This window comes from Manacus candei, unplaced genomic scaffold (genome assembly GCF_025592945.1).
Source record: "Manacus candei isolate 608988 ecotype Guabito, Panama unplaced genomic scaffold, ASM2559294v1 h1tg000011l, whole genome shotgun sequence".
NCBI lineage: Eukaryota > Metazoa > Chordata > Aves > Passeriformes > Pipridae > Manacus > Manacus candei.
The window spans coordinates 24179986-24324164 of NW_026138059.1; the positions used below are offsets into that span (position 1 = coordinate 24179986).

The 144179-nt window shown below is 38.8% G+C and overlaps 2 protein-coding genes and 1 long non-coding RNA gene across 7 annotated transcripts; 2 read left to right on the forward strand and 1 right to left on the reverse strand.

The window, feature by feature from the left end:
• Positions 1 to 42834: 42834 nt before the first annotated feature.
• IBTK (inhibitor of Bruton tyrosine kinase) lies at positions 42835 to 99100 on the reverse strand. Of its 4 annotated transcripts, none has more exons than XM_051777928.1 (29): positions 98850 to 99100; positions 90862 to 91529; positions 87263 to 87359; positions 85891 to 86015; positions 85249 to 85359; positions 83840 to 84010; positions 82568 to 82685; positions 80593 to 80773; positions 79235 to 79358; positions 77341 to 77518; positions 75479 to 75653; positions 74070 to 74663; positions 72626 to 72712; positions 71638 to 71720; positions 71498 to 71535; positions 69648 to 69744; positions 69183 to 69284; positions 68148 to 68265; positions 66485 to 66545; positions 65635 to 65762; positions 64085 to 64197; positions 63305 to 63453; positions 62949 to 63112; positions 61814 to 61906; positions 60520 to 60678; positions 54035 to 54187; positions 47525 to 47590; positions 47292 to 47424; positions 42835 to 44925 (listed from the first exon to the last, which is right to left on the reverse strand). In XM_051777928.1, exons 2-29 carry the CDS (start codon positions 91183 to 91185, stop codon positions 44800 to 44802), a joined length of 4068 nt encoding a protein of 1355 aa, XP_051633888.1. In that variant the 5' UTR covers positions 91186 to 91529; positions 98850 to 99100; the 3' UTR covers positions 42835 to 44799. The 4 variants fall into 4 exon arrangements, with proteins under 4 accessions (XP_051633888.1, XP_051633889.1, XP_051633886.1 ...); XM_051777929.1 differs by having other exon boundaries at positions 60520 to 60675; positions 75479 to 75656; XM_051777926.1 differs by having other exon boundaries at positions 75479 to 75656.
• A 199-nt stretch (positions 99101 to 99299) lies between these two features.
• On the forward strand, positions 99300 to 106788 carry LOC127466757 (uncharacterized). Its single transcript, XR_007902842.1, has 3 exons — positions 99300 to 99334; positions 100365 to 103438; positions 105324 to 106788. It is a non-coding gene; the product is annotated as an uncharacterized LOC127466757 (long non-coding RNA).
• A 15782-nt stretch (positions 106789 to 122570) lies between these two features.
• On the forward strand, positions 122571 to 128701 carry TPBG (trophoblast glycoprotein). Of its 2 annotated transcripts, none has more exons than XM_051777966.1 (2): positions 122571 to 123862; positions 124625 to 128701. In XM_051777966.1, exons 1-2 carry the CDS (start codon positions 123822 to 123824, stop codon positions 125895 to 125897), a joined length of 1314 nt encoding a protein of 437 aa, XP_051633926.1. In that variant the 5' UTR covers positions 122571 to 123821; the 3' UTR covers positions 125898 to 128701. The 2 variants fall into 2 exon arrangements, with proteins under 2 accessions (XP_051633926.1, XP_051633927.1); XM_051777967.1 differs by lacking the exon at positions 122571 to 123862 and adding an exon at positions 123936 to 124202.
• Positions 128702 to 144179: the final 15478 nt, after the last annotated feature.

Below are 144179 nucleotides of genomic sequence, written 5' to 3' on the forward strand. Positions count from 1 at the left end.
ATAAATAGCACTACACATAATACTGAACAAGAGCTATTGCCTCTTTATCTTTCGAGTTTTGGTAGTTAGAGGATACAAGCAATGTCAACTGCTCTACTCTGCACTGGTGCAGCCTCACCTTGAGTATTGTGCAGTTTAAGGTGCCAGAATATAAAAAAGATATTAAGATATTGAAGAGCATCCAAAGCAGAGCCATGAGGATGATGAAGGGCCTTGAGGGGAAGCTGTATGAGAAGCAGCTGAGGTCACTTGGTCTGTTCAGCCTGGAGAAGAAGAGACTGAGGGGAGACCTCATTGCAGTCTACTACTTCCTCGTGAGGGGAAGTGGAGGGGCAGGTACTGATCTCTTCATTTTCATGACTAGTAGCAGGATTGGAGAAAATGGCATGAAACTGAGACAGGGGAGGTTTAGGCTGGATATCAAGAAAATGTTTTTCACCCAGAGGGTGAAAGGGGACTGGAACAGGCTCCCCTGGGAAGTGGTCACAGCACCAAGCCTGTTTCAGTTCACGAAGCATTTGGACGATGCTCTTAGGGACATGATGTGATTCGTGGGGTGTCCTGTGCAAGGCCAGGAGTTGGACTTGATGATCCTTGTGGGTCCCTTCTAACTCAGGATATTCTATGGTTCTCTGAATCTATGACCAGCCACATGGGATTCCCTTGCCTAGGTCCCTTGCTAATGAACTGGATCAAAAAAGGCAAAACCCCACCAGTCTGAACTTAGCCTTTTGCTCAAGCAATATTCACTCCTGCAGAGGCAGCAGTTATGTCACTAACATAATCCTTTGGAACAAAATTCAAACCATTTGTTCGGCATCTGAACTGAATTAACTCTGTGTTTGAGCTGTGGCAGGGTGTAATAAATAATTTCTCTGCAGCTGCTCATTTGTAACTGGCAATAAACTTCACTACTTGTGCATCCTTTTACTTGTCAGTAGGGCACTGAAATATGGATTACAGAAAAGTAATTGCCATTTATAGTCCAGCAGAGGAACAGATAGACCCTACACCAAAACAATTTCTGTTCATACAGATAGCAATTCATTCTTTCTTCATATTGCAAGGCAGAAGACTCACACATGAACATTTCTGGGGATATGAACTTGGCAACTTGGGGCTCATTTTGAATATCCAGGAAGTTTGCAAACCTTTTCTGTCTGCTCTCTAAGAGAGGGTAGTGGAGTTTCAGCACAGACAATTAACCCAGATTAGGTCTTGATTTCAGACTTTGCCACTGTGTTTCTGATGTTGAGCATAACACTTATGTTTTTAATGTTTTTGGTGTCTTGCTCAAGGTTAAACATTCAGATTCTTCATTCTTCTAAACATCAAGATAACTTCACAGAGTTTTTATGTTCAATTTATTATTTCTATCATGTTCAGCTACTGCAGGCAAAAAAACATCAGCAGGATTTTTAAAATAATGAATATTTGTTGTCTTTCAGCTGCAAATAAGCATCCACACTTATAAAGGAACAGAATCTTCATCAAGAAATTCTGCCATGTTAGAACTTTCCCTATAATAAATTCATTTACCTCCATTAAGGATATTAATGGTCTGCCCCAGAAGGAACAGCATCCTGAAGTGCAGGTTTTGCACATACGTATCTCTATGAAAACTCCTGATACCAATAGACACAGCAAGCCAAGAAAAGTAAATGTTGAAAAATCAAGTACTAGATTATTCCTTTGAGATGACGAATAATGTCATAATTTATTGAAAACTATCTGCATTTGGATAGTCTCTTATTTCCCTTTTCAGGGCCAGACATGTTTTTACTCCAGGTACTGCAAGGTTTTGTTTCAATTTTCTGGAGAAATATTGTTGAACCTTACTTTCTGTCTCATTTTTACTCCATTTATTATTTCTAAAACAACGAATGATGAAAACTTTTATTTATCAAGGATGGTAGTTCAGTTTCTCACTATGAGGCATCACTTAAAGGACATTATGGTCTTTGCATTTGCTCATGCAGTTCTAGTGGTTTAATGTCTTTCTTACATTTTTTCTGGAAGTGGTACCAGAAATAAAACTACTGATAAAACAAAATTTCTGAAATAAACAACCTGCAGGAAGGAAGGCTTCATATGTGACTAAGGAATCCAGCTAGTATTCAAGACAAGTGAAATGCTGATTCTGTCAGGTCCTCACAATTAGATAATGAAATGGTGTAATTAAGTATTTTTCTACTGATTTAAATAAATCTTTACCCATTTTCACAAGTGGGAAATTTGACTCTGAGATTGCAGATGCATCTGGTTAGTGAAGCCTCAGGTGATAAAGGCTTCCCAGAAGTTGTAGCACATGTTGGTCTACTGTACAAGAAAAAATAAGAGGAGTGCTCTCTTAGGTTCAGATATATTCATGTGGATGAAAACTTTTTCAGTTGGAAGCTCTTTTCTTTCAAAAAGTGCTGTATATTAAAAGGACAGTCATAAAAGCTTTGATTATAGTACCAAATTAATTTGGTGACCTTGCTAGACAAATTGCATACAGTTGTGTTTTGAATGACTGTGATGAGAACCACAGACACTTGATGAGTTTGTGTGACTTTGGGTAGTTGGTAGGGTAGGTGAAAGAAGAGAAGGATTGCTATTCCAGCTACAATTGCAAAAATGTTAGGAGTAGTTACACTAACATTACAGGACAAATAGAAAAATTAAAACACCATTTTTCTGAGCCTTCCTAAAAGTATGTTCACTGTGGGTTATAGGAAGAATGAGCAGTGTCTGGAGCATAGCAGTCCTGAGGGTTGTTTCCATAGTGCACAGATAGTTTATAAATAAGATTTATAAGATAAACTGATACAACAGCTTTTTCAGAAAGGGAACATCACCAAGATCCCCTACTGACCCATGATCTTTAAACACAAGATTTCCCCCTGAGTAATATATGCTACACTGAAAGCTTACTTGCTATCCATTACATGACAATGGGGAAACAAAAGACTCCCTATATGCTTTGTTCTCAGATGTCAAACTGAAGTCACTAGAAAGCAGTAGGCAGAACTTCAGATGAAGAGTATCCACCATTAATGTGCATATATGAGTCTGGAATTAATTCTAGTAGTGTATGCCCAGAATTCCTCCAGAAACAGATTTCATTAGCTTACTGAAAAAAAAGCTTTTGAAAGGTTTAGAGCAGAAATGAACCAGGTCATCTGGAAAGCTCAGGTCAACCTGGATGCAATTTCCAGGGCTCTTCTCTCCACAATTCCTTAACAGGAATCAAAGTTTAGTTTAAGTTCAGGTCCTAATATGCAAAGCAATCCAGAGATTGGCTTAAGTTACCTGATTGAGAAATTACCTATGTACCCAAAACCAGGATCACTATTATCACCTTTGCCATAATGTTGCATTTAGAGCTCAGCAGAAAACTGTTGCCAGGGCCAGAGTCTCAACTTCCACCTTGGACAGCCTCTTAACTGACATTACACAACTAAATATAACATGTATTGGATTTATATTTACTGCACACTGATGCTAAAAAAGAAGGATATAAAAGAAAGTTGTATCATAGAATGTGGGAAATTATTTAAAATAAAAAGCAGCTACAAGTTCTGGAAGATATTCAGATGCTGCAGGTTATGTAAAACCATGCAGATTTTGTGTTAGAATGATCTTCAAATTCCTTGCTTAGAGATCCCTCCCCCTGCTCCCTTTTTTCTTATTTTATGAAAAGGTTCAGTTACAAAGTAAAAACAAATCTTCCAAGCAGATATCTTTTAGTGCACTGATCGACATTCATATTTACTGTGAACCAAATCAAACTTATCTGGGAAAGAAACTTCCATTTCAGTAACCTGAGGATGTTTTTGCAGATATTTTCATTTGATAAGTTAGTTTTCTAAACTAACATCTACTATTGCATTAATAATAAGAATTTCAGGTTGTAATATGATCCTTGAGTTGGCTTTAAATTCCTGTTGTGTTCTTAGCAACAGCATCAGCCTGTCAGAAAATCATGCAGAAAAGCCTGCAGTTCACATACACTTTTCCTTTGCATCTCACATTTATATAAGTTCTACTAACATGTCTTCCTATCTTGTTCAAACCTAGGTCAAATTTGGGTTTGAAAGGATCAAATGCTTTTACAAGCTTTTAGATTTGTTGCTGCTACAAATCTGGTAGATGTCTGGATTCCAAACTCCTTGCTGTGAAGGTATGTGAATCAAGGAGGGTCCCTTGTTTGGGACCCTTCTCTGGCTCCAACTTCTACATGGGAAAACTTTACAGAATTTAGTGCAGATAGACCTATACTCCAGCCTTTACAAATACAGGCACAAAAGCTACAACTTCTGCTACAGAACAAAACTGCTAAAAAATAGTGGTTTCATTCAGTAAGTATTTCTCCCCTTGGAGAGCATGAAATGTGGAATGCTTCCAAAAATCTGCCGTAAGCACATGGGCATGCAAGGGCCATGTTTGAAAACACTGGTTTTAATTTTTGTTTGCAGCCGTAGCCCTTTCAAATCTATTCTTCCATCTGCTGAAAACACAGCATACAAACCAAATTCTGGCACTTGCTATGCTGAAGGACAGCAGATCTGCCCTGCCTCAACCCTGGTCCTCACTGCATATCCCAGAACTACCTGGCAAACTGTAGATAATTCTTCTGGGGTGCTGGAGAAGAGCAGGGAGCAGCTCCCTCTACTGAGAAAGGCAAAGTGACAGACAAACTCTAGCCATGTTGACCTCCACTTCTTGATGCTTTTGACAAAATTTATACTTCAGGAGTGTTAGGAAAGATAAAAATTGCTTTTGATTTCTCAAAGGGGGGTAGGTCTCAAAGCCCTAAACAGAATCTAAATAGACAGGATATGAACTGTTACTAAATTAATGTCCCCTGCTGGGGTGACAAGTTTGTTTAGTACACATTCTGTACAGATAAATATTTCTGTAAAACAGACCTTGAAAAAAAATAATCACGATCTAAAAACAAGGATGCATTGGGTATAAATGGTGAGGAGCTGGCAGTGGGAGTTGCAGAGGGTTCCAGCCAGCTCCAGTGAACCCAATGCAGGGCACAGCTGAGCCCAGCAGTTGATACTTTTTCATTTTCTCCAGGTATGCTCAGCTTATTGTTGGAGGCAGAAGAATCCTGGCTCATCACTACCATTCAACACCAGCTGGAACATCAAAGACCTAAAAAGTTGTCAAAGAAGGTGAAAGTTGTTCTCAATAACACTTCAAAAAAACCCCAATATACAATCCTCAGCCTACTGATGTGATGTACTTCTGTCTGCTGGGCAACCAATAATCATTGACAGCACATGCTCAATATCTCACAGGATCAGATCAAACTAAAACAGAAGTGGAAACATTGATTATGGATCCAAATGCTGACTATTTTTGTGCACTGTGCAACCAGTAATTTACCCTACACACTTCACTTAACCGAGGCAAACAGCCTTTGCCAGACAACCAATAATAAGATTTCTGTCTAATTGAGCAAATATCACTTGCAATTCATTCTTGATTATAAATCTTAACTGAGGCTCCCAAACCTGTTTTCATACAAATTCATGTGAAAAGAATTCTCCAATGAGCATCAAATTATACAGTCCTGATCTGCACCTGTCAGTTTACATTTCATTTAACTTAGGGATAATATTGCCTGCAAGTTTGTTTCAACATACAAAATGAAAGCAGGAAATGTATGTGATAATTCACCTTTGGTGCTCAGTGCAATTTTTTTAGCACAAACATTGCTTGACTTGCTTTAGCATATAAAGAGCAAGCAAGTTCTCTAAAGAAGAAGTAGTCTTTTACTGGACTCACTGTAGCAACTGCATAATAGATAAGTTTTCAAGCACAAAAACATTTCTCTGAATGTGTCCTACAAGTTCATGTTTTTCCCAAATCTATCACTAGTAACAAAGAGAGATAAGATGATAGCTCTCCCCAAAACCTTGCCCTCGCTTTTACTCCAAGATTTTATTGAACGTTCAATATCCTAGTGGACATACAGTGGCAAATCCACAGCTGCTGCAGAGCTAAACACCTTTCCCTTCATCTAAGACCTGCCAGTTTTCACCTGCTGAGAATGCATCCTAATGCCCTCCCCCTAAATTCTCCTCATGTTGCAAACTTCTAACAGAGTGCAAATATTTGTATGTATCATAGGATTCTCTGTTCCACTGAACAAACAAGGCAGTAAAGCCTGTGAGCACACAAATATAAGGAACAGGGCTTGAAATTGGAGAACTGCCCCAGACAGTTGCAGGGTGGACAATGCCTGGGCTCAGGAGGGAGCAGAGCAGCTCTCATCCATCCACCTAAATATTGAAAGCTATTTAAATATATCTGGAGGTGTTCTCCAGGGTTTTATAATTAAAGAAAAATAAGAAAACTGTTAATAAGAGACTTTATGGAAATAGGCTGTTTAGTTATAAATTACCTCATGTTGAAAAGGCACACACCTAGGAGTAATTCAGGTGAAACAGGAGAGTGCTTCTATCCCAAACACACAATATTCATTAACTGCAGTCAAACACAAGCCACAGGCAAGGAAAATAACACAGAATTGGAAAATATGCAAAGTATTTCAAAAGAACAAGAATTCAGCATCTAAAAGGAATTTAGTTATTTACACCAGATGTTACAGATGAAATGCAGTCTTGCAAAAGAAGATGGATGCTCTCCAACTGTTCTAACATCAATGCTTTTTGAGGTGTGACCAGAATGTGGAGATCACAAAAAAAACCCAGTCACTTACTTCACTTTCCTGTACTTCCGTAACATGAACTTGAAAAACTTAGAATCATAGAATGGTTTGGGTTGGAAGAGACCATTAGATATCATCTAGTGCAACCTCTCTGCCATGGCAAGGACATTATTCACTAGGTCAGGTTTCTCAAAGTCATGTCCAACAAGACCTTAAACATTCCAGTGATGGGGCATGCACAACTTCTCTGGGCAACCTGTGCTAGTGCCTCACTGTAGAAAAATCTTCCTTGTATCAAATCTAAACCTACCCTCCTTCAGTTTAAAACCATCATCCCCTGTGCTGTCACTACAGGTCCTTATAAAAAGTCTCTGTTTTGCTTGTAAGCTCCCTCTAGGAACTGAAAGGATGCCATAAGGCCTCCCCAGGCCCTTCTCTTGTCCAGGCTTAACAACCCAAACTCTCTCAGGTGCTCGAACCTTCTGACCATCTTTGTGGCCCTCCTTTGGATTTGCTCTGTCTTGTACTGGGCAGCAGACCTGGATGCAGTGCTTCATGTGGCACCTCACAAGAGTGGAGTAGGGGTTGGAAAATCACCCCTCTCGTCCTGCTGGTGATGATTCTCTTTACGCAGTCCAGAAATGGTTCGACTTTCTGGGCTGCAAGTGCACGTAGTCGGGCCGTGTTCAATTTTTCTTCCCATATCTGTAATCTAATTCTGCTGGGTGCCAAGGAAGTTTTTCAACTAACTTGTTTTGGCATGAATTGAACAACAGGAAATTCATTGGACCTCATGCACAACCCTCACTTTTTGAATTGATTAGTTGAGACTATTACACACATCCACAGAGCCCAAAAATTACACTGGCTAATAAGAAAAGAATTCTAAAAGGTTATTTATTGTAAAATTTAGGTTAGCTACATGTTAAATTAACTAAGCTGTTGCCCTAGAATAGTCCAAACACAATAGCCTGCAGAGATTTAAGAGACTTATTTGTGTAGAGAGAGGGTAAAGTCACGCCAATAAATCAGAAGATAATAAGGTCTTTGTGAGGCCCTTTGTTGTTAAGTTAGAGTCTTCTAAATGCCAGAAAAAGGGAATATGAATCTTCACTGAAAAAAAGCAAACTCAAAACAAGGAAAAAACAAACAACCAAAAACAAACAAACAAACAACCTCCCCAAAAACTACAAGGTCTTTATTTGCATTAAAATAAGCACAAGATGGTGAAAGTGAACTGAGTCTTATATTATGACTATAATTTGTTATAGTCACTAAACTAATATCAGAGCCTCAGCAATCTGCTGACTGCTCATAAAAACATTCTATTTAGGAAAAGTTTTTCTGATACTGTATAACAGTTTTGCTGCATTTTCTCTTTCTTTCCCTTTATTGCAAATATAAAAATAGAACACTTGCTTCTGAGGAGTTAATCTGTTCCTTCTGGCACTTCCACCCCTGTTATCACAAGCAGATGATCAAGACCTGACACAGAGTAACAGCTGAGAGGGATGACAAACCCTGCTGAAGCAAAAGGCCTTGCTGGTGATTCAGAACAGAATATTCTCTCAGGGCAACTTACAGATCAAGGCTTTTGGACATTGACCTACATTTGCCATAGAGCTGATAAGTAATGTCACTTCAACTTCTGTATTTGTGTTTCTGTATACACACATATTCTCTAGTTCATATGTGTCCTGCATATTGTTTCTTGTTACTAGTATCACTAACAAAATAAAAAGAGAAAGGAGCTCTATGAGTTATTGATTGATGTTGTCATCAATCCTGCCATGGTACAGGGGAAAAGGCGACTTAGATCTAATTCAAATTAATTGCCATGGATTTTCCCATATCCATTGCATCAAGCATCCATCCCACCACTCTTCCACTGGGACACCTTCAACAGCCACATCTCGATTCTTTTGATTTTAGCTGCTACTGCTAAACAAAATCTGGCAATAAAATGGATTCCACCTGATTCCAAATACCTACCAGTAACAATCTCCATAGGATTTTTTAACGATCTTCTTCCTACTGGACACCTGTTGTAGCAAGGGAGTTGTAGATGCTTAAATTATTATTACACTGCTATAATTTGTCATTGTACAGAAATACTTATCTAGTTTTAAAAGCTGGTGAAGGTACTGAATGCTCCACTAAACAAATTCAGATATGTATTTTAAAATAAAGAGCCTGACTTTGATTGTCACTGGTAAACTGAATTAAGGCAATACAGTGAGGATACCCTCCATCCAATGTAAAAGCATGCTCAAAAGAAATTCTGTTCTTACATTAATTTCAATTACAATTGCAAAATGTTCTCATGACATAGGCCTTTGGGAGAGTTTTTACTATAAAAAAATCCTCAGTCCTGGTTCTCAGATAGCAGGGACTGGTGCACAGAACATCCCAGAGCAGTTAGATTAATGGTAACAGCTGGGTTACTGATGAAAAAGTGTCTAATTTTGCAAACTTGCCAAAATCAAAAGCTCCCACTGATGTCTCATTTTCTAAAGACTGTAAGACTGGAGTGATTCATCATGGATCTTTGCCTTTTCAAGTTCAAAACCCCCTGTAATCACTGCCTTAGGAGGAGATCCTGGTTACTTAAAGTTTGAAGGAAAGGATGGAGCTGTGAAGTTAATAAAAATATAAAGGCAACCACTGGAAACTCAAATACACTGAATGCCCAAAGGGTAGGCGCCAACTTGATCAAAGTTGTGAAAAAGAAATTTTTTTTTTTTTTTGTTAAGGAAAAAAGAAACCTGTTTAGGGAGCATCTTTTCTGTGACAGACTCTGCAGATCCCACTTACTATTCCATTTCATCCAAAGGAGTTGAAGCCCACTAAACACACTGCATGCTGAGGGCCAGCACAGCCCAGTAAAAAGAGCTGTGCAAGCAAGAGTCTCTCTTCATCTCTTCCTATGCAATGTCAGTTCATGAATAACTCACGAGGTCCTTTTTCCCCAGTGGAGGACAATGACTCTTGTCCAGAGGGAGATGTAGAGGTCCAGAAACTCTCATCCCTTCTTACCTATCAAAATCCTCTGTGACAGCCAACAGACTCCAAGTGGGGCTCATTTCAGCACAAAGAGTAACAACTGACTACTCCAGCACTACACCACAGCCCTTAGAGGAGGACAGCACATTCTAGCTGAGTGGAAAAGGGTAGTGCACAGGTTAGTCAGGCTTTCCAAATAGCACTGTAGCATTTCTTCTTTCTTCCTTCTTCAGTAAAAATCTCTTCTGTTATGGTCTTTTATTTCACACAGTGCTGGTAAAAGGGAGAATTCTGCTTCTGGGAAGCCTAGGCTGTCTGATTTTATAGCAAAGGCTTTGCAGTGAAGTGAGTGAGTCATGGTAGTTTATGTTTTCTAATTAAACTGGCTGAAAAAACAGAGCTCTGCCATTGACCCTGCTGCTCAGTACTTCATACAGGGTTACAGTTTGTCTTTATCTTTGCATTTTAATAGTTTTCACCAATTGCCTTTGTTATATCTCAGTAAATCTCATGGAATTTCACACAACTAAAACACAAAACATTTCAACAAAAGAGTTCTTAGTATCTCATTCCTTCCTCCCACTATACTTGTGGGAAAATAATGGAAATCTAGCATGAGATCTAAAGTTACATAAATATGGTGTGGAGGCCTGACTGCTGAGATTCAAACAGGGATGTGACCCTGATAGAGACCATCAGAAGCTTATTCTGAGAAGGGAGGGATATTGTGGTATAGCTCTGACACATCTGATGACAAATTTCAGAACCACCAGAGATTCTGACTCAGTTCTCACCACAACTGTCATGCTTGAATGGCATCCAGCAAAACAGATAAGCACTTGAAAACTAGTTGCTAGAAAGGTAGGTGGGCAGCAGATTACAGTTGCCACCTCAGAAGAAATTTCATCTTTGGAAAAAAAATAGTGATTTTATAACTATCTCCAAATTACATCTGCATAGTGCCCCAAGTCCAAACAGTACTGCTCTGTCATGAATTCATCAATACAGTCTAGAATGTAGCAACACCAGCAGCAGATGATGGGTGTACCAAACAACCAGTCACTGAGTTACACTGTGTCTGTCCATCATCTTAAGACGTGATCTGTTTTCAGAAGGTCTGACAGTTCAGATTTCCAAAGAAAACATAAGAGGCGTGGGTGACTTAATAACTGCGACCTTTCCTTCTGAGTAATGGTCCGATTCAGTGGTTCTTTCAAAAAGAAGAATCTTTCCAATGATGTCAACAGAAACTGACCATCACATCCTAAGTCAAGAGATGGTGAAACTTCTTGGTCTCTGTGGTTAAACTGGTTTTAAGAAACAGTCCAGTTTCCTTTTTGGCAAGTCTTGACCAATAAACTGTCGCTGATGTTAACAGTTTGCCATGGCTGTTGAGAAGGGGACCAGCCCGCACTGAAGGTCCTGGCAAATTTTGTAAACCAGTTTATTGATGTTTAGTGATGCAGTTACGGTCAAGGACATGAAGGAAAATGCTGCATAACAGTTCAGGAAAGGAGGTCACGGAAAGAAACTACAACTCTAAAAAAGAAGAGAAGAAAGTAAAGGGAAGCAGTTGCAAATAATGATGACTTGATGAAGTCTCTTTAAGCAAAGACACAACTAACAGTCTGATCCATCCGTCACTAAAGCCAATAAGATGCTTTTACATAAGCCTGATAATTAAAGGCTACAACAGAAACTGCATTTTCTGGCTCAGATTTTATACCATGGTTTGCATCCCTCTCCCATGCCCCATCTGCTTCTCTTTTCTCCCACAAAAGAGTGTCCCTGTCCAAACTGTTTATCAGGAATAATCCTAGGCTATGCTGTGCCTGAACTGTACCACAGCACTATCAAGGCACATGCTAGTTGCCAGTGACCAAAATCATGCCTGAGAGCATGCTAGGCAATTAAATTATCAAAAGACAATGTTCTAACCTGTGCCTCAGCCCTCCTCTGACCTGATCATATAGAAATAAGTAGAAAAAATAGGGGGAAAAAAAGCATTGTGGAACCAGCTATAGTACTCCTTCCCACCATTAAGTGTCAAACTCTACTGCTGTCTGCTCTTTGGGAGGCTTCAGGTTTCATGTTGGTTTTGGCTTGAGGCTCCAGCTCATTCATTCAGAAGCTGTGTTAATGTGGAATGAGATTATTAAAACAAAACTGTGTTCACACCTTAAAAATTTCAATAAATAAATAAAATATTAATCAATTATCACATACCCGGTAAAGAAAAACCATGTCAAAAACATGTACTTGGCCAAAGGACTCTGGAGACATAGATTAAGCCTGGGCTCCAGCTTCTAAGAAACCATGCAGCCAGGAACAGTGTGATTACATCCACAGGTCTAAGCTTGCTGGCCAGTCTTTAACCAGCTGTTTGAGATATTTGAGGGAAAACACAGATAGCATACCACTAGAAATTGTATACATTATCTTACAACATTAAGTTCTGGTTTGAATTTTTGGCTTTTAGTATTTCTGTGGGAATAAAAAGGAAAGACAAGCATTGTGAAGACAAAACAGCACCGCAGTTTCCATTTCCATAACACTTTATAAATGTTGTCATTCCATATGGTGACTTTTTGCAAACAGCTTTGAAAGGAAAGGAAAGCTTTCAAAGCAAATGTAGTGGCCATGTTCCAAGCAGAGGAAGCAAGGAGATCTCAAGGTATATTTGAGATTTAGGACTCTACACTAAACTTTGGCACAACTTAGAGCTGGTTTTCACTGGAACAATCAGTTTGGAGGTTCTCTGTTTGTCGGTTTGATTTTTTCTCCATATGATTCTAGAGCTGCCTCCTGACATAATAATTTTACCTTTCTGTTCCTTGGAATCAGCTCTGAAAAGCCCATGTTTGTTATAGAAAATTACAGACCTGAAACTTAACAGTTTTGGGACAAGAATTAAAGACTAGTGTCAAGATATAGAAAACTTTCAGCACAGAAGGAGTCTCTGCTACTGTACATGACTTGCCATGATCTGCTGCTTCCACACTGCTTGGATGCTTGCATTTGTTCAGCTGTGTTTGATCTTTTATCACAGCTGGCTATCAGCCTGCTGCAGCTGCTCCTTCCTGAGCTTTTTATTGAAGTTTATTTCTTCCCCAAAATCTGTTAGGAGGCACAGGGCTGGGCAGCACTTCCTTGGGGATGACAAATGCCATCAGCCAGGCCCATTAGGAGGAAAGCAGCCTCATACAGCTGAGCAACAGTAGTGCAGAGGAAAAGAGAAAGATTTACTGTTTCAGGTTGCAGCTTTCTCATCTATGAATTAAAGGGAAAACAAAACCTGTCATAGGTAGCTATGAGAAAACAAGGGACAAGGATGATACTGACACAGGGCCTATGGGAATGCAATATTTTCCAAAAAAATTATTAATTAACAACAGCCTGGTAGGATAGAAGGGAGAGAAATATGGACTTCGATAATACTGGAAAGATGTCCCTCTTTTCTTTCCTCTCTTGCTGGCTGTCTTTTCCCTTTCTGCCTGCCAAGAATGCTTTTCTCTCCCTGTTGGCTACAAGGCAGCTCACAGTTGATGCCTTCAGAAAAGTGGGTTTTTTTGCTCCTGAAGCTCAGATCATCTCTGTTCTCTTAGTTATAGCTGGAATCCCCCTAAATTACACAATACAACCAATGGAAATATCATGATTTTTCTCTTGGGGAAAGGGAATACCAATCTACTTTGTAAACCCAGTACATCACTCATCTGAGCCTTACCAATAACTAAAACAAAAAATCAACTAAAACCAAAAATCAAAAAATCATCTGAGAGTACCTCAATATTTTCCATTCTGAGCTCTGTAGAGGAATTGAAGCAAATCAGTATAGGCCTGCCAGTTCCTGAGCCCCTTGGTTTGGAGGGCTCCTAAGGTGACTCAGTGGCCGGTCTAGCCACAAGTAACTCGTACAACTTACCACCAAGGATTTTGTCATGAGCACCAGAAAACACACTCATATGCACACACCTGCATTTTGTAACACAATCTCATTTAATCAGGGAACAAATCCTAAATGTTAAACAATGTCAAAAATCTCCTTTCAAAAGGAGGAATTGCCATGAGCAGTTTCAACCTCTTACACCAGAATAACCACGTGTTGAAAAGCTCCTTATCCAGGCAGCACAAGACAGATCATTCAAGAAAGAAACTGTAGATCCCAGTCACATCCCCATCAGGAAGTGCAAGAGCAGATCCACTACTAACCCACGGGAGCAGGATGGGACTGTAATGGGCTCAGCCCAGACCTCACTGCCACAGGCCAGTCCGTAGCCATGGGGCCATCCATGGTCAGGCCAGGAAGTCCCATCAGTGGGTCAGGGTCAGATGGGGACATGGACATACCTGTGGGGCAGCTCATGTGAGGATGAGAGGCTGACAGTCTAGGCAGCTCTCTGTGGAACCAGGGGAAGCTACTGACACATCTTCATCTCTCATCACTCCCCAACCCTTTAAAGGTGCCCACACAAGGCTTCACAGCTTTTGGGGAAGAATTCTGAATGTTCTCTGTTTGCATTTTTCATTGTTTTTCACACTAGATATTCTTCATACATTTTGAAAAACTGACACACTCTCTAGTCCAGGTCACCAAGCAGCAAAAACAGAGGTTGCTCAGCTTTGAACTCACATTAGTGATATGTCCCTTCATCTATGCTCATAGCTGGAGAGACAGATACTGTCATATACATGTGTTCAAGATGCTTCTGCAGAAAACTTAAATGCAAACATCACAGTTTGTACTTTTTCTTGACTTCTTTTTTCCAGCCATAGCCAGATACCACACTAGGAGAAGCAAATTACTTAATTTTATAAAAGTTTTATGGGTTGCAGGGAAGTAAGTTAATCCAGGCTTCTATTGATCTAATCATCAGCATCCTGTTCTTGCCATTTAAGTATTCCTCTAAATAACGGGTGGCTAACAAACTTGTGCCTCTTTAGGGACATCAAAACATTGAAGACTTGTAGATTTGAAGTCACTGTCGTTTTTCATTTCTCATATAGTTTACACAGTTTGCTCAAGATTATTCAAAATATTCACTGAGAGAAGTGGGCCAAGCTTTGGGGGAGGAAGGTCTGGGGGGGGTTACATATATTCAAGGGTTCATTTCTGAGCATTCTGACTGTAATTCAGCAAGACAGCTAAGAGCATTGCAACACAGCAGTATGAGGGCACATGTATGCTTAGACTTAGATGCAGACATGAAAAGCTTCCAAAACTGAAACACATAGCACTATAACTCCACTAAACAATGAAATTCAAAGTGAAAATGCATTTTATAGTTCAGTTTTTTCCTGTCAGCATCCCAGGAGCAAAAGGAAAGAATAGAGTGTGGGAAAGATGAAGTGCTAAAAGCCTCTTCAGAAAGGGTTTTTTGTCCTTAAAGAAAAAAATGTACATTTATAAAAAAACAAAACTGAAAAACCAGAAATTCCTATCACTCCAACATTTCACAACACACATTTCTTGATCATTTACATATGAATATAAAGATTAATGCAACTGTGAGACTGTGAGAAAAAGGCATTTTTTTGGTTTTGCAAAAAAAAAAATTTGCACTTTATTGTATATCTTGGAACCATATCCTTGGCAATATCCTGTTCCAAGCTTTTTAAGTTCTCTCATTGATTGGATGGAAGTACAGCATATGGAACAATGACAGACATGGTTTATCAAAATTCATATATTTTCACAAGCTGGACACAGCCCTTCAAGATGTAGAAGAACCATATTTCAGAGTAAAGAAAACAGCTGAAAAATGCTGCTCTGAAATTATTCACTCTTTATAACATTCATAGTTATATACAAGCTCTAGTTTAATAGAAACACTAAAAAAATAACTGCACCTCAAAAACAGCAAGGTTTTTTTTTTAATCATCTATTTGACAATACCCAACCTGTTACACAAAGTTAAATGTTCAGACTCTTAAATCACAGGGAGGGTGTTTTTTAAAATAATTTCCACAGGAAATTCAAAGCAAAAACTTTGTGCCTCTAAGAACGTTACAAGTTTCCTGGCATTCTCTTGGCTGGTACCAACAAGCAAGCTTTGGAATCCCATTATTTTAACAAACTGGATAGAAAGTACCTCATTTTCCCAAGGCAAGAAATCCTCTCCAGCAAAGCAGATAAGAAACAGGTCTTTCATTTGACATACAGACCCATATGTTCTCATCCAAGTGGTGGAAATCTCAAGCCATCAGTTTGCTCTATTCCAAGAGCCCATTAAATTCCAAGAAATCTCTCTGGAGTTCACCTCAGAAACAGAATCTCAAAGCATAACAGAGAGGATAATTAGGAATTTCCTTTACCAACACAACTCTTTATTCTATAGCTAACACAGCCTCCCTTCCTATTGGCAGTATGCACAGAGTGAGATAATATGGATTAACAGATAAACTTGGGGGTTTGTCCTTTGATTAAACAACTCTTGACAGACTTCCTTTTCTGCAGACAAACAAATAAGACCTAGTGCTAATGGCCATAGAGGAGTTCTGTCGAACTCCTTATCTCCATTTCTTTTTTTTTGAGGTGCTGAATGCATGTGATAATAAAATCACAAAAAATATCATAAGCAAGCTGGAAACAAATCAAAACTTTCCCATTATGAAGATGAACATCATCCCAGCTCTTTCAATTTGCTTACATTTAATCATTTCCCCCAATATTTCTTCTTCATATTTCCTAGAGTAATTTAGATTTTATGTAGTACATTAGCAATAACAAGTTGGTAGAGATTCTGCTCTTTCTTACAGAAATATGTCCAACAGGTTTGGAAACAAAAGCTCCCCTGAACACTGGTCTGAGTCTTGACTTTTCTGTAACTCCACCATCATGCTCAAACAATTCATTCATCAGGGCCTGAAATGTGCATGAACAGATGACTAGGATTGTAAGAGCTCACAAGAGTAAAATGTGAAAAACAAAACTTCTGATAGACAAACACTGGGCAGTTTTCCCCCTGAAACAGTTAACTGAAAAGAAAGGGCAACAGTAAAGACTGTCCATCAGGCCTTTTCCTTAACTCAGAGCTCTTCTTGCCACACAGTGATTTTGTTCATCTGAGCTGAATGCATGAATCTTACTGTCTTCAAAATTTGTATGGTAATTGTTTTTGTAATATCAGAGCTACTTGCTACTGGTAATCCATGTTCCCTTACGAGATCCCTGAGAGCTAGGAAGTGCTGTTATCCCCATTCTGAAAAAAACAAGCATAAGCACCAACAATGCTGAGGGTAAATGGAGTTTGTTTCTAGTTCCAGAGGAGCCACAGCAATGCAGTCCTCATCTTGGGTAAAAGTTAAATAGCCAGGTTTGAAGTATACCTCAGATTGCTATAGGAAGCCAGAGAGTAAAGTAGGGAATTAAATTCAACGGCATCTGGTCTCAGGGTAGCTCCCCAACCACGAGGCCAACCTGTCTTGTTTCCTTGAGTTTAAAAACTGGTTTGATTATACTACAAAATCTGCTACGAAAGCCCTTCATTTTATTTGTAGTATCCACACAGTGGATGGAATATATTTGACTGAATAAACTTTCTCAATAGATTTAAACTAAGATAACTCTTTCATGAAGATAAGACAGTCTTCAGCGTCCATCCCAATAAAATTCAGCCTCAGAAGTGAATTGTGGGATCATTCATATTATTGTCAGTAACAGCTCTTTTTGGCTTTAGATGAAATTATTTCAACTGAACAGTCATTTGAACATCTGCACTGACATTCCATAAGCCTGTAAACAAGAATATTTTATGCAGATCAGTGGCAAACTGTGCAGCACAGGGTGTGCTACGGGAGAGGCAATCCCAGCTCAGCACACACCTATAGTTACACACATGGATAGAGCTGTTGAAACAAGTGGGTTCATTTGAATGTTTATATTTTTTACTTTCAAGTGGGTGTGGGCCACAGCAAGAAAAAACAGTGAAATCTCAATGTGTTGCAATCACCAAAGGTCCCACTGAAGTCAGTGCTGTAAAGATGCCATCTGTGTTCACAAGAATTACACCTGGCAATTTCTGCAGACTTGGAATGCTGTCCTTTGCACTGCTGGTCTGGTCCGTGCCAGTAGTACTGAGTAGATGCTTTTGTTTCGTTACTTACCTACTTTTTCTTTCCCCCAAAAAAAGATTGTGTATGAGACACACAATTTGTGTTATTGCATACCCAGGGATTTTCTTGAGTCCTGAAGAAATCCATGCAAGTTATATTAAAAAACTCACTAGATACACGGTATTACCTTATGCATGCCGTGAGTTTATAGAACTCATTTGAATGAGCTCCCAGTTAACTTGTTATGCCAGTGCACTGGCAGAGGGGAGATCTCCCAGAATGTATGCAACGGTGCCATCTATCTCCCTGCCCTCCCTTCCTGTGATGCCTGTGATAACTGACAAATACCTTCAGTGCTACATCCATTTTAACAGGATGTTTAGAAGGACTTCTCCAAAAAGTCTCACATAGCATGACAGGAATTTCAAGTGAGCACACCAGGTTCATCAAGTCCAAGAGAAACCCTTCAGCATGTAGCTCCTTAGTGACCATTTTTTTTTGTTCTTTTCTTTCTTATTCCCTGTATAACAATTTTTAGTGTCACAGATTCAATTTCAGAATCTAGTGAGGTTCCTACATTTGTGTCTGTGCTGGGCAAGGCACTGTTGCATCTTAAGAGTCAACAATCTCTAAAAACATGTAATGGTGCACTTGCTAATAAACCACAATTCTGCCAGCCAATTAGACATTAGTATGCAAAAAGCATGCAGATGGCTTATCTGGCAGCCTTATGAGCAGACACAACAGCAAGAGTCCATGTCGGGTAGGCCATATTTTGCATTCAGAGACATCCCTACAGATATTTGGCTTAAACTGCGTTCCAGACACTGGTTGAGTAGCCAAGGAAAACATAGCTTCAAAGAGCCATTGTTCCTTGTTCATTGATTTATTTGAAAGCATGCGTACATGAGTACAAAACTCAACAGATAGCTGCAACCATATATCGGTTCATTTGTGGTCAAGCAAAAAAAGACAAGATCCCTACAGTGCAGAAGGCATAGGCAAATATCACATTAAATTTTTCCACTGGAGAAACCATCATCATCCACCACAAGAAAAAAATCCACTCAAAATTATGATGCCTGAAGCATCAAACAGATATGATTTTCCAAATAGCTCAACACCGCATAAAGAATAATCTCCTAAATTTACACACTTTCTATTAAGGAAGAAACTATTATTCCCTTGTCAGTCTCGCTGACTGACTTTAAAAGAATATAGTAGTCCAGGAATGAAAATCATCATCTGCCATTAATGCTTCACAGCAGCTAACCTATCTAAAACCCAAAGCCTTGGGTTTTGGTGCTTGTAACTTTCTGCCAATTCCTGCTTTTGAATAAACAAATATTTTCCACAGTGTACAGGTTATGTTTAGTGTCAAGGCCCAGACACATATATAGAATCATAGAATGGTTGGGGTTGGAAGGAACCTTAAAGATCATCTATCATCTGCCATGGGCAGAGACACCTTCCATTAGATCAGGGTTCATCAAAGCACCATCCAACCTGGCCTTGGACACTTCCAAGGATGGACCATCTCACAATTATTCCTGACACATGGTTTTCTTAAACATTTCAACAATCATTTCATCTCTAGTTTGTTTCCTTCCATAGAGGAATGGGAATCCTCAGAGCAGCACAAACAACCTTATGCTTACATAGAACTATGAGATGTATGCAATAGTAAATGCGAGATGAGTAGTACAAACAGTGATATCAGTGCTAAACATGTGAAAACAATGCACCTACAACTCATGTGAAAATGTTACCCCACTACAGGCTGATTTGTCCTCTCTGTTCCCATTTCTTTTTTTATGGGGGCCAGAGAGCTCCGGGAGCACCAACAGAGCCTCTCACAGACTGCATTGCTCAACCCTCTCCCTTCTGGATTTACTCCCTCTTTAATCTTCTGATTCCTTTTTTGATACAGAGTAGTAGTTCACTTCAAACCCCTTCTCAGTGCTTCAGTCACCGAAATGTGGTGGGGTACCAATATAAATTAATGGAGATAAGCTGATAGGTTTTAAGAGGCACAGCCAACATCTGTACTCTGAATAATTCAACAATTCACACATAAACAAGAGCCACATTTCCTAGCTTTATGTTTTCATAAGTTAATGAAAAGAGATAGGTTTCCCATGAGAGGTGCTGAAGCTCCACACAGCATTATTTACCCTTCTTTCAAGAGCATAATTTTCATCAACGGAAATTACTCAGATGCAATAAAACATGTTTTTCTAACAAAATGAAGTCCAAATCCTGCTTCCTGAACCAACATCAACTTTCCAATAGAGGACAATACAGTTACCTCTTAGACTGGGAAAAACATTATTTGGGCCTTTCTTAGAACCATCCAACACCGGTAAGTAAATATAGAGAGACAAACATTTCACCTCATTATGCTTTGGTTTATGGGTAACTGTGGTGGTAAGTGCACAGAAAGATTCCTTAATGATCTCAGGTTGACCCTGACCAGAACATGCTGAAAAGCTTTCTCTGGTTCACTAATCCCAATCAAGTAATGGTGTTCCAAATATCTTCCAACAAAAACATCTTTGTATGTGCTTTCAAAGAATTAGCTACAGACCAAACTTGCTTAGATACAGCTTTAAAAAAAAAACAAAATTAAGGAGCCTTTTTTCTTCCCTGTGATGCCCTAAGGTTCTTTTAGTTTTTTGATTTTTCTAATTTTTATAAGTTTTATAAGTAGTTATATAGCAGAAGTAGGTTCAGAAGCAGCAGCATTTCATTCCTTTACCCTTAACACAGAAGCTACATAGATTACCAACCCTCTAACCCCATTCTATGCTCCCCATATCAATTTTACCCCTAGATTCCATTAGAACATGTTTAGTCTCACTCTAAGATAGGCCTGTCCTGTTCAGAGAATGCTTGAATCTTAGCTTAAACTACAGAACATGGCCAGAAACTGGGTGACCGTGTACCCTTTGTGCTCTGAAGAAGATGAAGATTGATGAAGAGAGGGTCCTGAAAAGACACCCACCTGAATTCCCCAGGGGCAGGCCACGGGCAGATCAGGCAAAACCACAGGGTGGGAAAACCTCGGATTGGACAGGTAGTATTATAAATGGTAACATCTGAGACACGGGGGTACATGCACACATCTTGTTACTGAATTAAATCCTTTTCTTATCTCATCTCCAATTAAATTGCTTTGGAGATTTTTTTTCCTCAGCTCCTTTAGGTATCACCTGTATGTCTTTAAAGCTGGAAAAAGAGGGTTTTTCATGGCTTATAAAGGCAAAAGAGTATTTTTATTACTAATCCATCTGCTTTTATTCTGTGGAGCTGTTTTCCTTTAACTGCATCATCCCGGGTCTGCACTAGAAATTTTTACCAGTTTTGTACTGCAGGGTGTGAGTGGGACGATCTATTTCTTTCTTGAGTGACAATAGCTTTTCAGTTATATCATGAGGGGGAAAGTACTTCAGTACTTCCTTAGTGTATACATGCAATGCCACGAATTTCTGCCAGCAAAATGTTCTTTTGTAATCAGAAACTATGTTTACATTAGATGAGTTCAGCATTCTGGTTGGAGAGAAATATTTTGTAATGAGACCGTGAGACCATTAGAACTTTTCTTATGAATGAATGGCTGCACTGTTTTTAAACAGAAATTTATTTCTGTTCAATTGGGTTCTTCGTAGAGCATTTTCCCATACTACAATTGTACATAATCGCAACAAGCCTCTCACTGCTGCTATGTCTTCAGATGGACAGGCTTTAGGTCTTGGGTGCTGACAGAAAGGTTGGGTGGTTGAAGAAAACCTATTCCCTTATTTGAAAAACATTTTAAAGAACTCCCCATTTATTAAAGAGACTATTTAAAACAGAAATAGATCTAGGTAAAAATGTTAAAAGATATTATATGTAGAATATTAAAATAATCTTGAAAACATCATCATCAAAAGAAAGTTCACATAAATGAGAAAGAATGTACTAATCAGTGAACACAACTGAGTTGTAAACTCTATGAGATGCTGCATACCACAGTTGCATTGAGTGGTAGCATGATCTAATCTAAGAACAAAACCAGCATGAGTCTTCCAGGTTTGGAGTCTCAGGTGAAAGTTTGAATATCTTCTATGACAAAGAGTTTGTAACAACTCCACTAATTTATCTTCTGTGACAAAGAGCTTGTAACAACTCCAGTAATTGTGTTTAAGTAATTTTCTAATAATGAGCTCTGGGGTTTTAAATGTTCTTTATTTTGCTGCAAAGACTTACTAAACATGTTAAAAGAATACAGAGGTATTCAGAACAAAAAATGAGGACACTTTTTAAACCACAAGACTGAATAAATAGGATCTACTTAGTAAAAAAAAAAAAATTTAAATTGGAGAAAGAGTCCAATAAATCAAACCATTTACTCCTTGAAAGAGAATTTTACTGTCTCATTGGTGCTAACTCTTTCAATGCCCAGTTAGCCATTACTTCATCAAAATTACAAGTAGAAGAATTACTGGTGTGCTCAGAATGTCTTCAGATTTCCCAGTATTTTCTCATTAATGTTAATATGCCATTAGAACATTCTGCACTTGAGTTAGTGACTCATGATATTAGACATAGCCCTAAGGCAATCAAAAAAGTCACAAGTATCTCACAGTACACTTTAGTAGCAATGCCCTGTAAAACAGCTTTTGCATCTGAAATTCATCACTTCCTCAGCAATCTCATAAAAATGGTATCTTTAGAGATGCCTGCAGCAATGCAGGCACTACACCAACCCTTCCTCCAGAAGTTACTTCTCATTGCTGTTATTGGCATTCACGAGTGGTAGAGCTGACTGGTAGGGGGCAAAGCATTGACTGTCATCTTGTCATGTTGCATCAGTCACCACTGGTACACGCTAGTGAATAATGTAGCATAAATGAGAACTTCTGCAGATAATGGCAAAACATCGAAACAACAGTAAGGTCATTACTGAAAGATACTCATTTCACAGGGTTTTTTACTTAATAATACTGACAGTGAATAAGACCTTTTAAATGCAATAAAAATAACTGCTTCTTGGTGGCAACTTAATATGAGACATTAGAGAAATCCAGGCTTATGAGAAAGGAATCAAACAATCAAGTTTAAGACATCTTTGATGGAAGAAAAAACCTGAAAAAATACCTTTGATGGAGAAAGAAGAATGTAAAGAAATCTCCAGTTTCATGTGACCCTACCAAGCATTGAACACTATAATCAGCATAGGAAGATTAGCAGATGTTCTCTATACATGCCTGCTAATTGCTCACCTTTCCCCAGGCTCTACTAGCTTTTACATGGAAAGATTATTTTTCCTTACTAATGTTATCAACAGTAGTATTGATCTGTAATTAATCATTGCACACATTAACCCAACTGCAAAACACCCACTCCATGTACACACAGAGACTTCCCCACACAGTACCAAAGGAAATAAAAGACATACTTAAACTGTGTGACAGACCTAGGAAGAAAGTTCAAAGTAATCTAGGAGCCATGTGTTGTGCATGAAAAGTAAAAGAACAGATTAATATCTCTAATTACAAAATGAGGATTATCCTTAAATGTTGCAATTTGAACAGGCAATTAACTGAGTTAATGGTTGCAAATACATGGCCTGAAGTGTTCTTACCTTTCATGTTTCAGTAAGGCTAATATCCATAAGACAGAAATGTTCTCAAAGCATGCTTATCATTCATCCAGTCTTCCTCATAAGATGCAAAACTCTTCTTCTGGCTTATCTCTTTAAGCAGTAGATTTCCTACAGAGATTTTGTTTGATAGCTTGCTACTGCATGAGCTTCAGCAGGTTAATCTGACTCCAAAGCAGGCAATGCTGTTTCGGTACTCATTTGCACAGAGTTTTGTACTGAGGAAATAAAGTTATGCCACGTAGCTTGCTTGAACATTAGTCTTTCATCAGTCAATTGATAAAGCACTGAAAATAAGAAACAAAAAAATACAATTTATGAACACAACTGCCATAAGTGGGCATGGTTCTATATTTTGATTTTTTCACAAATGCACATTTTACTAAAAGCCTACACAAGTGACTGCTGATAGGACATTGCCTTGTTGATATAAATAGAATAGCTAGACTGGAAACCAGCTAATAGATCCTTACATGGTAGAGGTAACAGATGAGCTCCGAGCTGCACATCCCATCTCAGCAGTCCATCATGCCTTCAGATCCACCCCTTTCTGTGGGATATTTTCTTATTCTGCACTTTTCAGAATCAGAGTTTGGTTTTGTTTAATTCAACAGGCCATGCAACATTCCAGAAATTTGGCTGTATCTTCAGACCCAAACTTGGTCATTCCTGCTCAAAGCTACTGATGAGGGCACAAGGTACATCATGCCTGAAATGTACCAAAAGCAAGTCCATTCTTTCCTGGAAACTTCCCTGCCCACTCCACAATTCTGAGTAACACAGTCATCAGCAGATGCAGAGAGATTGCTGTTCACCTTGAGTTCACAACTGGGGACTAATTGGCACAAACATAATCAGAAGATATTGTCACTCCATTTGGCAGTAAAAGCTGGGAAGGAACATTCCTCCCCCAGACATTCAAATTGATCCATATGCTCTTTGTGGTAAGCTAAGTGGTTGCAAACTTCCAGCTATATACCAGTTGGAGAGCAGCTGATCAGGGAAAGTCATAACATGCTGTGGTTTCCAGCTGCTCCCCTACGGCCTGACATTTCTGGAGTAGGTGTACGTTTTGTGAAATAATACCCTTAAGGCGCTCAGCGGAGAGTAAGGGTTTTTTCCAGAGCAACCACCATCAGTGCCTGTACACCAAAAAAATTGCTGTAGTCCTCACTGTTTTAAATGACTGACTCAGACTTAGTAAAAACACTTGGTCATACTAAAGAAATGTGAAGATCTTAAGCATACCTGCTGGGAGACTGGAGATGCAAGAGATGAGATGCAGCAAGCAGGAAAGCAGAAAGGAGGGACCTTTGAAAATTACAGGGTGTTTTGTCTCTAAAACACGTTTCTGAAAACAAAACAAGGAAGAAATATTTCATGTAATGATGAGATAACAAGAAATTGTAAGAGAAAAGGTATCATATAGGAAGGTAACAGGAAAAAAATTTAGCAGGAAGAAAAATGAGGAAATACAGTGGTAACTCACACTGCAATCAACTGGGAGAAGTTTTAATTTCAGAGGAAATATTCATGGTCAGGCTAGGTTCAAAATGTGTTCAGACCGTGTTCACCCACAACAATCAAAACTATGCTAGCTTTCTTTCCAACAGTTTCTAATGCCAGTACACATAGTCTTACCCCTGTACAAGACTTGAACAGCTACCCACATCTTAACCACTAGGGCTGAGACTTTTCCTTTGTTGATTTAGAGGCTATGGCTTTGAATTAAGGCTACACCTTTTATCAATGGTCAGATGTTAACTGTTGTGGTGACTTGTGTGCATGTGTGTGTGTGTGTGTATGTGTGTGGGAAATGGGGAGGAATAATGAGGGAAAGCACAGCAACAAGATCTTGCTCTGGACTGCCTTGTCTGAGTCAGTTTCTATTACAGTTTCCAGACCAAGAACACACTGTTTGTTCGTGGTCTGTGGAAACCTAACTTGTTAAAGGCTTTTTGGCTCTCCTCCTCATTTCCACTTGCTAAATTGCCATAAAAAGCAGCTATGTTATGCAGAGATTTTCACCTTTGGCATTTCTGAGATGTCTAGCCTTCTTGTTTTTCACATTCCTGCCCTGTGTCAGCAAGTGGTGTGGCTTCAAGAAACATGCTATGTAGTCATGATTAGCAGAGAAAAAGTCCTATGGAACTGTGAACTGGGAGGTCAAGAAGCGTGATCCACTTGCTGGTTTGAAAAAGTCCAAGAAAAAGGGTCTCCTAAAAAAAATTCTGACTTCTCGGTCCTACTGGTGTGTGTCAGCAGTGCAGAGAGTCTGGCACAGAGAGACTTATACCCTTCGCAGCCCCCTGCTCTGGCCTCAGCCCCAGATTCTTCTTCTTTACCTCCAAATTAACAACTAATATTCACCAGTAGAAGCTGCTGATTCAAAGGTCCACTAAATCTCCTCACAAGAACAGGAGGCACAAAAGTTATGATGGGACACCAGGGGAAATCACATCTTGTAACCACTCTTCACAAATACCTTCATCTAAACCAGAGTTGTCAATGGGTATAACTCTTACAAATAAGGATGGGGGTGTTGGGGGGAGTGCAGTGGAGGAGGGAAACAACAGATCTATAGAGTGGAGACACAGGAGATGCTCTTAGTGGAAGTTGCAAGTTCAAGTGTACTGGAGGTAAATGGGGTGAGAGGGCAAGAGGTCTGAAGGCAGAAAGAAAGTTTTCCTCAAAGTAGAGAGGATGTTTTTACAGTAGATTTCACTTCTTATTCGAAACAGATTTGTTTTGTGCACATTGTTTAACTTGCCTTGTTCATAGACCAACTCAACATTCCGCTGCCCTGTAAGGCTTCTAGATGTCCTCTCCTTACTGCAAAGTGAGTGTCCCCCCATCCACTTTGAGATCAACCACAGGTAGATTGCATAATTCTGGGCTAATACTAATGGTATATATTGTGAGAACTGAGCCCATGGCACTGAATTTATATGCTACATACTCTCTCTCTCGCAGTGGTATCTAGCCCAAGCAATCTTAAACTGAAACATTGCATTTCTCCAGTGCCCTACTCAGCCTTGCTCTTCCTTTTCTCAAGAAATGTCAATTTATTTCCTTCACTTAGACTTAATTTGTGAACCTCCTTAATGACATCCAAAAGTGGGGGAAAAAAATTAAAACTAAATCAGCCAGGCTACAGTTACTTTGACTGAGCTAACTATAACTATAAATGAGTGAAAAAAACTTTGGGAAACCATCACCACAAGAAATGCACTTAAACTAAAAATATTGTAACACAGTTTGACTGAGTCTTGATCACTGTGTTGTTTGTTTTCAAGCAAAGGTCACTAGAAAGCCAACTGTTATGTATAAACTCTAAATGATCTTGTGATTTCTTATCAAAACAGTCTCATGCCCTTTGTTTTACTTGGGGGAAACTAATTTAAACTGAAACCCACAGTTACTATACCTAATTTAGAGGCTCAACACTGCAGAACTCTTTTCACAGAATGGTTTAATTTCTGCTTCCGTAGATGATTCAACACAAAAGAAGGTGCTCAGAAGGTGTCCAATAATTAATTTTCAGCAACTGAGGGGCTCAGGGACACTATATGAAGAAGACCAGGGCTAAAGAGACTATGCAGTTGCTATAAACTATGTAAAATGAAGCAGAAGCAATCAGGCACTTGCGTCAACTTGCTTTTCTTTTTCATACACACTGGCACATCCAGACTGCTATTTTACTTCTCCACTAAAAGCCAGGCACTTATGCACTATACTTATCCTTCTGATTGCCCAGATAAAAGCACCTGGCTCTTGCTTCAGGTACCGGATTTTCCAAATCACAGTCACTCTTTTTTAAGAACATAATGGGGTTTTAAAAATGGACACTTTACGCAAAGTCACGCAAGCATAGTAGTGTTAGTACGCTATTTTCATTGAGACGACACCAAGCTCTACTTGCCCTGAATGGCATTTTAAGTGCACAGATGCATATTAAAAGCCACTTGCTGAAATAAACTGAAATAATTAAAATAATTTCTGATTATGCTTAAAGAAAAGTAATTTCCAAGCAGTAAAAACTGATAATCAGTGAAATCTTGTTATTCAGCCATGGCACATGAGATATATGCTTTGATGTCTATTAGTTCTGTAATTTTTTTCCCTCCAAGCATTCACTTGTGGAGATTTGGTAGCTCTCTAGGGTTGTTATTAATTACTCTAAAATAATTTGTCCTGAAAAAATTGCCAGTGCTCTTAATAAGTGGCAAGTCTGAATGCTTAGCTGCATGACTCATGAATATCAACCGTTAATAACAACTCCTCACTAAAAATACTAAAAGTTCCTTGTAATAACAACTTTTAATGCAGAACCTTTCACATAACAACTGTCTTTATACAAAGGTATGAAGGTATAACATCATACAGATGTCAGCAGGGGCAGAAAGTGCTCCCATTTTAGGAGGATGTTGATCATGATTTCAGGTGAACTACTAAGCAGGAGGCTATCTACATGAGAAACAGAAGAAATGTCTTGGATGGGGACCTAGTTCACCTTTTCCTGAGTTGGGATTATTTACACCTGCCTTCATCCAGCCTAATTTTAAAGACTTCAGTGATTAAGACTGCCTAGGAAAGTCATGGCAAGGCTTCACCTTAGGTGTTATCGCAGTGTTTAAGTCAAGTCCTCAATGGTCCAGCTGTGCAGTATGTTCCTATTGCTTTGAAAGATCCATTTCTATTCTTTTCTTGAGACTAAACAACTTCAGTTTTTCCAGTCCTTCCTCAGTGGTGATATTTACCACACCTGAAATGACTCCTGGGAGAAAATGCATCTACTTCAGCCAGAAAGCTAAACAGGAAAGCAAGCCCAGCTCACTTTCACAGGTATCATTTTACTGCAGAGATATAGCAGAAGGTGCTCGAAAAGGCCACTGTGACCTCTGAATGCAACAGACATGTACACACCTAATACATAACTCCTAATACATAACATTAATTTTACATTAATGTGAAACCATACCTATAGAGTCAAAAATGAATGCCACTTGTTAGTATGAGAGATTACCCAAGAAAACAGTGATGATGGAAAAGTAGGGATAATAAGATGAACATAAACACCGAGTATGAGGTGAAAGGGTTACCAGGATTTTTGTGTGTGTCAACAAGTCAGATGAGAAAAGCAGGGAAACTTTATATATCTCATAATCTGGTTATACTATGACTTCAGTGGAGTGTTGTATCAGATCATGGAACCCAAATATTCACATTTCAAAGAGGACTTCAAGAAGAAAAGAATAAAAAATCCAGAAAGTTTCCAGCAAGAGCTGTTACTCGGTTACATACTCTGGGATTATAAATACATATATATTATAAATATATATATATTATAAATACATTGCACACAAAGCAAATGATTGGAAGCTGAAGCTAAGGAAGTAAGATTCAAAGTCAACCCGCTACTGTAGAAGACAAAACTGCTCAGAGTATTCCAGAAGACCTATAGATAGTTGTCTTTCAAAAAGACTGTGTGCATTAAATGTAAAAGAGTTGCATTACATCACGATTTGATTAGGTTAATGTTGCAATTTCAAAACTTGCTGAGTTTTTAAATTCTTAATTCACTAGGTTATTGTCAGTCTTTTAATATAAAGTAGTTTTCTTTGTTTAGAATGGAAAAGGAAGGTAAGAATATGAAGTTTTACATTGGAAGAGCCACTGACATTTTCCCTTTCAGAAGCTCTTTTTCAGCACAAGAAAAATAGGATTTTTTTCAAATGTAAAATTACTGAATAAGTAGAGAATACTTTAAAAACTAGGGATAGGAGGAAACAAAAGCATTCTAGGATTTGCCTTCAGCCCCCATCTACAGCACAAACAAACTCAAACATGAATCTTGCTGACCACCAGGAAAGCTTCATTGCTGCTTCTTCATTCACCTGTTTCAGTCCTCTGAGCTTCCCTATTTCTTCTCAGACCAGAACAGCATGCTGACAGACTACGCAAAGCAGAATTTCTGACCTCCTCTGAAGCATCACACAGTGTATGAGAAAGCTTCTTCCAATGTCACAGTCTTGTAGTAAAGCCCACAAGGAGAGAGAACTCAGCAGAGACTTTCCCCTGCATTGTGCGTGTCTGCACATGGCATGGCCAGACACCATTCCTGAGACAGAAACACACTGTTGAGCTTCCCACAGCAAGCTCTACACATGCTTCTCACAGAAGTCTGCATCCCTCTTCACCAAAATGATGAGAGTTTACTCAAGTCAGGATGAAGGAGACATGCTTGGTACTGGCAATTTTCAGCTAGAAGTAGCTGAAAGACCTATTTTCCTGGACTGGCAGAGTTCCTCTGTTGATTTACCTTATCTTACTCAAGTCTCATTGACTTCTCTGAATTTGATTTCACAGATATTTAATTACACTACTTAAAACACAATCACTAAGTGTTGAAAAGTTACATGTGAGATAGTACTAAAGTGTATCAGATAAGGGGGAATCCCAGGTGGGTATGAAAGGGCTTTGGCTGTCCAATGTGCTGGCTAACAATTAGCAAAACACTGTGGGAACAGAAAACTGCTACCAGAGATGTGTCTGACTACAGTTTTATAGGCCCCTGCAGAAGCACAGAAACGATAGTAAACATCAATTCCATTTCTAAATTGTATTAAAAAACCCTCAATATGGGCTAGAAAAAATCTGGATCTAATAAAAAGGCTAGAAAAAAACTGGAGAGTGATTGTGGCTCCATGGTGAAGCAAAGCTGGAAACATTGCAGCAACAGACATGAAATCAGATATTATGAATATTGCAAAGGAATGTATAAATAAAATATAACCAATGTGAATCTGTGAGTAGAATAGATTCTGATTTCCGAGTAGATGAACTTTACAGGGAGGATGTATAATAAGTAGTGTTTCCCTGGATAATGAGAGATATTATGAAATTGCAGTAATAGGAGAGAAAAAACTTGGGAAAGAGGAAGCCAGGCACAACAGACCAATAAGCAGCAATTAAAAACTGCTGCTACACAATGCCAGGGCATTTAAATAAAACAGAATACTTTGGGGGGTGAGAGAGAGGAATCCTGAGAATTCTCCAAAAGCAGTTTAAAGCCATAAAAAAATGGCATGTGTGAAAGATATTTTTAACAGTGTTATCAAGAAGTTGAAGGAATCCCACAATAATATTCCACCAAGCTACTAAAAAAGACAGACTTGTATAACTACCCAGTTTCCAGAGATGAGCAGATGGCACTAGTAACAGAAAAGGGAAAGGTCATACCTGAAATGAAAGCACAGAAAGACACAAACCCTAGCAAACAGTAGAGACTTGCATAAACCTGATAAACAAGCTTATATGCAAACACAAGTCACACAGTGGCAGAGACGAGACACTGAGAAGAAAGGGGCAAGAGACATGGAAAATAAACCTGCATTCAGTCAATAGCAAATGTACAAGATGCAAAAAAATAAAAGAAAGATGGTGATGTCATGTAGAAAATTTAACAGGAAAACCTTATACATAGAATCATCATGTCAAGGGTTTCAGGAACAAATTTCCTTGCCAGTAACTTTGAGATTTCTCACAGATGACATTAATAAAACACAAAAAGTAAAAAGGTAAAGGTTAGTCATTCTCCCCCCCAAAAAATAAATAAGACAGCAGTGAGTGAACAGGAAAACAGAAACCAAAGAGAGAAAATCAACATATTTTTTTTCCATGAGAAACTCTATACTAAATAGTGCAAATTAAAACTGTACAATAGGATGAGTCTGGGATCTTTATTATGAACAACAGTTAGTCACATGAAAAGGGGTAAAGATTGAAATTTCTCATAGGGAGGGAAAGTCACAGGTTCCAAATAAAAAAACATGCATATAGCAACTAAAACCTCAGATACACTAAACCTAAGATACACAACAAAAAAAAGGTAAAATTTGATAAAAACAGGATAGTTATGAGTCAGTCATAGTACATAAGTAACACATTGTTTATCACTGACTCTGAAGAAGTAAAAATGCTACTGCAGATATCCATCCTTAGCATTATCAGTGCAATAACCATTAGGATTTAAAACTATCTGGCATTTTCTCAAAAACTTGCAAGTACTTTCACCATCTGAGACAACAAATGGAGTAAGCTTCTACAGGATACTGTCTCAGCACACTGCAGCTTAAATGTTGACAGGAGCTGGAAGCCAGTTACCACATCCTGAAAAATAAAGTGGTGAATGAAGAGGCAATCAGCATACAGCATGAGATCAGCCAGGCAGAGCAGAAGTACCACTCCAGCAAAAGGCACTGAGCTGCTGGATTGCACATCAGCTTCATTATCAACAGATGGTTGAGAAATACTTGGAAACAACATCTTAAAATAAATGTCTGCTTGACAAAAGCCAGCCAGAATTTTTAAGAGTAGGTAAAAACTAGTGGCAAAGGATATGAGAGGATATTAGCCAGTAAGGAGAGGCTTTTTTTTTCTTTTCCCACTTAGTTGATTACTGAGTTGTGGGAGTTCTGGGGTGTATTTTTTTGTTCTGTTTGGTTTTTAACAAAAAATATCACAATCAAAACAGGTACTTCACCAAAGTGACTAAGAAGTAGAGAGCAAACTGCTGAGGCAGAGTGGCCTTGCTATGAGAAAACACATCAACTGAACAAGAACTTTGACCTCACAACGAAACAGAAAGTATCAACCACCCCAACTAGTTGAGAATTTTAATGCAGACACTAGAAGGAAACAGGAAAATAAAGCAGAAGTACCCAAGTGCATATATTCCTTATTCTGTCAGGCTGCCGCTGTCCCCACCCGCACCTGGAGGAAGAATTCTTCTCTGTGCCCACAAAGGAAAGAACTACAGAGACAAGTCACAATCAGAATCAGACTGAAAGCATTGCTTAAAAGATGAGTGGATCATCAAGAACAAAAGGGTTGTAAAAAGTCAGAGCCACTATGAGAGGGAAGGCTATTTCTGAAAAGTCAGATTTGCCAAATTCTGCCCAGGACGCTGGGTTAAGTGGTCATGATACTTGCAGAAGTCAATTTAAGTGGTAAAGAGATAATGAGAGCTCATAGCACTGGCAGCAGCTTTTATATTTTAGAGTATTGTTAGCTACAGACAAATCTTTACAGGGTTAAAAAAAAAAAGAAGAAGGGAAAAAACTTAAACATCAAAAACTAAAGAAAAAATTTAAAAATTCTAAAAAAAGAAAAAAAGAAAATGGAAAAAATGGAGAAAACACAAAAAAAAGGAAAGAAAAAAAAAAAAGAAGAAAAAAGACCCAATAGTATTTCAGTGGAAGAGTATGGTTGTTTTCTTGCAGTTAGTTTGTAGAAATATGTGTATATAACATTACCACCATATCACTGTCACATACAGAGGAAAACCAAATCTTCTATTAAAATCCCAAAGAATACCTTTTTTAATTGAAAAAAACCCTCTTCCTTGACAACATCAATGCTGAAATATTTCAACCTAAACATCTATAGAGGCCACTGGTTCTAGCATGTCCACAGACAGAAACAAGAGTAGGACTGATCATTCAGAAGAAAGATGATTACGAAGTGTCCAAGAAGCCCAGATCTGCTAGAAATACAAAAGCTCTGTAAGCATCAATCTTTCTCCCTGGGAGATATTGCTACATACATGAAAGAACTTACTTACAAATTTCCTTCAGTGTAGGACTGAGCACTTCAGTGAATCACCATTAGTATGGAGAACATTGTGTTTGTTCAGGTTGGAGATAATTTTGTATTGACAAATTGTGCTGCTTTTGGCTGCAATAGAGTCAATTTTTTCCATATTAACTTGCATGGGGCTGTGTTTTGGATTTGTGCTGAAAACAGTATTGATAATACAGGGATGTTTTCATATTTCTGAGAAGGGCACAAGGAGCTGGAAGGGGACACAGCCAGGACAGCTGACCTCAGCTGACCAAAGCAACATTCCATTCCATATGGCATCATGCTCAGCACATAAAGCTAGGAAAGAAAAAGGAAGTAGGGGATGTTCACACTAATGGCATTTGTCTTCCCAAGTCACCATTACCAGTGATCGGGCCCTGTTTTCCTGGGAAATGCTGAACACCTGCTGGCCCATGGGAAGTGGGGAGTGAATGTCTTGTTTTGTTTTGCTTTGCTTTTATGTGCAGTATTTGCTTTACCTACTAAACTGTCTTTATCTCAACACATAAGTTTTCTCATGTCTACCCTTCCAATTCTTTCCCCCATCCCACTGCTCAGGGGTGAGGAAGCAGCTGTGTGGGGCTGAGTTGGTGGCTGGGACTAAACCATGACACAAACATATAAAGAAGTCATCTAATCTACCCTAAGACAACATGATTTGATTTTAAATTTACTGTCTCAAACTAATGTGACAGAAGCAAAAGTGATGCAGTCTCCCTGAATAGGGAGCTATGATCTTACGTAAAAAAACTGAAAACAACTTTCAGGACTTTTTACTTGGTGAAGACAGCACATGTGCAAGAAGAAACAGAACCAGGACAATGAATTCTTGTCTCACTCCTGTCTCACACAGAACAGGAGGGAACCAAAAGAGTCTCTTTGATAATTTGTATGCTTGAAATACTTTCAGCCACAGGGGACCAGGACAATTTTGCCTGAAATTTTCTCTGCTCATTTGGAAGCATTTCCTGCCATGGATGTGACTATGTGAGGGTGCATGAGAATGAAACTGGTTCCTGATTTCAGTCTGCTCTCCATCCTCCTCTTTGCTGCTTAGCTGCCCACACCTCCATACCACTGTCTAGGAGTTACCATAACCTCCATGACACAGGTCAAGAGCATGAAATGGTTTAATGAGAAAATAATTTTTGCTTTTTTGTCTTTTCTACTCAAGCAAGCTTTCTGTACTATATAATTAGTACTTACCATCAAAATACCATGATAGAACCTTAACCCAGACCTTCATAATGTTATTACTGCAAGGCAGCATTTCAGTCAGTTCAATGCATAAGACATTAAAATAAATGCAACTGAATTTTTTTTTCTCCCTTTCAGCCTGATCCAAAATGGCAAACTGATAGAAGAATGCCAGAAATATTGCAAAGGCTCAAGTTCGATACATTGCATCTACAACAGCTGAACTGTACCACAGCTGCACCACCACAGGAGAGTACATGAAGAAGCAGCCATACTTTTAGCAGATATTCAAGGCACAGATACTTCGGGGGAAACAGGGCTGGAAAACTAGCATCTGATTAGAATCTGAAAAACTGCAAGAGAAATACTCTATATGTACAGCTCAACAGGACACAGAACTCTGTGAATTCATTTTTCATCTCTGTTTCACACTTTCACTTAGGCTTTAGTTTCTCTTCCCATGAACTGGAATTCAACATCCAGTATGTGAAATTAATCATCATTATGCTGTCAGCAGTAGAATCCAAAAGAGATGCTATTAAAAATGCGAGAAATATCTAGACAAGAGTAAGAGTCAATAAACCAGCTCTTGAATCTGCTGGATGTCAGTATACTGCTTCAGAGTCCAAAGCAGCATTGTGAACATCCAACCCTGAACTTACAGATGTCACTTTGAATATGTTAATTAAAGAAATATTAAATTCCTATTCATAAAATCTTCCTTCTTCCAGAACGGACATTGATTAATGTTCTCAATAAATAAAAGAACAACTTTTATTCTATGATAAATCTTTCAATTGTCACATGTTTGTACTTTCCTGCTCTACCCACTGCATCTCCTCCAGCTGCTATGAGCTATTACTAATATTTCCAGAATGAAAACATGGAACTGTTCCTGTTTCTTCCCAAATGCCAGAACTGACAAAAATGAAACAGAAAGTGACATTTCCAACAGTTTTTACCTGACCCATCATCCTTGCTGAAAATAAGTGTCCAAATAATAATGCAAGGCATAACTACTCCCACTTGATTTAACCTAAATTTTCCTTGGACTTAAGTGGGAGGAGACTCTTCATATGCTAGTCCACAATCCCTAACCAGAGCCAGTGTCTCTATACTTCTCATTTCTCATCTGCAGCTTCACCTGGGGGGAAGAAGGTGTGGGTGGACGGAGTGGTGACATTTACCAAAAAAAAAACAAACCAAAAAAACCAACCCCAAAGAACAGATCATGAAACAAACAAAACAAACAAAACAAACAAACAAAAGTCCTGATCCACACATCATAGTTTAGTGAATATCTAGTCATGATATGCAGTGTACAGTTGTTTACAAGACCATATTAAAGAGCAGAATGTGTAAGTTTGTTATTTCCACATAGCCACATGCCCACTACCTAAGTTGGGGCTGGCCATTTCTCCCAAGCAAAAAACTTGTGAAGCAGTAGTCTAAACCAGATAGGTTTACAGAGAACTACCTTGCCAAAACATTTGATTTTTCAAAATATTCCTCAGCTTTGTAGCCAGAGATTACTAAAGTAAAAAGCTTTACAGTCCTTCAGGAGAACCCAGTTCGACTAAGATGAAAACAAAGGAACAGTGATAAGTATAAATGTGATAAGGTAAAGCATTGATTTTCAGTCCATTACATTGCTCCTTTAAAAGGCATAAACTTCCTTGCATTACCTTCACAGGGAGATTAAATTCCTGTGCTTTCCTTGCCTAAAAAGAACTGATACAGAAATTCTCTTTTCAGAGTTCCTTTTCTCCAATATACCCATCTTACCATAGTACAGATAAGAAGTCCTACCCAAACTAGATCGTCTTCAATAGTTCATAAATTAATTTCCTTTCCTATTTAACATACAACACATTTTGTGCTAACAAAGCTTTAAGAGCTTGCTGGACTTTCATATTTCTGTCCCTGCAGTAAGGTTTCTGAGAATGTGGTCAAGACCTCACCCCAACAGAACCACATTAATAGCAATATATATATTATAATGTTATACAATGAATGACATGGTAATCTGTTTTAAACTCTTGTTTAAAGTTAATTCTGACCATGCAGACATTCCCTATCAACAACTCCTTTAAGTAAAGCTGAGAAGGACATATAAATGCGGATGTGAAGGGAGGTGGTGAACAGAGAGAGATCCTTTCCCATTCATGAAACAATTGAAACAAGTAAACAGTACACTATCAATAAGCAAACTCTGACAGCATTCCCCCTAAAATCTTACTAACACAGAAACATGGATGCAAGTAGGTTGTGAGGCCTAAGATGAATACAGCCAGTAAAGATCTCTTTGATCCATCAGTGCTGTCTCATCCAAAGCACAGGGAAGGAAAAGGCAAGAGGGTACACATCCTAAGTGGAGGGAAATGGGAACACTCTCTTCATAAAATGAAAAGGAGACAGATGTACTAAGACTGATGGCATTAGTCTTTAGGCATTACCTTTTCTACTGGTGTTTTCCCCCAAATTTAGGGCCATTCCCCTTCAAAGATCCAACTGTTTGAATGCAGGCTCTGAACACTCCAACTGGAAAGCCTGTCCTTTAAATATTCCTAGACAGTCCAAAAGCATGGGCATTTAATTTTCCCTTGGTGAGAGAACTAGCTTACCAAGAGGGAACCCCCGACTACAGATGTAACCATTGTGACTTCCAACATTGTGTGACAGAAAGGTAACGGAAGACAAGCTTATGCTGACCTCTGCAAAACAGGACAAGACAAAAGATGTTGCAAAAAGTGATTTCATGTTCTAACAAAAGTTTGCACCAGGTCAGTAGTTACCTTCATTTTGCAATGGTTTTCAACACTAGACCTTCAGTTATTGCTGCTCCTTCTGAAGCTTCAAAGGAACAGGGGGAAAAGGCCTGAGTAAAACCTGAGTTTATTGTTTCTAGGAAAGAAGAGGTTGGAAATTGTAAGATGAAAGTGAATAAAGGGCAGCATAAACAATTGCAGCTTGCAACTTACAATGAGTTTTCAGAATTCCAGACAGAAGAGTGTCCTTGGGAGTGCAACTTCCACCTCTGCTTGCATTGCTGTCCAGCCCTGAAATCTTATACGTATCAAATAATACCACATGCTTTGAAATCTAAATATATTCCTCTTTTCCCCTTAAACAATCAAGTTATGCTCATGCCTTTTTTTTTTTATTATTTTATTGTATTGTTTAACCATTTCCTTGTCTCTCTTCTGCCACCCCCACTCCCCCTGCCCCCAGCTTAACTACTGGGAATAATTTTAATTTTATTGCTTCAAATAACAGGAATTTCAGGTCAAAACTTTCCTAGATTTACAAGAGGACATTTTAGAGACTCAGAAGTTGTTTACCGCCTGTTCTTACAGGTTAGATGAAAGATGTTACCTGTTAAACACCTCAAAGAGAATATCTGTGTTGAGATGAATACAAGTTGTGATTAAAATCTTCACCTTCTCTTTGCTTCTTTCTTGTCCTGATAGTACTAAGATAATACAGTATCTTTAACATAGAGATGGACTGAACTTGTGATGCAAAAAAAAAATGATGTGCAGAAATATGTAAAAGATGTACTGTAAAACTACTTCTACGACATGAACAAGAAACCGCAGAGGACATAAACTCAATTTTCTTCTCTTTGCAGTTCACTTTCAGACACCTTACAGTCAGCCCATCACTTCTCCACCTAAGTGGTACTTATTATTTTGTGCAGTTCCTGCCATAGGTTAGTGTGCTTTCCCTCAAGGAATTCATCATTACCAGTTCAACTAGTTAAGCTTCCCTATTTAAAGTGACATCATCACACTAAAACTTGTAATCACAACCATCATACACTTGTCAATAACAGGTCAAGCACTTTTTACAAAAACATTAGTTTACAAGACTAGAAATTGCTCATGAACATGGAAACAGAACAAAAGAGAAATATGACCTGATCAGCTTGTGAAGGGCTTACAGCCCCTTCAGAACAGTAATGAACAGATATAACCAAACAGCTGGGAGCCCAGAGGAGCATTTTCTGGCAGCAGATGCACTTGCTTTATAAAGACGGTCAGAGAAAGAGAACAAGTTTTGGTTGAAAGGAATTTCTATATAGCTGATCCCAGAAAAGCTACAGTCTCCATATAGGACTGGAACAAAAAAACTTAAAGACTTAAAGACATGACCATAAATGAGTACATTTAACCTTAGACTAACCAAATTCCTACTTGAGTGCTGACAGCCACCACCTGGAAGCTGGGTGAACAGTCCACAGTTAGTGTAACTCACAAATACAGTGAGACGTAATTGTTAACATTTGCAAAGCATAGAGATAAAGTTCAGATGAAAAGGTTCACTACCACTCAGTACACACAGATGGAGGGAAGAGATAACACATTAGCTGTATTTGTTGAAGTGGTGCAATATATTCTAATTCTACAAAGAGAAGCAAATATGGCTATGCAGACATGCATGCACACACATTCTCCTTCAGCCCATTTGCTACAAGCTGTATGTGTAACACAAAGATGCGATCCCGGAAACCCCGCTGCACTCACAGCTCATTCCATCTTTGCAGTATCCATGAACGTGGACAGTGTGTCTTGTAAACATCTTAAAATACAGTGGGGAAAAAAGACTTATATTCTGCATATTTTTCCCTTCTATTGCAATAAAGGCAGCATACAGAAGGCAGGGTAAGCAAAAATATCTGTATGTGTGTATAAGGAAAACAAAAAACAGTTTTATGCTTAATACATCCTTTATATCTTTTTGTTTTATGCTAATGTATCAGCAGTTGCTCCCAGTATTCTGACACCAAATGTCATGAGCACAGTTCTCACCAGGAAGTGCTGTGTTGCCATCTATGACATTCAGCAGAAGTGGTAGGGTTCCCTTCAGAAAAAACCCTGTAGCAGAAGATCGAAAATACCCAGAGAAGCCCAGTCACGCTGAAGGCAGTCACAGCTGATGAATCAGGATGACTGGAGAGAGCTGAGCAGGAGCAGGAGCAAGTAGCTTGTATTCCCTGTGCAGCTCTCATGACCTCTTCACCTCCTGTACAGGGACAGCAGCCAGGCTCATGCAGCAGGTACAGCTGCTGTGCTTAAAGCAAAGGGCACCTGGCACCATCGCAACCATGTAACCTATAGCACAGGCAGCTATTTCCCTGTAGTCAGGGGTCAGTGCCTGACAAACGTACGTGACATATTCCTGCAGAATTACAGAACAGTGAAATGACTAGGTGAAGAAGACTCATCTTCTTCTTTAATGGCACTTCAATTCGAGGAGACAGAGACCTGTAAATATTTTTAGTGCTGTGAGAAATTAGTTAAGAACACAGACTCAGGAGTTGCATTCTCCTTATCTTCCTGAAAAAACTTTTAAAGAATATGGAAGGGGGGGGGAGGTGAAGAAATCTTGAAGTATTGAGAATGATAAAAAAAACTTTTGGGCCCATATTTCCTGCCTACTTTCTTATTTGAGAATGATACATGAAAATTATGATTATTTTTTATTAGGAGAAGGGAGAGAACTGACTCTCAGCTTTCCCCCAGCTGTACATTAGTACTTGAGAGAATACGCAGTGGATCTGTTTCAGTCTGCTCTAAGGTAAATTTGCCTTTTGTTTGTTTGCTTACTTATCTAGTTCTCATGCATGCTATATCCTTTATGCAAATGAAATCAGAAGAAAAAAACCAATAAAACATACCCAGGCTTTTAACAGTTTTACTCCCTTCATTATCTGAACAGTTTATGCACAATTTGGAAGAATTGACCCCAAACATTAAAAGAACGTATTTTAAAGCAACTCTAAAAATCAGGATCAAGGGGAGTGTGATTGTCTGTTCTAAACCATCCCTTAACTCAGATCTTGTGAACTTTCGGGATCGGTTTCTTCTCAAAAAAAATGCAGTTGAATGAGAATATTGTTATCCCACTGTGAAATTATTAATCCTATAGAAGGTTTTGACTGGGTATTAAAAGCATCCTCCAAGAAGGGCTACCCAAAGAAAATGCACTTGCACAAAGCCTCATGCTTTTGACAAACTCATGCTGTTCCTGGGAAAAGACAAACCAAAAAGTTCTTTTCCTTCTTTGGAAAGGCTGAGACATGCAAATTCAAGTACCTTCATGTGGTCTGAATGGAGCTGGAGAAGACCCATTCAAGGCAGGCACCAGACCTGGAGAGAACTCCACTAAGCAGCCTTCAGAAGCCCACTCCAGGATCTTCACACTCCCTTGACTCAACTGCCGACCTCTTTCCTGTCTGCAACAGCAGCTCAGTCACATAACTCCTACCTCAAGGCCCGGTTTCAGGCCCTGATACCCATACACATCACATCCGAACAGAAGACTGCAGGCATTTCAGTCACTCGAATTACAGGAAATACAACATGGTTTAAGCAACACTTTGATAAACTTGAGTACACTCTTCAAGGCTGACCTACAGAGCAGAGTTTCAACTTTTATTAGTATAATATGTTAGTATTAGTTCCTGCCAATCCTTATCTGAAGCCGTTGCAAGTTTGCTCAATTTCTTTTCTCATTTTATTCAAGTGCTAGGAGAGAAAAAAGGGGAGAAAAGGTCATGCTAAAGAAATAGCATTCGGTATGAGAAATAAAAGCAAAAGAAAAGGTGAAAGGGAGAATAAAAGAGAAAAGGGGGGAAAGGGAGAATAAAAAAGGGGGGAAAGGAAGGGAAAGGGGGAAAGAAGGCAGAACTGCTGCTGGAGCGATAAAGATAGCTCACCTGAAGAGTATCTTCATCTCCAGAAGATGCTTGTTTCTTTACATCCAACTGCCTTCCTCCAGAAAAGGCCTTCAAGGCTCCTAGTGTTGAAAGCACTAGTGTAACATAAGTCCATGTAGGTCTTATCCATCTGAAAGCTGCTACAAAATTGGTGTTTTTTTGGTGCCATGATATACATCATAGTTCAGGAAAGTTTCCTGAAAAGCAAAAACTTTCTAGGTAGAGTTTGTGTCAGATGCAACTCTCTCATCCAAGAAAAATCTCTCACAAACATTAGGGGAACTCTCTGAACTCAAAGAATACCTTTGCTGCACCATTGCTAAAAGCCTTTCCATACATGTATTGTATGTGTGTGAATTTGTTGGCCTTCTACAATTAATAAGTTCTTTTTCAAGGATAGACACCTAAAATACTACAAATACAGTCTCTGCCCTCTTGGCACTTATGAGGTCTGCCACAGCTAGAGTCTTGACAGGAAGGATTTGCCTTTTGGATGCCTTAACATCTCACTTGACCAGGCTACAGAACATCACATGTTAAAGAGAGAAAAACTTTCCCTCTGGTTTAACTAACAGGGTCTTTGGTGGAGCTTTACAAACTTTCTTTGGAGTATAATGGATGGAATCCATTCTGAAATCTTTTAATACTTTAATTGACCAGTTCCTATTACTGGAAAGGAACATTCTCTGATGACATCATGCAAGTCAAGGCTTAAGAGTTTAAGTTACTTAATTCCAGTGTAAATCTTTTACCTTTATATTTAGAGTGAGATCTAAGAATCCAGTGTTCTACTCTGACTTGTGTTGTCTTTACATTAGAGCAAGCAATTCTTTGGGTAAGAAAGAGTTCAGATTGCAAAGGGGCTGCAAAATGTGATTACAACAGCAGAACGATCAATGAACTTCTCAAGTTGAGCACTTTCAAAAGAGCTCAAAGACTCTCTCACTGTATTACTTACAAAAAAAGAAAAGAGGGGGATGGGAGGACGTGGGGACACAAATGGACACCAAAATCATTCAAAGTCCAAAGGCTTTTAAAGAAGTTCAGTTCCACAACTTGACTATTGCAGTAGAGCCTTCATGAATGCTTTCATTTTAGAATACGTAGCTTTTTAAAAGGTCCTGTTGCCACCTATAAATGACACCAATCACAAGGGGCAGGGAATGGGGAATTCAGTTAAAAAACATATGGTAGGAAGGTATCATCAAGATTTATACAAGTCAAATTAGGAAATTTAGTAATTTTTTTGTCAATGCTCTTCTGTGAAAGATTGTATCATCAGTCGTTATATGGAGATTCCATTCAACGATACTCTACTGTCAGATTATTCACTAAAAAACAACCTCTCCTCTTGAGGAACAAAAGCAGTTAAGGTTCTCTAATTGACTGAAGTCTCCTACTTTACTTACATTTTCATTTCAATATACAATGCAGAAAAGTTATACATTCCTCAAATGCCTTGACACGACTATAATAGCACATGCTGAAGGCAGTGCAGTACTATTAGAATTTTAGATGTATTTTTTTCTCCATTTTAATGTGAAAACATTTGCAAGTTTTACTTATCCTTCCATTTTTTAAGAAGTGACTGAGGTTGGGGATAATGAACGATGAAGAAAAGACAAAATGTTTACTGTTGTTCAAGAAACCTGTTTTGGGGGTTGGTTGGTTTGAGATATAACAAATATTTCACTAGAATCCTTTTGATAACTTTGCATTTCTTACACTAATTAGCCATAATACATTTCCTTGAAACTATATATCTGTATGCTAAATATTGGTTTTTACTGCAAACTCTGAGGTGTTGCTTTATGTTTGTAGGAACCTGGGAATTCCACCCTGTTTTGGTGCAAGTTAAAGGAATTAATAAGCCCAGAAATGACAAGCCATTACTAGAGCTGAGTGAACAAAGACGGAATTCATTTTTAGCATTATGAGAAAGGTCACAAACTTGGGCATCTGACTTAGAAAATGCCAGCCTTCTGTGTCACAGTTTAGCCTTAACTTTAAGCTATTCTACCACAACAGTTCAAAAACATTCTCAGCTCAAGAAGAGTGGCACACTGATCATTCCTTATTTTTGTTAAGGAGTATTACATATAAGTGATGATGCCTAAACAAACTGTGACAATAAACCCAGAACTTAAAGCATCAAGCTCCCTGGCACAGTGGAAGCATCAATCCTCTTACAATATCAGGAGAATGAGATTTCAAACAGCATATTTTGAAAAGAAAAAAACCCCACAAATTAGGAACTTTACAATAATTTTACATTTGATAACAAATTGGGTTCACACCTGGAAAGGTCCACTTCCTTTATAGCTGTTTCTCACAGTACATAAGCTTCCTTTTAAATCAGAAGTATAGTTTCAGCAGGCCCTAAAGCCCTGCAGTGCATCAAGTAAAGCCCTTACTGCAAGCAGCATCATCAGTATAGTGAATGAATCACCAGTAGAATTTAAAACAGAATTAAAAGTTACATCTTTTTTCACCCGTGCAGCTTCAAAATGCCTACAGTTCTTGTTTCATACAGAAAAGAAATACTTTTAGATCACTCTGCAGTTACCTAAATCATTGATTATATATAGACAGCACATAGAAGTATATTAACTTTGTGTAAATCAAGATTTTATGGTTTATTGCGTTTGTTTACAATTTTTGTGGGGAATTTTTTTGGTGTAGCTTGACCTGAAATCATTAAGACATATCTACGTAGGTTTTTTTAAGATTCTTTTATCACACAGTGATCAATTCTCTACATTCATTTTCTATAGCTCTCTCAATTCCAGTTTTCCAGAGTTTGCAAGTACTAACACTACTGAGAAAGTACAAGTTCAAACACACCTACACAAACAAGACAAACTAGACAGAATATTGCAAATAAGGCTACCTTTTTTTTTTCTTTTTTTTTATATACAAATTTGTTTCAACCAGGCACAGAGAACTTTGGAACACACTATTGAAAGCCATCTATGATAATCTTTGAAGGTTAGGTGTTTGCAAATTCCCAGTCAAGCACTCATCTCTATAGTTTTAATAATGCATGCTCAGATTTATTTCCTTCAGCATTTCAAGTGAATTGTTCCTCAAACACAGTGGTTCTAAAACTGTACCATATTTACCAGAATAAGACTATAGATGGGCTAATTAAGTGCCACCACGTTCTATCCAACTGTGTGCTTTACTTCATGACAGAGCTCACTGCTCAAAGGCTGATCTCACAACAGTAGAAAACATATACAATTGAGCCAGGAGAAGGCAAAGGTTGGGCACTTGGGAACAGCCTGGGGCACAACAGTGAAATGTACTGGCCACAGCAACCAGAGAACCAGTACTGGCACACGGAACTTAAGGAAAACTGCATCATCAAACTGTACCATTACACAAAGTTCAAGCACAAACTTTTTTCCAATATTCCCAATTGGTCAGAAAGCTCTAAAGGACATACTATCCCCCAAACTTTTCAAGTGTGTAATTCTGCACATTCAATTCCACATTAAATCACAAAATAAGCACTCACTTTCCAGCCACCTGTAAATTTAACAAAAAACCCTTACAATTTAAGATTAGCAAATGCATTCCCAATCTACAGCTTCATGTAACATTACTAATAGTATGTCTTGTTAAAGAAATTCTCTCAAAACATACATACAATAGATACTGTGGGAAAAGGACACAGTGAACATATTATTTCATTCTCTCTAACAAATACCTAGTGATTATGGGCAGTGTTTTAATGCTGATGTTAAAAGTTTCATGATTCTTATTCTTCCAGTCCTGTTTTACTTGTAGCAAGAATTAAAACTTCAAAAGTGCACATACAACTGTGAAGACTGTGTAAGGGAGGACTTTGAAGAGTACAGATTAGTGCTTGTTCCACATAGGTGCAGCTATAGGTCCCTGTGAAGCCCTTTCAACAGTCACAAATTCATCAGGGTTGTCAAAAGCTTCATAGTGGATTAATAAATCTTGAATTGCACACTCCTCGATCTGGAAGAAAAAAAAGAACATGTATGTCAGTGTCAGATCTACATTTACAACACTGGCATAGTTATGAACTGGCTTTACTGGTCCTGAATGAATGCCTGTTACAGACCTCCAATCAGGAAGGAGTAGTAGGTGAGATTTTCTTCAGGCAACTTGAAGAAACCTCATGTTTTCAGGCCCTGCTCCTCATGGGAAACTGAACCACCATAGTATCTGCTGTAAAGGCAACACAGCAGGGCACAAGCAGTCCAGGAGGTTTGCATTGGTGAAAACTTCTTAACACAGATGATCAAGGAGATGATCAAGGGAGACACTGCTGGATCTCATACTTGCAAAAAAAGGACTGGTCAGGGAAAAGAAGGTTGAGGGCAGCCTTGGCTGCAATGACAATGAGATGCTGGAGCTCGGGATCTTGAGAGTTAGGAACAAGACAAATAGCAAATAACAACCTGGGACGTCAGAAGAGAAGACTACGATCTGAAGGGGTCTGCTTGGAAAAAATTCAAGAGTTATGATCTCAGAAAGCAGAGGGGTCCAGGTCAGCTGGTTGATTTTAAGGATCATCTCCTCCAAGCCCAGAAATGGTTCATGCCAATGAACTTCTTAGCCCAGCAAGAGTGGCAAGAGGACTGCATGGACATAAAAAGAGCTCCTGACAAAACTCAAACAAAAAGGAAGCATATAAGAGGTGGAAGCAGAGAAAGGTGACACAGAAGGAAAACAAAGACACTGTAAGCACACAAGAACAGAATTAAGAAAGTCAGTGCCCATTTGTAGCGGAATCTGTCAAGGAACTTGAAGGGCAACAAAAAAAGCTTCTACAGCAGCAAAAAAAGACAACTGCTGAATGACAAAGGCACAGAAAAGGCTGGGGACCCAACAGTCGTCTTCATCTTGGTCTTTAGTGGCAAGATCAGTCTTGAGCAATCTCAAGCCCCTGAGATAAGAGCTGGCTAATATACCTGCAAGCCTCACTCTCAAAAAAAAAAAATCTTTGAAAGATTGGTTCCTGAGAACTTGAAGGAATCAAATGTCAGTGCTACATTCAAAAACCGCAATAGGGTGACTACTTATCAGCAACCCTCATCTTGATCCCTAGGAAAGTGTTACAGCTTAAGTATGGACTAAGAGCTTAAGTGGACAAGCCTAAGAACAGACCATATAAATGGCATGTGAGAGACAGAAAACTGGTTGAACTTGTGATCTCAAAGGGTTGTGTCCAGTGGCAAAAAGTCCAGCTAGATGCCAGGTATTAGCACCAATACTGAGACTAGGGCCAGTACTGTTTAACATCTTCATCAATAACCCACATGATAGAACACAGTGCACCCTTATCAAGGCTGCAGGGATGGTTGATATACCAGACAGCTGTGCTGCCACTCAGAGAGACCCAGACACACGGGAGAAATGAGCTACAAGGAACCTCATGAAGTTCAAGAAAGGAAAACACAAAGTCCAGCTCCTGGGAAGAATAATCCCAGGCACCAGTACACACTGGGAGTTGACAAGCTGGTAAGCAGCCCAGCATAAAAGTAGCTGGAGTTCTGGTGGACAAAGCTGACTTTTAGCCAGCAACGTGTGCATATGGCAAAGAAGTATGACAGCCTTCTGTGCTCTGTGAGGGACAGCATTGCCATCAAAATGAGATAGATGACCCTTTCCCTCTACTCAGCAGTGGTGAGACACATTTGGAGCGCGGGGTCCACTGCTGGATTCCTCAGCACAAGAGACACACGGATATACTGGAGATAGTCCATTGAAGAGGCAAAAAATGATTAAGAGCTTGATGCATCTGACACTGAAGAGATGCTGAGCACACTGCAGTCGTTTAGCATGGAGAAAAGAAGGCTTTGGGAGATCTTATCAAAGTGTATAAATATCCGATAGGTGAGAACAAATACAACTGAGCCATGCTCTTCTCAGTGGTGCCCAAAGACAGGAGAAGAGGCAAAGGGCACAGATTTAAATGCAATTTTCTGTTTTTCAAAGTCTTTTATTGTGAGAGTGGTCCCTGGAATAAGTTTCCCAGAGAGGCTATTAGTCTCCACCCTTGCATGGCAACTTTGAGAAACCTGATCTGACTGGCCCTGCTCTGAGCAGGGATTTGGATTAGACATTTCCAGAGGTTCCTTTCAACTTCAACCATTCTCTGATGCTGTGAATACATTTATCATGGACTCAGTAGTCAATCTGACTTTAATATAGGCCTACCTTATCAAGGAGCAATGTAAAGTTATTATTAAATTATATTTAACATTATCATATAAATAGCATGTACTAATACATAATTAATAGTAATAACTGATCTCTGAAACAGCCATTGGAAACACACTGTGTTACTTTACAGCAGCAGTAACTTAGCACTTTACCTGGATCAAAGCCAAAGGTTTTTCTCTGCTCCTAATAAGAGCAGCCTCTTGCTGGAGTTCTTCCTCTACAATAGCTGAAAACATGACAGGTGCCATCACAGGAGAGCTGGCTGGTGACGCTGCTGACCAAGGACTGCAAGAAACACAAACAACATTATGAGGCAACAACAAGAGCAAAGTCAGCACAATACACAGAAAACAAGCTCCAGAATCTAAGCCACTGTCAAACTTACTTATGATTCTCCAGCTGAGGAGAATCCACAACATGGTCTTCCAGACCTGGGCTACTACTGGTGCACCTGGAAAAAGGGAGGAAAGGAGACTGAAAGTCACAGACAGAGCATTCTCCTACATCACATTGTGAAGTACAAACTTCCAGTAGGCAATTTGAACAAATGTGTATGGTTTTTCCAGAAGAAAGGCATTACAATGCAATGGTGAATTTGTTTTTAAGTGTGATACTGTGACTAAAGGAGACGCTGATGCTCATTTCTAACTACTAGAACTTAATGGAACTTCAGTTTGGGCATTAATTCTGGCATTTCCTAACATTTGAGCATTTAAACAAAAGTGCATCATTTTTGGTTTTGGTTGTTTATTAAGAAAAAAAAGGATTTTTTCCTTTTTTATATGTGAATTAGCCAACTGAGTTATGCACTAACAGCACTGACTATAAAACATTGCAATTAATATGAAAAGAATATGGTTTCAAGATAAAAATCCAACTGTCCTGCATTCAAATTAAGCATTTCATATAAAAGAACCAGTGCTACAATAGCACTAGAGTAAATTACTTCCTCAAGTGTAAGCCCAAAAATTATGGACTTTCAGTACTCATCCTGTAACCACCCCCACCCACATTCATAAGAATAGCATAAAACCAGAATTAACAGAATAGAAAAAAAAAATCTTGAAATATTTATAGAGTTCCCAACGGGATGATATTTTATGCAGTTACAAAATGTTAACCTCTTAGTAAAATAAGTCACATTTGGTATATTGTATTCCTTAAGAGATGAGGATTTTTGTAAGAAAAATCCTACACCAGTAGGAAGAGAGGACACTATTCTCATGATTTAATACCTCTCTTTGACAACTTCTGCAATTTCCAGAACTCTAAAAAAAGTGTTACAGCATACTATGAAACGCTGGCAGACTTTTTTGAATTATTCTGTGGCATTGCAAATAACTCTAAGGGTGTTGCTATTACAATAAATCAGTCTCAACTTTCTTTAAGGTTTTGGTAATCCTTTGTAAGTGACCACAAACTCTTGAAAATGACACAAAAAACCCCCTATAGAACGCTAAGAGAATTCCAGTAACTACTAAGTTCTCTGTATGGAATATTTTCCCCAGAACACAATTCCAAAGACAACAAAAACCATGATTCCTACCGCTAAGCAATGAGGGCAAGGTCTCAAAAAATCTGGAATCCAACATCCATCATCAAAAATGACATTTAAATGAACTGTGTTGACCTCTTTGTCAAAAAATATAATTTGCCCACCAAACAAACAGTGCACATTGCCAGGACATGTATCCTTGTACTCAGTCTGAAAAATATGGACTGAGTAAATGGACTACAAGATGGGCGTAAAATAGGCTGGAAATGGATTAGCTGTACAAAGTCCAAATGGAAACCAAGTACTTGTGGTGGTTCTCAAGGACTGATACTGGAACCAATCCTTTCAAGCGTCTCTGGTACAAGAAAACACACCCTCAGCAGGCCCCAGATGGATGGGGAAAGGATGTGGATAGTGCACATTCTGGATGCCATGCTGCCACTCAGAAGCCCTCAAGAGGCCAGAGAAATGTGCAGCTGAGAACCAATGAATTTCAACAGCAAGTGTAAAGTCCTGTATTTGGAAGAGAACAGCCCCACAAAGCAGTACAAGCCAGGGGCTGACTCGCAAGAAAGCAGCTCTGCAGAGAGAAAGCAGAACCTGCAGAGTCCTGGTTGGCAAGAAGTCGAAGATGTCATCAGCCTGTGCCTTGGCAGCAAAGGCAGCCAACTGCATCCTGGGCTATAATACAAAAAGTATAGCAAGGCAGTCAGAGGAATTCATTCTTCATATAAATGAAGAATAGATACCCTGTATCTATTAGTCTATAAACAGAGTATCATTCTCACTTTTGTGCTCCTCAGTTCAAGAAGGATGCTGTCAGGTTGGAACAAGTCCAGCAGAGGGCCACCAAGATTAGGTGTTAATCCCAAAGGGAGTCAGCAAAGGGCAGATCTCACTGCTTTTGTCTTCAACAACCTCACTGGAGGGTAGAGAAAAGATGCAGCAAGAATCTTCTTAGAGGGGCACAATAAGAAGCAACATATGCAAGAGGCAAAATAGGAAATCCCAGACAGATATAAAAAAAAATAAAAATCCCATATGGAGATGATTATACACTGAAATATGCTGCCCAAAAAGTTTGGGGTATCTTCACACTTGGAAGCAGTCACAACTCAACTAGACCAGGTTCTGAGAAAAATGATCTAGTTTGACTTACTTAGAGTGGGAGTCTGAACTACAGAATCTAAATTATTCTATGATTTCAACAGTAGGGCACTACTTTTTATCTGCATCCAGCTTTGGGATCCTCAGCACAAAAAAACATGGAGCGAGTCCAGAGGAGGGATACCAAGATGATCAGAGGGATGGAGTACCAACTCTTGTACGAGGAAAGGCTGAGAGAATTAGGTTTGTTCAGCCTGGAAAAGAGAAGGCTTCAGGGTGACCAAATTGTGGCCTTCCAGTACCTGAAGGGAGCGCACAGGAAAGACAGATAGGGACATTTTACAAGAGTGTGTAGTGAAAGAACAAGGGGGAATGGCTTCAAGCTGAAAGACAGTAGGTTTAGATTAGATATTATGAGGAACTTTGCTGTGAGGCTGGTGAGGCACTGGAACAGGTTGTCCAGAGAAGTTGTGGATGCCCCATCCCTGGATGGGTTCAAGGCCAGGCTGGATGGAGCTCTAAGTAACCTCATCTAGGAAAAGATGTTCCTGCACATGGCAGGGGGGATGAAACCAGATGATCCTTAACGTCTCTTCCAACCCAAACCATTCTATCATTCCATGATAAATTAGCATCTAGGTTTTACTGCACTTTAAGATAACAACATATTAAAAGCACGAAAGAACCAGAGGAGGGAAGAAGAAGAGGAGATGAAGGCAGCTTTTTGCACTTTTATACTCGTGTTATCTCTCAGCTGTATCTCTTTTTCCACCTGCTTTAGTAATACTCACCTTCCTGCACGTTTGACAGTAACCAATTTGACAGCTACACTCTTCTTCCCACTCCCAACCCAAAGAACTCACAGCACTGCTATAAATGACCCCAAGTAAAATGTTGTACTTCACAAAGTTGTCTCAGTACAGACTAAAAGTTATTTCCAGAGTAAGATTTCTATACAAACAAACCAAAAAACCTAAACAGCCAAAAAAGCCACCTCAACAGGAATTTCCAAAAACTGGAATTACTAGTTCCAGCATCACAGCATACTCTAGCGATCAGTTAAAAGACAAGTAAATACTTGTGTCATCTCCCTCAATTTAAATGTGGCTTTAAAATGTAGGAAGCAGTCGAGGTATTTTGAAGCTGTCTGTCCATATATACATCTGTGCTTCTTGCTAGCAAGATATTCAGTCCAGATATTAAATCAACTGCAGATATTTCAACATACTAGATTAATTCCTCAGCTGGCATCAAAATAACTAGGAGAAATGGAATAGACAGGAAACGTGAAGCTAGCATATACAGGAAAATGGAAAAAAAAGGCTCAAAAATACAGAACTTGGAAACCTGGAAGTCCTGGAAATTAAAGACTGATGCAGACATATAAGTGGTTCTGCATGGTAACAAACTAGCCAAATATCATCAGTACTGAACCAACCTGATTAACTCAGTTGGCTGAACTTGCCATGATTCCTGCACAGCCACCAAAATGTCCCAGCACTCAGCTCCCCAGTGTTTCTTTAGGATTTGCTCATTTGAAGCCAAGTCAGGTCCAGTGCCTCCCTGATCTAATAACTGCTCTAAGAAAAAGAACACAAAGCCTGGTCTCCTGCAGAACCTCTTGGGTTTTGCTGTACCATTTGAGGCATGTACTACTTATTAGCTCATTATTAGCCATGACAGAACTAGGTCGTTCCCACACAAAGCCACAAATACTTGTTTCCACTAAGACTCTTCACTGCTCCCTGGAGTAAAACAGTGAAGACAACTCAGGCTGCCACAACAAAGTTAAGTCACGCCAGGCCTGTGTTTTTAGCTTGGACTATGAGCTACACATGCACAGCTGGACAGCATAACTCCCAAGGTGAGGTGCCCCTGGAAACAATGCAGCCACATCCACACATCCCAGCTTTTGGGATGATCTGCGTCTGGACAAAATCCAGTCCACATCACCACAATAAATGACATGGTTTACATACAGAAAATTTCTGGGTTGCATAAATTTGAAGGTGGCATAGAAGAGTGTTTATGCAACCATCCAAAATCCACAGACATAAAAAAATTGTCAGTTTAATTACCACACATTTTATCCAAAGAAAAAGTAAAAGCAGGAACATTAGTCATGCAAGTATCTTCAGTGTTCCATCAACAAATCTGACATCAACAGGTGAGGATTACTTATGCTCTACACGTGTGTAATTTCCTTCCCTTAAAAAGGAAGAGGTAAGGGTATGGATAATGAATCTTCACAGAAATAGTCCTTGAATGCCACAGGGAAAAATCAGAGCCTACTGTGACAGGAACTGTACAGTCAAAGAAGAAAATTACCTCAAACTAGAAACTCAACTCATAAGTTTCAGATGGAGGAACAAGTCACTGAGGCTCTTTATACCTAATAGAGAGAAATAAGTGTCTTCAGACACAATTCAAAACCATCCTGAAATAGCTCTAGAAGTACCTTCTTTTCAAACTGATGATAGTCAATTTAGCCATCTACTAGGTTTCCACTGGCTTAATGTAACATTTTCAGACAGTTAACATATTAGACCTGGATTCAACTCAAATAATCTACTTTCAGAGCATGCAGACTGCCCAGAGTGCACAGACTAGACAGAGCAATGTGAAAGGAAAAGAAATGACTTCATGAAGATTAAAAAGCTGTTGTGACAAAGCTAATAATAGCATCCAGTGCACCAGTTCTTGCCATCTCCTATATGATGAAAAGTTTTATTATCGTGCAAGCAACAAAATGAATACCTGGTTTTGTGTGGATTTGTGTTTCATGTCCCTACATGTCCACTCACTACAGCAACTTCAGCTTTATCCCTCTGTTCCTGAAGAATGTGTACTCATCACACACACTCTCCAAATCTCTCCTACATCTCTGCTCAGACACCATCCCACACACAGTGTTCCTATATTTCCACCCTCATTTTGTTCTTTATCTACCAATAAGACATGTACTACTTCTGTCCTAAGGAAACACCAGTTTTTATACAAGCTGAGCAACCAAAAGTGAGGTCCAGTAGAATATTCTTTTCCTTAAAGAGGAATCAGTTACTGGAGGAGAACAGAACAGGAGTTCATAAGAAAAACTGGTAGATAATGAGTGTCAGGGCTCTCTACGCATCAATGGGCTCTGCAAACTCTTCTCCCTCAATGCAGCTGTGTAAACTTGAGTCAAACTGCTGTGAAGAGAGCTGGGCTGTAAGGAAGAGTTGAAGGATTACAGAGGCTACTGCTTTTTACTCAGGAGCTGCATTTAAGCTCAGTCCCTCAGTCGTTCTTGAGCCATGCTGCAGCTATGCCCAAGCCCAGCCTTGCTGTTCCTGAGCACGACATGACTTGCAGGTTTGACCTCAACCCTGCCTCATCACAGTGGAATTCTCTGTGGTTCATCCTGGTTTCTGTCATGCAGTCTGCCCTGCTCACCTCACTCTGGCACACTGTGGCTCTGCGCTTGCCACGAAGGCCACCGCCCAGCCAGTCCTGCTGTCATCTCGGCTTCTGCACCACTGTGGGTCAGCTGGCCTGCATTACTTCCAGATAGGAGGTGGGAAAATCTAAGATTTTCAGGCTCTCTGTCTTGTGAATATATCTGAAATGCCTAGCATTGAAAGTTACTGATGACAGGGGGAAGAGATGCAGGTGAGTGGGCAGCTTAGAAGCACCTTAGCAGTACCTTAGAACTGTAGTCCTGCAGTAGTTATAATAGACAGACATAACCAATGCATCAATACTTCTGTAAGCCCTCCTAATCCATGAAAAATTCCTCTTAAACAATTAAGTCAGTTTATAAGAAAACTCGTATTAGGAAATGCCAGAACTGTGTTTGAATAAACTGATTTTATCCAGTCAGTGGTTACACAGAAATACCCTTAAGCAAACGTTTTCATGCATGCTAATCTGAATGCTAATGAATACATAATTTCTACAGAAGTTAGAAAATATAGGATTATCATTTTATACATACATATACAAACAAACACACACACATATTTTGTTTGGAGACTGAAGTGTTTGTATATATATATATATATTTATATATCTCCATCTATACGGACACAAACACTTTGACCTTGAAACTAAGTATTAGCAGTGCCATTAAACTGCTTTAGTCTTTGTGCTTCCTAATCAAAAGAGCATTCTATTCATAAATCCTATTAATAGAATCATTAGATGGGATTCTTTCTTCAAATTACAATTTCATTATTTCTTTTTCAACAGAATCTAAACAAGGTCACTGTGATTCCTGTATAATGACTGATCAATTAGAAAAGACTACATTCTTACCTTAAGGTGTTTTGGACTAATGAATCCTCAGATCCTTTATATCCACATCTTCTGATAGCAGTACCAGATGAACTATTCACACTCATACTTTTTTCTTCTTCCATCACAAGGTCACGGAATGACTTGGGCAAGGCAGAATGTAATGAAGACGACCTTTTTAAAAACAAAAACCAAACAAAACCAATTCACTTTATATTTGCACTTTCCAAAACTCCATATTGTTCCATGATTCAGATATTAAAGAGAATCTTTTCACTTGCTAAAAATAAAAATATAATATTACTCAGTTTTTCTATTTCATCATTATCCTGATAGACCCCATTTGCTAAAATAAGTCATTTTGGGTCAAATAAGTAAAGAACAGGAAATAAATATCTATGAGAACAGAACAAGCCAGTAGTTTTGAAATTTCATTAGAATTAAAAATAAAGAAATCAAACCAAAAACCCATCCCTCCTTCTATTCCCCCTAACACATCCTCTAAAAATCAATTTTTTTTTCCACAGACAGCTTGTCTAACAGTACTAGTCCATGAAAAATATTTTCACAAACCACACGATGCCCTAGTACTGTTGATCTAATACTGGCAGTTTACTACCATGAAAGTCAAGTATAGTTGATCTTTTTTCCTGAGATATTGAATGAGTTACTCGCACCTTTTAGATGCTCTATAAATCACTTAATCCAGAGTGAAGCTCAAATGATATCCTTGATTTTCTTTAACTTGACCAAGCATAAGTTACTGAACTAGAGCCTGCATATTATCTTTCAAAAATAAACCATTATGAAAAAATAGCAATTTAGCACCTTGGGTATTATGAACTCTTCCTGATCCCAAAGCCTTTTTGTTTACAGAATTCAAGGCAATTACCATTAGTCCTTCCCTTACCCATCAAGGCTTTGGAATTAATTCTTCATACATTTGCTTAAGACTTAACTTTTTTAAGCATAGCAGTCCCATTCATTGTTAAATACACCAAATACATTCTGGAAGAACAGCTCTGCTCATTATCTACTCAAAGAAACAAAGGACTAATTATAAACACTACTGAAGTAAAACAAGCTCTTTATACAATGCCAGTTGTTTGTGCAGCTGTCATAAGAAGGGAAGCATCTGAAGTCAAAGACTTTCAAACTATATCTAGGTGGTATACAATTTAAGATAAGAAATACAAAGGAATTAAAACATTGCAACATTGTATCTGAAATCTTAAAACAAAAGCATCTGAAAGCTATATATGATGTCTGATGTTAGACCACCCCGGCTTAAGTTTGGGTCTTTTTCTTTTTTCTTGGTTTTTCTTTAAGTTAAATATTGGATGAGCAGCTCAGAAGACACAAAAATCAGAATGGGAACCTCCAGATGCAGGGGCTCAGAGTCATTTTGCACATCCTCTATTCCTACCACCAGTTGGCACACAGAGGTCAAGGCAAGTGTTTGAACTTCCCCAAACCTATTATACCAAGTTGGCAGATGGTCCATATGATCTGCTTCCATAGAAGTTTCTTTTGCTACTAACATTTTAAGTAGCCTACCCATTTTCACAAAAATTCTGTACTGCAATCAGAAATGTATTGCAACAGAGAAAAAAACCAAAAAAAACCCCAAACAAACATCAAAACAATCTTCCCCCCAAAAATCAACTGTGTCATTTCCAGTTTGCGAACCTACCCAAAACAATTAGTCTTGGCTTAAAATGGTTTGTCTTAAACTGGTATAAAACTTTTTTAACAGTCACAACTCTAAATTTCAGCCTGTCCTGTCTGATATATTGTCTTTTCAATCTAATTTGTAAAATTAGAAAAACTAATTTATACATTTTTTTTAAAAAAGTGGAATATGACTAAGTTTCTCTAAGCTGTAACTGCAAAACATCAAAGCATGAAGTTCCAAAACAGCTGTTGATGTTTTAGTATAAGCTGGAATACTGTCAAACTGACAACCTAGACATTAAAATATACAATTGTTAATTCTCAAGAGAGACTTCAAATTTCTTTATGCCTCCAGTCTTGAAAAGCCACAGGCTCTCTTGATCTTAAAAAAGCCCCAAAACAAATAAGCAATACTGCCCCTCCCTCGATCAAAGTAGGTTTTGAGAACTAATAAAGTCAACATCTAGTTAACTTTAGAGATTCTTTCAAAGTATTTGATTTATTTTTATTTTTTTCCCTTCTAATTTTCACTTTTCTTCAAGGGAGGAAACATAGGTTCAGTTTCCACAAGAACTATGAAACTGGAGGTTTCTTTTGGTGGAAAAGGTATTGTGTATGACAGACTCTGACTTTCAGTCAACCAAAAAAGAGCCAGAAGGTCCCACACCCTTCTGGCAAGTGCACTCACTGCACATCCAAGATTATCTGATTTCACGGGAACACAAGTTCTATGGCTCTTACTATACTGCATGTGTGGAAAGCTCAATCTATTGACAAATGCACTCTCATAATCCACTGTGAATTTACAGACTATAACTTTGCAAATATAATACTAGAGCAGATGAGTAACACTTATTCATACATACAAAATACTTTGAGAAACTAGCAAGGGCAATCAAATAATTTACTGCTTGCCTAAAGCAGCTTAAAGTTTATTCCAGCAGCTAGAGCTAATTTTAAATATTCATCTAGCTCTCACTGTTCTTTGCTTGAATTCTTGAGCTATTGGCATTTTCCAGAACAGCAGCCAGAGCAACACAGGAGAGGAACGTACGGAATCATGCATGGAGACCACATGAGCATTAGGTTGGATTCCATCCTCCTGAAATATACCCTAGCCTTTCCACTTAAGATGTTTGTGTAACACAGTAGAGCCCAGCTCTTTTCAAAAAGTCTTTAATCAGAACCTTAAGAGCACAATATATTTTTTGGACACAGTTATATATGGGTATTCCAAAATCAGTCCATATTTGCTTTTTAAATGCAAGGAACAGTTCATAGGCAGTTGGTAGTTTAAAATTAAATAACACTGAATATGTAAAGAATTATCTGTCAGAGAGTAGATGGGCAGCATGAATAAAACAAACTATTCAGGCAGGACTGCCCTTTGTTAACCAGGATGATCTGCTCCATGACCTTCCCTGGAGCTGAAGTCAGGCTGACAGGCCTGAAGTTTCCCACATTCTCCTTCCAAGCGTTCTCGTAGATGGGCGTCACATTGGCTAAACTCCAGCTGTCTGGGACCTCCCCGGTTAGTCAGGGCTGCTGGTAAATGATGGGAAGTGGCTCAGTGATCACCTCCATCAGCTCACTCAGCTGGAGCCCATCCAGCCCCATGGACTTGAGTGTGTCTAAGTGGTGTAGCATGTCACTGACCATTTACCCTTGGATTATGAAGAGCTTCATTCTGCTCCCCCCGTGCCCATCTTCCAGCTCAGGGGGCTGGGCACCTGGGGAATTTACCTTACTATTAAAGAGTGAGGTAAAGAAAGCATTAAGTATCTCAGACTTTTCTTTGTCCTTTGTCACTGTGTTCCCATCCACATCTGATAAAGGATATTCTCCTTTCCCCTCCTTTTATTTCTAGAAACAATTTTATTGTATTTATTTTTTAGAACTTTTATATTTCATTGCCTTTATGCATAACTACATTAGTAATAAGACTAAAAATGCAGATGGAGTATTATTATTTTAATATATTAAAGGATTGAATAACTCAGTATTCCCTGTGTTCATCAACATGTGATTCAATTGTCAGTTTCTCCAAGTACATTTTAGGCCTCAGAGCTATAACTGCCCTGTGACACCTCCATTCGCTAAGGCAAATAACCAGGGTGCTGCTTGATCTGCAGAATCACCTGTGTAAAGCAGGTAGCATGTTCTTCGGGGCATTTGAGAGGACCAGTTTTAAGGACTAAAATTCATCTGGCTCAATAGACTTCAGAAGATGAATCTTGCAAACCTTGTTTCTCCTACTGTGAAGGTCTTCAATTACTGTTCAGAGGTCAGGAAGAGTCTGAATCGTTAGGTGCAAAGCAACTCATTCTCTTTCCTCTTAAGACAAAATTGTGGATTTTTACCAATATTATTTCAGAATAACTTTTGGGGACCGAGGGAGCAAATGAAACCCTAAATTTTAGTATTAAGCATTCATGGATGAAAATAAATTGAGAAGACAGATATCTAAGTCTTGCTTGTATAAACCATAGAATCATAGAATCAACCGGGTTGGAAAAGACCTCTGAGATCATCAAGTCCAACCCTTGATCAAACACCGCCGTGGTTACCAGACCATGGCACTCAGTGCCACATCCAGTCTCACCTTAAAAACCTCCAGGCACCGTGAATCCACCACCTTCCTGGGCAGCCCATTCCAATGCCTGATTACTCTCTCCATAAAAAATTTCTTCCTAATATCAAACCTAAACTTCCCCTGGCAGAGCTTAAGATTGTGCTCTCTTGTCCTACTGCTGGCTGCCTGGGAGAAATCAAAACATTAGAATTCAACTTTTCTTAGAATCACTTAAAATACTGAGTGCAAGGTATTTTTAAAACCAGGTCACCTTAGGCAATTTATTTTTGTAAGTAGCTACTGTAGTAACATAACTCTATGGCTTGTAAGCTGGACACTAGAAAAACATAGATATAACTATTTTTTTTTAGTTATAATCAATCCATGACATACAGATGGCCAGAGAAGACTCCTTGTCCCTGTTTTTACTGGCTCTTGGAGAAATCCTTGTCATCACAACCAGAATCACTACTTGAAGGAAACATCATGCCACACTACCTTGAATTTACCAAACAGCTGTCCATTTCAGATCAGACTGACATGATCCTTGACAGATCCTTTAAGATACTAAAGCCTTTTCACCATAAGGCTGAATGTACTGCATACTGTCCAGTAGACAAGCAAAGCTTGTTCTGGTGTCATAACCAGAATATCATTTTAGAATCACATTTTTCCCATACATTACTGACTAATATATTGAACACCAGTTCTACATTGCCGTTGTTGTTTTCCAGGATATTACTGTTATTACTATGGTCTTAAGATAATAGCATACCAACAGACCTCTGTGGAGTCTCAAATAAATCTAAAGGCACTTAAAACTCAAGGTGCTGATTGTATTAGCATCCACCCAAAATAGAGAAATGAGGTAACAGAAACATGAAATGAAGCAGAGAAGCAAGCAGTTCTAGATATTGCCCTAAACCTTTTGACATAGAACGACTTTCAAGAAGGGACTATCACCAAGAAGCAGCCTACCTTTTCCTCAGCCAGCTAGCCATGTGACTTTTTTTTCCTCTTCATACAATCATTAAATAGCTAACAAGTTACTTGTCTGTTTTGAATTTGCAGGAGCATAGCAGAAAGGCAAAGATTCCAGCAGATGCTTACTACTGTTATTTCTGAAAGGAGCACCCAATTCATATAAAAGATCAAAGGAAAGAGAGCCAAAAGACACAAGAGGGAGATGACTGTGGAAACTAAACATACCCTTTAAAAGACAGAATGCTATTTTACTTTGAAATCCATCCAATACAAAAAACCAAACTACTATAATAGCATTTAAAACAGCTAAATTGTATAAAAAAAGACTTCATTTAAAATAGTGACTGTGGGGGGTATGCAGCTACCTTTGTTCCCACTGAGTTACAAAAAAAGTAAGCTAGAGAGAGAGGAGAATAACAGTTCTTCTAGGGTAACAGAAGTAACTTGCAATAAAAGTCTAGACCTTCTTGAACAGCGAAAACTGGAGAACTGCCCAACATTTACTTCAAGCTAAGAGCATGCAAATAGGTATTTATCCTGTAAGAATTAAACACATTAAATTTACATAGCTTGCAACTTCTACATTTTGCATTTGTGCTTTTATCCAATACCAACAGTAAATACGAAGAACAAAGCATGAGTTGGGCTAGCACCTCAACAGTTATAAACCTCGGTCATTGAACAGATGATGATATACTATTTTTCTATTCTTCATATTCTGTGATATTAACTTGAACACCTAAATTGTGTGCAATCAGCATTAAAAGTCATTTGAAACCCATTATGCATCCTTCCACCATAAAAATTTTTACCAGCATCCAACACCCCCCCCAGCTCCAAGACTCCGGATAACTTTGTTATCTCTAATTTCAGTCGATTTTGCTCTACCTCAAAGTCACTGCAGACCTTCCCCCCAGGAAGGGCTAGCATTTTTTGATATGTTTTTGACAGAAAAAAACCACCATTCGTAATGTTTTTTAGTAACTCCTTCCTTCCTAAGTTTCAGAGCTTGTGCTCAGCCTTCATCTGTGCTTTACTTGGATACCATCTGCAAATACCACATCATACACAGGAAAGCACCAGATGGGATGCAGTCTTCTGACTCATATAGAAGTATTTCAAAGAAATGTTAAACTGCAACCACTGCATTTCTCTACCCACTTTGAATTTCTAGATTACTACCAAATGTAGACACAAACAGTTCAGTCTGCTTTAAAGAAGCTATTTCAATGTCAAAACCCTCCAAAGAGAAAGAATTGATAGATTTATAACATACCATGCATTCCCTAGTTTTGCAACTTTTGTAGGGGGGGGTGGTGTAGTTACTATAGCGGTAGGCTCCATGCTGCTACTGATTGATCCATTATCTTTTGCTGCCAGGGCAATCATTTTCCTTTGCTTCTGAGAAAGTTTGGTTCCATGAGACACCATTCTGCTGTGAATGGATATTGCAAGGAGAGAAGACGTAAGATCAAGGTCCTTTGAGATGACTCACCTTTAACCCTGCAAAATTAAACTAAGAAATACTTCTTTCCTGGACCAAAATACTTTGTTTAGAGTACCAAGAGGCAAGGAAGGGAGGGCTCAGAAGGCTGGGAAGCAAAAGGAGGATCAATTAATATCAAGAGTGACAGAAAGAAAAGCATCATAAAACTATTCTTCACATAGATGTCTGTAAACAAAAACATGCAGAGTAGGAATCAAGCGTCCAAAAGAGATGGACTACCACTAGATGAAAACTACTATTTTCTAATTTTATGATTTTTTTAGAGACTGTTAAGCTTAGCTCCCTTAAACCAAAAATATTCAGAGATTAAAAAAAGTATGTAACAGCATATAGCCATTTTTTCTATTTGTAATAATTTTCTTTTCTAAGTTATTTGGATTCAGTCGTGGCTGCTTTGTTTGCAGCTTCTGAACCTACTTAGCAAGCAACCCTTTACCAGGCTCCATTACTACTGTCCTAACTCTCTTTTACAAGAATGCCACACCTCAAAAGGTCCTAAGAGTCATCTCCTGTTCTCTTCCATATGTTTCTAGTTAAAAAACACTAGGTTTAATACACTGCCTTGTAAAAAAAAAGTACATTTATCTCCCTGTATCTTTTCGGATGCTTCTCCAAGCAAGAACTACCATTGCTTCTGTCTGAGGAAGAACTGTCAATATCAAGACATGAGTGCTGGAGGAGGTCAGAGGATGAAAGACAAGAAACAAACTTATCAAATATAGTACTCATCCACAAGTAATTTCCAAAGTTCTAGGGAGAAGAATTAATTCTTTTTGGTTGGAAATAGAAAGGCTCAGCAGAGCAGGCCACTTATTTAAGATACTAGTTTATTAGCTCTTTCGCAGTAGCTGACAAAACAAGACTAGAGTAAAATAAAGGGATAAACTTTGCATGCCTACAGAAAAGCAACATAATGAACTGAAGTAAACAAAGCTGTTCAAAACCAAATAGGACAGCTTTTCTCCTGCTTATTTTAAACTCTGAACTGCCTAAACCACTAAGTAAATTCATAATAACCCAGCCTATCACACTTTTTTTTTATAGATTTTGGTTTTTTACCAACCCTGAATTTGCCTTTGGCATGGTTCCACATTTCTGCATACTTTCTTCAATTTCCATGATGGTTCTCAGATCCATAGCAGGAGGGCTGGCAGGGCTAAATGAAAAATAAAAAGTTACCTTACAAGGCACTGATTTTTACTTACATTCCACAGTTCCAACCTTCACTGAAATCCTCTAAATCATACACGAGATTGGTGACCAGTTGTATAATTTATGTCTGTTTCCTCAATTATGGCAAACCTCAAATAAAATGTTTCTGACAAAACTTTTATAAATATATACATATTTAAGAACACACTATAAAAATACTTTCAAGACTCATTATACTATGAAACAAAAAGATGTGAACTATGATTACACTAAAAAAATTAGATACCTAAATCCAAGATACTTATTTAGTAGTCAAATGCTCATGCTAAGTAATAGAGAGGCACTGGTCACAGCTCTTTCATGAAGGCTGAATTTGATCTTTCTCTGAAGAACAGGATTAAAACTATTTCACATGATAAACAGAACAGTCTTCGCAGTCAGAGGTCTGTACAAACATCAGTAACATTCTCAATCTTTAGGAATCGGTCTTTTTTTCATAAATGACCTAATTTTCAACTTCCAAAGAAATGAGCATGAATTAAACCTAGACATTTCAAGTTTTACATAAAACTATAAATTAAGACCCATGTACTTAAAAACTTCCATAAATCAAGATGTGTTACAACCAGATCTGAGGACGGGCTTTGAAATGAAATATAAGCAGCACTTTCTCCATCTCTCCCTACATAAACCCAACTGCCACAGTCTAACTAGTGTATTAACCACTGGAAGGTCACTGCTCCTGATACACTTCAGAGTTGCAACTTTAATTTCTACAGCTTTATCACCTGTATTAACAAAGCCCATCAGCCACAAACCCACAAAGCCTGGGAAAAGTGTCAGAAATTAGCATTTTAGAAAAGTAGCACTGCTTTTTTCAAAGAATAATTAAAAAATGTACCACTTTTATTAAACTACCAAAATCTTGAGTTCACATTTCAAGTAACATATGATCGTTTTGAAGAGCAGACAGCTTTTCAATCTGAAGAGAATATTATTAGCATTCACTACCAAGTGTAGAATAGTTACTGTAAGTATTACTCCACCTGAAAGTGGTTGCTACCCAATTGGGAGAGCTTGCAGAGTTGTGTCTGGCACTGGGAATGGACTGTGGAACAGACTGTTTCAATGCTGATGCTCCCTTGTATGACTTCATCTCCTTATTAGCTTGAGAGGCTTTCATTCCCTGAGCACATGCTTTGTCTTTCATCTAAAAACCAGGCAGAAAATTTTTGAATAAATGCTACAAACACTAATTTTTATTTGCTTAATCAAACAAACAATAACTACTTAAAGTTGTCTACTCCATTTTAAGTACAACAACTTTGCAGAAAGACTCCAAAATACAAACTCTGCCTTTGATGAACGAGGTAAAAACAAACAAATATATTGTTTATCCAACCTCAGTCCTCTCTGGATGAAATCCTTTTGTGAAGTCAGGTGACTGCAAGTCTCTGGGACTACCCACTCCTGCATAACTACCTTCAGAGTCAGATGTTAAGAGTTCTGGAAGTGATTCTACAGAGTTAGTTTTATCCAGTTTTACTGAGCCTAGAAATAAGAAAAGATAGTAGAACTATTAATCATAAGAGCCAGACTAAACAATGCTTAAAAAACCCCCAAATTATTCACTCCATATGATGAATACAAAATAACCAGAAGTTTACCTAGATCAGAATACTAGGCTGTAATAAGCATAAGCAAATTTTAGACTACCTTAAATATTTTTTTTCAGAATAATATTGGTCCCAGTTTTCTTCTGCTGTCTCACAATATAAAGTTTTATGAAGTAACACTGACACTTTTTCTTTGAAAATGAAGTTTTCTACCATCTTTTCAAAAAAAAAGTGACTAATTTATCTTTTATATTCCAGAAAAAAACAAACAACCCACAACACATTAGTAGAAATGTTCCACTTATTAAAACCACATAAGAAAGTGTCCATTATCTTTATTTGATAAAATATGTGCTTTTATCTGAACTTTGGGCACAAGCTTAAAATGACAAAAGTCCTCTCAAAAAAACCTCAATCTTAAGAATTCACTATTCACATTCAACTATGGTGTTCACTACAAAAGAAATAATCTTTCTAAGATTTCCTTCCTGAAGTACAGAAATTGCATTGCATATTACACTTTATGTTCTGGTTTTATACCTGAAAGGAATCTCTTTTCCACTGACCTGTAGAGGCTGGACTCTGAATAATATCTGAGAGATTATATCCTCCAGAGCTGTCAGACCGTTTTCGTGGCTTCTTTTTTGCCTTATTTTTTGCTCTTTTGAAAAGGGCTTCCCTATTAAAAACAAACAAAGAAACAAAAAAAACCCCAAATGCGTTAAGCCACAGAAATTGAGGCCCAGAACTACCGGTGTCAATGTCAAGTTTTTCAGTCAGCAACAGCCATTATACTTCAAGCAGTAGTACCTGGTCCCACCCGCTGGCAATAGCTGCTTGTTCCTGCTCTGTTTATGCACTGGCACAACTATTTCATAAATGATTTGAGGAGACAAAAAAAAATCCAGGAGGAAAAGAAAAAATTCTTTTCAATCTAGACCTAGTCTCCAGACTATTACACTGCACAAAGACTTCTGATGAGACAGTGGAAGATACAGCTGCTTCACAGACTGGCACTGCCACCTAGGTCAGATTAAACCTGCTACACAGCACAGCAATGGACATAAAGCAAATGACATACAAGTCTCCACTTTTTTCTCTCTTGATTTCTCCTAAATTAGTGAAGTTCAATAAACTCCACAGTTGGTCTCAATTTTCCCCAACACAAACATTCCCATCATAATAATACTAACTTTACAATAAAGCAGGTCTAGGGCCATGCTACCTAAATGTCATGTGTTCCTGTATATGCTATTAGGAAGAGTGGAATAAAACAAAAGGCATCTTTCATTTTAGAAATTCAGAGTTATATGAATCACAGCTACAGTACCCTATTTCAAAAAGTTTCTTTAAGAAGCTTTTTGTGGAACAACTGTACAGCTACTTATTCCATTCCGCATCACTAACTTACAATGCCTGGGTTTGTGTTATTTTTTAACCCTTGGAGTGCCCAATACCCTAAACGTTATCTATCACCTAGCCCTTAAGAACCCTGAATGGCTTGAAGTCTAATACAGAATAGCCTCTCAGTTCCCTTGATCTACTAGTTCTTACCTAGTTCATTTAGCACAACTTTTCCAGACACAAATGCTCAGAACCATACACAATAATGTAGGTGAGGTTTCATCTGCACAGTGATATTGTATTTCGCTATTTGGAAGCCTGCTACCAAGCCATCCTAGCAGCTACAAAACTTCATATTTCACTTGACAATTCTGTAAATATTAAGAAATGTAGATTATCACAATTTTCCAAAGATATCTATATAGTATGTTAAAGTCTGGTTTTTTCTCTTTTGATTTCTCCTAATTCAGTGAAGTTCAATGAACTCCACATTTGGTCTCACACATATACAGATACTCTCCTCACATGCACAACTCCCAAACATTACTGTGAATGCTTGTTTTACAACCTTTACTCACATGCTACTTATAAATTGAAAGAAGTGCTCTGCTGCAGGTTTGTTATATTTTCAAATATTGAAGGGATTTTCTTTGAAATCTCCATTTCTTAATATTTCAATTCTGAATCTAAAGGGAGTCAGGCACCATGAAAATGAGGATTTAATACACACAGTTCATCTAGCTAAAAATATTGATAAAAAACAGATACTTACTGAGAATTTTGTTCTGTGTTCATTTCTTCCCTTAAAAAGACACAATTCTCTCCATCTTCAGGCTCAAAAGAACTTATGTCAGGCCCATCTGGATATGGGGTAATTACTCTCCTGACCATAGCTGGAATCTGTAGTTGTAAAAGCCATTACATTAAGTTTCTCTCAAGCTGTATGCTAGCAAATATATGGTCTCTTGTAAAAGGACCAAAACTGACTGTAATTTAAAACACTTTCACAGATCAAGTAATTAATTATTTAACAAGCTTATAAAGTTAAGTTACGTCTTTAAGCAAAACAAGTGAACTATTTTGACACACTCAAAATGTCTGTTTCATCTGTCTATAACTCCTGACAAAATATGCTTCAAGATTTTGCAAACATTTATCTTTTACAATTAAAAAATACTGGATTATAATGTGTCTTGGTTTTCACCTTTGCATTAAAGCTCAACTTTCACATTATTCTTCTTACTGATTTTAAGATCTATAGAATCACCCTGAACTTTTCACTGGAGATATATCATTTTCTTTCTTCTCCTTTCTTCCAAGTAGCAGATGCTCTTTTCCACAGGTTTTGCTTACGCTTTTTCATGCAACAATTGTTAATTACAGAATATTAATATATTTAATGTATATAATTCATTAATTCTAAAGACACAATACTGTTGCAGCAGTAGCTAGTGAATAATGAAATATGAGCTCAAGAGTGATAATTGTAGCAGCCAACCTCATCTGTTGAGTCAGATGTTTCACATTTAGCCTGTCATCTACAGACCCTGCAGGTATGTATTTATTACTCATCTATTCTCATTTTAAACCTAATCAGCTTACACTCAAGTTGTACAACTTACCATTTTCCTGTAATAAACAGAAAGATCCTTCACAACATCATCACTTAAGACATCCAGAGTCCTAAAGAAAAAAAAAAATTATCTTAGCACCTTATTAAAAAAAAAAAATCCCAGTAATGAAAAATTCAAATTAACATTTTGGATGAATCTCACCTACACAGAATATAAACTAATCAATGCCTTTGCTGTAAGGCAGGATTAAACACACAACCTTTCCACTTACTTTTATTTAAGGTCAGAGCCAATACAGACCTACATAGTTAAGTAACCATGAACTGGTCATTACTCTCCCTGTTTCTGCATATTTTCAAGTTTTCCTGACATGTATCTAAACACCCCAGGTCTATGTAAATTCTCCTATAAAACTCAACCCAACATCGTTACACATTTATGCCAAAAAATAATTCTATAGCAACAAACTGGACTCAAGAGAACTGTCTTGTCCATGTGAACAGTCCTCCTCGCACGAAGCTGTCAGGACTGAGTTCTACCTGTCTTAAGTATCAAATTAAAAGTTTTTCTACCCAATACTAACATTTTCAGATTTTCACTAAAATACAGATGCAGTCTTAATCATAGTCAGAATGCTGCATGTCCTTCAGGCCTAAGGTGAAACAAATCTGAATTCAGAGTAATATTTAAAGCAATTTTATTAGATTTTTCTCTCCAAAATCAAAGGTTAAAATGTTTATACTTTATACAGATTGACAAGGAAAATGGCTAATATGAATAAACTCCTGTGATGCAAGTGGAGTAGCTATGTGACATGGCAAGGAAGTGCTGGCATTCTGAACTGTTTCAGATCTCTAAAAATTTCTTTAAGTGAAAAGAAGTCTAACAAAAAGGACAGTGAGGACTAACAATAGAGATGGATTTTTTTCTTTGGCTGGGTTTTTTTGGTGTTTTTTTTCCAGTTTTTGCTAAAAAAGAAGTTCAATCAGTGCTGATAAGATTTGCTCTGAAAAGATGGTATGTACTTAGGAAGCAACCTGAAGACCTGTCCAAGAGAAGGAAGGCCAGAGCACACCTTCAACTTCTTAGAACTTTAAAAGAATCGCTGTGGAAAGTAAGGATAATAAATTAATTTGTTCAGCTCTCACTGCTGACAGTTAAAGAAAAAGACTACCAAATGGCAGGCCCATCCTCCTTGGAAAATGCAGTAGCTATATAATAAACCTATTTAAAATAAATTAAATATGTATAGTAACAATCATGTTTAAAAAAACCCCAAATAATCCTAAAACAAAGCAAACAACCAAATAAACCACACAACTCCCTTCCCCCCAAAAAACCAACCCCCAAACAGAGAACAAAAAAAACCCCCACAGTAGTTTTATGCATCTTCAAAAACACTTCTAAAAACCAAAAAATGACTATGCATAATGTCAAAGCCCACTGAATTCAAAAGAGGTTTTTCCACTTAATTCAGGCTCTTCGTGGCAGACAGTAACATATGGTTTTGTACTACAGAACTGGTACAGTATGTACAGATATTTAACTAGTTTTTCTCTCCCTCTCTGGTAAAACTGAGCCTACCTTTAAACTAGCAGCATTGTTGCATTTTAACATTTAACTGCCTGTATTAGTTCTTCCAATCCTTTTGCCTTTTTGAGATGTTTAAGTTCAACAGCTAATATATGAACACAAAGGCATTCCCACTCACCTTGCTTCAAGCAAAGCTGCCATATTGAGTCCTATGAACTGCAAGCAGGACAATTTTAGCTGTTCAGCATTATACATGGCTGAGAACTCCAACAGCTCAGCAGCATTCTTTAAAGTAACTGCAGAGAAGAAACAACAAACTAAATTAGATAATCTGCTGCACTATCAAGCAGTAGTTTTTAAGACTTATTGTACAGCATGATCTAGTAATTGAAACATATTATATACTTCTCCATTCCTAGAAAAAATGCTAATGCTCAAAATGGCCATAAACTATAGCAAGCCCCATGTAACTTTGCAGCAGTTTGAATGCAATGGCTAATTCACAGAAACAGAAAGTCCTACCTGCAAACAGATCAGTTTCAACAGTAGTCCAAAATAAAGGGGGAAAAGCAAGCTAAAAATAGCAAGTTTCATATATAGCATAAATCATTCTTAAAGTTCCAAATGTTCTAATTTAGTAGGGACAAAGAAAAAATAAGGGGGAGGTGAGGGGGAGAGAGAGAGGTAGGGATCGGGGCCAGGAGAGAGGAGTGAAATGAAAGTCAGTAAGAAAGCCAAGCAAAAATATCAAGTTATGCAACAACACAGTGTTTTCTAGAAGAGACAAGTCTTCATAGACATATAAAAACAGCACTGTATCAAACAAACAACAGAAGAACTAGCAGAACTAAATACAAGGATAGAAACAGAAACATATAACTAATTTTGTCATATTTTAAAGAGAAGAAATTTGAATTCAATGAAATAAGGGGGTTTGGGGGGGCGGTTAGCTTTTTGGGGTTTTTTTTTTGCTTTTTTTTTTCTTTTATTGAAGAGCATGAGATGAAGACATTGATGCATAAGGAATGAAAGATTATGCTAACCTAGAACATTGCTCAGACTAGAGATACAACTGTTAGGTGTGCAATGAACAGCAAAACATAATCAGTGCAAAGGAATATAAGCAAATAATTCTGTGCTGAAAAAGGCAAGAACCTCTAAAAACCCTGTTTTTTATTCTCTAACCCTTTATAATACAAGCGAAAGAACTCACGTTTTTCTGCAATAGCTACTTCACAGATTTCTTTGAGTCTGGATATAAGAAGTTGGTCTGCTACCACCAGAACGTTACACATGAATTCCACGTTTTGAGAATCTGGAAAACAAAGCATCATGTAAATGCTGTGGGTAAATCAAAAGCAATTATCACACATACAGCTTCAATGAGATTTTACCAAGGGACAAATACAATGGCTTTGCAAATTTCCGTGGGATTTTCACAGCCCAAGGAATAGCTTAGAAGAGCACCGACAGTCAACTTTTCTAAGCAATAGGAGGGAAAAGGAAAATCGGAAAAGAGGTCTAGGGTACAGCTATCACCTCACGCTCTAAAGCAGAAGGCATAAAAATTGGGATTTTTTTTACATATAACTTCAGCACAAGCATGTTAAGTACTGAATTTCTATTTTAAAAAATACAAAAATTGCAACAGCTACAGTTGAAAATATGTTAATTGCACCTTTTATGGCAAGAGCTTCATCTGTATACAGGTAATCCACAATTATCTGTAGTATGTCAGAATGGATTGGCATTTCTAGAGCTGAACAACAGGTAGCCTAAAAGTATTTAAAAAAAAAAAAAGAAAAGAAAAAAAGAGTAAGAGAAGCTGAGTACTTGGAATAAAATACAACATTAAGACAGCAATTATATTTAGCGAATGACTCAAACTGAGGGTCATATTTTCAAAGTTAAACAATTATTTAAGCATTTGTACAAAATCTGTTCAAGTTCTTCAATTAAGAATTGACTGTAGCAGAGCAATTAAAATCTGCCCAAACTTCTGAATAAATATATATGAAACAATTCAGTGTTTCATCACTTTGATCATCTTCTCTAACAATCCTCTTTGATTATATTACTTTACCCACAATTGTCTAAAAGTAGAACTACAGGAATCCCCTATGCAACTACTGAACTGTTTTCCTTTCAAGGTCAAATGATCTAGTGAAATCACAAGTTTCCAAGGAAAAACAAAATTAAACTACTCATTACTCTTAATCTCTCTGAAAACAAAGTCCTCATCAAACCCTCCATTTGAAGGACCATCCTAACCATTAAAGTTTTTGTATGAGCAAACATTAGCCAGTAAATCATGTGTCCCCATTCACTTTTTATGTAGCATCACTGCTTAACAACTTTGGTTTATTTCAAGTGGTACTGAAGTAAAGCTTCATACTAAAATATTTCTTTTGCTTTAGAACATGCTACTGGTAATGACATATTTTCCATCTAAAGTTTAAAACCTCTTACAGACATTAAGATTTTTATACGACATCTAGAGCACTCGATTCACAAAATATTTACTTATTAATTTAGGTTGATTTAGATTTACTTATGAAATAATAGATAACTTATGAACTACATACAATTGATATAGAAATCAATGATACAAATGGACATTAAATGCTTAAAAAAAAAGGCCTTAAATCCATCATTTGTCTCACAGTGTTTCAATTTGTTTCCTCTGGGTTGACTGAGGAAAAGGCAGCACAGTAACTTAGAGGTGAAGTTCTGTTTCACAGCAGAAGAGAACTGTCAGTACTTTACCAGGTTCTTAGATTTACATATTGCCAGAAAGCTATGAAACTGAAAAAACTCCTGCCACTGCTTTAGCTTTCAGTCTCAGAAAAATGCTTCTCCACTTACACCTCTCCTCTCTTTCCATAAACATTTTCAGCAGTATTCAGATAGTTAAACAGAGGTACTAGTGAAATTACAATGTCCAGGAACAACCAGGGCATTGACACACAGCTAGCAAATAGGAACCATGACAAATTAAAGATCTACACCTTTTGAAGCACCAGTTGATGACTAAGTAGAATAGTCCTTGATATCCTCTATTTCATTAAACAGCAGAAATCAACTGGAGGTTCTATACATTGACTCTTGATCCTGTTGTATTTGTATTCACTACAGGACAAGCTATTCCAAACTGCATATTATTTAAATTGTAAGATCTTTTACAGAAAGAAAATGAAAATTCATTCAAAGCAGTATCCCGTAAGTCCAGTACTTTTTATAAATCCATGAACTAGCTCAAACTAAACCTCTAAAACAAAAGCAATACTGTAATTTCCCCTGATATACAGTATTACATTTATTACTCTCATTTAATACACAATGTAAATAGCACAAATGTAGAGTAACCAAAAATGTGGTTTGTGGTTTTTTTTCTTGCAAACAAGACCCAAGAATCCAGCCTTTCCTTTTCCCCATTATTTAGGTTATGTTACTATAGGAAAAAGTTGAAAATCTCTCACTTATTTGATGCGAAAAAAACATACCACCACAGGTGTTTGGCAATCTTACCTCAATCCATGAGCTGCTTAACATGCTGTGAAAATAATCTGTAAAGAAAGGCATTTCAGTTCAAGATGCAAGAAAATGACAGTTAAAAGAGACAATATGACTTATGTTATATAAATATATATAAAAATACACACACATACCAAGTCTTGCACAAAGTACACACTTATGACACGGGAATTCCTTTCCATCTAAAGATTTCAGGGTCACATCGCAGAGGTATGAACTAGAAGATATTTAATAGGATCAAAACTGTGACTATTCAGAAGATCTACAAGCTGTAAACTCTACAAATGAATGCTAACTTTAGCAAGTTACGATTTATTCTTTGAAATAAAACACACCTGAACTTTAATAATATCACAGAAAATGAACCCAAAAGTACAAGCACAATAGTTTTGAGAGAGATTTTTTTTTTCCAAACTTGAGCTCTCAAAATTCTATCTGAAGTATTTCCTTCAAAACAAGATCAATTACCACTATGATCAAATAAATTAATTATGGCTAATTTTAGTCAATCTTAAATGGTCTATGTTAAGTTACAGATTTCTTTTATATCAGTAGCTACTATAGGCTTTCATGATGCATTTTAGGAGTGCAATAATCCAAATTCTGTTAAAAAGTTACTTTTATGCAATGTTGTTTTTACTATGTAAATAAGACTATTCAAGACTTTGGGTATAAATAACTCAATCACATCAGTGGAATTAAAAAACCAATATCACTTTGCTAAAAGCAAATTAGAAAAAATATTATCCATTTGCTTATTTCCAATCTGTGTAGTCTTATTGTCACAGCAAGCACATTTACAGAAGTCAAATTGCTTTTGACTGAATTACCCACACTTCTCCTGACATTAGCATTCTATGACACAGTTAACCCACAGAACACATTGAGGTACAGTAAAAAGAAACAAAAATACACCACACGAAATCTATCCCAGATTACTAATTTAGAGATCAGTCTATAAGCATCTACAAAGAACATCCAAACATGAATTACTGTGAAAGAGACAAGTGTACACCAGAAGTTAAAATGCTGCTGATCAACCTTAGCTTGCATTTAATAGAGAAAGAGATGACGTTAAAGAAGATAATGGGGGTAGAAGAAGTTTGATTTAAAAAAAATTACCATTTCTTCTGATTTAATTTTGGTTTGTTCCCATTCTTCTTGTTGACAACAATAATTTTTCCATTTTCTAACCTGACTCCATCCAACCTGCAAGTCATTAACATTAGTAATAAGCAATACAATTAGTATACAGTTCAAACCATTAAGAACAGTTCCACCAAGTAACAGTACTTCAGTGGCCTCATATTGTGAATACGAAAAAAAATCAGAATGATTCATCACAGAAGACTAGAAAGGGCCAGTTCTTATTTCAAAGTCTTCACTGCAGATGTAAAATATAACTGACATTCTTTCCACATCTTAGCTGTCTTATTTATTATCTTACCTGAAAGCTATATTATATAGTTAAGGTCAAAGTCCCACACCACAGGGTCAAAAATGTACAAATAATATATACTGCTACCAGTCAGTTATCTGAACAAAGATAGCAGTTTAGAAGAGATGCATGTTTCAGCACAGGCTTTTTTAGCATCCTAATTCATCAGAGAGGCTTATGAATGGGATGGTAAAGACACAGGAGTACTGCTGGCAGATTACAAAGTAACACACTTCCAAAGGCAAAGTGCTTTACCATGGAAATTTTACTCAGGAACACAGTTTTAGTAGCCGTTTCACATCTTTGCTGTGTGTGCAAAAACTACAGCAAAGAAAACTGTCCTGAAAACACTCATTCCCTCTTTTGAAAGGACAAATGCAGAAAAGAAACCCTAGACAATTGTGTAATACTGTTCTACAGAGATATTTGGTCTCAATTCCATTCGTTTCACCATGTAACATAAAATTAACAACAGTTAAACAAGAATTCAATTTGGCTTTGTGTTGTTTTACACAAAATATGTTTGTTGTCTGTGGAAAAACTGCTAGACTATGGACCAGAGTATGGAAATTAATCAATATAAAACTCAATTAGATCAGCTGTCTCTAACAAAACAAGTACTGATGTTTTAAAACAGCCATTCTGGAAAGTCACATGATTTGTATCAGATATCAAATCCCATAGAGCCCATGCCTTAAGAGATACTGCCACAGTTTAACCTGGCTGGCAGGTAAGCACCACACAGCTGCTCACTCACTCTCCCCCACCCACCCACCAGTGGGATGGGGGAGAGAACCAGGGAAAAAATAGTAAAATTCATGGGTTGAGATACACAGTTTAATAAAGCATAAAAGCAATGGAAAATATTAATTATAATCAAGGACTTAGCACATACTAAACAGCTGACACACGATGCAATAGCTCACCATCTGCCAACCGATGCCGACTTCCTAAGCAGCATCCCCCCACCATTTCCTCCCAATTTTTATTCTAACATGTGTCTTTATTTACATTATTGTCATAACAACTAAAGTTAAATCAGTTGACATAAAAACACCCCATGAAGAGTTTGTTATAATATAAATTTAATATATATATAATATAAATATATAATTTCCTTTCACCTACCTTCCACTTAAATTGCTGAGTCCAAATTTCTTTGCTGCACTTTGCAACATTTTAATGAGGTTAGCTTCTTCACCAGCTTTGCCTTTTTTAGATTTGCTCTTCTGTTTTTCATTCATAACTTGTACTTGGTTATTTCTATAAATCTCAAATGCAGACTTTCCATTAACATTTTCATCAAAACTCATTTTGCTCAGATTAGAAATTAAAGTATTTTGATATTCTTCTGATTTTTCTTTACATGGGATTTTTGGTTTATAACCATGAGTCAAAAGATCACAAGTATCAGTGTATATGAACTGCAGGAGGTATGCAAACAGATCTGGATGAACTTTCTCTACTACATAAAGATCACATCCAACAGCATCTTCATCTTTACGGTAGATGTCTGGAGTGTCTAGCTGGTTGTCACTGGAAACAAACAGCTTCCTGAAGAAGTCAGAGCGTACAGCCAAGATGTATTTGTGCACGGGGTACATTCTTGTGCCAATCTGAAAAGTCACATCGTGGATGCTGTCCATTTCATCTGTTTCATCTAACAGTTTGCCAAAATCCATTCCAAAACTTGATAATGACACACTTGGAATTTCATAGAGACTAGAATAAAATGAAATACATTAAAAAAACCAAAATCCACAAGCTTCATAAAACTTTACATAGTATGTTTGATGAGGAGGATGAGGTTGCTTCCCTTTGATTTGTTTGGGTTTTTTCTAACATCGCTGCACTACTCAACATTTCTTGTCCTATTCTTTACAAAAATAACTAATAATATGGTATTTAGGCAATTACACCACACATGTAAGACCTCCCTAGCTTCAGAATATCAAATATGGTATTTTGTCTTTATAATGTACCCAATAAATATGTATTATCAGAACTATCTTATCTTCATCTCATTTTTCCAACAAGAAAACACAAAAATGTTCACTGTATTTCATATTACAAACCAAACCAATAATGCTTAGCTATTTATCAGATATACTGGAAACTATTGTGAGAGTATAAGAAACATGGTTCAGTACTCTACTTATTTATTTTACTTTATACATTTTTTTTCAAACAAGTAAAAGTTCACTTTTCACTTCTATTTAAAAGCTGATTATTGGTGATTACTGAAGAGGTGAATGTCTACAGTATTTAGAACTCAGAGTGGGTTAGGAAATGCAGGGCAAACGCTTGCCTTAAACACCTTAGATAAAACAACACTGTCTACACAAATTATGCAAATATGCTAGCTGAGGCTTTTGGGTAACTTCAACACAGTTACTAACAAGTGCTATCCTCTAGCAGGATGGGTAACCATATTTACTGTGACTTCTGTATGAGCCAAAAAATAGTTTGGAAAAGAATGATTCAATTGCAATCACACACAAAACCGCAAAACATTACCATTGGTGTTTTAAATATACCTGGTTTTAGGATCTGACTGTAATACAGCAAAATTGCAGCCACTAGGGTCAGTGGCAATACTAACAGCTCGGTGGACAAAAGTTAGCTTCTGAAGTCGAATTCTTTCATACACACTGTTTGCATCATGTTCACAAGACACATCGTATGAAGAATTCTGAAGGCTCGATACGAGTTCTGCTAAAAAAAAAAGTGAATACAAATCATAGAAAGATCCTGATAATTAAAATGCAACAAATAAAACAAAAAGGCAAGACTGACTTTTGTATGTCCACTGATGGAGTCATTGAATAAGACTAAATCATGCTGAAGATTTCAGCTAGCTTATATACTGTATATGTAGGAGGAGAACTTACCCAGAACTTCCTGAGGAAGTGTTTTGCCACTTCTTATGTAAGGGAAAACACTCCACCTAACATTCAGTGCAACCTCTTGCAGAATGAAACAAGCTGTGCATCAGCGTACAGCCGTGCAAGACTGTTCTCTTTTCCTGTCAAATCGTTATAACAGAAATAACACAATTGCCTTTGGATTTCATATCTGTTTGAATTATACCCAAACTAACCAAATACTATTGAAATAACATGAATACATCTCTGAATGCATCTCTAGAATTTTCCATTACCTGGTAACTGAATACATGCACACCATTCACAACATTGATTAAAACCTTGCAAAAAACCAGAAGCCCTTATTCATTACAAATCACTGATGAATATCGTAGATGTTCATCTATATGAGAGGAAATGGCCTTAAGTTGCACCAGGGCAGGTTCAGATTAGACATTAGAACAAAAAATTCACTGAAAGCGTGGTTAGGCATCGGAAAAAGTTGCCCGGGGAGCTGGTGGACTCATCCTCTCTGGAAATATTCAAAAGGCACCTGAGGATATGGTTTAGAGATGATTATGGTGGTGCCAGGCTGATGGTTGCACTAGATGATCTTGAAGGTCTCTTCCAACCTTGATGATTCTGTGTATGTGTCATTGTGTGTGATCAACTAGGCATTCACCTAGTCAACAGGTGTGGATTCTGAAGTTTCCCTGAAGACATTAAAAACTACAAAAAAGAATAGCAATAAGCATAAAAAAGAGTGCCTACAGACACATATCAGCACCAGGACAAACAGTAAAAAGGAGATGCATTTGGTGCTTCTGTACTATGTGCTGTGTAGAACAAAAGAAAGTAGCAATTGAGTGTGCAACTCTGAATTAAAAACAGAGGAAAGATTTTTACTGTGAAAGAATATAAAATTGGACTGAAAAGTAAAGACGGATCTCAGTATCAAAGGAAGTCGAACTGCAACATACAGTTATAAAGTTCAAATACATTCCTGAAAAAGAGCTGACAGTTTCAATTAAAATCTTGTCCTGTAGTAGACAGGTATTTTCCTTGCATCAAAACAAACCAACAGGACCTACTCTCAGCAATATGAGCCAAGTTAGTAAGGTGGAAATTGCTCTGGACCCTGTATTCTGCCCAGGTAAGGGTCTAGGAAACACAATAAGGTTTCACACACTTAGCAGCACAAGCAAGAATATGCTCCTTCTTTGGGTTAATGCCAATTCTCTTAGGGTTCATTATCTAATATGTGACAAGATCATTGCACTAGACCCTCGTGCTCTTATTACTCTTCAGAAGTACTTTTCCTCCCAGAAATCTCCACTTAAAGTTTAACTGAAGGCTGCAAAATAAGTAAGTCTTAGTATTACTGACGAAAATGTAGAGTAGGAGTCAATACTAATAACCATCAGTCACAGAGGGAAGAACAAACTCACTACATAATATGGCTAGACTGTAAAGATTCGATTAAACTTTTATATTGATTTAAAGCACTTAAAAGTCACTAAGAAATCATGGCTAACCTTTCTTTTCTGAGATTTTTTTCCCTTCTTCCAGCCACTTCCCTGTAAAGGCTTCACCATCCTGTGTGACAAACATTATTTCGTTCCCATTTAAAGCAACATCAGACATGAAGACTTGCCGGCCATATACCCAACGGCACTGCTTCATGGAGTTATTAGATGACTTCCAGCAGAACACCTACAATATAAATATTTTAGAGAAAGGGGAAATCTTCATATCCTATAAAAGCAGTCACATATTACACACTACTTTTCTAAACACAAGAACATACCACCTCTAAGTTGCATATAAAAGGAGAAAGATATTCTCCAAAATTTTAGAATAAAGTGTTATGAGCATCAAAGAACCCACAAGTAAAACAGGGAAAAGCTATTATGATATCAAGATCCATTTGCCCATGAAGGGCATTTGAAAAGTTTCTCTGAATATCTTCAAGGCAGTAATATACAGTACAGGTTTTACTGACACATCAACAAGGACAGCAAAAGGTGTCATCAAGTCAAGAAACATGTTTCATCTAGTTCTTAATTTACAGATTTGCCCAACTGGTTTGCTTATAAATCAGACAAAATTCAAAGCTAGCATACCAAAAATTTAAACCCTTTCCTGTTAATTGTTTGACAAAAATCTTAGATTTCTCTATACTAGTCAAGGTTTTGAAATGGAGACCATGACCAAACACATTAAAAATATTCAACAGGAATGTGAAACACTGCATGCACAGCAAGTCCCCCACAAGGTAAATTGTACATGTCAAGGAAGCGAACATAAAGAAATAGTCGCAAGCAAGGTAAAGCCCAGACATGGCATTAACAGCACTAAAAGTCAGACTTTCATCTTCTCCCACTAAAGGGCTTGCACAGGTCTGTTAACACCTACATAAGGAGAGGACAAAAGAACCCGAGCAACCTATTTCCTTTCCCGTCCCTCAAGCCCTACAGAATCACAGAACGGTTGAGGTTGAAAGAGATCTCTGGAGGTTATCTAGTTCAAACAGAACTACCCAGAGCTAGCTGTCAAGGAACACATCTAGACAGCTTTTGAGTATTTCCAAGGATGGTGATTTCACAACATTCATGGGCAATCTATGATAGTGCTGGACCACCCTCATAATGAGAAAAGTGCTTCCCAATATTCAGACAGAGCCTCCTTTATTTCAGTTTGTGCCCACTGTCTCTCGTTCTGTCACTGGGCACCATTGAAAAGAGCCTGTCTCTATCTTCTTTACATCTCCCTTCAGGTACACATTGGTAAGATCCCCCTTGAGCCTTCTCTTTTCTAGGTTAAACAGTACTTCCTCAAAGGAAGTACAACCAAGCCAGACCAGGAAGCACTGATTTAGGAAAGAGAAGTATTAAGATCACATCCCTTTCCTTACTCAATAATTTAGAATGCCTAGAAGCACTAAAGATCACTGCACTTGTCAGTACATCAATATAGTTCCACTGATGCAGGAAGATAAAGTAGTTTCTTACTGCTAAAGCAGTGTCCCAAAGATGTTAAAAGGGCACTACCAATACTACAGATGCTAGAGGCTAAAACTCACATGCACAAATACTACACCAACCTAATGAACAGATAAGGTCATCTCAAAACATAATTCAGTCAAGGGCAAGGAAAGAAAAGGAAATACCCACATAGCTCCCTTATTTTGATATACAAGATCAGTTTTTAACATTCTTTAAGAAGGTATTTCAATAAGAAAAATTTTTTGTAAACACCACTAGATGGCACTGAAGGCTTAACTCTCCCAATGAGCAGATCTTAGAAAAGGCCGAGATTCTGAAAGGTCCTGTGAAATGGAACTTTATTATGGGAAGAAAACAATAAATCCACCACAGTATTCCAGTTTTAAGACAACACAGTGTATACATTTAACTATAAATAACTTACTCTTCCAGCTTCATCCAGTGCCAGAATGCAAATCTTCTGACCCCCATTTTCTTTAAGATGTTGGGTATCTACCTTATATTCCAAATATCCCCCACTGACAAGAACTTTTTTAAGGTTCAGCTGCCTAAAAGAACACAAAAGGTTAAATTCGTATTTCTTTATTGCGTATTTACGTTACTTCTATGACAGTTAATTTTTTTGTTTATAGAAGCAGTAAAAAAAATACAGTTGAGGCAGTGACACTGAAAAATTACTTATGTTTAATTTTGCCCCTCTGGTACTGTTAGCACTACTAGTAGTAGTGCTACTATAATAGTATTCTACTACTACTATTAGCAGACTATAATTTTTGTTTTGTTTTTAAGTAAGCACTTTGTATCTACAGGTTCTTCACAAAATTCCATTAGTGAAAACCAGTAGATGATACATCTTTGATTTCAGAATTACAAAAATTCACTTAGCTGTTTGTATTAAAAGACCTATCTTATCCAGTAGGTTATTTCTCAGGGATTTGGTACATTTTGGCTTTTAGCTGATCAAAACCATATTCCTTATCCCTTCTCAGTTTCTTAGTATAAGAGCACAGCATGTTGTATTAAGTTTCTACAAGTGCCAGCACCTTCACTTACAGCCACGTAGAAAAGAAGTATAAAATAATCTTTAATACGTCAATAAATACTGTCAGAATTTGAAATGAAGCTGAAAACCTAGTTGGGAGTCAACTAGGCAAAATCTAATCTAAACAAATCTAATCAATTCTAATCTGTTATTGCAAACTAAGTAACAGAGAATAGGATCAAATAATTTCCTAAATTTATGAGTCAAGGATCCAACTTCTTCAACAGGTTTTACATGCAGGTTTTAGCATATGGACCAGATGATGTTACAAGGGCCCTCTTGCAACTTAAATTACTCTTCATAACATACTTTATCCACACATTAGTTATGAACATCAGACCCTAAATTACTGATTCAAAATCATAACAACGTAAATAAATAGAATAGCAGATCTTCAATGCCTCTACCAAAATGTACTTATACAAAACCAGGCTAACAGAGGAAGAAAAAACACCAGTTTCAATGTTTTTAAATCAGCACAAAATATTTCCTCTTAGTGTGTTTTCTTTAAATATCTTTGGTAAACAGCAAGTGGCACCTTAGCCTCATGTCCCAACAAATATAAACAAAGAAACAAACAAAAACGATAGCCCTAGTTCATATAAAAGAACTGCAAATGAAGAAAACCTGGGGGATCATTGTATTATCTGCACAAAAATCTTTTAAGACCTTCAAGTATACAACTACAGTGTAATCTTCACCTATTGTTTTTCACAACAAATTAGAAAAGTAACACATACTTTGAAGCTATCTTTTTGCACTGATAGTCTGCAAGTAAATAAATATCTCCTCTTTCAGTAACACATACTGTAGCACCATCACTTGCAGAGACCAAGGACACAGAGATGTCTTTATGGTGTAGAGCAGAAACTTGGCGAGGTGCAGTTACACATTTTTCTCCATTAGGATCCAGCAGATAACCTAAAAAATACAACACACCTCAAAAACATTATTTGCTATTCTACACATCGTACATTTAAAGGATACTTTGCTACACTACTTTGAACAACCCTTAAACTCTAAAAGATTTTTTAGGTAGCTGGATAATTCATCTTCAAAATAATTAAGGCAGGTAAGAAACACACCACACATACTTGTTAGTTCACCACAAATACCAGAAAACACTCAAGATTTGATACATAAAAATGAAGTAAGGCATATTCCACTAGGAAGCTATTTAATGTGGTTGTACTTCTTTGATTCCAAAAAAAAGAATATTTATTTGATCATATTACAGTTCAATACAGTAAAATACTGTAACACTGGCATAAACTATAGCTTATTTCAGCCACTGGAAGACATCAAAAAAGTTTGTCAGAAAAACTACCGTAAGTGCACATAAGCATGAAGGCAGCAGTTACATGAAATAGAGAAGGTTGCAGTTGTAATGCAAGATCTCTTAAAACATTAAAAAAAAAAAAATAAAACAAGGCCATTGCTGCTCTGCTGGGACAAGAAATCTAACAACAAGAATCTCATGTATAATATAACCCTGCTTTGTGTGCAGGGCATAATTGCAGGGCACTTAGGTCTGCACCACCAAACGGAGCAGGGTACAGATATCCAGGAACAAGCAGCAGAGCTACCTCTACAGCTGGAAGCAACACTGCCTTATGACAGTGTAGGGCCATGCTCAAACATTTTAAACAGGCAAGGTTTACCACCACAGGTCTATCATGGTGCCCAGCTGACACAACTCTCCCGTTTACAATTCACTTAGTGTCTCTATGATACTGCACTGGGACGTGTGCCTACCAGAATAATCCCAACAACACAAGCAACCACCAAAACAACTTATATGATGGCAACTTATATGAAAAAAAATGGCAAAAACAAAGAGATATTCACTGTAAAATACTTCTCTGACAAAGACAAGTTTTTGCACATACCTCTTCAACCTTAAATAGAAACACAAAAAGTGTTGGAACCTGAGGCCAGAGCTGATGCAGATTAACTATAAGCACCAGAGCTAGCTAAACAGTTTTGTTTGCACACAGACACAGAACTGCAAAAATGCAAATCCAAACCAATACTGCAATACCTGTTTATCAAAAAAGACAAAAGCAATTAAAATATACCATTCATACAACAAATCGAGAAGTTCACCAATTGGTAATACGTTTTTAGTAGGTTCTTTCTTGACTTCAGAATAATACAGAGTTAAGTGAAGCTTCTGGTAATGGCATTGTTGGAAAAAATCTAGGTATAGGCAAGTATCTAACTTTAAAAAGTTAGTATGGAAAAAGTTATCAGTATCATGTTTACAGTGCATGATGAAAGAAGGACATAGGTAGGAGAGCTGAAGGCTGGTTTATAATTTATTAAGGGCAGTACAAGGCAGACTGCTGGAAGGAGAAAAGCAAGCCTTGGGGTAATTTCCAACACAAACAGCAACATTCTGTTTCCTCAAAGTATTCAGCAGCAGGACCATACTTGAAACACGTAAGGCAGAAGAATTATAAAGAGTTCAAATAAGTCAGTTAAGTCTGACTAGCTCCTATCATCTCAAAATGTGAAACTGGTAGTAATGAAAAATATTCTTCAAAAGAAGTGTGAAGGGATGATGTCACCAGATTGGTTTAAAAAAAAAAAAAAAGAGGGAAAAGAAAGCTTCAACCAGGCTTCTGTTCTAAGAAGCAGATGACAGGTTAAGCATGAACGACATCTTTAAATGGCTGGATTTTAGGTTTTACTTTCAGAACACTTCTACCTTACCTAGTTGGCCGCCATTCAGCCCCATGGTATACACTGCTTCCTTAGTCCATAGCACTGTATGGAATCTGCCTGCAGCCACTCCAATCACCATTCTACCTTTCAGGTTTTTTGCCTGAACCTAAGCACAAATCCAAAGTACATCTTAATATCAAGTAGCAACAGGTGAATTTCACATGTACAAACTTCTGACAACATTTAACTCCTAAAGTCGTTAAGCATGAAGCACTGACATCAATCCACATACAGTCTAATAAATCAGGATTACTTCAGAAGTTCGTCAGGTGGGACACTATTGCACTAATGACAAAAAGAAATAAACTTTTTTCATTATCTAATCAGAACCGGAATCAAGTCTCTTTATGTTGTCTTCACATGTAAGATTTTGAACAAGACTGCACAGAACATGTTATAAGACAGCCAAAGAAGACTCAGGTGCTGCAAAATGTCAGCTAAAAGTTTCAACTTGTAAGTCCTAATGCCCTAAACATACTGCAGAACACTACACTACTAATTCCACACTTCAAATTTAACTTGATTTTCCAGATTAAGATGAAAAACTCAAAACAAATCCTGTGGATACAGAGCTGTCATTACACTAATGAAGAGCATCCCATGGTAACCCAAAACACTATCCTGTTGCATTTTGGTCAATAATTCTTTTCTACTTTTATAACACTGGTAGTGCAGCGTTGCTCTACTTCAGATGAACCTTCCTTTCAATGAAAGGTAGTGTAACACTTCTTTACTTACAAAAAAAAATAAAATTTAAGAGATTAAGTATAGAAATATAATTAAATTGTTGATGCCTATACCCTCTCTTCCCTGTCATTATTCTTCCCAAAGCACTGACTCCAGAATCAACAGTGCTTCCAGCAAAGGATATAACAATCAAACCCTGAGAGCCATCATTCAGTGATTCAAAAGGAGCAAGAATGTCAAATAATACACACCTATTAATGTTACATCACTTCAGCTACAGAATAATTTGAGGAAGAAAAGGGTTTTGACAATTGTACCCTGTATCATACTTCGCACTACAAACTTTAGTAGTGTTCAGGTTACAAACTAAGACATTTTTCAGGACAGAGTTAAGCATTTAAGATCTGAGATGTATGATAAGACAGAAACAAGATTTATCTGAACTCACATTAAACTTGGTTGTCCTGAAAAAGTTTAAAAGTTATTTCCATAACCTTCACATTTTACTTTCTGTTAAAAAAACCAAAACCAACAAAAACTAAACAATTAAGCTTTGACTGATGTTATTTTTACCTGTCTAGGAACACTGCAGTTAGAAGGAGGAGGAAGAATACCCAATTGATGGAAAGTATTCAAACCAAATGTGTAAACATATCCATCTTCTGTTAAAATAACAGTATGATCCTTAGCTGCAGCTATCTGGGAGCACTGATGACCAGCTAAGCCTTCCACAAGTCTTGGAACCTGAACAAGAAAAGAAATACTGATATAAAAATGTACTGGTTTGATATTAACTGGTGGCCATCTATGACACCAAAGTAACACCAATAGAAAGTCATGACCAAATACTGAAATATAGATAAAAATGCATTTGAACACACGATACGCTCATTAACATAATTACCACATCCAATGCAGTAAGATGAACTACTTTCATTTGAAATGCATCCTCTGCTATGAAGTGAGATGACTTTTAAACCACCTGTTCCAAAATTAGATTGGAAACTATATCTTTAGAACAGCTGAACAGATATTAGCTATTACCTCTTTTGTTTTTCTTTTTAAATTATCATGAACATTAAAGATTTCTCCCTCCAATACAGGATAATTCTAAGAAAATTCCACAGAATAAGGAAGCAGTTCTGTATCCTTGATTCTTCATGTCCTCTAACATGAGTTCTCCTTTATTCAACTAGGTAACATCCTAATTTTGAAAGAGCAATTTGGAAAAAAAATTCTAATTTCATAGAATTGCTTTAAAAAGCTCTCTTCTTCAAAGAGCTCCAATCTTCACTATAGCATTCACCAACAGAATATCCAGTTCTACCAGATACTGGATACTAGAAATTTTTTAAAATGACTGTGCTGCAAGCTAGATGCACACTACCAGGTAATGTGCACAGGATAAGATGTTTAAGTCTAAGAATTGCATTGTCATCATATCTTAGTCTTGTCGAATCTTAGTTTTCATATTGCAACAATGTACTATTCAAATGGAAGTGAGTAGTGAGTTTGCACTTAATAGCTGTGTAAGTCCAGTAAGAAGCAACCTTACCATCACTCTTCATGCCACTACAGCTCCACAGTACTGCTGTTTCCTTTGTGACAGCCTTGCAAATCAGAAGGCATCACAAACCTACTTAAGAAGCCAGCCCACACAAAAGACATTTGCTTCCACTTATCTGGCATCAGCTAACCTTTAAAACAACTCAGCCATAACACACAAAAAAAAAAGTCTGACTGCTCTGTCTAGCTATCCTAAATTAAACTATATTTAAATGCACATTCCTTTACTCTCTGCCACCTCACTACTAGCACTGGAGAGGTTTCTGTTATTTGGTGGGGAGCAAGGGGGCTGGTTTGAAATCAACAGCAAACTCATTTTGAAAGTACACTGACAGAAACTCCAATTCACTTTTTAAACTTGCTGTTTGAAATAAAAGAAACATTATGCTAGACTACATTAACATAAAGCAGCATACCAGGCACGTTTGTTCATCACCATGACCCAAGCGCCCTCCTTGTCCATGTCCACATGTATAAACTTGACCTTTGTGGGAAAGGAATACAGAGTGGAATTTGCAGAGTACCACCTGAAAAAAACAAAGGCAAAAAAGGGGAGGGGAGGAGGCAATATAGGGCAAATTAATTTTCCTGGATAATCTGAGAACATCTGTCAAAAGTACTTTGTGAAGAAGTTCTTCTTTAATAAAGATATGTTCATGAAAATACAAGTAAGATATTAGTATTAAAGCATAGGACTGCCAAATCAAGGTACAAGGAACACAAAATATTTGCTTTAAGTATATTATGTACTGCTTTAACGTACTTGAAGAGATCGACAGTTTCAGTTTAACAGCCCCCAGGCTAACAGAAGTTCAAAGACTGAGTTTTAAGGGCCACAATACTGTCTCAGAATAGCTGAAGAAAACATGCTAAGACTGCAGCAGATTGTATGCCCTGAATGTTTGCTCATGTTCTACTTTAAACTTCCAAACATTCTCAAACTGAAGTCCCAGGAAGTTATTAGAGTTCTCAATAATTGATAACTTTGATACTTCTTCCCCCTCACACACCCATCCAAGTTCATCAAGAAAGGTGCCTATGTAATACATTAAGAATACCTGTTTGATATACACGCCATTCCGAGGAAAAAGATCCACCAGCTCAGGATGATGTTTGCCCTGTTGACCACCATGACCCAAAGTGAAATTTATATTGTTTCCCCAGGTGTAGACTTCTGTGGGATCTGTAACGAAAAACATTCTCTCTGCAGCTTGTAAATTTACCAGTCTTGTGCACACTGACTCCAAAAAAACAACTCCTTTTTCTATCTAAAATTTGAAGAGGAAAGCTGTTTCTTACCTAAAACTAAACTTTACAAACATTTAATCCTATGAGAAGTAAGGCGCTACGACAAAATATTTTAACAATATTGTGCAGATGATCAACATTAGTTATATTTGCAGAAAATGCAAACATTCTGCAGCAGCAGATTTACACATCGTTTTCAGAAGACAACTATTAACCACCTTAAGTTATATGTGCTTTGCTTCAATTTAGTAAAAAGCCTTTCCCAAATTCAAATCAGAGGTGGCCAAAAATAACATTTATATTTTTTAAATAACCTTTCGGTGACATCTGAACACCATTTTCTGATGAGTAAAAAACTGAAATCAACGTGTATTTCGCCAAGCTGCACCACTGTCCAGGGAGACCTTATGTCTCCAGTACCTGAAGGGGACCTATCAAGAAGGCTGGAGAGGGATTTTTTTATAAGGGCATGTATTGATAAGACAAGTGGGAATGGTTTCAGATGGAAAGAAGGTACGTTTAGGATAGACAAGAGGAAGAAAATATTTACAGTGAGGGTGGTGAGGCACTGGAACAGATTGCCCAGAGAAGTTGTGGATGCCTTATCCCCGGATGTGTTCAAGGCCAGGTTGGATGGCACTTTGAGCAACCTGGTGTAGTGGAAGGTGTCCCTGCACACAGCAGCAGGGTTGGAACTAGATGACTTTTAAGATCCTTTCCAATCCAAACCATCTCTGATGATTTTAACTGAGAAAAACAGCAGAATAACTGAGGTCAAAAAACACCTCTGGAGATCATCTAGTCCAACGCCTGTGCTGAAGCTGGGTCATCTAGAGCAAGTTGCCCAAGACTATTTTCTCTCATGTTTTGAGTATTTCCAAGGATGGAGTCTGCACAACCTCTCTGGGTTACCTATTACATCACTTGCCTTTTTTCTTATTTTTTTTAACCTCTGAGCCAGTCATTATTCCTGTGCACATATGTGCATCCTGTGCCTACCACCAATATTCTGTTCTTGCTTTCTTCTGATATTGGCAACCCCATACCTTCAGGTATCTCATAATTTACAAAGTCCTAACTAAAATATAGACAATAAAATATTGTCTACACTGGTACATACGTTAATACATTGGTGACACCTATCTTCTTAGAAAACAGGAATTAAGCTATTTAATCTCCTACCGGTTTTCTTGAACACCACATGGATAGGCCTATCTTTCATCACGAGATCCAGGGCTGATAAACCTTCTTTATCCTGAACATACAGACTAACGCCATGCTGAAAGTGAAGGAGAGAAGGGGAAGAGAAGAACTCAAGTTCATTTTAGCTGCACAGTTTGAAGTAACCCAGGTAAACGTTTAAGAATCTATACAAATCTTTAATTGAAGTTTAATACTGAAAAAAAGAAACTCTTCAGATTCAAATAAACTGAGCAAATCTAAAAAAAATAAACAATGTAATTCTGTTCAGCCACATATACATCATGTTGACTTATTAACTGGGATTTATTGTCTGAATGCTGACTGTGTAATAGGATGCAATCAGTGAAATACAAAGTAAACAGATTTGAAGATATCTAACATATCACTGACATCTAAGAATGACAAGTATTCATCCAAAATGCATTTACCAGCTTCAAAGAACATATTTTCTTAAATTGGCATGTTTATAGAATCAGTTTTGACAATCTAGAGAAGTAAAAAATAAAAAAAACTAATATGACTTTGAAAACAAGCAAGGAACAGTGGTTCACAGCTACTGAGAAAAGGCAAGAGGACACAAACAGCCAGACAAGAGACAGTGGGGAAGGTTCAGAGGCAGAAAACATGAACAGTTCATTCCTTTAGAACTCAGAGAGACATAGACAACCTCTGTAAATACCATTTGCTCAATACAAAAGAGTGTTGCTACACCAGCCTTGGTTTTAAGGAAGTCAAGTGTCATCAACCACTTCCCTAAAGGGAAGAACTGCAGATGTTCCCAATAGAACCTAATGGATAAAACAGCTGTACCTTGCTAACACAAAGGAAAACCTTACGGAACCTCACACTTAAGAGGTAAATACATGAAATACAAAAATGGAGGGAGCACAGTTCACAATTCCTTCAAGCATGACAGAAGGACAGCCAGCCATATATGAAACAGGGATTTTAACCCATAATTTTCCTTGAAAAACCACTAGTCAGAAGAACAACAATACACATTCTCCAAATTATAAAGGCAACCCTATTAGCTACAGTGCTGGTATTAACTCACGACAGAAAGACTGACCTATTTCTTTGACTTAACCGGTTGTTGGATATTCTTCACTTTGGAAGTCATTTCAGTCATTCACAAGCAGACAGAGGCTGCAGTGATATTCACATGGCCTGAATTTGTGAAAACAAACCCCAATCGCTGAGTGGCAAATCTTGTAGTAAGATACAGTCTGAGAAATAGGCATGACTGCCTCCAGCCCACAGCAGAATTCTGTCATCCCCATTAGTTTAGGGCACCAGGGCCTGATTCTGGGGCCAGTATAGGAAGTTGGTTAGAGCATGGTGCTCGCTAATAATGCCAAGGTCACAGGTTCAATCACCATACAAGCCATTCTTAGGAGTTGGATTCAATGATCCTGGTGGGTCCCCTCAAACCCAAATATTCTTTGACCAAACTATACTGGTGTTGCAAACGGTACTGCTTAATATCTTCAGACAACTGGCCAGAGTGCTCCCTCAGCAAAGGTGATGATCCAGGAGGAGCGGCTGATAAGTCAGAGGATTGTGCTGACATTCAGAAGGAAGGACCTTGACAGGCTGGAGCAATGGTCCGAGAGGAACCTCATGAAGTTCAACAAATGGAAATGCAAATCCTGGCCCTGGAGAGGAACAACCCAGCGTACCGATACAGCTGGAGGCCAAATGGCTGGAAAGCACCTCAGTAGAAAAGGATTTGGGGCTTCTCATAGACAACCAGTTGACTGTAAGCCAGCAATGTGTCCTCACAGCTAGGAATGGTGAAAGCACCCAGGGCTGCCTGTGGGATCATTGCCAGCAAGCATTACTCAGCACTGGCAAGCCACAGCTGGAGTGCTGGCTTCAGGTCTGGACTCCCAGCCATGGATATACAGGACCAAGTCCAGCAAAAGACCATGAAAACAATGACTGAGGCATCTGACATACAAAGAGAAGCTGAGAGAGCTGGGATGCTTAGCCTAGAGAAGGTTTGGGGCGGGGGAGAAGGATAGCATGCTTTATCAATATGCATAATAAACAACTGCTTGGAGGTGAGAGGTGGGATCGTAGCGATACTCAGTGACAGAAAAAGTGGCAACAGGCACAAACTGAAATATAAGAAATTCTGTTTAAATCTAAACCCCACTTTTACTGCACCGGTATTAAAATATCGGAACAGAGATGTCTGATGCTCTGTTCAAAATCCAGCTGGACACAGCCCTGGGCAATCTGGTCTAGTTGACCTTGCCTGAATATGGGGGTTGGACTAGACAACCTTTAGAGATATCCTTCTAGCTCAGCTATTTCGTAATTCTATTCTATAATCTGTTCCTGTTGTTGCTATAATACCTTAAGAACATATCCTTTAAATAACACAGTACAGCAGACTCTGTTAAGGAACTAGGAGACAGAACACTCTCCATGAGCTGGTTTTCTCTGCTTCTTAGAAGAGTATCAGCAGAGCTGGCTATCACAAAAATCTCATTTGTTTATGCAACTGACAGAAAAGTAAAATACATCTGGGAAAACCTGTAGAGGCCTCCTGTAAGCAAATATCAAAGATATAGATATACACACATACACTAGAGGATTGAAAACTTTTTCATATATCAAGCACAGAGTTACTAATTTTCTAGAGAACAGAATCATGTACAATTCTTATAAAAACACCTACTTTTGTGAAGTTTAATGGAAATCTCCTCACTATGTAAGGGTACAGCACATATTTAACAATTATCAGACCTTCAAGAAATATAAAACACTGGATCCACAATCTTTTTGCTTCAAGTCTTGTTAAAAGCAGAGAGTTCTATGTCTACAAATGGCTAGCCACTCTAATCTAAAAAGGCTGAACTCAAAATGGAAAATTCTCTGCCTTAAGAGGTTTTTAAGCAACCTTGAACCACAAATATTTCCTTTTCTCACATGGTTAAAGGGATATCAGACACCTCAAACAAATGTAGCTCTTCCCTTTGCTGTACTTGGGACAGGAGGAACACAAGGAAGATTAATTAAAAATACATACAACTCGCTAAGTGGGTGGGAAGAAACAGCAGTTGTAAGAAAGGAATAAGGGGGACTGAGCAAAAGCCACTTAATAAAACATGCCATATCTTGAAGTGCCTCTCTCTCAAATATAAGATTCATTTCTAATTATAATGCCATTTAATCTTTCATTATTTTATGTTCTCTTACACCAATTGGTACAATTACTGAAGAGTCCTTTTTTAGAGTATCCTTAATCTGATCACTCTCCACTTTTAAGATCCTGACCCTGATATCACCCACACAAACAAGAAGAACTTGTGGACTTCAGGAAGTCCACACTTAATCAGGGATCTTTACTCAGTGCTGATTTCTGCATGGGCAGACAGTCATTTTTCATGAACACAGAGACAACCTTCAAGTAAATCAATGCTCTGCGATCTAAATACAACATTATTAAGACATATATTGAGAAAACCCTCAAGAGGCTTTCAGTCAAATTTAAAAACACACTTTTACATAACCAATACAACTCTAAAAATTGTAGATGCTGAGGAAAACTACAGTTGCAAATTACTCACCTTCAGTAATGACAAAACACAATCAATGTATCCATAAAATATACTTCTGTGTAAAGCCGTCCATCCAGACTCTTTGTCCTTCGCCAAGAGATCTACTCCTTTGGTCTCAGCCAACCAGTCTAGCACACCTTTTTTGCCACAAGACGAAGCGAGATGTATAACATTTCTGCCAAAGGCGTCCTTTATAGTTGCAGCATTGTAGCAGTAAGAAGAGAGAAAGGCCTTGATCTGGCCTTCACTTCCTCTGGTTACTACAGAAATAACATCCAAAGCATGCTGTAGAGATCGACACTTTGAAGTGCACTCTGGCATGTGAGAACTCATCTTCACTTCTAAAGCTGCTCCTCTCCTTAAGGGGAACAACCCTTAAGTGTATCAAGGCACTCTAATTCAGTACACAACACAGTGCCCTAGAAAAATTGTAATTCCAAGGATGTAAATCCAGTTTTATTGAGCTGCCATTAGAAAACTTTGTTCTATTACGTTTGGCACTTGATTCAAATAAATATTTATAAATATATATTTTTAGAAGTCTTATTTCACCATCTTATATAACAAATATTCTTGTCCATAGAAAATTCCAAAAGTGAACTACCTCAAGTGTGCAGAGGGGGATTCCCCCTCCACACAACCTTATTCTTCTAAAACTCCATAATTGCAAGGGAGACCTGAAAGAGAACAAACCAGAACAGATTAGCAATCAAAAACTCTTTTCCCCAGCAACTGTACTGATTTAACTGCATACCAAACTAGCACTTTCAAGTACAGGACAAGACAATGTGCAAGGGTTAACTGACCTGCCCCATGCCATCCGAGCTTATATTCAGGTATTCACTCAGTTCAAAAAAAACATTACTCCCTTTCCCACCCCAACCACCTCCTACCTGTCGGTAGGAGGCACCTCCTACCTTTCTTTGACATAAATCTTGTAGCCTACAACGTGAACTGGATCCAAAAAAGTCATCTGAAGAAAAAAAAAGTATGCTTTCCCAACCTTAGGGTCCTTAGCACCCTGACTGTTTACTAACTGTATCATTACTTTGTTATCAGAAAGCCTGAACTGAACTAGAAGATTGACTGGGGGGGGGAAGAGAAAGAAAGAAAAAAAACAAAATACAAGCAAAACCAAAAACAAACATGCACCAACACCCCCCCAGCTGTTGAGCACACTTTGGCTAACAGAAGACTTGTCAGTAACACCCGGGGGGAGGGAGGGACCACCACAGTTTCCATAGCCACTGCAAAAAATAGGATTATGCCCCACTTTCTCTTCCCTGCCCTGAATGCATACTCATGTCCCTACTAATTCTATTCCACAGAACCAACAGGAAGGTTCCTCTCCACCACTCCCATAGCTGCTAACACAGGTGGGAGAAAGGATGGCATCAGAGCAAATAAAAGCAGCTTGTACAAGAGACATGAATTCAGGCAGGGCTAAGGTCTAACGCTCCTGAAACAGGCAGGAAGAAGTGAAGGTCTAGGTTGGATGAGGTAAGGGAGGAAAAAGAAGGAAAAGGAACCAAAGATACAAATTTTCTTCATGAAAATATATTCACAATCTGGGGCATACAGCATTTCTGCTTAGCTTGGCATACTTATCTTTAGCACATCCATCTTTCTCTGGCATCCTCTTTCTCAAAAGTAAAGGCCTGACAGAAGCACTCACCTTGCATATGAAACATGTACAGTTAAAGTCAAAAGCGTCACAATTCACAAAGTGCACACAGCAGTATAAAAATCACAGACAAACCCAGAAAACAGAGAAACTACAGACATCACTGATACACTGCTGAATTAATTGTGAACTGCTATTAAGCCCCCAAAAAACAATATGCTTCAGTCTTCCAAGTATAAGTTTAGTTTCAAACTGAGTGAAATAGGACAAGACACAACACACTACTACTTCCAGCTCAGCAGTCATTAGCAAGTTCAGGTCCTACTCCTTGACCCCCACCCTGTCCAAAAAGCCTGTTGAGCTTAGCTTTCACTGCTTTTCAGGCACTGAGTGCATAACCATATTTTGTTAACATCTCTCTCTGCAAAGACACATCACAAAAAAACTTATTTTGTTTGGAAAACAGAAATCCCAGTTCTCCTCCTGTAGAGATTTCCATAAAGCTGCAAGTAATCAGTTTAGAGCAAACACTAGTAATGGAATGTAAACTTCCAAGAAAACAAAGGTCTAATCCAAGAGTATTCCTTTAAACATTTCACGACAAAGCCTTCAACAATTATTTTTCCACCTCATTCACAAGGGATTAAATACTCGGAATGCAAAGCTACAGATCAGAAGTTGTTTCAGTGTGTACCTTCAAAACAATTTCACAGAGAGGCAAATGAAGAAGAAAAAAAAAGTAGTCTTTATTTACTACAATTTAGTCCCTCATCCCTGACCAGGAGTAACAATGAGAAAGCTTTACGAGACCAGAATTGACCAAAACTTGTATTTGTCAAAGCAAGCTTCAGTTCACCCTACAGGTCATTTTCCAACCAACTTACAAACTTCTGCAGTAACACAAAAAAATAAACATATATGTGTATCGACTTTTCTCCTCTGACCTTCTCAAGCCTGAGACTATAAAGAGAAGTGAATCACTGTCACAGGCTTGAAAAAAAAAAGCTCTAATTTCAAGAACGCAGCCTGACTTGCAGCTCCAAGGAATCAAAGTGTGATAGGTGACTATCAGCAGACTCAGATTGCCAGTGCAAACACCTTTCTAAACACTAATAATTAAAAAAAAATATCTGGAGATCTACAGGAAGAACATCAGAAGTGCCATAATCCTCAAGTCAATTTGTCTGATTTCATCAATATGCCACTAGGCAAAAAAATTATGCTGTGGAAGAAGGATGAATTTTACATATGCCTTTTAAAGCACATCTTAAATATAGCTCATTGTTTAGACATTATTATTAGTGCTACAAAGAATAAAACTAAAAACAACATCAAGAAAAATTACTCAGAGGAGTCATAAAACAAAGTAGACTAATCCCTTAGGTAAACCGGTATGAAATGACAGCACCACCCAAGGAAGCAGTCCTGCTGTGCCATGTGCATCTCCCCTTGTGCAGATAGATACACACCTATTTAAGACACTGAATTGCATGAGAAAATGATTCAGAAGCAATCAAATCCTGGTTTCAAAGAAACATGTGCCATTGCAAGAAAGGAAGAGAGAGGCCAAAGAAAAACCTATTTAAGGCACCTGAGGTCTAGCCTCACCAAACACCAAAATGTGAACAACAAATCAAACACTAAAAGAATAAAAAGTCTTCTCCTAGGTCACACTAACTCCATCATGGTGACATTTACCGCAGCTATGTGAAACCTGACTCTGCTGAATTATTTCTTTATAAGTCATTCCAACCCATCCCTCCTTTACTCCAAACATTACAAAACTAGATACTATAATAGTATATTCATACATACACCTTGAGTTTCAAGACAGAAGGATGTAGATCAAGTTTTCACCCCTCCACAATAGACTGGCACACCAGTAACAGACATTATCATGTTAATACTGCATCTGAAAAAAGTTAATAATCAGATCTGACTGTTACACAAAGGAAGTCCTTAAGTGAAACCTTAAAACTTTCAAATTGTGAGTTGAAGCTCAGGTCTGTGTAAAAGCCTTTCTGCTGTTCAAATGCTTACTTCTAGTACAGGGAGTCCCAAATGAATGATCAGCATCTAAAATAAGCACAAAATAGAAGAAGCAACAGCATTTTTCACTCTGAATTGAAATGTCTAGAACACAGTGCCCTTTTGATTACGTGTCTCTACATTTATTTGCAGATATTTCTGTAGGCTTCTCAGCACTAGTCATATTCATGCTATAATACCACTGTCTTCCTAACTCTGTAATTATTAGAAGACATAAATAAATAAGATTATAACATTTTCAACATTTTTATGATAAAATAAGTATCATTTGGAATTCAAAGTATTTTTAAAGACAAATCCTAATTACATTTTATTATAGAAAAAAGTCATCAAAAAAAAGGAGGAATTGGAGCAGTATTCAGAGGATAACAAAGATGTTTTATTTCTGCAGCAAGTGGGTTTCTAAATTTTTGCCCTAGAGACATGAGCTACTTATTATACATGTTCACAGTCAAGGAAAATTTAAAAGATTACAAACAACTTGGAAGAAATTCCTTAGAACTAAGAAAGTGTAGTATGTTGCCTCCTGGAATCAAGTAGAGCTGTCTCACTCAGCTCTCCCCTTCAGATAAGGCAAAACACCACAGATGTCAGACACCCTCCAAGGAGGTGTGTGTCAGATGTGTCATCTGACCTTATGGAGTCAGAACACTGGCAGTTGAAAAAGTAGCTCTCTACCTATTGTGGTTGTTTCTTTGAAAAAGTCACTACAAAAATCACAGCTGTCACACCTCTCTTGAGTATGAAATGAACAAAGATTCTACACATTTGTAAGACCAAGCTAACAAATAACTTCATGACTAAGGATGATGGTGGCAGATTTCATTTCCTGAAAACAGCAGACAGCGGACATGAAATCTCAACATTTGAGCAAAATGAACAGAGTTGCAGAAGCTCTCCACTGTGAAGTTCCAGAAATCTGTGTATCACATTATCTATCAACACATCCCCAATTTTCTCTTTTCCTAGAAAGCATTTCCACAGAGGTTGTCTGCTCTTGGCTCAAAGGTACAAGGGAACAACCAACCCTCACCTTATGGTTGGCAGCTTCAGTGTATGTTTCTGGTAACCAGTCTGGGAGGCACATATTTGATACTGGAACTCGTATCTGTGGTCCTTCCACTTCTTCCTGATGAAAGCCTACACCGAGGTATTAGATCCAGCAAAATCTGGCTAACGTGAATGTGGATACCAGTACCAAGGCAGTGGCTAGTAGTTGTTGTAGCTTTTTTCATCTTAATATAGACAATGGTTTCACATGGAAGTGAAAGAGAATACAGAAGAGATTCAACTACTCAGAATTCAGTGCCACTTGAAGACAGATTGATGGGTTTGCATCTTCCACGTGCACTGCATTAAAGTAACTCAATTGTCAAATGAGTGACATGGCCTTGAAATCCATCCTCAGGCTGCTTTACTAAGAAGATATTTCTCAAGACCTTAAAATTGGCATAACTTCATTCCATTCACTTCACTTTTTATTTGTTTTTTAAGATGTTACTAATTTTACTAAATACTAGTTGCATCTAAAATGCACTTGGTGAAAACCTACCTAGCATCTGACTCTTCTAAAACAGAGCTAAATAATGGTTTCTATTTTCCATATAAAAGAAGCCTAGAGCTTTCCTTGTCAATCATAATACCCTTCCTTTACAAAAATAGTGTAAATAATATGTTTTTTCTGAAGGTGCAAAATTCACTTGCTTTTCCTTTTGATAATAAGTTGCTAAATGAAGTGAGGGATGACTGGCAACGTCATAAACTTCAGGAAGGCTAAGTCCATCCTTATAAGGGATCCTAATGATCCTAAAGATTTCCGTTGTGGAATGGGAGTTGTTTTTCAAACAAACATGCTGACATTTCATAATGCTCTCCAAGTTGGTCCACTTGCACTTGTTTCATAAGATCACAAAAGATCTGTAACCATAACAGCATGAAAATCCTGAAAATATTTGTTGCCAAAGCAAACTTCACCACATCAACTACTCGACTAATAAGCTAATCAAAGAAGCAAATCTAAAGCTTACAGAATTAAAGTCACAGGAATTTGCTATCATGCTACTAATTTTTCAGGATTTTCTGCTGACTATATTCTTACCTAAAGGCAACTTTCACTAATACATATTAAAGTAATAGTTTAGAATCTGGCAAAAGTGACTAGAAAATTGAAGCTGGGTAGTAATATAATAAACTTAGCACTGGCATTAAGCAACATATCCTTAAGGAAACACAGATGAATTCCTAGATAAACAAAGCGAACACACCTTTAGGGTATAGGTAACATATTGTCCTAGGTTTAAAAGAACAGTTAGACTATTAATTTCTACTGAAATTACATATCCACAGACAGTTTAATCTGTTTAAAAATTCTCTTTACAATTGTTGAAGTCTAGGAAAAAATCTAAGCTTTTCAACCCCTTGAACAGTATTATATGAATACAAAGTATATTTTATGGAGAGAAAAGTGATTGATTATACAAGGAAAACCAGGTAAATCTAAGCCATGCAGCAGCTCAGAGTGGTTTGGCAGTCTGAAATTCCCACATAGAGACCTTTAAAAAAAGTGTTCTGCTCTTCTCAATGCAAAAATCTAGCTCAGTTATCAAGTTTTAAGAGAAGCAAGTCAGTAGAGGAAAACATTGGAAAGAGTCTGGGATTCAGAATGTTTATGAAACAACCCGTGAGTACAGGCTGAGCAAATTGGATCTCTTTTTTCCTTCAGTTGTGGCTTCAGCAGAACACCCAGAGCCTCTGAATGCAGCATCTGTTACATAAAGAAGAAAAATCAAAACTCCAGTCTGTTTACCCCTGACAGTGGGATAAGTATTCATTTGTTCAAATTCCAGAAAGGATTCAGACAGGAAGGATTTTCAGATGACAAACTGAATGAAAATAACACTCTCAAAACAGGCTAGACAACAAGCAAACTGCTTAGGTTATAAATAAATGTGACCTGCCTATAAGTAAAGCTATGGAAGAAGACCGAGTTGCTTTAAAAAACACCATGTTCCACCATGCCCGCTGTGTCCCTCGGGCCATGGCAGATCCCAGCTGCTTCATTTACTGGGCTGGGGCCTCTGTGCCACTGCTTGGCACAGGTACACTCTGGCACAAGTGGCCTTTAGAGGCTCTCTCCAGAGTTTCTATAACTTCCTCCTTCACAGTGACAGCAGCATAATCCTTATCGGAATTAAAACGTTCAGCAATCCAGCAACTCTAATTCAGGTGTTCTTAACTGAGCTAACAAGCACTACCAATTAAAGGCAGAAACGTCTGTCAAAAAAAGACCAAAGTACCATTGGTAGCTAATTTCAGCTACAACACGTCAGAGGACATCTATTAGTCAGGAATCATAGTACATAAACAGTAAACTGAAATATTGTGCTTGGCTTATCTAGAAATAGTCAAGACTACTTATATTTAATAACTTAATACTGTCCAAAACAATTAAAACATACAGAAAGTGATACGGACAAAAGTATAGTGAGTGCAGCTATAGGCATTTCCACAATACACTGGGACCTTGCTATAGATTTTTTATTGAAACAGATAATGCTGAAGTAAAGTCAAGCACAACAAACCACAAGTGCGCTCTAGAATTTCATCACACTTAAAACCGTATTTGATAAATCCATCAAGGATTTTTTCCATCTTAGGAAAAGCTGACTTTTTTGAACGAACTCTGAACTTTTGGTACAGTATTATTATAGACTACCCACACCAGATGTTGGGCGATTGCTGGTTTTTTGTAAACCACAAATTGTGATCAGTTTCCATGAAGACAGACAACTACACTAACCACGTCACCAAAAAAAAAAAAAAAAAAAAAAAAAAAAAAGTTGATTTTCCCTAAGTATCCTTTTAAGCTAACTACGAGACCTCAGCTCTCTAGTGCTTACGCTGCTGCTCAAATGGAGCAGCAGCCCTGTGAGCTTCTACCAAACGCCACAGACAAGGATCACGGCAGGCTTCCCGGGAATCTCCAGCTAAGGAAATCTGGCAAGAGACTGCAGCCAGTGTCAAGAGGGGGAAGGTCTGAAATGTTTCAGAGCCGGGAGAGAGGCCATAGGAAAGCAGGGGGACAGAGGGCCGTTCTGACTCCCACTACACACGTTCACATAGCCGGGGACCGACGAGGGACACAAGAGACTCCTCAACACCGGCGGCCGAGCCACGAAGCCGCTCCCATCCTACGTGGCCGGCTGCCCTTTACCCTGCCCGGTTACCCTGTTCAGGGCTCTCCCTCTTCCCCTCTCCACAGCCCCCCACCGCCCCCGCCCCCACCTCTCCGGCCGGTCCCCCGCCGGCCACCCCCGCCCCTCACCAGTCGCTAGATGAATGGGCTCGGGCGGGCAGGGCGGGACGCGCGCTGGGCAGCGCGGGGGCTCATCCTCAATGACTGTGGGGCAGGGCCAGGCTGTGGCTGTGTCTGCAGAAGCTACCGCGACACCTCAGCCGGCGACAGTGCCAGTGACACCGACGGTGACACCGGCGGCGGCAGCGCCGGACGGGGCCAGAACTCCCAGCAGGGAACACCGACAACCACCGCCGCACCCACCAACAAGCGAGCCGCCGATTGGCCGCGGTGGCGCCGCACCTCGCACGCTGATTGGCTGTGACTGCCGCCTCGGCTCTGCCCCTCCCGGCCGAGCCCGGATTGACTGACAGGCGGGGGCGGGAGGGGGCGAGGGGAGAAGGCCGGTCGGTGGGCGTGGTCTGGGCGTGGCGGAGCCACAGTGGTGGGCGGGGTCGGCTCCGTGGGCGGGGTGTCGGAGGTGCGCAGGCGTTAAATCAAAATGGCGGCTGCGGGTGAGGAGGGATGAGGGTAATACATGTCTTGTAGTGGGCGAGGGAGGGGGCTGGAATTAACAAGGAGATTAAGGAAAGTCAGGGAGCTGAGGTGCCTCCCGCTGGCAGACTTCACGGGAGAAGCAGCGTCTCTGCAAAGAGAGGGGATGGGTTTCTGGCGAGGCAACGCCTCCCTCCAGCAGGGCTCAAAAGCAAATAATCAGTCTGCAGGTCTCCTCAAAATAATAATCGAGAAGGCTGTGCTGATTCAGGCTGCGTTATGCTACTGCAGTTTGTCTCTCTGACAGAGCAAGTGGTCTAATTTATGAGACATAGCTTGATTTTTTATGAGGCTTTTGACACCACCTGGGGGCAGTCTCACAAGCAAACTTGGCGTGTGGGCGGGATTTGCAAAACTGCGCTTGTAATTACCTATGGTTCACTTCGTGTGTGCTTCAAGTAAACTCCCTGAGGGCTCAGTTCAGTTCTTGATTAACGTCTCAGATGATGCAATGGGTGCTACAGATTACAGTTTAATCTGGAACAGGATTAGGGCGTAGCATTTTAGGGTGGGAAGCTGGAACCAAGACAAGCAGTACCTACTGTAAAATACAGAGTAAAAAAAAACACACATCACTTTTTTTTTTTCCAAAAAAATCGTTAATGATATATTTTTTCCAAGAAAAACATGAATGATGCCTTAATGCCAGTGGCCAAAGTTTCTACATGTTTCTTTAAAGCCACAGTATTATGCCATGTGGTGTGAGCATTAAGACCTTAAAAGAACCTAGCTATTTTTTAAACCACAAAACAGTTGAAAGAGAAGTTATGTATGTGCTTCAACAGAAGTTCAGTTTGGGAAAGACTGAGTAGAAGTTGTATATAGGTGAATCTCAAGTGTTTTTATCTGTGCCATCTGACGAAGTAAATGTGAATAGTACAGTCTGCTTTCTGATTTTCTCTGTATAAAAGTTTAGTTTGCCAGCAGTCGTTCACCATTATAACTAACCCCACACGCTACATGAAATTTATTTATGCATTATTTTCCTAGTGATAGCTTCTTTGAGCTCCAGTCACAAATGTACTTCAAAGGTGGCCTTGCTGCAAGTAAGCTGCCAGTTGGCCTAAGAACAGTGATGACCATCTGGGGAGATAAAGAAGTCCAAATGCAGCTGAAGTCAGTCATAAAAAATGATTTATTGCACAATAACAAGTTCAAGTGAATAGCTGGTGGAGGCATCCTTTGAGAGGTAAAGAGCTTGGTGGAAAAATGAAGAGGGTTTAAGTAGAATAAGGCCCAAGATTCTATATGAGAAAAATAATTTCTAGAACCTGGACTGCCCCTCAAGTCTTTAAAAAAAATACTATTGTAAGGAATAGAAAACTACAGCAAAGAACAAAGAAAAGTTGGAAAATAAGTCATGAATAGGACATAATGGAGTCCGAGTCAGCCAAAACCGTGACATAATAACCAAAGGCTTTTAGCAATAAGTTTCTATGCAAGATTTTTATCTTGTTTACAGGACTTTTAATATAATTTTCATGGAAAATTAAGATATTAACTACTTTGCCTGTTGTTTATTGTTCAGGTTTTTGTAATCGACCCCATCTTATAGGTCAGTAACAGAAATTTCTGCTATCTTGTGCTGCCTCTGCAAAAGCAGCAGCAAGCTAATAAACACCTTTCACAGAACACAGGTGCTGTAATTTGATTTGCTAGTGCTATGCTGAGGTGATAAAGTAACATTGTAAAACAAAAGTAGCTCAAACAGGTTAACCTGAGCCTCTGTTTAAACTATGTCTTTTGGTTTGGCTTTTTCTACTCCTGGAAAGCTACAACATTGTTACAGAAAAATATCCTATTTTAAGACTTTCTGAAGAAATTACAGGCTGTGGAGATGAAAAGCCGGGAACAAGTCGCTGAAGAGTCCTTTTTAAAGTTCAACAGCCAGATTTGTGTACTACTTGCTTGACAATAAGGAACTGTCCATCTGGCTTTTTTCAGTCTGTGATGAAAAGGTCTGAATTATCACAAATAAACATGTAATTATAAGAAAATAATAAGCCTCTGACCACCATTGTTACTTTTCATAGCAGCTCTAGACTTTTAAGTCAATAATCTATAACAAAAAAAGTTAAAATGGAAAAAGCAGCACTTAAAAAAGAAAACGGGTATACTTGGCCATCTTCAGAATTTGAGGAGGAACATCAGTTTTGAGTGACTTAACAGCGTACAGAGGGTATGTTTGTCTTAGTTTTGCATCTCAGTTCATTGACTGTTGAAGGGTTATGGGTTGCCTGTGCTCCAAATGTGTATACTCATTTAAGGTTAGGGGAGACAAATCTAGGCTATAGGGAGGACAGTACCCCAGTAGGCAGCTTTCTGGTGACCTGTTAATCTTATCAATCCATCCGGTGTAGTCTGGACCAGACTTAGGCTACTTGGTGGAATTAGAGGAGAAGATGTAAATGACATAAGGAACAAATGAACTCTGCACTCTGTGCTATCTGAAATTGACCCTGAATGTTGAAAAAAAATGGTAATCATTTTTATCAGCCAATAATCAAAAAGTTCAATCTATATATCAAAAATTAGAATAATTAATTTTTTTCTCTTCAGCTATGCTAAATGTCAAGTGACAGATTTCCCCCTTCACATATCTATTTATGGTCCATAAGTGGCCTAATTATTACCAGTGTCCTCTGAAACCTTGAGTAATAATTCTTATTGGTAGCAGTAATACTCTGATTAAGAAAAAATTAGTCAGCTCCAGGCTTAACTTCTGCTGATACTAAATAAGTTCCTCATGATCTTTCTCTTTTATGAACTTGGAAAAAAATATTATAAAATACTGGAAAATTTGTATTACAGAACTAATAGAGGAAGATTCAATGTAACACCTCCTAGCAGGGAAGACTTGCAAAAAAGTATCTCCAAATTTATTAAAAGTATGTGCATCTTGCTTTAAGAAAACCTATCCTCCTACTGAAACAGACAGGGTTATTAAATTCCATATGACAATACTGTTTAAGAATAGTTTGGAGAAGAAGTCTGGGGATCGAACAGCGTGGAAAGGAGGATGGTGATGGATGAGGACTCCCGGAATTCTGATCAATCTACTTGAGAGTTCCCCTGTGAGGGTGAAGTAGGAAATTGAGATGCAGTGAGCACCCAGGAGCTTTCACCCATCAAACCATGGTCAGCAGAGCAGGTCTTCATCTTGCATGACTGGGAACACTTCCACGTAGCTCTGTCATGGCAGATACTCTGATGTCTCTTCTTTAACTTGCAGGATTTCCAACTTATCTCATTAGACCTTGGGAGCATCTCTGATGCTCAAGGTAGATTTTCTGTTATTGTAGTAGTCCAGATACCAGTGATGTGAGATGTGTGCAATGAGAATGCATTGTCCCACATTTGTTCAGAATTCCCATATTTAAAAAAAAAAAATAAAAAAATTTAAAAGAATAGTAAAAAATTATGCTAAAGGGCCAAATGTACATGAAACAAAAATTGCATTTACATACTGTAAGTAGTAAAAGAAGTTTTGTGGAAACTGGCAAAGGGACAGTCACTCTCAGTGATTGGTATATAATCTTCAATACAATCAGAAACTGCAGTATGTTTAAAGTGGATGTTTTCTGTTGTGATGTGAAATATTTTGCAGAAGAGCATGATTTCTAAACAAAGTGGGGCTTTTATTCTGTGGGAAGTTTATTGTAAGAGTGCAGCACGAAAATTCAATTTTTGGTCTGTCTTTCCTGCACATCTTTCACCCTGATCTTCCTAAATAGAAGGAGCAAAGCTGCAGACTATTTCAGAGCATCAGCCTCCCACGGAGAGAAGAGGATAGACGGAAATGTGCGAGAATCAAAGACATTCTCTTGGGCTTCATAAGGACTTTCCAGTGCAAATCTCAGACTCCTTAACCACAGCAAATAACACTGCTGGTCATGAGACAGTCTCACAGACAGGGGAGAGGCAAGATCATGGTGATTAGGAGAAATGGAGGATCTGTCTATAGCTTCTGAACTGGTGGGAACAGAGAGGAACTGCCTTTCTTACCCTGTTCCAATGATTGGGAAAAAGAGGTCGTTTTTTTTCAAAACTTTTTTAAAGACTAGGTAAATGTCCTGTTTACAGTACAGCTGATATATTTCTGGCCATTTCGTGCCCAGATGCAGCTATTTGGGCCATATTGGTGCTATCCCTGAACAAGTCATCTGATACCCTCTCTGGCCCTGAGTGCTAGATATAGTGGCTTTGGGGTTGCTGCTGCCAGTATGGTCCCACTGTGCTCAGTCAGGGTGGCAGAGGGTGCCCACCTACTGCCACACAGTGTGCCACACAAAGTGCCATGGCCAGGATGCACTGCACAGCATTGGGCACAGTGGGATGCACCCTATCTCTGAGTGTACCAGTGTGACCTCTGCAGGAGTTCATGGCCCACCTGAAGTCATGCCTGGAGACTGGGTTATTTTACTCCAGCTGCATGACCAGGAATGCCAGGAGCACCTGCAGTTACCACTCCTGCACATTGATCTGCAGTGACTTACCGCTGTTGTGGGAGGTATTGGTTCCCAAAATGGGATAGCCCTGCATTAAATAGTATGTTGGCAAAGATAGCATGGCATTCCCTTTACATCGCCTCCAGATAATTCTGCTCCGGCCTTACCTTACTTCTTTCTAGGTCTTCTCATGTGTTAAAAACCTCTTGATGGCAGAGTGTTTGGAAGATAAAAAACCTCAAGGAAATAAAATCTTCACAGCTACTAGGCACACCTTTGCACTTACCATGCAGTGCCATCTACAGTTGAAAAACTCTTCTGACACTCAGATGACACCGCAGTATTGTTTGGTTAGCAGCTTGCAGGCTTAGCAGAGCAATTCTGCAACAAAAACTATAGTAATGCAGTTTTCTTTGCAAGCCGAGCTTGTTGAGTGCAGGCTCAGGACTCAAGGCAGATCTCTTATCTAGTCTCAGCATTGCCAGTGGCTCACTCAGTATTGCTTTAGGCAGTGGGGAGAATATTCATCCTTCCTCACTTCCACCATAGTCTGTCTCCATGCACAGTAACAATAAGCTCCTCCACTGGAACTGTAGAAGACAGGAACTTAACTATTTTGCTTTAAATTGTCCCTTGTAGGAGGCTGTTTCTGATCACTGACTCCTCAGCAAAATAGAATCATATGGCCTGGGTTGGAAAGGACCTTAAATATAATTTAGTTCCAATCTCCTGCCATGGGCAGGGACACCTTTCACTAGACGGCTTTGCTCAGAGCTTCATCCAACCTGGCCTTAAACACTTCCAGGGATGAGGCATCCACAGCTTCTCTGGGCAACCTATTCCAGTGCCTCACACCCTCACAGTAAATAATTTCTTCCTATTGTCTAATCTAAACATGCCCTCTTTCAGTCTGAAGCCTTTCTCTTGTCCTGTCACTACATGCTCTTGCAAATAATCTCTCTCATTCTTTCCTGTTGGCTCCCTTCAGGTACTGAAGGGAAATGGAGGGAGGTGGCCAATAGGGCTACCTAAAGTACATTGAAACCTATGAATAAAAGGCTGAATAAGAAATGGTAAATATTTCAATAGCTAAAATTTGAGATTCAGTTTTAGTTTAGTGTGTGATGAAATTACAAATGAAGATGCAAGTGAAGTGATAAAAGAAGTGAGTAGGGTCTCCTTTTTCTGAAATTTTTAAAACATATATATAGAGTCATAGAATATGAGTGTGAGTCATAGGTTTGGGTTGAAAGGGACCTTAAACATCATCTTGTTTCAACCCCCTGCCATGGACAGGGACATCTTCCACTAGACAAGGTTGCTAAGGGCTCCATCCATAATAGTTCCTATTAGCTCTACTAACTGAGATATTCTTCTCCATTTCCCCACAAAACTCAAATTCATAGTCCTTATGCTCAGTTTGACTCGCTGTTTCAGACTAGCTTAAGGAACACTACTTTGTCAGAAGATACCAGTCTCCCTTTATGGTTTCATTACACAGGAAATATTTTCAGGTGTGCAAAAGGCAAGTCTTTCTCAGCAACTGAACTAAAAGTGTGGACCTCTTCCCGCAAAATATCAGCTCCTGTGCAAACTGCTAGAAATACTCTCTCATCTGTTCCGGATGGAAGAAGTCTTCAAAGCGCCTGCAGGGAGGCCTCTCAGAGAAGTACAAATCTGTGGATCAAACATTAATCAGGATGTAGAAGAAGGTGGCTGGCTGGTTGTCCCACCCAGCTCAGCGGCTGCGGTTCTCTCAAGGACATCACACGTATGGCACCACTAGATGCCACTGTCGAGACACATTTGTTCTTTGATCTGGCTTCTCCAAAGGTATTCAGGAAAATCACATTAAAAGAATGGCAAGATATGTTTATTTGTAGCGTTTTGGGTGGTCTTATTCTGAAAACATGACAGGAAAACACAATCAAAGAAGCTAAAATTTCTAGCGAATATGGTATAGTTTCCTGAAGTAGAACCAGGGAAATATCTTTTCAGACTACTCCAAGTAAGTTCATTTTGTATTTAGTTGTCTAAATACTTACAGTACCATTTAGAGACAGAATAGAGTTCTTTCACCTAATCACAATCCTACTTAAATATTATAGAATCAAAATTAGGGAGCGAAAGTGGCGTGTGAGGTTTCTATTTAATTAGACCAGGAAAAAGTGCTAGTTCTTCCCTAGTTTTGCCAAAGTCCTCTTATCTGGGAATATATGCCTTCCTTGCTCAGCTGCAAAACGTCTATTCTTTCTCACATGAAAGGCAGCTGATAACCAACAGCCAGGACAAAAAGAAAGGAACCTGTAAGCTGGGCCATTCTTCCACTTCCTTTTTCCAATAGTGAAGAAAATAAGAAGTATCCCATTACCCTGAAGGTATATTGTGGAGGACTCCATCCAGCTATTTGACTGGGACTAAAGCAAATTTGCAATCCTATTTCTAGACCCTAGAAACTGAAATAATCCCTTAATCATGAGAAGTTCTCCTTCTGTCGCAGAACGTGTCCGCATGCTCCCACATTTCTTTGGTCTAGTGGTTACCTGAACAGCTATCCTTGTGCTAAATATTGCTCAGCTCCTGCCAAGGTACCTGCAGGCAGTGGGACCGTTTCCAGGCTCGGGTAGGCTGGCACAATAGGGAGACTGACCTGAAGTTCCAGCTGAGAAACAGTGACACACGGCTGTAATTCTGATGCTGTTTTGAGCAAATGTGAGACTATTTTAATTTGGCATCATTTGGAAATGAAATAAAAGGACTTGTGCTCAGAATCTATAAGTGGCAATTCAGTGAATGTTTAGTATTTTGAAAAGTGAATCAAAACCTGTAGTATTTGAAATTCAAAATGTTGTTAAAAATGCAAAGACATTCATTCATTTTTCATTTTTAAAAGTAATTTTTACTATGCATACGTCTTCCCTAGCTGTTGCAGCTTGAGAGTTTGGTCACTAGTAAATTGTAGAACATGTGGCTGCTACTTCTTGAAAAACAGCCTTATCAGCTTGCTGCTTTTAAGGTTCTTGGTTCTTTTTTTTTTTGTTTGTTTTTTGAACAGAATAAACCTGTCAAGGCAGATTACATACAGGATTGGATTAAGTTTTTACTAAGCCAGTAAGTATTTTCTCAGGTCAGTGAAGATACTGTAGACCCACATTGCTAGATCTACAATATATCCTTAAGTTATGTGGATTTCAGAAATACTCCTCTTTTTAATACAAATCAGACTAGATCTTGTTTTCAGCAGAGTCTCACAAACATACCTGAGCACAACAGAACAACTGCAGCACAGACATGGGAATGAATGTGTAAGACAGAGGATCGGATGGAGAGGCAGGAATTTCGTGGGCCAACTATGCGAGAAAAAGAAAATGTGGAATACACCACAGTCTGTTACACAGCTCACAGCAGCCTTCTAATGTCTTTCTTATCAGCAATAAAACTGGAATACTAGCATAAGACTGCCCAGACTGCAAATGGATGTTTTAGCAGAGACATGTAACATTTTCAAGATAAGTGGTAAAATACTTCGAAATCACTGTGACAGCCAGGAAGCTCCAGGTTGGCTCACCATACGAGTTCTATTTCAGCCATTCACATAATGACAGTGTAAATGGAATAGAGACTGCCAAGAGTACAGACTCCTTGTCTTGCAAAGTAGTATGGGAAAAGATTATGTGAAAAAATATTCACAGATTAAAATGTTTTTTAAAAAGAAGGAGGACAAGAAGCAACACTCAGCTATAAGTGCTGGGCATCAGTTCACCGACTAATGACATGGTTAAGAAAACCCCAGGAGCCCACTCTGCTGTGGTGATGGGATCCCTGGCTTTGAGACCCTGCCTGCCCCGGGGGAGCCCCTGCCACTCCATATTCCAGCCCCACTATGCCCTGACATTTGCTTTATTTTGAGGAAAGTGGTCATTTCTCTCTGAATATACCCATTTGTTTGCCAGGTACTCTTCCTTGCTCTCTCAGCTCTATTTTTACAGAAAATAATAGAACGGAAGAAATAGAGAGCATTTTTCATGCCAAAGCTCATTAAGCAAACTTGGTTCAGCTCCCAAGCAAAAAGAAAAGGAAAGGAAAAAACAACTCAGAATCCTGTTTTCCCCTGTAACTCAGTAGCATCCTTAAAGAGCTGACCTGTGAGAAATTATTTTTGTCTATCTTTTAGTTGCCTTAGTAAAGAATTCACAGCAGTGTCTCACCTCAACATTGTCTTATGTCTTGGCTCGGCTCTATGGCAGCACAACAAAACCTTTATGATGTTCTAACATCATGTGCAGGTACATTTTATACTAAGTGGCATTATGCTATCCTCCCACCAAAGCATGGAAAAAAAGGCTGGGGAACAGATACTCAGAGGTGGTGTTGAAATAAGAGACCCGTAAGGAATTTTTAAGTGACTGGTGTTGCATAGTGGTGAAAGGAATGAGACACAAAACACAATTTCTGTAATAAACAGGTCCAAATAGATGGGGTTTAATGATATCATGTAGTCAGTGTAATGATTCACTCTCTACTCTGTAGGACATTGCTGTTACAAGCCCTCCTCTGCATCCTTTTCTTTTTGCAGCCTGCTTTTATATGACTTAAAGCCTTGCATTCAGTCTTTTTCAGCCTGAACAGATTATGGCCAGCTTTTTCTCAACTCTGTCCAACAAAGAGGTCTGTATTACCAGCACAGGCAATATCGTTGCACAAGAGCATTTTCCATGTCCTCACATAGTCAAACACCAAAGTTAGTGTAGCTTTATGCAAAAGACAGGCTGGAGGGGAAGAAGATAACAGAAAACTTCTTTTATAAAAGCAGCTTCTGAAAAGTAAGAAGCTTAATCTGTCTGCTCCAGTCTTTTAAGGAGTATCTCCCTTTAAGAGCTAGTAAATCTCTGATCTGGGACTCAGCTGCTGATCATATAAAAATGGCATATGTCACTGAACCTTCAGATGCCTCAGCACCTACATATATTTTAAACTCATAAGCACTCACAAAAAGTCATATCCAGATGGTATAAGACTTAAACCTGGTTTCTCTCTCTCCTTGGCACTTGATTATCTCCTAGCTATGCTCTTTATATTGCTTGCACTGCTTGTACCTTCTAATTTATATCTCTTTAAAACATTGCCATTTTGGTAAGGTGACACTACACACATACCTGTAAGTGGCTGCATCGGATATAAAGTAACAGAAGATTATGTCTGTTGTTCTGATCTGTCCTGCAGAAGGTAAAAATCTAGAGAAAAAAGGAGAACGGGAATTACCAGCTGCTAAGACAGCAGAAGATAAACAAAGCCATTATCCTCCCATCAGATAAGGAAGCAGAAAAAAAATTCTGGAGTGACCTCATACACTTCATCTAGGATTGCTTTTCTCAGATTCTAAAATGTAGGTATGTAATGAAAGAAAGTCCATTAAAATGTTTTAAGGAATTTTGCCTGAAAACCTATGAACCAGTGTCACCCTGTTACCTTCAACAGAGTGCTTGATCACTCTAACAAACAGCAGTGATTCATTCTATAGCACACTTACATGACACTTATCAGTTTTTACCTATATGCAGCAAGCACAGCAATGCCTATAACAATACAGCTGAAATGCTAGGCATCTGGCTCATGCACCTGAAAAATGGTAGGGAGGTAATTTCTTCTCTCAACACAAGAGAGAATACTCCCAGTGCATCTCTCGTGCTGCAAGAGGAATACTGCAAAGATTAATGCCTCTCAATGAGGAAGCCAGGTGATCATGAGCTGCCTGTGCCACTTGCACAAGGAGAGAGGAAAGCATTCCTTTGGTGTCCTTTGCCTCCTGGGGGACATGACAACCTCCTTGTAAAACTGCAGCTGCTGGGAAAAGCTCAGGTCAGTGACTCTGTAATGTGTCAAACTGGTCTTTTTTACCAGTATATCTATAGTGTTTGTGCATCACTCAGACATATATATATACAGTTTATATATGCAGCTAAGCAAATAGGGCTTACTCTGAGTACTTTTCCTTTAAAATAAGTACTTCTAAAATTACTTTTGAGTAATTTTACAACTATGACCCCTTTCACAAGCCATTTTACCTCAGAATACTTTTTTTGTTTGTCTTTAGATATATGCCCCGTGCCAAATGATATCAGCATTTTAATTCTCTAAAGTAAGATAAACACATGAATCCTAATACTCCTTATGAAGGATTTAGACAAAAATGAAAAAAGGAAACCAAAAACCGCACAAGGTTATAACCAGTTGTAGTCAGCTTGTTCAAAATGTAAGTTTTGAAGCTATCCTGTGAGAAATGCGGATAACAACAAAAACTGATTCAGCTGAGTTCATAAATCGGATGATTCCTTTCAAACATTAAGAGTTAATACATCTGTTATACTGGCTAGAGGCTGCTCTTTATGGTAAGTCAAAGAAAAGCATGGGACATCTCCAGGATGCTCTACACATTATCGCAGAAGCTTTTTAACAGCTGAAAGGCTACTTTGTCCAAAAGGGGAGTATCAGAGAGCCATGAAAGTTGTAGATGCATTTCGGATACCAAAGTACCAGAAAGGAACATCATCAGTAATAAAACGCTGTGCCCTAAGCAATGCAATCTGGTGAATAGCTTTAATTGGGCTCCCAGAAAAGTCCAGAAATGGAAGCGAGAAACTAGTAAGGGAGAGGAAGGGGTTAAAAGAGCTCAGCCCTAACTCTGCTTGAATGGAAATCAGTGCCTTCCAGAGGAACAGCACAGGATAGTTTCTTTAAAAAAACAGTACCTGTAATCCTTCCTTATTCATTACCTGTTTTTATAAAGCAAAATTTTCCCATGGAATGAGAAATAAGCACTGCATTATCCCAAGGATCTAGATTTCTGTTACTCTTACACTAAATAACAGGCAAGTAGAAACATTTTAGTTGATAACAATGCTAGTACAGGGCTGATTTTCTTTCTGTTTTTGTATAGACAGTGCCCAGTTTGGAGTGCAGCTTAATTCCTGGGACTCAGCTAGGAACAGAAATGTAACATATGGAGCTGTTTGTAGAATTAGCATTGAAATTTAGTCAAGCAGCTTCTGTAATTTTACATTCATTCTGACCCAGCGGAGTTATTCCCTTTCTATAATTAAGTCTATCGTCGCTGTAATAGGAGCCATATCTGAGGCTGGAGAAATGTCGCTTTAGCAAAAATGAACATGCCTCATCAAAACCAGAAAATGTTCAAGGATATTAACTTTTCAAAAAGAAACAGTAAATAAGTCATGTAAGCTGCCAAAATAATGCTTTCCCTATTTTCGTATTATTGTGTTTATACAAAGACCATCTTGTGAGCAAAATAATATATTCTATAATTTGCATTTAACATTGCACCTGAAATAATTTCTAGCCATTGCAACAAAAGCATGCTTTTTACTTCGGCTACACGTAATGCATCTCTGGAATTCTCAGGCTGCCAGGTGTTTTATATATAACATGCTTATATCAAAAAAGAAAAAATTATATTCCACTCCTATAAAAATAGCATATTAACACAGTCAAAGCAATCTGGTACACAAAAGAAATGAAAATAGCTACAGCAGGTTGATAAGGAACAACCAGTATAAGAAACAAAAGGAGCCAACATAAGTGATGAACTTTTAATAAAATGAAAAGTTCTGGTTGACTTAAAATTTACAGAGTGTGAATGCCTCATTGATTGCCAGTGCTATCTGACAGGGCATGGTACAATCCAACATAACTTATGGATAGGAAATGTGTAACATTTCCATGTTACACATCATGACCAGTTTCAGACAGGCACATGTCGCTGCCAGTGAGGAAATGGTTAGTACAAAAAAAGAAAGGAATCCATGTCATGGCTGAGGTTGCAGCCTAAGAAACCCACATGCAAAGGCTTTCTCCTATGGATCACCTCTCTTCCCCATAGGATGGAGTTATATACATGGTCCCACGCTCATTTGCAGAGGAGTGGCATAGATCTGTAAGAAAGTGGGTTTATACTAATCCAAAAATAGAAGCAAACCTGAGTGTATATAAGACAGGTTAGATTTCCAGAACCAGAATTGTTTTATTACTGCAGGTAAACAAGTCAGCCACTGAGATACAGAAAGTCAATTGTAGGCTTAACAAACTAAAAACACTCCTATCAAAATTCACTTGACATTTCTGCATAAAAAAAGTTCCAGCCTTTAGCACACATAATTGAAATGAAGAAAAGATGATTTGTTCAAATCTACTCCAAGCTTTGATGTAAGGTTATTTTTTTTAATTAATTGAATGAAAAACTAGTTTCTCTTCTCCATCCAACTAAAGACCTCTGGTACACACAATTAATACATGCCTAGACAAATTTAGCTCTCATTTATTCTGAAGCTCGACATTTGACCTTTTCACACACTCAGTATTGCTTTCTACAAATTATCTTTATTTTTAGATTAAACAATTGCAACACTTTTTTTTTTTCCAAGAAGAAGTGACATGAAAAAGTAATTATGAGATACATTCTCCCCATTCATGTTTCACTACTAAAGACATTGCCTGAACACTTAATAAACCTTCTTTAGGATTACATTTGGCAAGGTAAGACATGAGATTTAATAAGCATAGCCTAATTTATATCTCATTTTTGCCTTATAGACTGAATAGCAAAATTTAGTCAATAACAAGAAATGCTAATTGCATTTTCTCCCTATTCCCAAGGGACATATTTTGATATTATACATAGAACCTTCATTTTTTTGAGTAGTGCTGTTCTATTCATTAACAGTGTACAAACAGTATAAATTTACCTTCTAGAGACACCAACTGTGAGTATTGGGCACAAGAACATCTCTGTAACAAGGAAATAGTTAGAAGCCCTACAAAGTGCCCTGACTTGAGAATTTAGTTACTTACAATGAATGAATTAAACTCCTGGAGACAAAACAAGGTTACTTAAAGTGTGCTAAATTTGCTATTTTGCTGAAGTGGGGGGGTTGTCTGAATTCATATGCTGTTGGATTATTCCTTAGCCTATTAGCATTAACCTGAAGAAAATAAACAAAGCCTTAAACCAAGGAAGAAATAATGAGAAGAATTAACATGCTTTTGAGAATGCTGAAAAAGATTTGAGATAGCAAAATGATTGTTCTAGCTTTCACATTCAGTATCTCTACCAGTGTAAATGGCAACTATAAAACCTGGGAATTATTTCATCCTATCTGAATTGGGAAACGATTTAATTCTGAGCCTGCAACATAAGTAATTGTGTAACCAGATGAAAACATTTCTATAGAGCTTCTGCTCCCATTAAAAACGTCTGCAGAGTGTCACATTACCTGTGGCTTTTAAGACTTTACATTATCATCTGTCTCGTGCACATTGTGGTTAAAATGCCAGTCCTAGCCTTTTGTGAGAGTTTTTCAAATATATTTTCCCTCTCTGCTTACACAGGCTTATTTTCCACACCAGCCAACACTTTTTCAAAATAATCACACCCCATCCAGGGCAAGTATGTAAATAAGTAATGTTCCATCAGTGGGCACCATACAGCCAGGGTTTATTTGGCTTTTTCAAAGACATGTAGGAGACCCATAATGAAGTGCTGAGAGTTAAGGCAAAGAACAAGATTAAGTGATCCATCAGATTTTGGGAAACTGTCACTGCCTAGCAAGTCACTAAATTCTTTAGCTCATGAAACTGTGGCCAATAGCCCTGGCAGTCATCCTGTGCTCCTGAAAGGCAGTAATGTTCTGCCACTGAAAAGGAGCATGATTTTAAGAGCATTCTTGAAAATAACAAACTGCTTGTTCAGCCTGAAACATTAAAGTAATTAAAGTATACCTTTATGTGAGCATAAAAGACAAGTCAAGCTATGATCTGAGAAATGTTCACAGGGCAGATGACACAAGGTGTCAGTTATGGCCATGCAGGTGTCTGTGAAGGAGCAAAAGATTTGAACATCCTGCTGCAAAGCTGAGAGGCACTCAATGCTCTAGGAGGATGCAAGTGATGGATGCCACATTATAGTTGTCAAATTGCTCAAGGAGCTGCTTGCTTCTCAGGCAATATGTGAAACCTCAGAGTTAGTAAACAGAGCTGACAAAGGGTTGCAAGCTCTATTTGATCACTGTCACGAAATCACTAAAACAGACAAGACTTGGCCAGAATTGTCCATGATGACACAGTCAACATTTTTTTCTCTTTGCTGTAAAGAAGAAAGGTATTTAGCTCTGTTGATCATGAGAGATGTTAACATCATTGATTCCAGAAGACCCAAGTTTGATTTCCTGTCTGCTTCTGAAGCCCTTTATTAACTTTAAGTAGAAGAAAGAATTTTTTGAATAATGTTAAGTATCTGCAAAATCATAGAGACATATGCATGAAGGAGAGTTTTGGAAAGATATGTCCCATGAGAGTGACGGATGTGCTTACAAAGTATCAGTATATGATTGCATATTAAGTATTTTTCAAAGCATATATCTTGTATGCATGCTTAAAGATCAGCTAAAAATCAACCCATCATTTACCTTCTAAAGAAATTTATCAACTTTCAATCACATTTGCCCTCAAAAAGTAAGGACCAGAGAGAGGGGACAGAGCATTTAAGAATGTCTGCTAATGTTAACGTGTGCCTAATGGTCCCAAGTGCCAGTATCTTCTGTAAAGATTACATACCAACTAACGGGAATGCTTTTTGGTTCATCTGCTAGAATATTGGTCCAACTTTCAAAAACATCAAAAAGGGTTAGAAACTGGGAAACCTGGGCTCCATAGAATCGGTCATTTCTGAAGATAAAACTTAGAAGAGCTTTTATCTTTGCTGCAGGTTTCACTGTAAGGCTAGAGATACCTGAATTATCTCAGAGCAGCTTAACTGAGATGCCTGTAGCTCTAGCCACAGCTATGAAGAACAGCAGCTGGCAGTGTGTGCATTATGTACAGTAACATATTATTTCCTGAAGGAAGATCATAAAAATACAGGGTTTTGAAACAGATCTAGCCAGCACTAGATCTCCTAGCAGCATTAAAGGAAATCTTGTCCAAGGCCAGTCTTTTTTCTCTTGTATTTTTCCAGCTATTGAGTTTGCCTTCTCAGACGACTCTGAACTGTGACTTGGGAACGTAAGATTGGCAAAGTGAATGCATTTTTCAAACTGATACTAAATCATGGACAAAAATGCCAGCTGACTGGAGATTTAGTTGTCATGGCATATAGAAAAGCTGCCTCTACTTTACGTAAAGCAATAAATTATTACCTTTTTAATACTTGTTGAGTTTCAGTTGAAAACACAGTGAAGAGCAAATGAATGCATCCTGACCCATTTTTCCTCTCCTGTCATCTTGCCTGGTTCTGCTTCCTGACTTGCAGCAGTTCTGTAGAGGTACATGCATTTGCAGTTTGTCTAAGCATGTGATAAAGAACATGTTGACTGAAAGAAATAATAAATAGAATACTAACAGTGCAAAAAAGAGAGAAAACGACTCTTCTGTCACTGTAGAATCATAAAATTAAAAAAAAAAAAAATTTTACTTGCAGCCTCAACAATTCCAAGATACTATGCAGTTTCCGCTCATTTGAATAGGAATCTATAAATGCAACAGGGCATGTCCTAGTATTTTTGCAATTACAAAAAATTGACTTTTTCACATTAAAATTACTATTAAATACTGAAACTGATTTACCCTCAAGAAAGGACTCACAGACTAGTATAATTTAGAACTTAAATGCAGCCAAGACCTCCACGCCCAGTGTGATCGGTTTCCAGTTATGATTATAAGTACCAGCAGAAAATATATGTGAGAAGCAATAAAACATACCCAGCACTGAAAACTTCAGCGGGATTTTTTTTTTTTCCAGTTTGACCTAGATGATTTAACCATCTTAACAACTGCTTTCTGGACATTTTCCCCAGCACCACATTAATTTTGAAGTGTCATGTTTATTTACTCAGTATTAGCATCTCAAACTTCAGAATATTTTAACCTAGCTGTAAAAGAAACAATCTTTCCAGACTGGATCTAATTTCATGTCATGAATCTCTTCAAGCAGGAAAGCCTCAACAAGAACACCTTCGTTATGTTACCTTGCATCACCTCCATCACAGGCTGCGACGGTGCCATCTTTGCCCACTCTGCCGTGTTTCAAGCAACACATCTCTTCCACTTAGAGGAACCTCTATATCTGTGTGTTTGTATTGCCTTGAGGTTATCCACAACTGAAAGCCTTTTTTTTCAGTTACTTCTTTAACCCTGTTTTTGGTTTTGTGTTTTTGGGGGTAGGAATTGTAGGAAAAATGATGTGGGCACTGAGAGTCAGTCTGTGTTGTAGGCTGTGACTGTTCTGTCCCAAATGTGAGCCAGAGCAGTCTCAGGTAGTTTCTGCTGTCCTCAATACCCATTAAATAAATTGCAGGTATATATGGTTCGTTCTGAAACTAGCATGACCCTTCAAAATGTCACTTCAATACTGCATTTTTGTAGAGACCTGCACACAGAGAAGCTAAAGAGCTTCAGAAATCCATTTTAGCTACTTCAACGCATTTTTACTCTGTAAATATGACACAAGGAGGCCACAATAAAACAAAGAAACAATCCAACAACTTTCTCTGTGGGACTTTGCAAGACATATATTGTGCAAGTGTCTTTCTAACATCAAGCATAAATGATAGTTCTGAAGTGTATTACAAACATACAGAAATCCAGAATTAATGTGGTTAGCATTAGATCAACTGTTAATTTTTAAAGGCGGGAAGTTTTGAATCCCTTAATAAATATTTTAATCCCTTAATAAATATCTGTGAATAAATATATTCAGATGATCACAGAAATTCGTAACTACAATTGCTTGAAAATTGAATTTCTCCCAGAAAAATGTTCAAATACTTTTTCATGTCATCTGTTAGTTATATATAGGGAAAGATAGATCAAAAATAGATCTAAAAAAAAAAATCAAATGTTTTCTGTTTCTCTTTATATTCAAAAACTACAAATTTTAGAATTTTGTCCCCTTTATTTTCATCTCTCCACCTCTGTTTGGCCAAGGAATATAACTGAATTAATCAGGTCCTCTGCTTCACTTGCATTTTTTCCATTCTTTTTTCCTTCTATAACTGAAATTTTTTAGAGCTAGAAAATTAAAAGAGGTGATGTAAGTTTGTAACAGTTTTACTTTGTTTTTAAAACATTCAAGATATTAAGGATTCTTAATTTTGTTTTCAAACTTCAGATTAACAGAGAAGCATATTTCACCAAAGGAAGAATCTTCTGATGGTAAAATCTTTTAAGTGAAAATATTAGCTAGTGCCAATGTCAGTGCTCATGTTCATAGTACTGAAGATTTTTGACCTCTGACTTAAGAAGTGCCTCAGCTACAAATCAGTGGAGGTTGGGAAAAATATTGAGGAGTCCGTATTTGAATAGAATTTAATGTCTTTCTTCAGCAACCTCTGTTGGCCCTCATAAGAGACAAAATGCTGGAGTAGGCAGATTTTTCTCCAATGCCATAACAAGACTTTGTTTCCTTTCTCTGGTGCTGAAGTTCTCCCCAGTTTATATTCAGAAATAATAAACCTAATGGGCAGACCTCAAATCATTTACAACATCGAGCTGATAATTAGTCTTTATAATGTAAAATGCATCTATTACCCATAAAAGATATCAAAACATTTCAGTAAGCCCAGTAAGATTAATTTTCAATAGTTAACTGGTGATGACACACATCATGCTTCACTATTGCATTAAATCCTTAAAACTAGCATATTTTTAAGCATGCAAAGTTGGACAGAGAGTGCTGTGGCATTTTGATCCTGACTTTATTTTTTTTTGAAAGAGACTACCAGAACAGACACTTGTTCCACATATACTTCCAGAGGACCCTGTGATTCTTGGCCATGACATCACAGAAACAGAGAAATAAAAAATTAAGGACATGTATTCCTTAAAAACACTCAATTACTAATCGGTTCCCTTTAGCTTTTTGTCTGTCACCATAGTGGCCTTACGTGTAGATAGTGGACTTCCAAGGGATACAAAGATTGGACCTTAGAGGTTCTTGGACTGCAGCAATAGTGAGAAATTGTACAAAAACCTGTAAGTGTTCACAACCATGAACTAAGGAACAAGAATTCCAAAGCTGCAAGAAGAAGTCAAGAAAAAATGAAGATTTGCCCTTCATACGTACAGATTTACATACACCCACCTTCCATTGTGGTCTTTGAGACTCTTTTCAGGCCTAGCAGAAATATAAGTATTTATTAGAGTCATGTGTTCACTAGCTCATTCAGCTGATTACAGGACAGGGAACCTACTATGAATTCTGAAGTACTGTCTTTAACTAAGTACAATAAAATACCACTAATACAGTGTACTAAGGACACAGTTCTATAGCATAGGCAAGTTTATATCTCACAACAAGGATACATTTTTCTTATCTGCATTTCATCCAATCATCCCCATCCACCTGGAAGTACTATAACTAGCTCACCTCTTCACTCAGTTTTACAGTCTGTTTTGAAACAGAAGTATTTCCTGTAGCCTTTTGCTTGGGCAAGCCTTTGCTCAAACTTTTAAAAGTTAATTTAGTCTTTCCACTAAGTCCTTGTACATCTAGCCTCCAAATCACTTTTATTGCTCTTTTCTTTCTTTCTTCTTTCTTTCTTGTAATTTTTTTCCAGTCATAGGATGCCAGAATGGAATGCAGTATTTCAGGTGTAGTCACCAGTGCTAAAGAGGAGGGAAGGTATCATCTTCCACCTTTGCTGACAGAATGTGTGACCCTCATAAAAAAATCACCGTTTCCTTTGTTTCTCCCACCCTCTTTCAACCTCTAAGAATGCATTCCTTTCAACACACTTCAGATGTAGTAACCCAGAAAGATGCAAAGACTTGGGAAAAAAGCAGAAGGATGGGAAGGCAAAGCAAGACAGGAAGTTTTCAGTAGAGTAGGACTATATAAACAAATATGTGACATGGTAGTCAAAAGTGGGTAACAAATGATCATTGATCATGAAGGAAAAGATGCGGGACACTGATTCACCAAGGTTTTTAATCTTGTGTATTCAATCATACTTGTGGAGGCAAATCTTAACCAGGCAGTGAGTTGCATTTTACGTCTGCTTTGTCAGATTGTAAACAACAGCACAACGTGTAAGACAGTGGAGAATCAAACCCCATATGTTCTCAAATCTGCTGAGCCTTTTATATGCCTTTTTTCTTTTTTTAATGGGGAATTCATCAAAGTCAGCTCTCCCCTATGAAGACTTTCAGTTTCAACAGATGAACATGTTTTCATGAAAAAAGCTCTACATGGAAATACTCCCGACTTGCAGTCCTCTGTTGTTAGAGCTCCTGCAGCCCTGTGTGCTGAAATCAGCCACCCTTACTTGCTGGGGAAGCAGGGCAAACCGGGAAACACCCTTGGCACCGTGAACGGCTGCGAAACCTCGGCACAGCACAGCCTGCAGAGTGAGGAACGAGTGGGACTGTCGACAGAAGTGTGAGGAACACATTGGCCCAAATTCCCTGCAGATCTGGGTTTCTGCTTTTCAGAGCCAAGAGAGAAAGCAACGTATTTCAGCTCTCCCTTCTTTTCCTCACTGCAGGTAGGTGATTGCCCTAGCCTATGCCATCTTTTAAGAGTCCCCTCAAACCATGGGCAAATGTGAACTGGAACCCAGCACCTCAGTCCAACCTGGTGCCTTCTTCACACACTGTAATGAAGACAAAATTGCAAGTTGGCCCATAAAACAGGATTTTGAGTTCAGTGTCAGCTAGGAGGCACTGTGTGCAGCAAGGCAGGTTGCCATGGCACAGAGCAACACTAATCCAAAAAATAATCCACTCAGCCCATTTTCCAGCATTGCCATTAGACTTCTAGATTGCTGCTCCTTGACAGGACATCCCAAGTGAACATGAACAACATACAAGCTTTCCAGCTGAAGGCTGCTCATATTATCCACCCTGTGGTGCAAATCAGAGTAATAAGGAGTAATCAGAAGGCAGGTCATTTTGGTCCTTCAAGAAGGACTAAGCTCAGAAGGCTTATTTTGTGGAAGGAAGAGTTTTACTGGCTGTAGTGATTTACTTTATAGCCTAGGTTATAGAACCAAATTTGCATTATTAAAATTAGAATAATAAAAAAAGAATCACCATTTTAAAATCCACATAATAATCTATCAAAGATAGCTTGAAAGTAAGACATGCATTTTTCCTGAGCAAAGAAAGAATAAAAGCATGATTGAAAGTTTAGCCTGACCTGTTTAAGCATGTTAAGTTCTCAGTTATTTTGTGATGAACTTGTAAGAGGTTATTCAGCTTGGTCCCTGTTGCAGATACTCTACATGTCAAAGCATGCAGAGCTGGAGTATAGACAGAGAGATATGCACACGGTGGCAGCACCTGGAATACAGCAAGTCCTCTTCCCAAGTCTTTTTTCCTAGTGTATTCTTGACTCCAGCCCTGGTAGCCAGTTTTGCTGGAGGAAGTCACCATTGTTTCCTTCTTATTTGAGTCATGCATTGTTTTATTATTTTTAACAATAAAACACTACAGGGAAACATGGGGAGCAGGTAGAGTCTGTCTTCACAGTTTCACCAGTTTTCAGTGTTGCTTACATTTAGGTGGGGGTGCTTTATCTCCTATCATCCCTTCTATCCCCACCTAAGGCATTCAGGAGACTCCAGAAGTTACAACAGTGCCCTAATACAGACACCAAGTTAACATATTTTAAAGACTCCCCTCCCAAAATGTTACTTCTGGTTAAAATATTTTTTCTGTTAGTTCTGGCAAAGTTTAATATGTTTTCACAGTATTAAAAATCAATATTCTCTGTGCTAGATTAACTTTTATTATTTCAATATAAAAATGGATAGCATACATGAAAATGTAAACATAGATTCCTCGAAGATTGCCATCTATATTGCTTCAATAAAAACTATTATGCAAGTTTAAGGGCACCTAAAAAGAAAACTGGAACCTGAATGCTTATGGGTGTGAACATGTGAATGCTGAATAAAATTCAAACAAGAATACGAGGAAACATTTGGTTGCCTAAGTATTTTTATGGCACCATCTTAAGGATTCTGATGGTGTTTCTTCAAAGGGAGCCAAGTCTCAAGAAAAACAGGTGTCCATAGGAGGACCTGCTGGATCTCTCTATGTGAGGTAGCAGACGGAACTTGCAGCTTGTTTTTCCACTTTTGTGGGAAGACATTTTTGGTAAAAGAAAAGATTTCTGGTGCCTGAGCAATTGCTCACTTGGTGTAGGATCTTTAGAGCATCATAAATGCCCTTCCAAGGTCACTTCCTAGAAGTATTGAGTATCTTCATGCAATATTAAGGCAATGAAGAAACACTTCACTGAAGAAACATAAATTTCCCTGTTGGTAAAGAAAATAAAATATAAAAAAAAAATATAATTGCTATTGCATGTAGTTCTTCCCCAAATTCTTCCAACTCCTTGGACATCAGCTGCAATTAGGCCACTCAAAAGGGGCATCCAGCATTGTTTGGTATCTGTCGAAGGGGCATTGAGATTATTTAGGATGGGATCCATCTCAATTAACTTAATTAACAGCCTTAAATCTGAGTGTCTAAAATAATCTTCCAGATTTTCCTAAGGAGAGTGGAGAGGCATAAGCATCTACAAATGCCACTTTATTCCTTTGTAAGGTGAGAAGATTAAAAGGGGAATAGCAACTCCAAAATGGTTGAGCAGTATAGTTATCACAATTTGTCTCTATGACTCTCTGCAGTCCCCTTAGGTAGTTGTCACACTTTCACGTTGTGGAAGCTGAATTACTGGAGTACTGATTTTCAAAAGCAAGCAGTTCTCATCACTATCACATGAAGCAAGCTTTAACTGTCTGGAGGAGGATGGTCAGAGGTTTACTTCATGATTGCAGATGACCAGCATATTATCCAGCCTCAGCCTGGAGCCACAGAACCCCTGAGAAACTGAAGCATTACCTCAACCACCCCTATCCCTGAAAATGAGCTTCTCATTTAATGTCTAGGAATACCAGCCACAGGAGCAGGAACAGTTTCCTTATGGTAAATTAACTTCCAGTTGGAGCCCCTTAGCCAAGACAATATATGTTCAAATCCTAGACTTTAACTCAGGCAGAAGTTTTGCATAACCTTTATGCAAAAAACTATGAGATTAGATTCTATGGGCTTTGCAATGCAAATTCACAAATCAACCAATTGTAATAGCCAAAACTGACCAGAAAACATATCAGGGTTTTTTTCTTCATTTTCCTAGTGCAGATTACAAATACATCCAGGAAATCACTCAACATACACAGAAATACACTCGGTATAAGTGTATTCACCAGAAAGTAACATTTGTGTTTTTTTGGAGTGTGCCTCTGAGAAAAGATGTTTTATTTAAACAAGAAGAGAAGAGAGCAGTGGTTTTTTTCCTCTTGCAAGCTTAAGCAGGTGTAGCAGGTACAATTTACCACTGGAATAATAGGAGAGAATAGGAAAATACTTGTTATCCATTATTTGCATTACTGCAGCACATTCAAGCACCTGTCAGTGAGCACTCCATAGACATGGAACATAAACACATTCCCTGCCCAAAGAGCTAACCTGCTGTGCAGGGCAAGAGGCACAATCCCATCCAGTCAACCATAAAGAGTCAGGAACTTCTAGGAAAACTATGGTCAGCTAATGAGCATACCAGCATAATTGCTCTTAATTGTATTATTTAATTAAAAATGACATTGTATCTAAACATTTTATAAACGATAGTTATGGGTATGCTGATTAAGAATTTTTTTCCATTATTTATTTTTGTAAATATACCTTTTAACAAACTAAAATCTTCTGCAGTGTAGTGCCACCGTTTTTTAAACTCAACATCAAAGGAACAACTTCCCAAACTTCTGGAACAGCTGGCAAATCCAAGATCTCACTTGTATCACTATTACTTCAGCCACCCCTTATTTCCTTTTCTCCATAATCTTCATGTAAAGAGCACACTGGTCTATCAGCTGGGCAGCCCTCGCCTGTCACCCGAACCCCAGACTTTTCTGCACTGTAATACCACTGTCAGGCTAGAGGGAGGAGAACAATCCTACAGAAACAAGTGTTTTAGCTCATTATTCTCCAGATTCTGGGGCCGATTTTATCAAGTCTTCATTCTGGATTTATCTGTTTCCCTATGGCTTTTGGCAGCTCTGAGATTCCTGCTGACTTTACCAAAAAAAGGAACCTAGTTTATCAGCAAAGCAGGAGTATAACTCTGACATACGAGAGGAAAATTTTGTGTAGGCAGTCAGCAGAAAGGGAAGGAAAGCCCAAAGGAGTTACCGACTCTCATTCTGTTTCCCATTGCTGAAACTGGTTATTTGAATACACTGGTAGATCTTCTGTGTTAATTAGATGTTATTTAATGATCTCAATCACTTCCTAAGGACCAGTGGCTCAATACAGCCCCCATGATAGCTCACACCATTCATGTTTTCCTCAAATATCCCGAGTTAGTCAATATTTGTACCACCTGGATTGTTCAGGGACAGTCAGTGGATGAAACTGGTAAATATCTTACATAGGCAGGTATTTAGGCTTTTCCTCACCATAATAAAGTTTAAATCTCAGGCTTGGGCTGTCAATGCGGGTCCTTTTCTTTTTTAAAAATTATTATTGTTTATTTTAGGACTTCTAAAAATCCCAGGTTGGGTTTTCTGTGGTTTTTTTGCTTTAGTTTTGGAGTTCGGTCGGTGTATTTCACGGCCGCTGTTGTACTCCCTCTCCCGAAAGGCGATCCCTGGACAGACGCGCGGGGGCAGCGGCCGGCCTCGCGGTCCCGCGCCTCCAGCAGCGGCGCAGCGCCCCCGCCCTGGAAACCCCTCGGGATTCCCCATCCTGCCGCCGGCCTGAGCGCGCTCATCGTGGAATCCGCGGGAAGCGGCGCCCAGCATTCAGGCTCCGCCGCGTCGGGACAAGCACAGGTACGGCGCTGCCAGGGCGGGGAGCGGAGCGCGGGGCTGTGGCAGCGCTCACCGCCGCCGGCTCTCCCTTCGCTCCGCGGCTGAACCACCGCATGGTGCGGCTCCACATGCCGCGGCTCCGCTCGGCGGCAAGGTGAGTCTCCGGCAGCACCACCTGGGCCGGGGGGGCGAGAGGAACGGGGGGCCGAGCAAATCCTCCCGACGGGCTCCCAGACAAGGCCTCCCGGCAGCGGCGGCTGAGCCGGAGCGCGGGGGCGGCGGGCGGGAGCCGGGCGGGGCGCGGACGGCGGCGGGGCCGCCCCTCGGGCAGGCGCGGGCGGCAGCTCCCCCTGGGCCGGCGGTGCTTGGTTTCTCCTGGCAGCGGAGGCAGGGCCAGGCGCGGCGAGGGTGGGCGCGGAGTTGGCGGCGGGGCCGGGGGTAGTTTGTGGCGGCGGAGTGCTCCGGAGGAGTTTGTTCCGCAGGCCAGGCGGGAGGTGAGGGACGGGGTCTGGGACCGGGACTGGGCTTGGCTCCGCTGTGCTCCGCGGAGGGTTTGCGGGCGGGAGTTTGCAGCGGTCGTGGCGCGGAGCAGCGGGGAAGAGCCCCGGGGTAGGGACGGCAGGTGGGGAGCCATGGGACACGATGGGTTGCGGCGGGTTAGATCTTTCCCTCCCCTCCGCTCACTTCCCTCCCGTGCTACGCCGGCGGAGTCGACGGCTGAGAAGGCGGCGGCGTGAGCTGGAAGTGGGCGAAAACTTGTTCCTTGGCGGGTTCCCCCGCCCTGCCGCGGGGTCGGTGCCGCTCGGGCGAGCCGCGTTTTGGGGGCGAGGCGCGGGCCGGGGAAAGGCGGGTGGGCGCAGGCAAGCGGAGCCGCGCCGCCCCGCCGCTGCCGTCTCGCTTTCCTCCCCTGCCACAGGTCTCGCTGCGGGAAGCGGAGCGGAGCCAGTCCCGGAGGGGACGCGCCCGAAGAAGGGGCTGCCCGAAGCCGTCCCTCGCCTCGCCGCACCACCCGAAGCCGGAGGCACCCGGGGGCGAAAGTTGCGCGTGGGGCCGGGCCGGGCGCGATGCCGGGGCGCGGCGCGCTCTGCCTGGGGCTGCTGCTGCCCGTCCTGCTGGGCTGCGTCTCGGCGCAGCAGCCCGGCGGCTGCCCGGACCTCTGCGAGTGCTCGGAGCCGGCCAGGACGGTGAAGTGCGTGAATAGGAACCTGACGGCGGTGCCCCTCGACCTGCCGCCCTACGTCCGCAGCCTCTTCATCACCGGCAACCCCCTGACCCACCTGCCTGCCGGCGCCTTCTCCGCCCAGCGCCTGCCCGACCTCAGCGCCCTCAACCTCAGCGGCAACCACCTGCAGGCCGTGGAGGCCGGCGCCCTCGCCCTGCCCGCCCTGCGGCAGCTGGACCTCAGCGGCAACGCGCTGGTCTCGCTCAGCCCGCAGGCCTTCGGGGAGGGCGGCAGCCCCCTGGAGGAACTGGCCCTCCGCGGGGCCCTGCGCGACCACGGCGTCCTCTTCAGCCTGGCCGCCTTGCTGCAGTCCGGGGCCCTGCGCAACCTCAGCCGCCTGGACCTGGCCGACAACGGACTGCTGGTGCTGCCCGCCGGCATGTTCACCGCCCTGCCCGCCCTGCGGCAGCTGGACCTCAGCAACAACTCCCTGGTGGGCCTGCAGAACGTCTCCTTCCAGGGGCTAGGCCAGCTGCAGAGCCTCAACCTCAGCAACAACTCCCTGGCTGTGCTGTGGAACAGCACCCTGGCCCAGTTCCGCAGCCTGCCGACCCTCCGGCACATCGACCTGGACCACAACACCTGGGTCTGCGACTGCCCCATTGAGGACCTGGTGGCCTGGCTCAAGGAGAGTGACCAGGTGGAGAGCAAAGAAGCTCTGACTTGTGCATACCCTGACAAGATGTTGGGCAAAGCCCTGCTGAAGATCAACAGCTTAGACCTGAACTGCTCTGTGCCCATAGACCTGCCTTCCCAGCTCCAGACTTCGTACGTCTTCCTGGGGATAGTCTTGGCTCTCATTGGGGCCATATTCCTCCTAGTTTTGTACTTAAACCGAAAAGGAATCAAAAAGTGGATGCACAACATCAGAGATGCCTGTAGGGATCACATGGAGGGCTATCACTACAGATACGAGATAAACGCAGACCCCAGGTTGACAAACCTCAGCTCCAACTCAGATGTCTGACAAAGTGCCCCAGATGCAGGGCAGACCACAGTACCTATGCATGAAAACTAGACTTATGCTTTACCCTCATGCTTGCTTCCCTCTCTTCTGAGAAGTCTCAGACATGCTTGTAACCTGGGGGGGATATGCCTCCTTGAGATTTCAAGTTCATTTTTGTTTTGAGAAGCTGGACAGCTGACCATAACATTCAGCTGTATGTAGGAAACAAGCTGCTACCTATTTTCCACCTTGCCTGTCTGTACTTGTGGGAAATTTTTTTCAAGATGTCAGAAGAAACAAAAGAATTTTCTCTGATGCTCCAAAGCCACCAGAGTTTATAAAACATTTACCGACACAGATGTTGTTCAACAAAAGCTGCCTCAACATTTTTGGAAAAAGATGTTATGTCCCTCTGTGCCAGTTTTGGTCTTGTATATCCAAATCATGATGCGATGATTACATTTCATAGACTACCTTGAGATTTTAAGAAAATAACTCCTTTTAAAAGCTCCTCATTTACATAGGAGGAAATCAAATAGTGAGCATGCACAAACACTGTATAGTTTTACATGTTAGAAAATTTATGATCTCAGTAAGTCTCTTACTATTTTGTAGATATTTTTGATTGCAGTTTACCTGAATCGAGAGATTTTTTTTTATACAAACTGCACCTAAACTGCATCTCATTTCCTTCTGAACTGTTAAATTCAATAAACGGTCTTACAAGAACTGTTGCGTTTGCTATTCAATGAGAAATGTATGGACATCTAGGAATGTGAATAGCGCTATAGTCTCAGAAGTAATAGCTTTACAGTAGTAATATGAATAAAATTTTATACGAATGTGTAGCTTAAAGACATAAATGTTTGGCAGTTTTGTGATATATGCTAGAAGAATTACACTGATCAATGATGGGAGGAGTTTCGTTTGGCACAAACCCCACAGTCTGCTCTCAAAGCAACTGCAAAACGTTGAGACGGATGCTAGGGTCCACCTTGCTGGGAAGGTACAAGCTAATAGAATTTTCAAAAGGTGTTCTCCAGATTTAAAAAAATAACCAAAATAAGTTGTGGAGTTTGTTAGCTAGAGAAAATTTTACCTGAATTGAATTATTTATTATAAAAAACCATACTTAGGTGCCCTGAAGTAAATTAAATGCAGCTCAGTTGTACAGTTGGCAAGCTTTAGGCTTATAAATCACTGCAGCATTTATTAGATTGCTAACTGGTTCCTTTTTAAGGTCTCTGTTCTCGTGAAGTTCTGTTGTGATCTGCATCTAGTAACTTGATGGAACTTTATCTTAAAGCATTTAACAGGTGCATTTCAGTATGGTATGGTACTCATGCTTCTTACTTGCTCGGGAATGAATTTTCTTGTAAATAGATAAGGCATGCAAAAAAACCCTTAAGAATGCATAATTTAATATGCAACTCTGATGGCATATAAAAAGGTTGGCAAGAATCTTCCAATGGCTGCCAATAATCAATGCACTTTTCTGATCTATTTATAGTTTCTTAATGAAAAAAAAATACACCAGCTGTAAAAGTGATGTGACTTGATATATATCAGTTTATCTGTGGAGCTTTTTCCATGGTCACTGTTACTTGAAGCTCTTGAGCATCTCTCAAATTTTATGAATTACTGGCTAATTCCTTTTGCTTTCAAAAGTGACAATTTTCTCAGATGTATGCTTTTGGTAAGAACTCATAAATATAAAATAGCCCTTAAAGCATCAGAAGAAATATAATCTCTTTAGGCTATCAGTATTATTCAAAAATATTTTTCATCTCTGCAACTTCAGACAAAGCAAATAGCACAAGTTGGTTCAGATTTATTTTCTATTGCTTTAAGTTGGATTTGTTTAACAAAAGTGAATTTTTTTATGTAGCTTTGTGCATTTACCCTTAAAAGGAAAAAAAGGAATGGGTATTAAATACAATTAAAGTATTGTAAATCAGTATATTTTACAGTTAATGTAAATTAAATGATAACCTTTCTCTTCTGCTGTCATTTAAATGTATGAGCAATATCTAGTTAACAGCATATGAATTAAGTTTGTGGATTCTTAAAAAGCAGACTGCCAGTCTGAATATTAGCTGCCCGTATTTTAATAGCGTAAAAACACCAGTGTGAAGAACTATTACTGTGCCCCTATGCAAACTGTTCATACTCAGTATACATCAGATAGTTTATGTAAGAAGCAAGAATTTATAGTAGTTACGCAGTGTGCTTTGTTGTATCGGTCATTTTGGAGATCATCAACTTACACTTACTTGTACAGTGCCAAGAGGAGCAGAGCATCATCCTTGCTTCAGATGCTCCTGTAATATAATAGATAAAATATGTATAAACCAAGCCAATTCTTAGGCAATTTCCTGAGTTTTGTTAACAGACACTTTAAAGTAACTACAGTAAAAGCAGTTATCCGTGATGTTTTAATGTAACGGCTGTGCATTTATAGAGCTGTGTAAGGACAGGCAACAACTTTAATTGCATTTTCTCACCAATGGAGCAAGTATTTATATAGTGGGCAAGTGTAACTGTTGTACTACACTTATTATTCTAAAGATTATTATTAATCTTATTTTTGTATCTTAGAAAGTCAATGTAATAGAAATTTATTAGAAATCTGGTAACAGCTACTTTAAAGCAATTTTTGTCATTTGCTTACATGTGTATTTATTAGGATGTATCATTTAGCATGTGTCAGTGTTGTGGTGGATAATGTTCTCCTACTGTGTTTGACCAGCAGTGAATGCTTTGGTGTTTTGTACAATGCATTATTTGATCTTAAATCCCCTTTCATAAACAGTGCTTGAAATTTGTTTTGCGTTCCTTTCCCAACATACTTAACAGTGGTACTCTGAAGACACAGAAAAAGTAACTCCCACAATACTTGGGAACTTGGTTAAAAACTATAAATCTAAAATAACATCAGTTTAAAGGTTCCTCTGAAGCACATTTTATAATCTTACTCTGCTTTGACACCAGAAATTCCAGTTGCTTGCTATTTCCAGAGCAGCTTAATTAGCAAGGCTGTTTTATTCACTCATTCTTCAATAAAACACATGCAGTACTAAATGCCTCTAAAATGTTTTTTGTATACATAAACACTTAAAGTTCTGTATGACACAGTTGTCACTGAAAAACATCCAGACTAAAGTCGTGGGCAAAGCTTCAGGGAAGGCTGCGCAGCTAAGTGGAAAGGATGGCTTTTCCAAGGTTCAGCTGCTTTCTTAAAACTATTTTTAGTTGTAACAAGCTTAAAATTTTCTTGACATAGTTTTAATATATTTTCTTAAAATACTTTAAATCGATGCTGTTGCCAGGTAAGAAAATCGGCAAATCCTTCTTTATCCAAGGTAACTTTATATTAGATCATCTGGCATTTTTTTTATATCATCAAGCCATAACATTACCAATAATTTTGGCATCCAGAAAGTGGTTTGAAGTTTTGTAAAAACTGCTTTAAATGTTTTCATTCAGGGTAATTTACCTTTTAAGCACTGGTGACAGTCCCCACTGATGTGGCAGGTACTGAAGCAGTCTGTTCAGACTCGTATTCTGTTGTTGACTGAGACGTCATTGAAAACAAGCATAGCAAATTATTCAAAATATGACTGCACTAGGATCCCAGTCCTCATTATTCTACGAGCATTTTCCCTGTGGTATACTCTGGTCTTTATGCATCTGCATAATTTCTTTTTTGCCTCATTTTCTCAGGAAATCCATTAAAAAGAATATTGTGATTATCACAGGTAGAGAAATCAGTCTGACTGCGCCTATATTTTGAGGTTTAGAATCTTCATTTCCCTTCAAATCTTAATGTGGAAAAAAGAGCCTTTGTCAAAGTGGACAGAATGAAAATTTGATATGCACTTTTTTTTCTCTTTAGCAGCTGAATGTTCAAGAAGAACCATTCATTCTCAGCATAAGATGAAGGAAAATAGCATTTGGTAAGAAAAACATTTTGGTTTCAAGCTTCAAAATTACATTTATATTCTATGAGAGAAGGTGGAAGTGAGAATCTTGTAAAGGAAACAGGTTTCTCTTCGTAATGGGTCAGTGCTGGAAATCACAATGCTATGAATAGGAACAATTGCTGGTTGATTCTGTCCGTTATGTTCTGGTCATTTTTATAGATATGGCTCTAATTTCTTCCTGTTGCTATAAATAGATTTTGCTAACAAGCTGCATCCCATCTTACAATATTTGTAATGCAGGTGTTTCCAAAGTGAGTTTCTTGTTGAATATAATAGAAGATTTAATTTAATTCAATGCCTGCTGATTTAATAATGACCAGATCAAGCCCATAACTTAATGCTCCTTTTTCTCTTGCGCACGTTCTGCTTACTAGTTGCAAAGACCTTGGCTTGAAATCAAACAATAAAAGCCCACCAATGAAGAGAGAAAGCAGAACGCTTGGAGAATGTAGCATTTATCTGATATTTCGCATAGAAAAGGGACCTAAACCACGTGGGAGCTGAGGGTCCCCTTGGTGATACAGAAGTAAGTGTACTCTGTTAGCTTCTTAAGTCAATACAGCAGTAGCAGAAAAGTGATGCTTTGTACCAACACAATAAACCTAACAGCACTTCTGTCCCACATTGGCAAAAACCCCACCAACCCTTTAAGAAGTAAGAGTAGGGGTTTGCAGTATAAGTATGTCCTTAGAAGGGACTTTGACTTTCTCAACTGTGTTACAATTTACGTGTTGTCACATCCTTGGAAAACCTTGCTATACCAGAAATCATCTGTTGCGTAGGCAAAGCTTGAAATCAGGCCTTGCATTCCTAATGTTAGCCTAAATAGGAAAAGCAAACTGTTAAGAAAATTAAGCCGGTGGTTTGGACAGCGTACTCATGGTATGGTTAATAATTTAATACTTGCAATTATTTATATTTTTCAAAGTATTCACTAGATAGCTTTTCCTTTCTGATGATTGACTAGCAAAATAACAGATTGGTCTTTCTAGTAATTATGCATGGAAGCATCTGAATAAATTAGCAATGTTTCAGTACATACAGTGATGAAAATGCTAGAAATTTTGTGTTCTAGAATGTTTCACTATTACAGAAATTTTAGATGTGCTAAAAACAGCTGTAACTTTTTCAGATTGAAGTTTGATTTCCTAATTAAAAATTATTCTTGAAGAAAACCCTAATAAAATATTTACCAGATTGCCTATAAATGTTGTATCTTTACCCTCTTATTTTATTACTGTAAATCCTTACAGATACTGAGGTCTTTACTAAAAGTGTGGTTGTATTCTTTTTAGCTTAAATTGATGATTGTGCTGTGGATTTGCATGATAGAATAGGAAAAAAACAAAGTCCATTTAGACAGCCTGTTTGATTTATTTAGAAAGAAATTTGACCAGTGAATATAAGGGATTGTGTTTTAATTGTTCTTGTTATTTTGGACATAATTTGATAGATTTTTGGGTTTTAATATATGGGGTATTGATTTTCAAATTGCCAATTCTAAATTCAGCAGTAATGTATTTTCAGGTTTTTATTGACTAGATCAAACTGTGTTTTAAAGTCTTCCAATACATATTTACATAGTGAAATATAGAGACACTGTTATTACTGATGGAACTATTAATGAAAAGTACTGCTGAAACAGAGAATGAAGGGTGAAAACCAGAGGAAAAAAAAAAGCATTCTGATGTTCTTCAACTTCTTTTAATGCAATTATTTATATTGTAACCACATGGAAATTCAAAGGGAACAGATGATGTTTTATCTTTTCATACATAACTGGTGCAGATCTCCGAAATTTTAAAAGGCAGGAGTGATTTTTTGAGGGCTGTCCCAGGAGCACAGCTGATAATTTAGTCTTGTATTTTCTATTGTTTTTTTCATATTCCTGGGACAGCTAACATGGAAGAGTGTTTGGGTTTACACGACAGATTGATCTGTCCTAGGTTTTATCATAGGACTGATCTGTCTTAGTATCTGTCCATAGTCTGCTTCAGATGTTCCATTTGTTCTGATAGAAATTCTCTTTTGTGGCATAGCCTGGCATAGCCCAGGGTAGCTTTGCATGACATTGTGGGCATGCATACAATAAAGAACTCATATGTCAAATTGACGTTATCAAATGTCAAATAGACATTTCAACAGAATTCAGTGTATATTTCATGCTGGCAATGTAAAGCTATCAAGTAATGGTAGTGAAATAGTAAAATAAAAAAAAAAAAACCTGTTATTGCAAGAATGCTGTAAGCAGTCATGAACTGACACCACTTTGGGGCATGTGAGTAATTTAAGCTTGTTCTGAAGACAGGAAAAGAAAGAAGAAGTAGTTACTGCATTGACAGTTTTTTTCTTCAGGTAAGTGTCTTCATTCATTCTCCTTAGTAGGAGCAGTAACCGAATCCTATAGATAGTTATACATTTGAATCCATTTAAGTCAGGGGCTTTACCCCAGCGATTTTCTGGTTCCCTCTTTTCAGAGGTGGGTGCTTTTGTGAACCTGGAGAGGAATAAGAGCTCTTAAACATCAGAAGAAAAGAATTTTTATTTTATATGTGCAGATATGCATTTCACAAATGCACACACACATACATGTATAAATATAATGGAGACTGAAGAGAAGTAGAATCCAAGGCACACTGGTCTCTCCAGTATGTTCTGTCGGCTAAGTTAAGGGCCTGTTTTTCTTCACACTTTGGAAAGGGGACCTAAGTGCCTAAATGGAGTTGGTATGCCTCTGAGAAGCACTTAAGGCACGCTTGATGTTATTACATGCCTAGTGTGACCATTACCAATAAGTTAGTGGTGAGTGGCCAAGATTTTCCAAAGTGGACATAGTTAGGGGTTCTGCTTTCAAAGTAGCATAAAGGGGCTTCATTTTCAAAAGTTGTTGAACACCTTTTGGAAAATTATACTGGTTTTAAGTGAATTGAATGAAATGTGGAAAGAAAAATTTCAATGTGAAAAGGCATATGTCTGGTATACACTTGAGAGAAAATATAAATACTTGTAAGAACTGAAATTCTGCAGTCCTTTCTCTCTCTGTCGTTTCTCAGATTGAGATCTCTTGACACCATCTATCCAGAATATCCTTCCTCTTCTCCAGCTTATTTAATCATCCCTAACCCAGATGACTTGTTTCCATCACCTTTATGACCAAACTTGATTACTTCACATTTATAAGCAAAGGTAGAATTCCTAGGAAACAAGTCATGCATAAAGTCAAATATTGAATATTTGTCACTAACCAGATTAAGGTTTTATCTATTTTTAGTCTTTCATTCAGGTTTTCCCTTTTCCTGTTTGTCCCTTTCTGTTTAGTTTTTCGGCATACTAAGAAGCTTCTATCGTAGCCCAGAGGAATCCTCTGATTCCAACTCCCAGTAACGAACAAGATCTTTTTTGAGACGATAGCCTCAAAAAAAACTTGCAGAGACAGTGTTCGAACTTTTCTGACAGGATAGTAAAATGTCACTGAAAATAGCTCTGCTAACATATCCATTTGTCAGAAATGCTACATGTGCAGAAAGAGCTGGAATGCTGAATTTGTGATACTGATATAGATGCTGTTTAACGAGCCTGTGAGGTTTCTACCTCTGCTCCGATTTCTCCTCCTTGCAGCCCTACACACACTCCAATATGCTTGAACAGGACTCAGATGAGTTTAGGACAGGCATTCAGCAGATTGTAGTAATTTATTTATATTATTAATCATATGTGAAGTCCCTTATTTTCAGGCACATAAAGAAGTATGTTCTAGTACTTGTAATTTTTAACATAGAAAAAGCTAACTGGCATACGCCTGGTTTCATAACTTATCTGTAAATACAAAAAAATGCTCTGAATTTGAGTTTGCGAGGAACAGATGTCTTTCAGCAAGCTTGAGTGTAAATTCAGCAGGATTTCCAATTTAATCCAGGAAATAATGACACAGAAATTTACTGCAAGCAGAGAAATGACTCGTTCTTCATTGCAGTTATGCAGACTATGCCTTTTCTATGAAGCAGTGCAAGGTGTTTTATCTCCTAGGTTTCCAGGGAGACAATCACAATCCAGTAGGGGTTACTGTTGTTCTTAATAAAGCTCTCTAGATTTGTAGTTTTAGCAATTTTTCTGACCAAAATCACAGAGATAGCAGATAGGATTTGATAAATGACACTGAGTAACGTGAGTTGATGTGACCTATTTCAAACACAGATGATGCAGTGATGCACCAGCTTAGAGTAGATGGTAATAGTGCTTTCACCAGCTAGAATCATTTTAACTGGCAGGAAAAGACTCAAAACTGAGTATTAGTAAATGTAGAGAGCTATACAAACTATGCTTAGCATTTAGCAGTTGATATAGAATATAGGATATCAAAAAGGTTTCATTTATAGGTGTGAAGAACCACCTCTACCACAGTAATTCTATTTTTTTTTTTTTTGCATACAAGTTGTGTATGAATTCACAGAAATCTCTATGTCTGCTATGTCATTTAGAAGGAAAATTGAAGCAAGTGACAACTGATTAATGTAAATCACATTAATAGCCAAAAATCTTATCTCTCAAAATAATACTAGTTACCGATCTTATTATTGATGAAAATTCAAGAAATTTTGTTCACAGAAATATATTTGCCTCACATATTTCTTTGTCCTTATACGTTGGACAGTGAAAACACATAAGTTTTCAGAGGCAATGTTCAGTACAAGGAGATCAATGGATAGTACAACAGTGCTACTGAGGACCCACCAATCTTATTTTCCATTATTTTGCCATGTGAAGGGGGGAAGTAGAAAAGGGAAAATCTTCAACAGAACAAACTGTTTAAGAAAGGAAGGTGGTAGAACCAGAAATCTCCTCCAATGGCAGTTCTTTTTGCACTTACTGAAGAATGATGTGGCAACATTAGTGATGCTGACATAGAGGATAGTAAGGTTTCTTTCAGAAGTTTCACAGAATCACAGAATATGCAGAATCACAGAATATGCAGAGTTAAAAGCAACCCACAAGGATCATCGAATCCAGCTCCTGTCCCTGCACAGGACCATCCCCCAGAGTCACACCATGGGCCTCAAAGTATCATCCAAATGCTTCTTGAACTCTGTCAGGCTTGGTGCTGTGACCACTTCCCTCAGGAGCCTGTTCCAGTACTCAGCCACTCTCTGGGTGAAAAATCTTTTTCTAATATCCAACCTAAACTTCCCCTGACACAACTTCAGGCCATTCCCTTGGGTCCTGTCACTGGTCACAATAGAGAAGAGATCAGTGCCTGCGCCTCCTCTTCCCCTTACAAGGAAATTGTAGACTGCAATGAGGTCTCCCCTCAGTCTCCTCTTCTCCAGGCTGAACAGACCAAGTGACCTCAGCCACTCCTCATACAGCTTCCCCTCAAGGCCCTTTACCTTCTTCATTGCCCACCTTTGGATACTCTTTAAGAGCTTAATATCTTTCTGATATTGTGGTGCCCAAAACTGCACACAGTATTCAAGGTGAGGCTGCACCAGGGCAGAGCAAAGCATCCCTTGGAAGCTTCAGGTTATTTAGGTTTACTCAGGGTTTTACATTGTTGGAGCCACAACTAATTAATACATTAACATTTAATCTAGGTCACCATAAAATACTACTGCCAGAATGTGCTATACATTTTCTTCCCGTAGTTTTTACACTGCACTCTGTGCCTTCCAGTAATGCATGAAGTGGCTGTTGTTCTCTCCTTCTCCTCCCAGGGGAAGTGTGTACACTGGCTGAGGGATACTGTCTTGCCTTATGTTTCTGGAAAAAGTCATAAGCAAAGTAAAGCACCTTGTACTTACGAGTTGATTTGCTTTATGGTACTTTCTAATTCCTGGATGAATAAGTTCTTTTGGAAAGCCTACTGCTAGGAAAAGTTTTGTCTCCTGTGCAATAGGCCTTTTGTCTTCTTTAGAAGTAAATGTTAGGTACATTTTTCTCCTCTTTAATTTAGCCCTAAATGTTCATCTTTTCAAAGGAATATTATAGTCTTAAAATTGTCTTTTGCATCAGTAAATGGAATATCAACTGTGCATAAATTTTGTAGCATGATGAAACTCACAGGAATATTATTGTTTAGAAACAGTGAAAAAATGAGTAAAGATCCTACCAATTAAGTTTTTAAAGTACATCACAGTAAATGAAGTCTAAGCTTATACCATTGCAGACACCCCCACTGCTCCTGGTAACACTGCTCCAAGCAGAAAGCCCAGTATTATGATATAGTCAGCTTTCAGGGCTAAGTGTTCCAACAGCAAAATGAGGTTTGCATTTCTGTATTGGGTTGATTCTATGAGTTTGCTACGGTATTGATTTTTGCAAGAGGCCAGACCATAGGCAAAGCTCTGAAATGTGGGTGCCATAATACCCTGTGAACTCTCTCCTGTCTCCCCTTTCTCCCCCCTCCCTTCTCTTTTCTCTCCTCTCTCTCCTCTCCTGTAGGCTGTGTTGTCCTGACTGATCAGGGCCCCACCATCCAGCTAAAAGGACATGAATTTCACCCTTTTACCTTCCTGGGGACACAATATTTGCACCTCAGGGATTGATTTTAGTGTCTTTTCTGCATCAGCCAAAATGTAACATGTGCTGATCTGAGCTTTGCAGTTAAGTGCATCAGGGATACAAAGTAAACTGGAGATGTGCATGCAACTTAGTCATCTTGTGAATTGCTTTCACTGCCTTTAAAAGATGAGGGGAAACATCCCCATACCCCTTTATTTTATACAAATAAATAAAATACATTTTATGCATTTTCAATTTGTATATGTACATGCATATATATATGTGCACATTTATATAGTACATTTTAAAATTCTTGCATATTTGGTATGTATGTAAACACATGCTCCTTATATACAGGCTATGCAATTCTTGCTGGAAAATAATATTTCAGTTTTATCTCATGTACAGGCTTTTACAAATAATGCTAACTGAAAGCTATTTATATTTTGCTCACTTTTTTAGATAAAAGAAGTAGAGTCACTGGTTTAAAATTAATTATTGCAGTAAGTTCTGCGATAAGTATTTTTGATAAGAGGAATGGTAGTTCAGGTTAGCATGGCAATTTTTAGTATCTGTTCGGCTTTCTGAGTAGCTTTAGAATTCTGTAACTTGTAAAACAGGCAGATAGAAGCCTATCCTGAGTGAATAGTTTAGCACAAAATACTCCCTTATCTTTACTTTGTTTTTATTGCTCCTTCAGCATGAGGATGCTGCCAATATTTTGACACTTTTTTCCTCCTTAAAATCTGCATATCTCTGTCTGTGATGGTATTCCTTCAGAGAAAAAGAGCAAGGGGTTGGGATATTCTTGAATTTTCTTGTCAAAACACCGACAGGATAATTACCAAGAGATGATACAATTTGTCAGCGGGAGAGTGGGTGTTTATGCATTGTGAGGGAGTGTTGGTGTGGTGAGTGCATTGTGCAGGTGTCTCATCCTGCTTCTGTAATGTGAAAGCCCTTGCTCCCCAATCTTCAAATGCGGTTGGGGAGCAAGGGCACTTCGTGAAAGGTGACCTAAGATCAGCGTTGCCTTTGTCCTGGAGTGCCTGTTTGCTGGGTTGTAAAGGATAGAGGCCTCCACACTGTGCCAATATCTTGCAGGTCTTAAGAGCTGTTGTAGTGAAGGAGGTTGTCAGACATCATGTAATGGCTTTTTGGCATTCCTGCCTCTGGTCTCTCTATGCTCCCAGTGATCCTTTTGTGGCCAGTTATCCTGGCTTGGTGGCTGTTTTGTACAGGCAAAGCAACATAAACCAGACTGATTACAGGGGAGGACTAGACCTCCATCCTTATTCCAAAATCACAAAAATGCATGATCCATAATGTGACCTGGGGCACTCCAACAAGAGGAACAGGAGCTTCAGAGGTATTTCCTTGGGCTCTGGGGATAAACTGTTCTTGGCAGAGATTATTTAGATTTGCTTGGGGAGAGAGAGCTCTATCGGTGACAGGAAAAATATTCTAGGGTGCAATTTGTGCTAAGCACTCATGGAAGCTCTCTTTAGCCCATCAGTTGCCAGTTACCTGGTAGCACAAAGTAGTAACACAGAGGACTGCCTTTGAAAAAAGAAGGGGAAAGGCAGTTGATTTCATTTGCAACTTTATTTTTACTAATGGATACTACAAAGCAGGACTTGTGAATAGTGCAAAAATTAGGAGTTAGTGGAGGTCAGATCATGACTATATGACTCAACAATAGAGTATTGTAAAGTAGGAATAGGTAAGCGTTCTGCCTACATTAGGAACAATGTTTTTAGAAAATAGTAAATAGTACCTTCTAGGTACAAAGTACTTAGCATTATGAAAGGGCTCTGCCAGGAAAGAGATTTTTAAATGAGGAAAGTTGAGGCAAGCCTAAGAATTCTTCTTGAAACAGATAAATACTGCATGCTAAACTGGGGGAAAGCCTCTAGTTTAATGTGAAGATTCCCGAGTTGGCTTTAAATGCTTTGCTTTGTGTACAAGGAGTCTAGCTGTGGCAATACAGAACTCTTTGCAAGAGAATTTACTCTACCAGAGAGACTTCATCTTTGAAGAGCAACAGCAGTAACAGCAAAAAGATACCTTCTTTTTTGCCATAACAATTCTTCAAAAAATATTAAAAAACTAATACAGGACAAATCCCTAGTAGAAAAATAATTCAGAAAAAGAGATCCTATTTAGTGAAGAAGAATGAAGCTGTGAAAAGACTGCAGTGAAAGAGGACGAAATCATCCCAGATGCTTTAGATTGTACGAGAAGCAGATTTTCTGCTGGATTTCATGCCACTTTGAACATCATTGGTCCCTGACTAAGCTCCTTGTCAAAGCCCAGCCAAGCCATGCCATCTTTCCTGGGGACAGCCAGGTGTGCCTCAGCCATCACAGCACCTGTGCTCATAGCATATGCCCTGTGGAGGAGGACAGCAGTGAAGCAGATCATGAGCTTTCTTTTAATAAATAAATTGATAAAAAGGTCTGTGCAAGAGACTTTGCAGAAACCTCTGAGGGATGCTCTGGCCCAGTCAGTCTTAAAGACTGTGGCCAGTTTGCTTTGAAGTATTTGTATCAAAGTAACATAAACACTGCACTACTTCTCTTTCATTTATTTTCTTTCACATGCTTCCAAATGTGCTAATTTTATGCACAGATGTCTGTTAGCTGTAACAAATGTTTATCCTCAGCTAGAGCTGAGCTCTTATGAGTACACAGCAGCAATTGCAAGCAGACGTTTGAGCAAGGCAGGTATGCAGCTGCTCCTTTTTTTTTTCCAGCTGGCCCTTCTCAAAAGACCTGAACTTCCTAAGGTCTGAGTTGTAATTAATAAGCTTCGGTAGGAGCTGTGCATGAAATACCTGAAAGTAGCTGAATGCTCAGAAAGGTGTATCCAATACTTGAAGCAGGTGATTTCTCTGAGCTAACCATTCATGTTCCTGGCCAGCAAAATAAGCTGAACTTTTGAGCAACTCAGTCACAAAGTAAAGTAATGCATTGGTTTTACAAGTAAAAGTGTCTTAACACACTGCAGCAGGAGGTAGAAGATAGTTTTCCCAAGTGTTTTGTATTGTGTCTTGTAAATTTTGACTGCACTTCAAAGGAAAACAGGTAGATGTGCTTTCTTCAGACACTGCACCTCTAATATCCTGAAATAACTGAAGTACATTCTGCTTATGATCATGTCACATCAATGATACTTTTTAATTCATGAAGGGGGAGAAAAGCTTGGAGAGAGCAGGTGATTGACTTACATCTGTTCTGGGAGAGCAGATCGTGATTTTGTCTCATAACTTTTCTGATCCATCATTAGAAAAGATGTTAAGTACAATGAGCTGCTAAACCCAGTTTTTAGTACTTTATTAGTAAAATGAGATTAGTATACTCTCTAATGGTGTGATTTATATTGGATTTTTAAATTTTTATATCACCCAAAGGCCTCAGTAAGTCCTAAGACTCATCTTGCACTGCAGCTAAACATCCTTAAAAAATCCCGTCACCAAGGTGAATGTGATTTGCTCATCAAATTATGACACAAATTGGCTTTCCATATATGTTTCAAATTTATATGTCAGGTATTATACACACACACACCCCTTTAGGAAAGACTGAAATAATTCTAGGACATTGTGACTTAGAGAATATACAATGCAGTTTGGGGGTTGTTGGGTCAGGAAATAGGCAAACTGAAATTCAAGCGACTACAACCCTCTGCTTGCCAAGTTGTTCCCTTGGACAATTCCTTCCTGTGACTGGAGTCTTTCCCCAGATTTTCTCCTGCAGTGTGGTGGGTTGACCTTGGCTGGATACCAGGTGCTCACCCAGCCAGTCTATCACTGCCCTTCCCAGCCAGACAGGGGAGAGTGTAAGATGGAAAACAACTCATGGGTACGGATAAGGCAGTTTATTAAAGCAGAAGCTAGATGGAAACTTGCACATGCAAAAGCGAAGCAAAAGATAGCAGGGTTTGTTCTCTACTTCCCATCGGCAGTGATGTCCGGCCATCTCCAAGAAGCAGGGCTTCAGCACACATAGTGGTTCCTCAGCAGGCAGCCATTGGAGACAATGCCTGCCTTCCTGCTCCTTGCCTTAGCTTTTATATCTGAGCCGATGTCATGTGGTCTGGAATATCCCTTTGGTCAGTTTGGGTCAGCTGGCCTACTTGGGTCCCCTCCCAGGATCTTGCCCTCAATTGAGGAAGGAATGTTACAGTGTTGGTGCTGTGCTCAGCAGTAGCCAAACCACTGGGGTGTTACCAACACCCTTCTAGCTACCAATGCAAAGCACAGCACTGTGAGAGCTACTATGGGGAAATGAACTCCAGCTCAGCCAGACCCAGTACATACAGACGCATCTTTTTTGCTGTATTTTGAAGGAAGAGGCTGAACACTTAAGCGGAAAGGCTGTGGAACAGGGTCTTGTAGAGCAAGGCTGAAGAGAGGAATGATTGGAGAATGATCGCAGGTTTTTAAGGTCATGAAGACTTCAGCTTCTTAAATGTCTGAAGCCAAATGACTTTGCCTGGTCCGTGTGCAGATCTGCCAGTTAAAACCATGAAGCGAGGTAGTGATTGCACAATGAGAGTACTTAATCACAGACTGGCTCCATGGGTCCTCTTTGGCTTGGAAAGACAAGGCTTGACCCTTCTGGAGAGTGTATTCAGGTAAGAATTTCTCTTCTTCTTCTTTGTCATGCAGAGAGGGAAGCATTTGACTCAATCCAATAGCTCCAGTGAGCTGCCATATCATTCACTCAACAGTATTTTCAGATGATACAAAACTGGGAGGAGCTGTTGACTCCCTTGAAGACAGGGCAGGCCCTGCAGAGAGACCTCGACAAAGTGGAGGACTGAGCAATCACCAACCACATGAAGTTGAACAAGGGGAAGTGCTGGATTCTGCATCTGGGACAAGGCAACTTTGGATGTAAGTACAGACATGTAGAGACAGAATGATATGATGTACAGACTGGGGAATGAGCTGCTGGAAAGCAGTGCCAAGGAAAGGGACCTGGGGCTCCTAGTTGATGGGAAGTTGAATATGAGTCAGCAGTGCCCTGGCAGCCAGGAGGGCCAACTGTGTCTGGAGGGGCATCAGGCAAAGCATCGCCAGCCAGTTGAGGGCTCTGCTCTGCACTGGTGCAGCCTCACCTTGAATATTGTGTGCAGTTTGGGGCACCACAATATAAGAAAGATATTAAGCTATTAGAGAGCATCCAAAGGAGGGCAATGAAGATGGTGAAGGGCCTTGAGGGGAAACTGTATGAGTAGCAGCTGAGGTCACTTGGTCTGTTCAACCTGGAGAAGGGAGACTGAGGGGAGACCTCATTGCAGTCTACAATTTCCTTGTAAGGGGAAGAGGAGGCGCAGGCACTGATCTCTTCTCTATTGTGACCAGTGACAGGACCCAAGAGAATGGCCTGAAGTTGTGTCAGGGGAAGTTTAGGTTGGATATTAGAAAAAGATTTTTCACCCAGAGAGTGGCTGAGTACTGGAACAGGCTCCTGAGGGAAGTGGTCACAGCACCAAGCCTGACAGAGTTCAAGAAGCATTTGGATGATACTCTGAGGCCCATGGTGTGACTCTGGGGGATGGTCCTGTGCAGGGTCAGGAGTTGGACTTGATGATCTTTGTGGGTCCCTTCCAACTCAGCATATTCTGTGATTCTGTATGTAGATTTTGATAATGGAAAGCCTTCACTGAGGACTTCACTGTCCCAGTGTTTCTGTAGCCTATATTTTTACTTTATTTACTTTATTTACTTTACACTGTCAGAGCAGCCTGCTTCCAGAGCAGAAGTCTAGAACAAATAGCAATTTCAGTTTCAAAATACTATACAGAAACCTTTCTTAAGTGATGAAATAGCTGATGGACAGGAGTCAGTTCATTTTCTTCTGAACGTACTACCCTATGGAAAAATTTGATTTTATGAATAGTGATAAACCAATGACTGTCTAGGCAATCAGCACAATTTTTTCAATATAGTTATTTAGTAAAATCTGAAGTGTTCCTTCTTCACACAGTTTCACTTTGTTTATTTCATCCAGTGAAAAGATGTTTTGACAAAGCTACGTGAAACAGTACTTCATGCTGTAAAAAACAGTTCATTAAATTGCATTCTTGTTGATTTTTTCGCTGGCAGTATTTGCAAAGTAGTTATTAAAGGAAACAATAAAAGCTATATTTTTATTTATATAATATGAAACTGTTATTAATCATCTATATGTTTTGTTTTGTACAAGGTTTGTTCATTAAACCTAACCTTATTAAAGAAATTAGTCTGGGATGGAGAAATTTATCGCATTTCACTTTTCATCAGCAAGAGCTGACTATGGTCTGGTGACCTAAGCTTGTTTACACAAGTCACAGCTCAATGTTTAATGCAGTAATACAACCACAATATGTAGTTCCACAACTCCTTTTAAGCTCCGGCGTAATTAGCTTCCGTGAGTTAGTTAATGAATTAGCTTTCATTAGTACCTCACCTCTACAGTTACAGAGGTCACCTTCAGATGCAGACAGAGGAGTTTCTGACCGTAATTCTAAGAGCTGGGAACTGTCCTCATTAATAGCTGTAGATGTTAACTCTGAAGCTAAACAAATACTATTAAAATTTAAGCAGTAATATCAGACTACTTTTTACCTGTCACTTCTTTATCATATGCAGTGAAGGTTCTCCCTACCATGATCACAGCTGTATCCATGATGTATTTAAAATCATTCAGTTCCTTATTAACTGCCATGAGTTGCAAATATCATGGACAGAATCTGTGCTAGCCCTTTACAATGTAATTGTTTGTTGGGTTTTTTTTGATATTCAAAATATCAGCACAGAGCCTAATGTGGCAAAAGTGAGAGGGAATGGGATCTGGAGGCTGTGCAGCACAATTAGGTCTCACATGAGGTGGAGAGCTGCCTAATGGGATCACATGGAGCCAGGGCAGCCCTGAGTTTTACAGAGGGAATTGTTACATGGACATGGGAGTTGACTCCTCTGGTACACGTGCCTCCAGTTTGTGATGACATCACTCAAAAACTCTATGCTTACTTAGAATTCTCATTTTTCTCAAGAAAGAGCTATGGTGTCAGTCTCAGTGTAGCCAGAGGTAAAATGTAAAAAAAACCCCAAACAAACAAAAAAACCCCCAAAACCAAAACAAATAAACAAAATCACCAAAGCAAAACTGAAGAAAGATTTTAAAAATAATTTTCTTCTAATGCCCAATGTACTTGGCCATTTTGCTGAAAAACTCTTAATGTTTTTATGGCTGTAAAGAGAGAGGGTGAAAGACAGGCCTTCAAGAAGAGGGTTCTCAAGTTTACAAAATTGTTTCTTTCTAAAATAGAATAACCGTGGAAAAAGACCCTTAGGATGGAAATGGGAGTTTTCTGTAAAGGCTCTTCATGCTGATCAGCAGCAACAAGATGTAGAAAAAATACCAGTGGCAGAAAGCTCACCTAATTTGAAAATATAATAGTCTACAAGAGAGGTTTTCATACAACCAAAGACACTACTCTGCCTGCTAGTCATTAGTGAGTAGTTAGTGTAAGGGATGTTATGATCATGCAGGTAAATGAGGAAGCACCACTTTGAGGATTTCCTATTGAAGACCTGGCCTCCTGGGGAAGCAGCATAATACCCTGAGATGCAATATAAAACATTTATAGCCTCCTTTTTAAAAGGCTTCCAGAGGGGAAATTTCAGCTTTTCCATTTTGTTGCAGAATGTTTTGCTGGAAGAAATATACTGTGAAGAAAGGGGCAAGCAGAGAAAGTTAGCAGTAATCATGCTTTAGGGCTTTTTTTTTAGCACCTTCCTTGGTCATTTCTACAAACTAAAATAGTTGAAAAC

Bases quoted from the DNA above. Each gene is read 5' to 3' on its own strand.
- TPBG (XM_051777966.1), top strand. From the start codon at position 123,822: ATGGTGCGGCTCCACATGCCGCGGCTCCGCTCGGCGGCAAG. The intron at 123,863-124,624 runs GTGAGTCTCCGG...CCCCTGCCACAG, and splicing joins CGGCTCCGCTCGGCGGCAAG to GTCTCGCTGCGGGAAGCGGA.
- IBTK (XM_051777926.1), bottom strand. From the start codon at position 91,185: ATGAGTTCTCACATGCCAGAGTGCACTTCAAAGTGTCGATCTCTACAG. The intron at 63,454-64,084 runs GTCAGTGGAAAA...TCTTATTTCTAG, and splicing joins TCAGAGTCCAGCCTCTACAG to GCTCAGTAAAACTGGATAAA. The intron at 63,113-63,304 runs GTTGGATAAACA...CCTGGTTTTTAG, and splicing joins TTCATCCAGAGAGGACTGAG to ATGAAAGACAAAGCATGTGC.